The sequence below is a fragment of the Dermacentor albipictus genome, chromosome 4 (assembly GCF_038994185.2).
Source record: "Dermacentor albipictus isolate Rhodes 1998 colony chromosome 4, USDA_Dalb.pri_finalv2, whole genome shotgun sequence".
In the NCBI taxonomy this organism is placed as follows: domain Eukaryota; kingdom Metazoa; phylum Arthropoda; class Arachnida; order Ixodida; family Ixodidae; genus Dermacentor; species Dermacentor albipictus.
In genome coordinates, this window is record NC_091824.1 from 65,835,619 (window position 1) to 65,957,514 (window position 121,896).

A 121,896-nucleotide genomic window follows, 5' to 3' on the forward strand; every position below is an offset into this window, starting at 1 on the left:
ACCCCTGTTTCGCGCACTTAAAAGGACGTCAGCGCGTATGAATGGTGATAAACGTAACGTACTTTAGTTTGCTGCGAGACTTGATCTCTAAACGCTGGACCTCACGTCATCGAAATGAATTGGGAAGCCATGACAGAGAGCAAAATTTCTTGACGTCGTGCAGCAGTAAGCCCAGGTATGATGACGTCGACCGTAAAAATTAAACAAAAGAGCAGAACGCGTTTCTTTTGACTCCAGGCACGTGCTGGGCCAGTCACAGGTATCATAGTAATGCGGCGATGCCACGTATCATAGCGCCATGACACATCAGCCTCCTGAATACTGAAACAGAAATTATGTCGCCGAAACAAGCATTATAGTAAATTATTTATGGTGTTCTGACACTTGTATTTCTTCCAGGGTTTAGAGGGCTTAGATGTTCCATTTATGCAGAACATAAAGTGACAATAGTCCAAAGTGTCATGTCAATGATTCTTTCTATTCAGTGCAAATAGCAACTCTTGCAAGCGTGTAACTGCGAACCTCACTTACTGGTATTTGCTGTTTAGTTGACAGGATAGAGATTTTCCCTGTAGCTAGCTATAGTGGTCTGAGGGCTTTTCTACAGCTGGCAGTACGTTGGGTTTCCAAACACAGCCCGCATACTGCGCGCAGTCGAAGGCTCTGATACCCCGAATCTACATTTGTTATGAAAGAAAAAAAAATACTTGTACCCATCTGTTGCTCTTGCTTCAATGTGAAATGATGGTCGACAACCGGTTGCTTGCTTGATGTCTTGACCAAAATTTAGCTCACTGAGAAACTGCCCTAATGGCCTGTCCCATTCCACTGTAAATCAGCTTGCTGCGAAGAATCATCATTCGTGCACTGTAGAAGACAGAAGGAAAAATAATGCGCAACGGTTTTTATGCTCACAGCAAAGAACACCTGCATAGAACAACACTGAGTATTGTCGGACCGAACAGGGAAAGCTTCGACCGACCATTGCAGATCGCAAACGTATGATAAACGAGCCCAGCGCTTCCGGGAAACTGCACTGTTACACCTTCTCTTTTCACCTCGATTTCTCTTGCCTGAGAGTTCTCGACAACAGAAGCTGGGAAGCCGAAAGTATCAAGATATACCTAGTTCGATATACTTAGTTGAAATTTTGGATACGGTTTCCGGGTGGCCTAGATTTTGTGTGTTCACTATGAGATTCGGCAAAACACTTTGAAGTAGTATAGACGACATCTATAAGCAAAACAATGGCAAAACTGCTCGCATCGTAAAGCGCAGCAGACATTCCTCGTCAACCACACTTTCCATTTCACAATGAGCGAGATAACGGACGAGCCAAAATGCGGATACCATTGATCAGGACAGCAAAGTACATGGCTGGGCACCTTTTACTCAAAGAGAAATCATCCGCGCAGAAAATAGCAGCTCAATTTTCGATTAATGGATCATTGAATGATTCATCTAAAGAACCGATGTCCGCAATCATCTCACCTCATTGGGATACGGGGACTCATTTCCTATAGATAGGCTCCGGCGCCGCGGAGAGCGGTCGTCGAGGATTGGGGGAGGGTCTCGTTAATCCGATAAGGCGTCTGGCGCTCTGCCGACGTCCGTACCGTCCGTGATCCTCACTGACAGGTGCAGAGCCTAAGTGCCCGCCTGCCAAATACGGCGCTGTCTGTAATGCCACCTATATTTGAAGTGCGCGCACAACCCGCAAGCAGCCGCTCCCCCGGAGTGTTTGCGCGAAGGCTCCAATTGACACCGATTCCTGATGGGAGGCTTCTACCGCCAACACTCGGCCGCTCTCTCCTTAGTGTCCGCCCGCACCTGCTCGAGTCACGAAAGCAAACCGTCCCCATCCTACGCGCGCCCACGCCGTCACGCCGTAAAGCCGATTCACGTGGCACGTGCAATGAAGCCGGCGCGACGCGGACTCCGCATTTAGACGTTCGACTTCCGCGTGAGAATATACCGGACTCGCGACCTTCGACAACCTCCTGACCAGAGCTTCCCCAACTAAGGGCCTCGCGACGACGACGACTGGCTAACCCCGACGAGACTCCACACCACCAGCAGCCTTTTTTGAGAGCCCCACCATCTTGAGACTGGACGAGATGATCTGCTAATGGTTCGCCGTCCACAAACACATCCCCAAACACAAGTGAAAACACGACGGCGACAAAGTATTCAGAGAGAAAGGACCGCCGGCTCGACGCGTCCACGTTTTATCCTGTTCCGCGGCTTCTAGACGCTTAGGCGCCCAGATACAAGCGGCGGCTTCTCCCACTTCCAGCCTTCCGCTGTCCCACGTTAAGCCGGTAGAGTCTCCGATTATCCGGCCTCGACGCGGAACGGGGCCTCCGCGGGACTCTACCGGTCTCATCAACGAGCTTCGGCTTTAGAAGCGGAGCCTCACGAGAGGCTCCGCTCGCGAGCGACACGCGCCCCCTTTGTCTCCGGCCTTGTCCTCGTCCTGAACGGGCCCATACAGTGACCTCGAAAGCGAAAGTTCAAGCTCGCTCGCGCGCGCCATGTCTCTCTCTCCAGTTAAAGACGCCCGAGCGCCGCACGCGCCGAAAGAACCGTATTTCGTCCCCCGGTCATTGATGCCAAGTCCGGCCAGCAAAGGCCATTGACCGCACGAGTGCGCTCCCCGGCGCACAACGCCCGCGCGCGCGCATGAATGCGTCCGGGTGCCGCCATTACCGGTTCATTTTTCTCGCGCCGCGCTTCGTCCGCCGTATACGGTCGCAGATCCGTATTCATTGTTTCTACTTTCGTGCGTCCAGTCAGTTGTCCCCCTGCGAAGGCGAATTCTCGCTTTCAAAAATAATTTTTAAGAAGACAGCCGGGCTAAGAGGGGATGATTTGTCACCGTTTCAGCGGCTTTCCTTTCTTGTCCGCTTACGCACCGTGCACCCTTGACCGACAGCTTCTGTGGCGCAGTTTATACTGCGTGGTGGCTTGTCAGAGCTTGTCAAGTGCTTTGTGCGGTTCCCCAGCGATGGTGGGGTGCAGCGACCTGCCCTTGCAGCAGGCGTGCTTGACGAAGCGTCTTAGACGATGCGTCAAGCTCGAGGGACGCGCCGAAACGCAGCTATGGATACGTCACGTCGAACGGCAGAGACATTCGCGTTGCCGTGCTTCGCTTCAAGCAGGAATTGTCTTCACGGTGAGCAGATGGGTGGAAATAGAAATTTACTTAACAGCAAGCGAATTGCTTGATCCCGCCTTCCATGAGTATAGTACGCAGCTATCGACCGTTGTTCAGAAAAATGAACCATACAGCCGCAGTTTTGTGTCCTAAACCTAGTAAGTGTTACTGCTTTGGACAATGGCAAGGACACCTGTAGCTATAACACGAATAAACATCGTTGAACTGTAAGGGGACGCGTGTAGTACTGAGGTCCAGTTTCTCTTCATCGTACTTATTTGAACTCTTCTGAACTTACACACACGGCATTAGGATGCAACTCGTAGAATATTGGCAGTTACATCAGGCAAATCTTCAAATTTACCCCATTACTGCAAGCATTTAGCAAATTTTCCTGTAACGTTTGTCGCGTAAATTATCTCTTCGGCCACAGCGCAAAGTGGGGAAACGAGGTGAGCTAATCGTTGCGCCGACGGATGCTCCAAATTGCCGAGAGCACGACACACGTTACTGCACGGCATGAAGGAAAACCCTTTATCTACGCGTAACGGGCGCGCAATTATTTGCCGCGGAAGCTTCGCCGCACTGCGCGGGACAACGCGCTTCATTGCGCTGCTGACAGTGCAGCGATTAAGCTGACGCCACCACTAGTAAGGTGCACTGGCAGGTTGTCTCACGGTTATCAACGATGGGGTACGCACGCGGCTTTCTTTTTTCTTTTTCTATTCTGTGCGTGAGGTTTGCGAGTGTGTTACAAATAGAGATGCTGCGGCTTTTGTTTCTTCGCTTATAACTGTACCAAGCGATCTCCCGCAAAAAAATAAAAAATATATATACGCAAGATAATGTAGGCTTACAATATACGAGGGCCGTAGTGGAAGTGGTGATCAACAATTTTGCTTCGCCACTCTGAGAATGGGCAAGAATGTGCGCTACGCAGATGATGATGATGATGATGATGATGATGATGACTGGATGTTATTTTCGCGAGGACGAGGTGTGGCCAAAGAGCGCCAAGGCAATGATAATTAGCCGTCAGTGGCGCGTGAGCTGTGAATTTCGAAAGGTGGATGTAACACGGCCCTACGGAGGCCATAAAACATGTCTAGTGCGTAAAATATACACGTGTTAAAACTATGAGAGTGACACGTGAGGTGTGAGACATGCTCTGTTAATAAACGGTATGCAACTAACGAATGATTCAAAAAAATATTTGTGTCAGCACTAATGCCTCAGCGGTACCCTTGAACGCAGGGGCCTGGAAGTACGTGCTCTACAAAAGCATATTATCGTAGCAGCAGCCTCCATTGAGAGGATGTGCTACGAATCACTTGTGTGTATAACACGCTGTAAACACCAACATTGCTTTAAAATGCTGAGGCTGATTTACTGTCAAAGTGCGGGCTATTGCCAAAGAACATTGCTGCATGTAGTGAAGCTTGTTGACAGTATGGTGAACCAAAATGTTTTTTTTTTCCTGTGAGCCTCTAATTCTCGACATTCCAACAACATGTGAAGGACAGTTAACGTTGATCCACATTTACCCCAAATAGGTGGCTTGCGACCATCAACAGGGACGAGTGTGGGCCATACGTGCGGCCGATTCGAAGTCGACAGATGATGACCTCGGTTCGCGTATTTTTGATATGGGTAGCCAATTTCCTAATTGTGGATTCATGATATGCGGATTGTTAGATGTTTCAGTGTTCCATAAACATTTCCAATGGCTCTTAAGGTATTTTCGCCGGAAAATCTTTTAAGTCAATCGCAGGGACAGCTATAGATGAGCAAGACTCTTTTGGTGCTATTGGTGTGGCGATTTCATCAGCGAGCATATTGCCCTCGATGCCTCTGTTCAGGGATCCAGCATATTGTAGCTTGGTGATTATACATCTATGTTGCACACAATATTGAGTGAAGGTTTTATTAGTACCCGATTTTTACTTCTATAAAACGAAATTTAGGATCCTACAACACTTAGAGTCAGTGTGTATAATCACTTTTTAAATGCTTGTTTTCTTAATACCTTTACTAGCCGACTGTGCTGCATATCCCTCAGCCGTAAAGATGTTCGTTTCAGGGTGCAGAACATTGAATTCCGAGAAATATGGATCGAGTGCTGCATAAGACAAACCGCCATGTGATCTTGCTACGTCAGTGTAATACACCGGGCATGGGTATTTCGCCTCAAGTTTTATAGAAGGCATCTTAACATGGTGCCTCTGGAGCATGCTTAGTTACCTCAACGAACTATGTCTCGCACTCTACGAGGTGCCACTACCACGTGGTAACAGTTACGCTGGAGACATGAGGCGTTGTTGAAGGTGCGGTACCCCCATTTCTTTGCTGCACTCCACACAGGCAACCAGAAAAACTCTCTCACTGCAGCTCGATTCTGAAAGAGGGTGGTTCTGGTCATGTCGTTTGTCATTGAATAGTATGGGTGCTCAAAGTTGGCATTTACATTTAGAAAATATATGTGATGGTGGAGTATGTCCTTTGTAGATGGAGGGACCACTCGTTTGCCTCTACGTAGAGGCTCGCCACAGGACTTCTTCTAATTGCGCTTGTGGTCAAACAGATGCCTATGTAGTGGATGGGATCCTGCAACTTTAGGGCATTGGGCGTAGCAGACTCGTACACTATAGCACCGTAGTATAATAATGTACAGATAAGGTTCTTATAGAGGTTGACGAGATGTTTCCTACCACTACACCTCGTTTTGTGTCACAAAATTCTAAGAATGTTTAATGTTTTTAAGCATTTGTTCTTAAAATATTTTATGCGTGGAATGACAAGCTTTGTGTATAGCATCATGCCTAAAATCTGCATTCCGTGCTCATAGGTTCGCGCTGTTAATGCTTTTCTCAATCAGGATCACCGAACAGTTCTGTTTGGTAGAAAAAGTACACAGGACCTTTTAGTCGAGTTAATCTTAAAGCCTTTTCATAGGTCCTTTTAGAGACTTTGTTAGGACATAGCTGAACCTGTCGCTCACAGACTGCGAGGTTACACGACCTAGATCCTACCTGTAGATCGTCGACGCATACCGAATAAAACATACTGCATCGAATGGATGAATGGAAGGAATCCATTTTTACAATGAAAAGCCCACAACTAAGTACTCCATACTCTTGGATTGCAGTGCGAAGTGGCACACATTCAGACTAGAAGAAGACGGGACGAGCGCTAACTTTCAACTAAATATTTGTTGAAACTATCAACCCGTATAAATAAGGAATTGCAAATACCGCAGCATACGAACATGACATGGTCTAAAGACTATCAGTTAATCATTTCAAGAGGTAGGGAAGCCAAAAAACCAAGCAACAAAAGGTACTACTTGAGATTGACACACATGCTGAGAAGATATTGAATACGAGCAGTGCAAACAGCGCTAAACAACAGGACGAGGAGAGGGACACAGACAACAGTGCTGACTAACAACCAAGTGTCTTTATTCTTTCAGTCAGCATATACATATATATACTCCGCCGCTATCTGAAAGTACAGAATCGACAGAATTCAGCATGCGCAATCCAGCTACTCACTTTGCGTAAAACAGCTGCGATGACACTACCCCTGTTGTCGTTGTCGGTGATTTCAGTGTGAATGTGTCCGTACCAAAAAGGGAGCTGTTTACACATTCTCTGGTGAAGACAAAACCCTTGCAATGCCACGCCGATCCGGCTCAAACGACCGCACATCGGCGTATGTGCATCGATTTGACATTATCAAAGAATGTGATTGCAGTTGCGAGTGAAATAATGACCACCGATCAAGTCAATAAATGAGTGTGTGTACCTTTCGTCACGATCACCACACATCAAGACAATAAATGAGCTCGTACATTATTATGTGTCACCCCCATGTCGTGTGCTAAAGCGTTTCGCTGGTCAACCACCTTCACAGAATGGAATGGCTCATGATTTTTTCATCATGAGCAGGACTGTGAGAAATCGGCGGGTTCCCTGTCACAGTTTACACAATGCAAAGCGTTTTCACACGAGTACGCTGGATGTTCACGCATATTGCATTTACCACATGTCGGTTGCCCGCGGAAGTTCGGTGAACTATGGCCGAAGCTCTGGCATTTAAAGCATCTGAGAGGTTTAGGAATATATGGCCTCTCGTGGATCTTTACATAGCCTGCTGCGATTGTCTCAGGCAAGACACTTGAACCGAATCTGAGAATAAGATGTTCGACATGGATTGCCTTGCCATCGCGCCTAATTTTGATTCGTTTTACATTTATAACGTTCCGCTCACTCCAGCCATCGAACCATGCAGCTAGGTCTTTGGTCAGTTCCATCAAGTCATCATCTTATATGATACCGCGGATGGTGTTCGTTGTCCGGTGCGGGAACCCGTGTGTTCGGGTCCGTGGTGTCGCAACACACTAGTGGTACGTGGAGGCACCTTTTCTGCTGACATGAACGGCTACCTTGACTCGGCAGTGTACAAAATCTAGCGACCAGTATACACTAAACAAAACATCAGTACGCGATTTCTCGATTTATTATTGAGTGTCTAATAAAATTTCTGGTGAAAGAGTAAATTTGAGCCGCATAAATTCATAAGACGTTTCTGCTTGTGCATATGGTGACACGAGGACGTGCTCGAGGAGTGTGCGAGGACGGCTGATGCATATTAAAAATAGCAAGACAAGCACTGAAGGCCAGTCTCGGAGTGGCCACTCGAAGAAAAGTCACACGCGATTGAAGCCAACAAGGTGACCGTTGATGCGCTCATCAAAAAAGACAGACAATAGACGAAATTGCAAGAATGCTTGAAATATGACACAGTCGAGTCCCGAATACGATGGAAAGCTTCGGTTACCGGTAAATGAATGACGCTGACCACGTTGAAACGCTGCAATAGCTCTGGTGCTCATTCGACCCGAAAGGAAAAAGTGTACTTGCCGGACTACAATTCCCCCCCCCCCTCCCTACCTCCCACTACTCCCTAAATCAAGCAGTGCATTAACAAAATGGAAAGAGAGACATGTTACAGTGAGGAAAACGCCTGTATTGCTGCTCCTCCGAAGGGAGCAGTGGGGAGAAGAAGATTTTCTTGTTCCAACCTGCAGGGAGCACGCGTCAGCTCCTAGAATGGTATGGGGCAGTCAGGCATATACCCAAGGGGGTAAGTAGCTGCCACTTAATTTCGCCCCCTGTCCACGCCACCACTCCTCACACACATTCCTAACCCGCCGCCGAATCAAGATTGAGACTTGACAGCTATTTAGCGGTCAACATTTTTCTGCCTCTTTCAATCCTTTTGATTAACTCGAGATGCATTCAGTTGTCACCATCCATTGAAACGGTCATGCGCCTCACTGTTCCTTCTTTAGTTCAACGTTCTTTATTTAGACTCATCCAGGGACCAGCAAAGGGATTCGATTCCTAGTAAGCTGGTCTGTATGCTCTTGGAACGAGTTGCGGTGGGAGAAAACGCCAGCTGCGTTTAACTTTTCCTTTTGCCTCATTACTTCTTCGAGTGACGGCTCGCCATGACGCTGGCAGATCCTCGGAACTGTATACCCATGATATGTGTTAGAAAGGTGGAAAATAAGATCATGCCAAAGAGCGTCCGTCGTCAAACCCTGCAATAATCGTTAAAGCCATAAGAAATATGAATGTCACCCATAGCCTCGTCTCGTTTATCCCTAATTGTACAGCACTTTTCGCGCGAATCGACAACTGTAAACAAGAGTTGCAAGGATTTCAGAAATTACGCGATCTACTAAGGGAGAGAGCAGAGGAAACAACTAAACAGGAAGGAAAAGCAAGAATTAACAAATGTAACCCTTGTTTGTGAAAATATTTATGGATCAACATCATTTTACTTAAAAAGGAAGTAGAAAAAACACCGCCGGAAGTGGAGAATGATTCCGTGTGTTTTGAATGACGCTTCTACAGTTATCAGTCGAGCCGCCTGACGTAGCCACTTCTCTGCTGTGCTTATGTGTGTGTTTTCTAACATCCTGCAGTAGGTGCAGTACATCTAGAACCGTAGCGTTCGGTGCTCTACGTGTTTGTATGGGACCGGCGGCCACGCATCGTTAGGCACCTTCCCAAAAACAATACGAGTCAGTTTTGGCACTTGGTGGAGCAGTAAACGAAGGATTCAAAAGAAGTGTGATTGCGCCGGAAATATATATTACTTTTTAATTCTCCCAGACCTAATTCAAAAAACGCTACTAGAAATCTTTATTTTAAGCACACTTGTTTACTTGTTCCTGGTAGTGTTCTTTCTGCGCTTCTTTCCTGTGCGAGTCAATTTCATATGGCTCCTTGTTTGCCATGTAACGTATAGGTGCATCTCACAGGCTTACCTGTGACATACGCATTATTTCATTTCTTTTTTTCGGGTTTACGCGTCTTTATGGCAAACGGTAGGCATTATAATTCACGTTTGTACTAGTAAAGGTTCCACCCCCTCTCATTTTCTTAGAAATGTTACCTTAGGTCCCCCCCCCCCCGCTCCCCCCCGAAGAAGGATCCTGGTTACGTGCCTGAGGGCAGTGCTACTCCATCCACCTGAAATGCGATCAAAGGAGAGGCCAACGATGCGAGACAGCAGAGACGACCTGCGCAGCAGTGCGTTACTGTCTCTATAGGGCTGGAACGGAGCTCTATCCAAGGCCCGACATCCTCAAGCATATCGATCGGTGGGACAGAAAGTATGCATGGAAATGAAGAGTACGCAAAAGAAAAAAAATTAACAAGGCTTTGAAACTGTGACAAAGCTTCTTTTTTAGCAGTAAATAAGCACAGTCACTTAAGAAAAGTTACGGCTCGTTACTTTCAGTATGACGCTCGTATGTGAACGTCAAAAAAAAAGAAAAAAGAGGATCGCAAGAACTATTTCAAACCGCAAGCGTTCTAGAGCTTGCAGCCATGAATTATCGCGTGCCTTCTCCCATCTTGGAGGAAATTCGCGCTATATACGAGGGCTACACGAAAAGTACAGATACATGCGCAATAACTACCACGACAATGGGAATGAGAATGAAGTGAACGCTTTTGCAGAATTCCTGCAAGGATGGGTCGGACTGATAATAGCACAACTTACACACGCGTCTTCCTCTGGTCTCACAGCATCACTTGTTTAACGACGCGAAGACTTTTTGTTCCCAATTGGCTTTTGGCCTTCCTGTATCTTTCTGTACGTACTTTATTTCTTCATTTTCATTATTTATACTTATTTTGTTGCATTTATTTATTGTATGTGTAATTGTATCATTCGTACATATAAGTATGTATATGTGTGTATTATGTGTACATATGTATACATTTTTTGCACTGTTGTCTGCTGTGCTCGTGGCGCCAGGGGCCTAGTTAGGCCTGTATAGTCTCCCCTTTTGCTCCGTCGCCATGACAATCTTGTATTGTCAAAATAGTGATAAAATTCAAACAGGACACGCGGCATCGTAGCTCAGCGTCCTAATTTTAAACACATTAACAGTTTAAATACCTAAGGTAGCGCACGGGCGCAACCACAAAGCAACAGACATAGACACATGTCACAGGTGGTACTGTAACTGTACTGTAACGCTTATCTAGAGAACGTCGAACATCCTGGACTCACTGTGCGCACTTAAGTCCTTCGTGCTCCTTTGTTATATCTCCCCTGTATCCCGGCTGCAGTGTGGTCAAGTGTAACTATCTATAGTTAACATCTGTGCCTCCTCATATATGCATACATTCTCACTCTCTTACTGCGAGATAACTGGTGCAAAATGACGTAATAAGGACACAGGACCAGTTAATGTATGTAGTATAAGGTAATGGACCCGTGACCAGCTGCACCAATGCAAGAACAGTGGAAAGGTCTAAACACCACTTCTTTTTTTTACCATCCTATAAGCAGGGAAAAACTGATTCCTCTATAATTGTTCGCTTCTCTAGTGGAATAAACTGATGAGAGTTGCAACGTACCACAAGCATGCTGCCTGAAAATCATAAATAGGTTAAGACTTCAATTTCGCTCTATCGTATTCTTGCGCCGGCATAGGCACTGCGATAGTAAATGCCGCAAAGCACTGCAAAATGAGAACAGCACAAAGGCAGAAATAGATTAAACTCTCCTTGCGTCAACCTCTTCAGGAAACATCGAGTTTGATTTTTTAGGCAGAGGTGATGTGAGCAGGCTAACATAACCCACCTACCGACAGCGCTGCGGAGATCGGAGCAAAATTTAAAAAAAAAAACTGCATAGAAGTGAGGCAATGTGCCCATTCGTGGTGGCTTAGTTCTTATGTTTCGTGTTGGGCAGAGCTAACGGCTTCGGTTCCACGCGGCAAGTAACCCGGCTAAGTACGATACTTCGATTCCAAGCCTATGGCAGCTGTCTTTCCCTCGCGTGCATCGTCACTCACAGCGCGTTTAACATCGAAAAGTAAGCCCTTATTAACCAATGAACTTTTGTATGTACGGTATAATGCTCCCCTTCCTGGTTCGATCCCCCCGGCATTCCTTGCAGCACGTACGAGACACCACGAAAAAAAGAAAATGTAAACCAAAGCTCGCCAAAGCAGGATACAGAAGTACTAAGCAGAATTATGGTCCTCTTCAGATTTAGCCGCCGGATGGCCTTCGTACAACTTGCCCATTCAACGATCGTCCCTTCGAAATGCAGTCACAAGCGAAGATATCAAAGCCTAACATAACGACGGAACCGGCAGAAAAGACGAGCAAAACGAAACGCTGTCCTTAGGGCGCGCGTTACAAGCTTCCACAAAAGCTCGTGTTAACCGACGTAGAGTGGGCCATCGGCACCGTTTTGCCATATCGCTGCAGCGGCTGCAGGAAGTGTCGGCACTGCGCACACCTCGGCGTACGCGGCGACGAGAGGGGGCGAGCTCCTGAGAACGCACCGCACGGAAGCGGACCGACAAACGTGAGCGGAGCCCCCGGCGAGTTTGCGAACCGCTCCGGCAGCAGCGGATCGCTGTAGCCTACGCAGCGGTCGGCGCGAGCCAGGCGAGTGCGACACGACGGGACGTTCGAATTTTCGGCCGCAGCGGAGTAAACGGAACGCAATCCCGGACACCCGGTCCCAATGCGCGCCACCGCGCGTCTTCGCGACCAAAAATCCCATTCCTTATTTAGACAACGCGTCTACCCCGACTGTTCGCGCTCGCAGGGCCCGGTTAAGAACAGCGCGTTATAATCTCCGGAGCGACGATGTCTACCTCCGGCGAGATTGTCGCCGAACGGGGCCCGCTTCTTCCGCCGCCGCTCGCGCCTTGCAACTTGGCGCGCGAGTTGTGCGTGGCTCGGGCGAAGTACTTTCGCGTGTTGCTTTTCCGTTCACTCGCTTCGACGCATTCTTTTTTTTCAGTTAAGTTCCCGACTTTGTCTTTATTTCCTGCACATCTGTCAGCGCCCGAGGTGGTGGCGTTGAGGAAAGGGAAGCGGGCATTCTATTTGCCGATCTAATTATAACCAACGACGACGAGAACTATGTATGGCTTCTTTGTATAGAGCCTCGCCAGGGGCGCTTGATAAGGGCGCCGAGACTTCGTGATGAGAAAGATCATGCGCGCCTCATGAAGGAGCACCGGCACACGCGCACATACTAAGCTTATCTGAAGAGGCAAATGAGATAAGGAAGCGTAAGCAGCGGCAAGCACAATAATATAGCAAGCAACAGCAACAATAAAATAAAGCATATTGACGTTCCCTTTTTTTATGTCGTTTGGATAATGGTTAGAGAAGGAAAGTTGTATTTTCCTGCTCGTTTCGCTTCAAGACTGCGATATCGAGTAGGCGCCCGTGCCGTACGAACATATTTCTCATTCTCTCTTCGCTGTAGAGGGACTTGGCTTGCTGCCAAAGCCATCGCGATCTTGCTTCCGGAAAGCAAGTGCTACGTAGTGTGCATCGGTGAAGACGAGTCGGCGCCTCTCTCCCTCTAACGCACTCTCTGTTTGAGATGAACCGGGGAAGGTGAAAGTCCACGTCGTGTGTGCTTAATGGAGGGTTTTATCGTTTTGTTTTAAAAGCCCCCCACCACCTCTTCACTTTCTCTCCCATCCCAAGTCACTGCCGTTGCTCTCACATTCACTCACCTACTGCCCGAATACTGCTGCTGCGATGTAAAGTGAACCAGGAAGGAAGAAGGCACAGACGGCGAGGCAAGAACAACTCACTCTACCATTCTCTTTCTCAACTTGGCTATATCAGGCAGGAGAGACAGCATCTTTCCTTTTCTTTTCTCCGCAAACTCCGGCAAATAAGCACTCACGCACGCTCATAGTTGGCCGGCACGCCGGCAAGGGAAATCCCACTGACCCCGTGAGCTTCTTCGTCTCGAGAGAGTGAGGGTGGAGAAACTCTCACTTTCGAGAAAGGGGGAGCAGCGGTCCACGTGCGCCGCACTCAAGGCGGCGGGATTCGGCGCTTCTGCGAGTCAGCGTGTCGATGATCGGCGGAGAGTCAACTCAAAGCCATGTCGGTCACGCGCTGGAAGCCTCCCCACGTAGAAAACAAGGGTGACCAACGGGGAGAGGGCGTCTGCAGGGAGGGGCAATACCCCCCCCCCCCTTCCTTCGCCCTTCCACCGTAGGAAGGAAGGGGGCCTGCGGTCATGCGAACAACTCCTGTTGAGGGTTCTCGGACACCGTGGTTCCTGTTAGCTGGACGGCTATATAAGTGTGGCGAGGGTGGTTCCAAGAGACCAGACCAGCAGTGGATACGTCCTCGGTGTGATTCGCCCTACTCCGGGCGACGCGAGGCTGAAGGCTCCCCCCTCCTTGTGACCGGACTATTCGCGCCCCGACTTCTCCTATCGGCCGGTGGCTTTGGCTCTAGTGCCCGTGTGTGCTGTGCGCGCTCGCCGAAGACCTCGCCCCTTGGAATCGTAGCAAGCGCAAGCAACATGCGGCTATCAACCTCAACAACGACCGGTGCCCTGCTTCTTATTTTCGTGATCCTGCTGGCGCTCCTCGTGGAAGAAGCGAGCGCCGGCCACCACTTGCACCACAAGAAGAAGCTCAAGAAGGTTGCCAAGCTGGCGATCCTGGCGAAGATCCTGGCGCCCAAGTTTCTGCCCGTGCCACTGCCAATCCCGATACCCATCAAGATCGTTAAGAACCAGCATGGCGGCCACGGGTGGCACGGAGGCGGTGGCTGGCACGGCGGTGGTGGTGGTGGATGGCACGGCGGCGGTGGCTGGAAGCCCCAGCTCGACTTACACACCGTGAAGGTCATCGACGCCGGTGCGGCCCACCTTGCAGGGGGAGGCCACGGCGGATGGGAGGACGCTAAGGGCTGGGACGCCGGCGGCTGGGAGCCGGCAGGCTGGGATGCGGGTGGTGGTGGCGGTGGCGGTCATGGCTGGTGGTAGTCTCCCGATAGGACATTATGTCTCGTTACCTCGACGCACGTGCCTTTTTCTAGGAACTGTAAGACCTCTCACAAGAACATTCTAGGTTACACGCTAACGTCGTAGTTTCATGTGTTTTCCGTTTATTTTATTGTTTTTTTTATATTTTCATTCGTTGCGAGCGTTGCCCGCCTAGATAATATGCTGAACGACGCGCCGCGCGTGCAGTTCCGTAGTCCTCTGCATGGCCAGCGACTTCATTCTACGTCACGAGGAACGCGCGCGCGCGCCCCCTCGGCCACGCCACATTTGCACTCAAGTGGGCTGGTGAGGAACCAGCTGTGCCTCTTAAAGGCGCGGGAAGCGTGAAGACAGGTAGTTTAAAAGAATTCCGTTTGAGCACTTCGGCTACTTTCATCTATGATTTCACCGTTAAAACTGCACGCACCTAGATATGGGTGTGTAAGTGATGAACGTAACCTTCATACCGTGTGCTATGAACTAACATCTCGGTCCCCTCTGTCAAAACTCTAGTAACCATCAGCTAAGAAAGACTCAAGCGGAATTTTTAGATGTCCTAGTGCTCATACGGCTTTCTCAGCTTAGGACGCGGTATTTCTGCAGGTATACGAAAGCAGAGAGAGCTGACTGATAATGTTTTCGGCACAAGAGTATTCAGGCAGAATAGGGCCAGAGATTCTGTGTCCACTGCTTAACGGTGTTAGCGAAAGTAGAGAAATGGTTGCATAGACAGACGTACGTGAATTTGGAGAAACACTATAGTCATTTTGCGTTATGGCGTGTTCAACTCTCTTCACACTTTCTCGTTGATCAAGCGTACTTTTGCAAGTGCATTGCTATTCAATGTCCTTTTCCCTCGCCCATCCCTCACCATCAAGTGTCCAGGGGTTCAGACCTCAGAGCCAAGCGACCGCTACGTCCACTTTCATTCTTGGCCTGTTATCCATAAGACCGTGTGACTGGCTCCGGGAGACTTCAAGACGAACTTGCTAGACAGCAGATGGCAACCGTACCAAGCACCATTCTTAGACCTTCCGCGCCTTCATTTTATGCTATCTTGTATGTTGATCTTCCTTTCCTGAGACTCCTTCGTGCACATGTCTTTGTCGTTCTAATCGCTACCTGCGTTCTATTTGAGTAAAGATCTCGGGGAAGACGTGATCACTCTCACGAACACAATAAACCTTCCCTGCCTCCTAGTGTGTAAGTAAGTGGTCCTTGTATGTATATTAATCTTGTAGATTACGCTAACATGGAAAACTTGAAACCTTCTGTTTTCTAGGACTCCTTTCTATTCACATTAACAAAGTGGACTACCAGTGCCGCCGATGTGCCATTGCTCTAACGTTCAGCGTGCTCGGCATTAACAAAAACAACACACTCACCTGTAATAGTCAGCACTGTTACTAACTGTACTCACATCTGTTTGTATTGTTCTGCGAAGTTTCCTATCGAAAGCTAGAGACTTGTCGCTTTCTTTGTTACATTCTTTAGTTTGGCCTATCTGTTGTATGTCATCATCTGCTTATCATAGTAGTGCAGTTTTTACTGTCTCTTTCATTGACTTTATAGCACAGGCTGTCTTTCAGAACAGTAAGTCTCTGGCTTGGTCCTTGTCCCTCGCTGTCTTTGTGGTTCGTTTGCTCGCGCAGTTAAACAATGAAGGCTTGAAGAAGCTTGTACAAGTCGCAAGAATATATCGGAAAAGGAGTGTTGTGCGCAGTAAGGGTATGAATGCTCGTTAACTGTCTCTTCCACGCACTTTTTTTGGTTGTCCTTGTAGTTTGTGCTCGTTTCAAAATCTTAGAACTCGTTAGTGTTGTCCGTCCTGGTACCCCGAGCCAAAGAAGGCTGCAGCCTTTTACGCGACAGTGTAAACTAACCGATATGTGTCCTGAAAACGCCTCATGCTTAAGCAACTAACAGAATTAACGACAGTGCTTTCTAGCCTTCGGAAATAACAAGTTGTTGTTGCTCTATGTTGTTTGTTTACTAGTAACCGTAAGCCTTTGTTATCCCCTGCCTTTGTATTTTTTTCGTTCTGGTCAAGTTACGGTAAAAATGTCTTCGTGTAAAAACTACTTCGTGTGTGAGAAAGAAATTGTCTTTCAAAATAATATGTGATCGTGTGTATCGTACAAAATGTGATCGTGTCTGTGCTTGTAACCTCGCCGTAATGTTGTTTGTCATTTTTTTGAAAACGCTTGTGCAACGATGAATGTCTCCGCGCGTGAATGAGCCATTGCTTATGTAGAATGTATGAAAACGCGTGCGAAGTTTTGTGTTGTCATAAAAATGCGTATGTATGTTCAAAATGCTTCCCAATCTCGAGTTAACATGTAAATAAACGCTCACAACCCCTGTACTTTGGAGCCTCCTTGAATCATTCGCTTCGCCTACAGTGCTGGCCGAGTATCTTCAGCGATCCAGCTTTGCTGCGCAGCTGAGGCAAACTGCACACGGAGGCTTAGTACGCACCGGTCAGGAGAAATGGTAACCGCGACCTGATTGGGAAAAATCGGGCCGTGATTCTTTTTTATTTGTGTTCTTTCGATGAGAAGAAACGAGGAAGAACTCAGAAACGAAGACCTACCCAAGAACGCTTGCGGCCAAGATAACACTAATACAACTTTATCTATCTGCCAGCGAACGCGCAAACAGCGACACAACCGGAATCGCTGATCCACGCGAGTGAAAAGGCCTTTCCTCTGTCTACCGTGCCCGTTGAAATGACTTTCGCGATAGCATCCAAAATATACTCCAGGCTCGTAAGAAAACAACCTATCGTCCGACATTACGGAAACTATGTTCACGCTTGCGCGCAGCACAGGAGGGAGAAAATAAGCAAAATCAAGACGCACACACACACGGACTTCCGTAACTCCTCGAAGATTCGTTCGGCGCGATTACAAGATGCAGATATATGGGGCAGCGTCATTAAAACGCGTTGCGTTCGCTTTGTGCAGGACGAGCCACGGCACACGATGAAGCAGAGTGCTATAAATGCGCAGCGCGTAATGCAGCCCGGATGTAGACGGAATAGAGCGCCCGCGCGCACGGGCTACGCGATAACTGGCGCGTGCGTGCTGCACTGCCTGCCGAAGCGGCGCAAGTAGCGAAGGGAGGAGATGAAGAATGCGCGTCGCGCTCTAACGCGCAGCAGATGCATCGGAAAGCACAAAAAGGAGAAAGCCGTGCCTCCCGAGTCCAGTTCCCCCCCAACGCGCAGGCGCGGCGCGTACCCAAAACAGGACGGCCGAAAGAGCTGGTTACGCAAGTGGGTTCCTTACACAACGCACACGACCAAACAGGGAAGGGGCGGGAGGAGAGGGGGGAGAGATAACCGATCTGGAGCTCTGATTGCGAGGGAATCGGTGCCGCCGACGGGAGACGAGGGAGAGAATGTAGCGGCGGCGGCTTCGGAAGCGGCTTCGCGGCGGTTGTCGGGCGACTCGAGGAGGAGAGAAGCAGAAAGCGAAAGCGGTTCTTCCTCGGATAATGCGAACTACGCGGGCGAACGTTGTTTGTTTGTCTGTTTTGTCGTTTTTTGTTTTATTTTTCGGGGCTGGCTGGTCCAGCTCACGTTATGATACGCCGAGGAAGGCGCCCTGCTTGGTTGTTTGCCGTTTACGCGATCGCGGGCGCACGTAGGCGCGTGCTGGCACGTGCGCTGGAGTCGCTTCCACCGGCGGCGCCCTCGTACGGAATCAGATGCGGCGCACGCAGTGCTTCCGCCAAGAAAGTCGTTCGTTTTCGCGGCAGCAGGAACGGCTTTTTGCTTATCGGCCAGACTGGGTCAATTCCGTGCGTTCCGCCCGGTTCGCGGATTCAGTTTTGTTGCACGTGCCGTCTGCATTAGGTCACTTCCTCAACGACTGGACTTGTATACCCTGAGAAAATCGCGAATACACAGGAAATGGAAAATCAGAGCCGGGCCACGCGGATGGAAAACTACAGTATTCTACCACTTAGCCACTATCAAGAACAAGAAGCCGGTGCGAGTATTAGAAAGGGAGGCAGGAAGGTTAGCCTGTCAGATTTGATTGGTTTCATTTCCACACTCAGTTCTTTTTATTGATATGATATAAGGAGATGTCGACGCACAATTTAAGGCGCCAGCTACTCCTTATATCTTGAACGGTTGCATCATACAACATACAGGGTTCAAGATTACGTGTCAAACAACCTTTTCACACAAGCACCAAGATTTATCACGCAACATTTTCACAGCAAGACCATGACGTAAGAAACGCACGGTACATACAATATACAAGGTAACCGCCTCCACAGTTGTATAGAAACAAGTCTCAAAAATACAAGCGATACTGCCGCTTAATAACACAGTCTCTAGTGAGCGGGTGGTACATACATCGCGTAAATGAATTATCACATGTAATCACAACAGAAGAGTCAACATAACATAATTCACAAACACGTGCATATGTACAGCGATATTGAAATGAAAGGAACAATAAAAGCGTTCATAACTTCCAACAATGCTGCTATCTTCAAGAAAAGTCTTTAGTTGTATTAAAGTGCTCTTCTGCAAGGACGTTGTTGGCCAAGGACCCAAAAGTTTCTTTAAACTGAAAGGTCCGCAGTTTAATTTAATTAAGGTTGATTTAAGTCGGCCCCTTGGTGTGTCGTGATGTGGACAATCTAGGAGAAGGTGATATATATCTTCGTCTACAAGTCCACGATCAAATTCTGGGGTTTCCGCACGGCCAATTCTGTGTAAGAAATCAATCAATTAATCAATCGATCTATCTATAAATGAAAAACATTATTCCATCCATAAATTTGTTCTTTTGTGGAAGACGAGGGCTCGAAAAAAAGTGGATCTATCTACTTGAGAAGCTTCGGGCCCCCGTTTGCATGGTATACAGTGAGAGCGTGGAAATACAAAAATGTGTGTACAAGTTGAACAATGATAATTCGCTAAGGCATTCATGACACTAAAGTCATTGACGCTTTATACAATTGTAACACTGCAAAAAAATTATTAAAATAAATTATTAAACTTATTATTATAAATTATTAAAATAAAATTGTACATAATGTGTAACTTTCACACAAGAGAAATGGATCAATCCTTCGCAACAATAAATGCCATGTTTGCACGGTTCCCACTTGTTTCCAATTTCATTCCGTATTGATGAAGTTCGTTTAGCAGCTTTGGAAGCATGTGACGAAGCATTTGTTTTGTTAGCATAAGGCGTCTAAAGGGCATTTTCCAGATATCATCACTGCGTGAATTATAAGACCAATTATAAGATGTGAGTGGTGTCAACTCTGAAAGTGTGCGTAGAAGTCTGTCTGAATCGTATTTACATTTTCTGGCTAGATTTAAAGGGTACAAGTCATGCAAAGCTACAAGATTGTATTTTATAAATAGAGGTTTTGTGTGCGCAATTTTTTCAATGCATGCAATGTGACGAAGTGCTTGCTTTTGTAATATAAGCAACTGGTTCAGGTTCGTTAATGTGATTGTGCCTCATACTAGACAGCAATCATTTGAATGTGAAAAATATAGTGCGTTATAAATATGAAGTTTGACAGCTGCTGGTAAGTGGAACTTGAATTTCGCCAGAATTTCTACCGCTTTGAAATCTGCGTAGCACGTGGTTAACACAGGCTTACATAGGCTAACATAGGTTAACATAGGTCCCAAAACATAGGCTTTTGGAAAACTACACCAGTTGGTGACTTTACTGCGTCAACAATTTCTATACGTGAATTCCCAAAGGTTACATTCAAAATGGGTGCTGCAGGGGACTGTCCAGGTGTGAAGATAATAGCTTTTGTTTTATCTGTGTTAATTTCAAGCGAATTTATTATGCTCCACTTGTGTAAATCGCGGAGAGCTTCATTAATGTTACTTTGACGAGTTTCATAATGATTACTGCAAAAAAAAAACGTTGTGTCATCTGCATAAGTTATATACTCTGCATCGTGGTTACCTTGTGTAATGTGATTTATATAGAAATTAAATAGAAGCGGTCCAACTATGCTTCCTTAGGGGACACCTGAGGTAACCGCTTTTCACGCAGATAAATTTCCCTGAATGAAGACACATTGCATTCTATGTTGCTGGTAGGATGTTATAAGCGCGAGCGGTGTGCCTCTAATTCAATATATTTCAAGTTTTTTAGCTAGTGTTAAGTGGTTTAGACGGCTGAACGCCTTTGAGAAGTCGATATAATACCGGCTATCAGGCGTTTTTCATCGAAGGCTTTTAGAACGATTTCTTTTTGCGTGACAAGGGCAAGCTCTGTATACCTGCCTTTTCAGAATCCGAATTGGGTGGGGCTAATTAAATTGTATTTGTTGGCAAACCCAATTATTCTAGCGTACATAATTTTTTCTAAACCTTTGGAGAACACGGGTAGTATGGATATAGGCCTGCGATTTGATAAGTTGTTTTTTTCTCCGCCCTTGAGTATCGCAATAACTTTTGGTATTTGTATTTTCTTTGGAAAAACACCTGTCGAGAGAGCTAGATTATAAATGTGCGTGAGCTATGCCAGTATGATGTTAAGAACGTACTTTACTGGCCTGATTTGAATGTTGTCGATATCCCACGTTAAGCTGTTAAGAGATTTGTACACGTTATTTATTTCAATCTCAGTTGTGGGATTCATATATATGCTCATAGAATTTCTCGAGATCCCATTTACTGCCTCTGGAGAATGAGAGCTAGTGACTAGATTTATGAGGTAGTGCTTAAATTCTTCCGCTAATTCAGCTCCTTGTTTAAGTTAATTGTTCAGCATTATTTTACCAACCTCTGCATTTTTAGTACCCGATTTTGTATCCCATTATTTTCCTCCATATTAAGTCCAATTTCTGTTTTCTCCCGATAACGAAGTAACTGTAGAGATAGTTTCGCTTTATATTCCGTAATAAGGCATTAGTTTTTTTCTGTGTGTTCTAAAGATGTCCCAGTCATCGGTGCTACGCGTTTGGAGGAACCTGTTAAAAAGCTTATCTTTCTTTTTAATCATTTTAAGGCATTCTTTATTTATCCAAGGCTTGCGCGCTTTTTTTTTTGTGTGTACGATATATGGAAATGACTTCCATACGCATCAAGAAACAGGCGCAAGAATTCATCATATGCATCGTCACAAGTGTGACACATGTATAAGGCATCCCATTTTATTTTTATAAACTGATTACGAAAGTTCTTCAATGTTTTTTCCCAAATATCTGGAATTTTCTTGGTTTGTCGAAGTGTCGTACGGTCTCGATTAAACACTTTTGCCAACAAAAAAAATAGGTAAGTGGTCGCTAATGCTTGATGCCAATATACCCCCAATAACTTATGTGATATATTTCTGTGATATTTACATTATGATATATGATATGATATTATTATGATATTTCTGTGAATATATTTCTGTGATACAATAGCAACGCACTCTGCATCAAGTGTTATAAATGAAAATTCAGGAAGTAGGTCACAAGTAATGCACTTCTTGATATTCAGTAACCCTCCACCACCACATTTATCTTGGCGGGTTAGACGAGAAGTCTGATAATTATCAATCTCTATGGCACCACAGTCCGAATTAAACCACGCTTCGGACAGCGTAATTATGTCGAATTTAAAGCAAAATTCGTCCAAGAAGAGGTTTAGCAAGTCCTGTTTATGGTAGGCAGACCTGATCTGATCTTTCGGTGGAAGCCGTCGTTAGTCCAATATAGTTTTCGGAAGCTGCAAGATTGCTGACGTCTTCGGGTTGCAATGCCAGGATGGATAGGAGTGATGTTCAAAGGCATGACGCCCATCACTCAAACTATTTCTTCAATGTCACTTTCAGTGCTTACGCGAAGTACTGCGGACTATTCATCCTTTCGATCAAAAATCTTACCATCCCTTGTCCATATGAACTTCTGCCTTTTTATGCCTTTTTTTACTGCATGATTGCTATTCCCAGCAATCTCTTGAGAGTAGGGCAGAGATGCTCACTAACAAATACTGACTTATTACTCCAGTGACCAATGTTATTTGTCGAGAGCCTAGTTTTCCTTACTTTGAGCAGAAAGGCGTCACGCTTTGAGCGGCTCTTAAGAGGAAGCTTTAGCTCGGGTGCTCCCATCTAAATACATGTAAAAAGAGAATTAGTTTTTCTCGGCAACCACTGCACCAAATTTGACGAGGTTTGTTGCATTAAAAAGAAAATTATAAACTCTAGTGACAGTTGGTTCTGAATTTTTTATTTAGGTCCTCATTCTTAAATTAAAAATTGGCGAAAATCGAAGTTCTTCAAAAAACAAAACTATCAAGTTTACAACTCTGTAACTCAGCAACGAAAAACGGTAATCCAATTCTGTGAATTGCATCTAATAGTACATCTAAAGCGGACAAAATTTTTATGTTACACGTGGATCTAAAAAAAATTACTAATATGTAAATACAGCTTTTTCAGAACCTTCGTATACAACGTAACTAATTCACGTAACCTGTAAAATGACATATCGAATTGGTCCGCTTTCAATGATATAATGGATGCCGTTTACAAAACCACAATATCTGTTCTTGAGGCAGAGCTATGAATTAGTAAACTTCATGCTTCTACTTTTTTCGAACTTTCGAAGATTTGAAAATTATTTCAACAAAATTCAGAACTTATTCGAAATTCCGCTTCCAACAGTCACTAGAATATAACTTTTTCTCTCACATGGAACAAATTTAATTGAAATCGGTCCTCGGGTTATCTCAGAAAAACGTTTTTTCCGTTTTACATGTATTTGAATAGGCCGCGTTGGAGTTAGGCCCGAGCTAAAGCTTCCTCTTAAGTTGCACTATTATGTTTGAACAAGAAGAATCATTCCTGGCTTTCACTCTGTGGCAAACATCAATGTCGCTCAGGATTACTGGCTCATTCAGAGCTGTGCCCACTTGATTCGGCATTTCATGCAGATTTTCATTCCTATCCTCTTCTATCCCCTTGATTTCCACATTGCGGTTCCTAGAGTATTGCTCGCTATTTGTGATTCTTGATTCATGATCTGTAAGCTTTCGCACGGACTTATCACATTCTTGTTTCAGCATTAGGTTCTCTTTTTTGAGAGCTTCATTTACTTTTTGCAGTACGCTTTGTGTATGCAGTGCCTATGCAGTGCCTAATCCATAGTTCCGTCTAATGACAATAAAAATTAGAAATGAATAAACGGATCAATATAGTATCAGTCCGAGCTCTTAGAATTCTGGTCAAACCAAGTGTTTCTACACATTTTGAGAGACGTTGTCCTTATAATGCAGCGTAATTCATTCTTTGATATTGCGAGCGTGACCGCATCACCTTTGAGGTGTGCTTGTCATGCTGCTTCATTGGCTGCTGTGTTGCCAGGAATGTTACAGTGCCCTGTATCCACTGAAATGATATTGCATGTTTCACTTCACTTGCCTTTGTTAGGTTTATATTACACTATCACTGAACGTTTTCCCTTTTGTACTGTAGAGGGATCATAGAGCCACCTGTTAGTCATTGAAAATTACCTATTTTTGCGCATCTCTTACTGACAATATAAATATGGTCGCACATAGGATTGTGAACAGTTCAGCCGTTGAATACAAAGCCGCACGAGATAACTTAAATTATTCTTGTTTGTTGAGGTGCGGTATAATGAATGGGGTGGAATGAAAATACGCTCGTGTGCGGTGCATCGGAGGCACGTCAAAGAAAAACTCCAAGTGGTGAAAATTAATCCCCAACCTCCCACCGCGGAGTACGTCATAATCTGATCGTGGTCTTGGTTCATAAAACACCTGGATTTATTTTAGTTAAAGAACACCTCCGCTACACCTTTTCCCATGTTACACAGGAAGAAATTAGGAAGTAAATATCATTACTAAAATAAATACCTGTTCACTCAGTGATTAGGTTATCACTCAGTTATTAGGTTATCACTCAGCTATACGTACTTTAATTAATTATAAATTTGTATATATGCATTGCATACATACCTTCTCAATCTGCACCACGTTTCGCTGCGCAACGAATATGCTCCTGTTCCGCGCGACGCATCTTTCGGGCCTGGGTGTCCATGACGCTGAGTGCCCGTGTTGGAGCCATTTTGCTGGTGCGTGTTTACGTGCTCCTTCTGCATACGTGCCCAGCACGCTGTTGAGACACCAGCTCCAAACGCTCTCTTCGGGCTATGGGCAATTGCACTGTTTGCACTATCACAGCCCAGCACGCGACCATCACGGCCCAGCGCCTCCATTTTTCTCACATAGGAAAGCAAGCACAGCCCGTGCAATGCGCACAAACTAGAGTATCCCGGGCCGCGGCGGCGCCGGCCGGGGTGCGCGGAGGCGAGCGCCATGTGGTGGTGGTATTGCGAGAAACCCAACAGCCCGCGATGCCCAGCACCGGGAAAGTCGCGAGAAGAGGCAACGAAAGCTTCGCTGTAATATCATTCATTCACCTTGACATTCGGCTGTCCATTTCGTCATGCCTGACTGAGAATGGAAATTCCGGGAGGTCATGACATCGTCTGCGTCTCTAAGTACACGTTTCGTGCACGTTTCGTACACGTTTAAATCTGTTATCACGTCTAAGTATGCATAGTTGCGCAACTACGCTGTTCCACTAGTCGGCGATGTGTGCATGTGTGCGTGGTCTCGGACTCTCACAAGTGATAATCGATTCTTGCTGCTGCTGTCTTGCCCACACAGTCATTTGCGTAGTTAGACTCAGGTGCATTTTTTTTATGTTGTCGATTACCTTAGTCCTCTTATCCTGAGCGATGACGTTGACCTAAATTCTGGCCCCAGGAGTCCGGCGTCTAAAACTGGCAAACCTGACGAATCCCAAGAGAGCGTTCTTAACGCCCTTGAGACATCGGCCGACATGGAAATTTCCAGCTGCGATAACCCTTCTCTTGTGAAGGTTCTTTCCGATTTAGTTGCTTCTCCGAAAACTATGTCGCAAGAGATATCTGAAATCAAAAATGCTGTGAATAGACGTTTCGATGCCTTGGAATCGTGTATGGCTGCTCTCTAAACCTCATATTCGAAGGCACTGTCTGATCAAGACACTGATCATTTTCGTTCTGAGGCGGTTTGCCTAAAGCGCACCGTTGCCGAACTAACTGCGAAACATGAAGATGTTCAAAACCGTTTACGAAGAAATAACATAATCCTTCTTGGCATACCAGAAGATACGAACGAGAATCGCGACACACTGCACTTCAAGGTTGCGAAAGCCTTCAATAGGCTTTCCCTTGATTGTCTGCGTATTGAACGCCATAGCTCATGCAGAATGCGCCCTGTGCGTTGTCGCCCTATCATTTTAAAATTGCTTGATTTCAGCGATAAGCTAGTGATGCTGACAAACGCTCAGAAGCTGCAAAATTCCGGCTTGAAACTTTTCGAAGATTTTTCGCCCTGAGTGCGCGCAGTACGTAAAAAGCTATAAGACGCTTCGCTTCAGCAGCGCAATAAAGGCTCGGTTATTAAAATGAGGTTCCATCATTTATTTTATAGATAACGTTATAACTGGAACGGTGCCTCGTATAGCTTAGTAATAGCTCTTGGTTTTGATTCTAGCGCAAGAATTGCAAATGTATCATCGTCATTAGGTTGACAATCTCATCACTCTGCCACAGATATTGCGCTTTTGAATGCTAATGGCAGAAGAATAACCAACAAATTTCCAGTTTCTTTCGCTAGTTTCTTCATGTTCTCCCCATGTTATATGCATCACAGAAACGTGGCTTGATTAAGATATTCACGACTCAGAATTCACGCCTCCTGGTTACATTGCTGTCCGGTGTGACCGTCGTAATAAGAAAGGCAGTGGTGTTGCTTCGCTTTTACGTTCAAATTTTAAGTTTAAGGTCCTACCAGGTCCTCTCAATGTAGAATCGGTTTGTTCCAAGTTACTAGTGCATAAGCACAATTCAACAACTTGTGATCTTTTTCGTCCCCCTGATAGCCCTAGTGACTTGTTAGATAATATTTCCCATTTTATATATGACCATTACCTCGACAGTTCTAACCTAACTCTTATTCGTGTCCCTAACGTCCCCGGAATTCACTGACCTTCCCTTAGATATTCCGCCAATAGTGCCTCTTTTTGTAGAGACCTAATTACGTTTTTCTTGTCCATAAGCTGATATAGTTGATACGAGTATGGGGCAGAACTCCGTACTTGACATAGTGTTGATCAGTGACAGTCCTGCTCATTTAAATACTAAGTATGATATATTGGAAGGAGTCTCGGATCATAACGCAGTTCATGTGCACATTAACTGTGCTAATCCACCTGAGCGTCTTAGCTATTCCACATTTCATGATTTTAACAAGGTTGACTGATACTCTGGCCGATAACATTGACCATTTTTTGTGACCCAGCATCGAATGCCATGTTGACAGTTTTGTTGATTGTTTTGAATAGTTAGTGAAATATTGCATCACTAATCACGTTCCATTAAAAACAAATAAGCATTATGCAGCACGCACCTGGCGGAGGAGCTCTGGGCCGTCCAGCAAACCCACGATGCGGCCAGGGAGTTACAACTCCCGGTCCCAACGTGGGAGTAGCCCGCTCTATGGGACCTTGCGCCCCGTAGCTCGCAGGACCTTTCACTAAAGTTATTCCATCCATCCATCCATCCATCCATCCAACCATCCATCCATCCATCCATCCATCCATCCATCCATCCATCCATCCATCCATCCATCCATCCATCCATCCATCCATCCATCCATCCATCCATCCATCCATCCATCCATCCATCCATCCATCCATCCATCCACCCATCCAACCACGATACCTTGCACCTGTCACGCCGTGTAGGTAGACTAGGTAAAGCAAAGCATTATAAACGTGCGCTTCGCGTTCCTTTTGAAGTATCCAAGGAGGAACTCCGTACTCGTACTAAACATGCTAAAGATTTCTATTTTTGAGTCCATCTCCCTATACAACCAAAATCAAATCCTCGCAGGTTGTGGACATGCTTGTCTTTTTTCATGGATAGCCAGTTTTCTTCGTTATCACTAACAGTTTGTTTCTTTTACCTAAGTGGAATCAATTCCTGTCGACCTCACGTCAGGCGTTCCTCAGGGATCCGTATTATACATCAATGATGTACCTCGTAGCGCCTCAACTAAAATCAGACTTTATGCAGATGACTGCGTATTATACGAATCTATTAACTTCATTGATGACTACCACCGTCTTGCCCAATCTCTTATGTCTTTCTGCGCTTGGTGCAAAACTTGACAAATCAACATCAACTGTAGCAGAACAGTCGTGATGTCATTTGCCAATACACAGAGCCCCCTCCCGTTCGATTATTCCCTGGATGACATCCAACTTAAGAGAGCGTCTCAATGTATATAGGTATTATTCTGACACAACATCTTTCATGGTCTAAACATATTGAATATGTAAACGGGAAAGCCCCAAAAAAATTATTTGCTCAGTACTTTAGCTAGGACTCCCCCCCCCCTCCCCCATGATAGTAAACTGATATTATATAAAACGTAAATTCGTCCTGTTCTAGAATATGCATCTGTAGTTTGGTTCCCTTACAAACAATGTGAAATAAGCTTGCTCAATAACGTTCAACGATAATCTATCTGTTTCATATGCCAAAATTACAGCAGCAGTTTCTCACCAACACAGGCCCAACAATCTTTGTTTTAAGGGTCAATGTGATAGCGGGAAAGTAATGGCTCAATGTTCGTTTATATGCAATTAATAACTCCACATCTGGTCTTTCTGACTGTAACTATATCACATTTACTAACCCAAGTTGTACTTGTAGCTCCCACGCCTTGAACCTAATACCTATTTATGCCCATACTAACACATTCAGATTGTTTTTTTCCCGTACAATAGAGCTTTGGAATTTTCTACCCAGTAACACTCGTTCACTATCACTAAAATATTTTATAGCTACCACTGGTAAGCATTTCGCAAACATGTAAAGTACTTCTTCTTGATCATCCATCTTTTCGTGTTTATCGGTCTTTTTAATCCATTAATTCCCAGTATATGAAACACTATTCCAAAGCATAAAATATTTCTTCCTCATGTTCTTAGGGTCACTGGGAGGACCAATATTCAATAAAAAATTTGAAAGTATAGTCCGTGAAATAATTATGGAGTGTTGTATATATGCAACGCTGGGCAGTAATGTAAAAGACTTGGGCCAAGCCAAGTGAAAGACTTCTTTTATTAGCACCGTTCCTTCTGGCGCATATCACATCGAACACAATACAAAGCGTAAGTAGGCCTGTTGGCAGCCTACTGGTGGTAGCTTACGAAACAGTTGCGATCCTTGTTTAAACAAAGCATCACCTGACACTTCGAACAAGAGACATACGTGTACCCCCCTGGGCATGCCTTGCAGCGGTTCCGTCGTGTATTCCATGTGGGCCAGTGTTCCTTGCTGTCTGTCCTGACGTCACGGGGTACATTTAAGCACATTTTCTTGAGTGGTGTGACATTCTCAATTGAAGGGCGCCCTGGTGGTCGCTTGTTGTGCAAGATAAGGCTTGTAGCGAGCTCAGAGAGGAATTCTCTCAAAGGCGGGGGCGACGATCCCTGCTGCTGAAGGATTCTCTTCTGCATGAGCTATGCATTAACAGCAGCCATCTTCAGCGTATGCCAAAATAAATACATATACCAGCGCTTTGACGTGATGGGAAAACGATATGAGAAGCACATTTTGTCAAGAAGGTCCACGCCACCCATCGATCTGTTATAGGCAGGGATGATCGCTGGGCAGTCTACAAAGACATGCTTTTTTTCCTTGCTATTCCACCTTTTAACGGAGGTAACCGGGTTGGTACCAATGCAGTTGGAAAGGAGAGTTACAGAGCGGTTGTCATACCACTTCACGGCCACCATCGTCTTTTGATCACAGGAGGCAACGGAAGTATCGCAGGTACCCCGACCTCGCTTTTTCATCAATTTGTCATCCATTAACTTGACGCAATTGAGTCTGTTTTCACGGACGGTGCCAATGTAGGAGATTCCCATTTTAGTGAGTTCTTCTACAAGGTGAGGGCCAGTAAAGAAGTTGTCAGCGACGACTAGACTGTCGTCTCGCTTCGGAAGGCTCGAACACAGCTGGAGCACAACACCAGCTCCCAACCCAAGCTGGTAGCCATCCTGGTAGCCATAAAAACCTTTGTTGCAGCGTTGGTATACATCAAAATCGTAGCACAGACCTGATTCTCCAGAACGCGCCCAAACTTTCAGGCCCCATTTGCTTTTAGGTTTATTAGGCATGTATTGCCGAATGTAACAACGTCCACGGAAAGGGATCAGGACTTCGTCCACTGCTGACTTTTTTTCTTGGGGCAAGCCAATCATGTTGCTGCGCAAGGAAGTGAGCTATGGACGCACTTTCCAACACTTGTCTTCTTTAATTTTTTCAGTGGCCGCTTCATTATCAAAGAAGTGCAAGTGACTTGTTATTTTCTCAAACCTGTTTCGAGACATAACCTGGGCCACTAATTCATATATACTTCCACTTTTCCAGTAAGCACGAACCATGTGCATGTTTACAAGTCCCATCCTGAAGAACATACCCAGCACAGATGTCAGTTCCTCAACAGTGAGGTTTAGGGGGGTTCCATGTTTCTGAAAGTAGTACTTGTTGCTCTCATCCACCACAGCTTTCAACATGGATCGGGAAACAAACATGTCAAAGTATTGCTTGGCGCTCAGCGGCTCTGCAGGAGGCAGCGGAAAGTCGTTCTGGAAACTCACTGCTTCATTATCGAACTCCTTTTTCAGCCATGTGTACCGCTTCTTCGCGTTACTTGATTTCCCATCCCTTGCAGGATTATCTGTCGTGCTTGGAACTTCTGCCTCAGCCTCGTCAGCCTCAGTTGAGTCGGCCCATTCTTCACCACTGCTGTCTCCAGACAGTTCATCTTCACTTCCCTCATCAGCAGAAAAATCACTCTCATTAGTGTCGATTACATCCAGCAGGTTTGCACGAACAAAACGTTTCGGCCTCTCTTTTGGAAGGGAATAGAACAATGCGGTTGAAATGGCAGTGGATGCCTGAAAAATCATTAAAAAGCAAATTGAGCAAACCAATATGAAGGCAGAGACCTTACCGTTAGTCACATAAATGCACGTCACAATATAGACGACCCATTTCAAGCAGAAGAACAGTGTTGCATATCTGCAACAGCTGAAATTATGGCATTTTCTGCCCAGTGTTGCACATATGCAACACACCCCGTGCAAAAAATATCATCTAAAACAGAGCAAGCGGCAAGCAACCTTTTACGTTCTAGACTAGTTTCTAGAGTGTCGACTACATACATTCAGTGAAAAAAGCAGCGCAGCTTCACCTAACATCTCATAAAAAAAGTTTACAGTACCTTGTTTGCGCAGCTTGCGGAAGACGTGGGTGCCGCCATTTTGTAAAGTGCAGAAAAGACGACTTTTGGCCACCAAGCGGCCAAGATAGTAACTTGGTGAAATGAAAAACCCTCACGCGAGAATTTAACGTTCTATTGTGCGTGTGTGGCTAATGTTACCAATGTTATTTTGTTGTTGTTGTTGTTGTTGTTGTTTGTCTGAAAAATGGTTTACGTTGACGCGCCAAAAGATGCCATGCATGAAGCGGCTTTAAGGCAGAATCATTCTTGCGCCTACATTATGCCTAAAGAAAAGTCTAAAATGAAAGTGGTGCCGAGACGAATTGGACGAACAGCGCATACCGACATGGGCGCGGACAGGCAACAGGCAGTACATCGGTCATCGCTGTGGCTGCAGAGTGTGTTGTTGTTGTTGTTATTGTTGTTTTTGTTATTGTTGTTGTTGTTGAGGTCGTCCTCGTGGTCGTCGTCGTGGTCGTCGTCGCTTATGACCGACGTAAATATTGGAAAACAGGTTATCAAGAGACCGGTTGTCCTACTATCGTCTGTAATACATTCAGGAGGCTACGATTGAACAGGGGTAGGAATAAAAGGTGAGCGGTTGTGTAGCGGGCTGCAAAAAAGAAATACAAATAATATACAAAAAGAAACTGAACTGGCACTGTCTTGCGAAATACTGCTCATGCTGTGAGTGAATGAGCAATTCTAATTACAATGTTTCGGTCAGCTGGACCCGTGGCTCTCTCCCTCTAAGACACACATGCATATATCAGACACCCCAGAAATTATGCAACGTCGAACAGGCCATTAGCATTATCATTACGAATAAGCCGGTTGTCGTCAGATTACCGAAGCTGAGAGTGCCTCCATGCCTGTGTACATGTGGCGTAGCTCGCAGGCTAACCGGTGATGGGAAATGAAAGTCCCTTGATAGACGAATAACGGAAAGTTGGGCTAGTTGCACTGATGCATACTGTGGCTTGCGCCAGAAACATACGAACAAGAAAGAAAGACCCGATGATTTATAATTTGTTATTTATACTGCATGACACAGTGATATATAAAAATTATATTTTTTAATCGCCACGTGGTAATGAAAAAAAGACCAACCGAAGACATGACTAGCTAACAATAGCTGTTTCCTTTTTTTCTATCACTCAGTCCTGAGTGATTAATCGCTGCTAGCTCTGCAGTTAATGACAAAGTTGGATGAGGTATTTGAAAGATGCGTCGTATTTGAGTCGAAGGACAGAAAAACGCTGCAGAGGCGCCTTGACCGTCAGTGTGTACATGTGCATCTGTGAATACTTGGAGATAATCTGGAAATCTTTCGAACATGTGAGACTGAGCCAATTGGAATATTGCCGAAAGACGCATATACAGCTTTTTGTTTATGTCAGGACGAGGATATTCTCAGGTAAATGGGGAATACGTGTTTAGTGATACCTTTCGGAGGTGGAGGCGAAACTGAAGCAGCACGTTCGGAAATATCAGCAATGTTCGTAAATAATACCGCCATTTTTCCCATGCGAGAAACGCAGGCGGTGAATCGGACGGTCAAGGAGTGATTGACCAGGCGATGCGCAGTGCAGACGCTCAATCTGATATCGAGCTCTCTGGTCTGCTTGCAGCCTCAGGGGTAGCTGGCGTGCTTCAGTGAGCAATGCGACAGATTGCGCATCACGAGGTAATCCAAGCATTAGTGAAAAGGCAACGCGATGATCTCGTTCCAGTTGGGCCGTAAAACTAGATGGCACGTTCAGGACTGGTAACGCATGCATCATGCCTGACTGTATATGTGACTGGTACACCGGGAGAGTCGCATCAGCTACACCCAAGAAGACACAAACTAGATTTTCGACAGACGCGACGTACTCTTTGAACAACTTAGGCGAGTACTTTGCTTTGGGTGTACCACCATAGGAAAACTAAATACGAGTGTCACGAGAGCTACGGAGGCATCCCGAATGACTCTAAGCTGCATTACACTGAAAAAGCAAGTCGCAAATCTAAAACCCTCAAGTCAGAGTTTTTACGTGCGTAAACAATGATATGATTATGAGGAATAATTTTGACCAGCTTGTGTTTTTTAACGTGCACAGAAACAGGTAGGCGGGCGTTCTTTGCATTTCGTCCCTATCGAAATGCGACCCCAATGGCCTGCATTTGATCTCGCGATTTTGAGCTTAGCAGAGCAACGCCAAAGGCACTACGCCACCACGGCGGGCGGGGAACACAAGTTGCTTTTATGCGATGACAGCCTCATAATAAATCGGGACTGCACGAGGGGGCATGCCCGCATATCGGTTCACGTGACATCTAGAATGAATTAAATGAGTATTTTCTAACTTGCGCATGCCTAAGTTTTATAAATTCTTGAAATCTAATTATATGCGATATCAGAAAAACGCAAAAACGTGAAATTTTACATTTGGGCCCCGCAAGGATTCGCCCCATTTTGTTCACGGGCCAGTAAGGATTTCACATTGTAAACTATGCTTCGAGGGTGCAGAAAAAGATATTGTCAGATATATCATTAGGTGTTGTCGCAACGCAAGAACGTCTTCTATTTATAATAATAAATACAGGCCAAGGAGACTGCGCACGAATGCATAATGAATATTCCACTGCAGATAGGAGCTACCAATGCACAGCCGAGATTAGTCCCCGATTGAACCACGCAAGCTAACGCTATCTTATGGAATCGATTGCTTTGGGGAAACGCTGCGCGCGTTCGTTTCTTTTCCACGTCGCAAGCGCAAGTATTCGGCGCCTCATACGTAAGAGGTGCGTCTACCTATTACTGCGCTTCATGCAAACGTTATATCTGGCCAATAGAACAGAGAAGAAGAAGTAAAAGCACTGCGCAGGTGTATGATTTTGCAAGCCCGATAATAGAAGCAGAACGGGCATAGACTGTTGCGTGCACATTCACCGGCTACATCACTAAGGTGTTTCCCTCTTTCCGTCCCTCCTGTGGTCAGCTCGAAGACGCCTGCGTTGTGTCGCAAGTGGAGCAACGAGGAACTAAAAATACGACCGTAATCGAAGGCGCTCCTTTGAAGAGTCCGCTCGGTTTGAGGAAGTATTCGATTGCCTGAGGCGCAATGAGCGGGCGCCTGTATGCGGCACTGGCGATATGCGGGTGCTCTTCGTCACCTGGGCCGGACGGCGTTATCTACGCAGCGCTCGGCGATCTTGGGCAGAAAGCACGACTCATGCTGCGGAACCATTACAACGAATTTTGGCGCAGCGGTATGGTTCCACGGGAATGAAAATGCGGCCGCTTGGTTCCACTCCTCCAACCTGGTAAATCACCGTCAGATTTGTCATCGTACCGCCCCATCACTCTGGCCAGTTCCATCGGGAAAATAATGGAAAGAATGCTTTTGACGCACCTGGAATCGTATGTGCAAAAGTTACAGCGTGTACGCAGATGCTATGGCTGACATCCGGCATGCGCGTTCATCCATGGATAATATCATCGATTTGGTCACGTTTTTTCAACATCAAAAACGTCTCAAACGATTCACTGCGGCATTATTACTTGACATAAAAGGCGCCTATGATAATGTAACACATTATGCCATTATAGAGGCTCTGATTGAAGCCGTAACCGGTGGCCGCACTTTTCAATGGCTATGTAGTTGTTTGACTGACAAGCATTTATTCGTGATGACCCAGGATAGCGCCAGCACTCACCGCCAAACGTTCCGTGGAGTACCGCAAGAGCCGACACTATCAACCTAGTGCTCATTGGCCTAGTCACATGCTTGTCCAACACAATTAAATAATCCACGTATACTGACGACATCTGCATCTGGGCGTTTGCTGTAACACGACTGCAGGTATGAGCAAGGCTACAAAATGCAGCTACGTTAACATAACTGTACTTGCGAAAACAGAACTTAGAGTTGTTTTCAGGGAAATGCTGCCTTAACTGTTACATTTACTCGGAAGGTAATGAAGCCTTACTGTGAGTGTTAATGGGCAGGCAATTACAAACACACATAAACACCGCATGTTAGGGGTTATTATCGACCACCACCTATCATGGAGTCAGCACGTTTCCTACCTAAAAATGAGATAAGTGAGAATAATACATCTCCTCAAATTTCTCGGCAGAATGTCATGGGGCCCATCAGTGCGGCGAATGCTGCAGCTTTATAATGCCTTCTTCTTCGGTTGCGCAAGATACAGCCTCTCAGTGCTTGGCAACACCTGCAAAAGAAACCTGCGCGTACTCCAGGTCTTGGCCGCAGTTAACGCCTTCTTTCCTAATTTGATGTTGTTGCTATTAAGCCTAGCTGCCATGTATGGTGCTCGTTCGGCAGCATTTTTTTCAAATACATCCAGATAAATGACGCGCGTTTCATACGAATTTCTTTTTTTTTCATAATGGAGTTACCGGCAAGCGACAAGTGTATTGGGAATATATGCAGTACATAAAGGTCGCGCAGATGCATTTGACAATTATGTTGGCTGTGCAGGATGGCGTCGAGGTAGCTTTTCCGGTAACATCTGATGCACCAGCCGTCTCTTCAGTAACAGTATAACTGTCCGTCACTCCGTTCGTACTGAGCATCCTTGAGAACATGTTTGTGATGAGTATCAATAAAACTTTCCAATGTTAGTTCAAGTGTATTTCCATCTCATCGTAAACTTCGGAGAGCAGCTGGAATGGTATATTTATAAATGAACGAGTTTGCTCTCAATGCAAAAAACACACACACACACACAGTGGCGCTCCTCACACGGACGTGGATTTTCTTTGCCGCACTCTCGAGGCTACGATCTCGGCGCCGCTCTTCGTCAGGGCTTTTGTCCTGCTACTATGTGGCAGTTGGCGAACAGCGAGACTGATTCAATCAACGTGCGACACAGCCGGCCATAAAGGACAAAAAAATGGGGTTCTCTTCAAGTTTCACTTGAACGAGCACAATGCGGTGGCACGTGTGGATTCAGCCCGCTCTTTACCTTTATGGCGCTAGTCTTATGTGTGTCTCGTTACCGACACTGCCGCGTCGTCCGAGGCCTACAAACAACGAGCGTCTCTGCCAGCATCACACAGTAGACTTGACCGACGTTGCAGAATCTCAATCCACTTTCCGGCGAAGCTCTAGGTTTCGAGCAGTTGCGATAAGAATTTCAGTTACCTGTAATAAAGGCGCCTACTTTAAAGCCTTGCAAGCATTCAACAGTTTCGAGTACTTGCGTAATAATTGCCAAGGCAGCTATTTCTATAGGCATACTTTTCTCCACAGGAACACTGGCTATAATGCGGACCTGTTTTCGATAAAATTGACAACGATATTATTGATATGTTCTCCCAGCGCAGCGGACTAAATGCCCCGCTATTCGTAAAAAAAAAAAAAAACTTGTAAAGCTCAGTTTTTTTTTTTTTTTTACGAATAGCGGGGCATTTAGTCCGCTGCGCTGGGAGAACATATCAATAATATCGTTGTTAATTTTATCGAAAACAGGTCCGCATTATAGCCAGTGTTCCTGTGGAGAAAAGTATGCCTATAGAAATAGCTGCCTTGGCAATTATTACGCAAGTACTCGAAACTGTTGAATGCTTGCAATGTTGAATGCTTACGACAAGCCCCGCATTCGTCTGAAAATCAGATCACCCTCGTCTGGATCCCAGCACACGCCGGCGTTGTCCACCCGCACCTCACCAACCTCAACGAGGTTACACACTCCGTAGCACGAGGACTAGTCAACCGTGCCGGAGACGGTGCAGGTGCACCCGCAGGACGCGACCGCCTTACAATATACAACGACCTTGTAAAGTCATTTTACCTCGCAAGAAGAACCTTCCCCACCCCTCACTGCAAGTTAAACAGGGCACAGGCAACCACCCTTCGCCTGTTACAGACGAATACATACCCCTCCCTCACACGCTATCACACTATATATCCCGACATCTACCCGAGCCAGACGTGCAAGGTCTGTAAAACTGAATCGGCAACACTCCCCCACATGCTATGGGAGTGCAAACACCAATACCAAGACCTTAATCCCGTGACCCTCTCGTCGAGATGGCACGCCGCCCTGCGCAGCTCCCACCTCGACGACCAACTCTGGGCGACCCAGCAGGCCTACGAAGCGGCGAAGAGGCAAGACCTCGACGTCCCATCGTGGGAGGCCTAGGCCCAGCCGACAAAACTGCTGGTGCTTATTAAAGTTCACTCTCTCTCTCTCTTGTAAAGCTCCAGTGCACTTGTACATGTTTTCTATTACAGAGGGCAAAATTAATCCATCCAAATTAAAGTGTACCTACACATCTCCTTATATTCCCCAAATATAACAACGTTGCCCAGTTTACTTCGCCGAGGGCACCTGAAAAAAATATCGCACGTGTTACGCACGCAAATGAAGAAAAATAAATTCTCCCGAACCTGTCTCACGATGACTGACGACGGTTGCGTTTAGTATTGAATCAATACAGTGAAACTACATATTGCCACTGTCGAAACTAGTTTCGTACAAAGCGTGTACTCCAGGGCAATTCCTCTTTCGCGCTTCCCTTAGAACACTCGGCGCTCTCTAGCGCCACCACCGCGATGCCTGTGCGGTGACTCCGAAATGCAAGGCGCGTCGATACGTGCAAACGCTGAGAAACGCGGCATGCGGCAACCGGGCTTCCCCTCTCGTGCTTCTTTCTGGACACGCTGCGCCATCTAGCGACACTGCGGGGAAATCTGCGCGTGGCCTCCGAGAAGAGAAACGTGGCGCGCCGGTGCCTGTGAGTGGCACATACTTAGGGAACCAAGTTGGTGAGAGGGTCATTGAAGAGCGCGGCACGTACCCAGTGCATTTATGGCACAGCTCGCTAAAGTAATGGCGTGAAAGGCGTTCATTGAAAAACGGTGCATTCATGGCGCAGCCTACTAATGCATAGGGCCGCTGTCCTTGAGGAACGCTTGTGATGTGGGTTTAATTCCAGCGAGCATCGGAGGAAATTAAAGGATCTTTTTCGTCATTGTATAGAGTGGCGAATTAACAGCAGCACATACCTAGTCATACACGCTGTTTTCAAAGACGTTTGTTGAAGACCGGCACACACGCACCGGCACATTCTAAGTAACACAAGTTGGCATTAAAGAGGTTCATTGAAGACAAACACAGACAGAATGGCACATACCCAAAGACTCAAAGACTTTCTTTGAACAGTGGTGTTTACCCAGTCCCGCATCTACCATGTCAGCGTGAAAGAGATTCGTCAGAGAGCGGCACGCGCGTACACATTGCCAAGTACTCAGTGACCCCAGTTCATACCATGGTTGGTTTCGAACCCTGTTCCCTCAGCAGAGCATCCCGATACGCTACCCATACCCATTCGACCACGGACTACACAGTGAGCCAGGTAGGTGGGAAAACGGTTAAATATACACATACATAGATACAAACGTAGATGGTTGGCCCCCGGAAAGTGCGCGAAGTACCCTAAAATGCGAAGGCATTAAAAAAATCAGACAAAACCCATCTCACGACTAATGTCGACTGTAGTGCGATTAGCATTGAAGCAATGCATCGCCACACCGTATCGGAACCGCCAAAATGCGTCATATATGAGCTGTGTATGCAGTCGGGCTGCTCTCTCGCGCTCCCTACCGGACACGCTGTGCTAATTATAGTGCCGCCGAAGAAAAGACCCCATCATGAAAATTGTGTGAATACAGTGATATCTACTAAGACAATCTATCTGGTGCCGGGCTCAGTCGAACTGAGCCCAGCACAGGATAGATTAAAGAATTTTTTTTTGTCATTGAAGAGGCGGCATATACCCGGTGTCTGACACACAGTGAACCGAGCTTGCGTGAAAGATGTTGGCTGAAGAGCCGCATGTATCCAGTCGCCCTTAGCTAGGGACGCAATTCGGCATGAGAGACGTTCATTGAAGAGTGGCCACATACCTTTTGGCATATAACTTGTGGCACATAGCTTGCGGCACATACTCTGTGACCCATAGGCAGCGACTCATGTTGCTGTAAGGAGTTGCACTGCAGAGAGGAACGTACCAACCTGCACATACCCAGGGGGGCCCGAATTTATATAAAAAGGTTGATTGGCGTGTAGTACATGCCTAATCTCACATACCCAGCGACTCACGTTGGCGCGAAGATGATGCATTCAAGAGTGGCACATAAGCACCGACACATACCCATTAACAGAAGTTGGCATGAGACGGGTTAGGTCCCGCAGTTGAAGTGCGCCACGCGCGCGGAGGCGCATGTTTGGTACATGCTTGCCACGTAAGTAGTCCTGGAGTTGGCGTCGAAGAGGGAAATTGAACAGCGGCACGTACGCGGTGCCGCACATCGAGTGACACAAGTTGGCGGGAAATTGTTTAGAGAGATAGATAGATCGTCAGAGAGCCCCCAAAAGTCGGTTAAGTACCACAGTAATGCTAATCGCATTAGGACGAAGATTCAGCACATATCAACGAAGTTCTTGATTGGCTTAGAAACGTTAAAGCTTCTTCACACATTACACTTAACATGGCCCCCCTTTTCATCGAATGCGAACTTAGTGTCATTTGCAGGTCTTTTAGGACTGCGGGAAACATTTCGGAGAGCGACCGCACGACACTACTGAACGATTCAATAAGTACTTTTCTAAAAAGGATTTAACTAACTTACACAAACTGAACATTTATTTCACGTCAACCACAAAATGCTTCCTATTTCAACGAAATTTTAACAACGTGTCTCCTATACTGTTACGAAGAAACCAGGAAAGCCAATTAAGCGCTTTATTTAAAGCATAAAATTTGGGAGAAACGAGTATTCAGTAATAATTTTCTAAGCATTTCATTAGCCAACGCACTTCAATCTTTCTGTACATGTCACCCATAGCATGGCGCCCATTTACTTACAAATATGGCATCACTGCTTTGCCCTCCCTGGACAGCGCGGAGAGATTTTGTAACCATTTCACATAACGCTTCTAAACGAGTCAAATACGAGTATTTAGAAATTTTCATTTAGCCCTGAAGTGACCCACACACTCCTAATTTGCCTGCGCATCACCCCTAACAGAAACTAAAAAAAAAACCTAAAACAGAAACTACGTTGGTGATCTAGTTTTGTTATGAAAACAATGAAAATAGGTCCGTAATGTTTTCTAGCGCTTTTAGGCGCCGCTAGCACCTTCGCTCTAAAATACATTCAGATGACCCATAATAGAATAAAATCTTTGTTTCCTAGGAGAGCAGTTGAATGCTGTCAACACTAGGTCAAACTCCCATGACGTTGAGGCGATGAAGTGATAAGTGGATGACGATGACAGCTTACGTTATCATTATTATTTTAGGCACCTAATTAAACCGCCCGATTCTTGGCCAATCCCCCAGTGTGGGTATGTGCCACGGCCACTCAGGACAACAACAACAACAGCTTATGGAGTTGTATTTCACGGCCGCGCTAACGCGTATAACATGCCACGTTGGGCCACCTCGGTTAGCACTAGATCCGGTGCTCCTTTGCGTTATATCCGGTACCGGTCAAGACAGCAGCCAGAACCCGAAAAGTAGAGAGAAAAAAGAAAGAAGATTCGCGTTAAAGCATAATATCATACGAACCTGACCGCAAACGTTTAACGAAAATTTTTGCTTCATATCTCCAAAGAACAAGATTGCCCAGTAGCCAAGGTAGACCTCCTGAATGGTTTCAGGTCGCTTTTGACTGGTGAAACAGTGCCCAACCCAGAGTTAATAAAACCCTTTCTTCTATATCGTCGTGACTTCTGACTAGTAGGCTTAAAAAGCATGAAATGACCTGGTCTGGTCGGGGTGGGCTAGGTGCGTTTGTCGACAATATGGTAATAAAACATATTTCTCAACTAATATATATATTTGTTTCTTTTCATTGTTGGGAAACAAATAATCCCTGCAGACTATACCGTTAAGAACTACAAGTGTAACAAAATGTTCGTGAAAAATCTGACTGTTAGGGCTGAACTCGCTGAATAACTCTACGCAGCAACGAACTGTTATCACATCCTCAGGCGCTGCCAGGGAGGTTGGTAATGACTCGGCCAACCAGACCTGAATCACGATACACACCAAAGTGCCCGTCGGGAAACATAGACGGAAAAAATAGTTTATCTATTCCGAGCACAAATCGCAACAAGGCGACGCCACCATTACATGTTTAATAAGGTTAGTGAAGCTTAGCTTGCTCATCCCCCCCCCCCCCCTGAAACCCAGACGAAGACCGCAAATCCGTGGCGCGGCTTCTGAATGCCAGTGTAGCACGTATCGGATGCAGTGCATTGACAAAAACTAAACTGTGGCGCGTGTAAGCACTGAAAAAGAGTGGCCCCCGTAAAGAATGGCCCTTCCTACTTTTAACAGCCATGCCTCTTTTACGGGCGACACAAATGAACTTAATCTAGTGGCGGAAGCGGAATGTGCCTAATATTTCAGCTCGTTGATAACGGCTGCTCTCATTGAATTTCTTATGCCTGGCGAGGCGACCGCGAGCCAACACGTTCCCCATTGGAGCTACTCACTGAGAAAGTGAAAAAAGAAAGCTGCTGGCTGTCAACGTCCAGAACGTCCATAACATCCATCGTTGGCATTTCTAGCAAAGCAGGCGCCGGAAGTCCGTCCCGGAAAAAGATGCCAGGTGGTGAACGTGTGACCGGAAGCAGTGCGCACATTATACTGCGGCGCTCATTTTGGTGGCCTTGCGGCCGCGTACCTCGTTCATCAGGACGCATTCGCAGTCTCGCCAGGTGCCCTCACGGCGACACATTCGTTCTGACCTGGGCCAACCTGGCTCATTGTTTGCCTAAAGACGGCTCTCCGACCTCGCAGCGACGCATGTGTGGGAACACCAGGTCCCGTAGGAAACGTTATCACGAAGTTGATGCTCCGACAGTTATAAAAAATAAAATGAAACAAACAATCGATTTTTTTTTCAAGGAAACAACAACACAACTTTAGGTTTACGTCATCACAGAGCGTACAATATAACGACTTTCGTCTTGACTGTAACATGGCGTGACACTAATTCGGTGCCATAGGTCGCAATGCTTTCAGCCACTTCTTTTTATTCATTTCTTTTTTCTTTTATGGGCCGAGCATTCAGTTTGTCATTATAATCAGAGCGTAGCTTCCTTGATGCACATAAGAAACGCGACAGCACGAAGGAAGTCTAGTTGGCGTTGGGCGCAGACACGGATATGGCTCTGTTTAACAGCGCTTCTATGTTTAGCGCTGTCTTTTGACAACGTGCGCGGCCGTCGTGAGTAAATTAGAAGACGTGGCTAATAAGTTGAAAAAGACTCTCAGACAACGCATTAAGAAAGGCAGCCTAACGAATGGAAACGGCGCAGTGTCTTTGCTGCCGCGTTTCGTCGCGTTGTCGCACTGCACCATTTCACTTATTGAGTTTCTGTTCATTGTTGTACCATCAATGATACATGTATAATTACAGTGAGAACGATGATTATAAGGTGATCAAATGGATACAAATTTTTGTTAGTTATATGAAAATAGAAAGGCAGTGAAGCCAGAGAAAGCGGGAAGAAAATTCTTAGGCTCAATTGAAGTTTAAAAATAAGAAGGTCCACCAAATAAACAGGCTGGCAGGATGGCCGCCGCATTAGTGGAATTGGAATTGGTAATTGGTTTTCCCCACGCGTAATGTGGAAAATGTGCGTTCAGCTCACACATGCGGAAAGTCATCCTTCCAACCGTTTTCATTTCAATTTGGCGTAACAATTATTTTCAACGTTGCTCTCTCTGGCCTCCTCTGTTTCACTCTGGCCTCCGCTCTTTTTGTTAAGTATGCGAAACGAACTTGCCCACATCAAGCTTCTGCTCCTCTGTTTCTTCACATGCTTAAGTATATCGGGGTGTTAAATTTCTTCATTCAATATTTACACTGACGGTTGGCCTATTGACCATTACAGGGTGGGTCATAAGCATCACTTCTATAACGAATACAGCATTAGATGAACATTACATTACTACGTAGCAAGAACGCGAAATTAATACATATCAACACGATAGAGAACCGGGTGTACACACAATGCAATCCGTCACACATGCAGAATGAATAAGTATATTACGTTAAAATACAGTACTAACCCCCACCTCCCCCTAAATAAAACTCTGCTTACAATCTACTCATATGAATATCTTTCATACTACTTTAATCTTCTTTTCTAATAGTTCTACACTAGCGCATTATTGCGTTGATATCGGCAGTTCATTTCCTGCTTTTATTCTTGGGAAGTAGTATTACGGGTAAATGGTAATATACCTCTGCGGGAAGTTCATAGGTAGCATCCTTGCTTCTTTGTAATTTTCTATCTTGTTGTCTTATTAAATACCGTGCACTTTTAATGCTAAAGGTGTAGCTCGTAAAAAGGAAGATAAACGCTATAGCTATGCGACTGCGTTCAGCGAGCGTAGGGAAGTTAAGCAAACACAGCATTTTGGAAACAGAATCTGTGCGAGATAACCTTCACAGAATGAAGATGGCCGATCTGCGTCGTACTTTCTCCAGCCTCTCAATTGACTTGGACTAATAAGGGTCCCAAATAAGCTTGTATTACCTAGCTTTAGCCGAACGTATACACGTCAAGTAAGCCCTTGGCTTAACTGACTGGGAAGCCGACTGCACTTTCCTTTCCAAAAATCATAGCTTTCTTTTAGCAGTTTCGCACATTTGGTTAACATGGCATGCCCAGCTTATGTTCTTTGAGATATTTACGCCAAAGTGTTCAAGCATGTCAAATTTAAACATGACTGCAGAATTCACTGTGTAAATAAGTCGAATATTTTGTTTTATCTAAAGGTACATCACGGGCTCCGGTCGGAGCATTGATTGCTGGGGGATTATACAACAAAATACGTGATGAACAAGAACAAAGAAAAGTAACCGTAAACAGAACAAAAGAATGCATCATACAGTATTAGCTCGTAAAATGTGCATACAAGCGCTTGCGGAAAAGTTAGCGGTTAGTGATTGATACAATGGTACCTGGAAGATCGTTACAAAGTGCGATCGTTCCAAAGTGTTCCAAGGCTTGTGGCAAAGACGAAGAATTGGAAGCTTTAGTTTTACCAAATATGCGTTTGATGCTGAGGTAATTATGAAGGCGCCTGGATGTACGTAATGGCATTTCAAGTGGCAGTGGGGATGATGTTACACTGTAAATATAGTTGGGTATTAAGCATAAAATAGCAACAGAATGACGGGGACTTAACGCTTGGAGTGGAATGCCCAGCTTAATTTTTGTTATACTGGAATGGCGGTAATACTTACATGAAATGAATCGAGCGGCTATATTTTGTACGGCTTCCAGCGTTGAAATTAAGTACTCTTGATGAGGCAACCAGATGGACGAAATAAATTCAAGCTGTGTGCGGGCGAAGGTTAAGTATGTGAATGTGCGTGTACGAGCTGAGCAATGACGCAAATTTCGACGCAAGTAACCCAGCGTTTGTGACGCTTTAGCACATATGTTGGTGATATGCAATTTCCATGAAAGGTCGGTTGTAAAATGCAAGCTAAGTACTTATACGACACCGCACGGGGCAATGAAATGTTGTTTATAGAATACGTGAAGTTAGAAAGTGACCGTTTACGAGTAAAGGAGAATGTTTTGCACTCATTCGAGTTCAACGTCATTAGCCAGTTATCACACCAGGCATAAACTCGGTTAAGGTCCGAGGATCAAATCGTCATCATGACTTTCAATAATGAGGTATACGATGCAGTCGTCAGCAAATAGTCTCATGCAAGAGGAAATGTTAGAAGGTAGGTGATTAATATGAATTTAAAAAAGCAAAAGCCCCGCGGAACACCGGATGTGACATCAGGAAAAGAAGCTAAATTATTGATGACTGTGAGCTGCTTGCGAAAGGATAGAAAGTTTCGAAGACAAGATAGCGTTAGTGAGTTTAGTCTAAGAGAAGATAGCTCAGTGATGAGGCGGCAGTGAGCAACGCGATCAAATGCTTTTGAGTAGTCAAGAAAGATGCAATCAGTTTGAAGGTTATTATCCATGGTAAAGGGCAAGTCAGTGGTGAGTACCAGTAACTACGTATCACACGAAAAACATTTTCGGAACCCACACTGATTATTAAAAAATGGAGTTATTAAGCTCTAGGTTGGCATAAATATTTCATGCAGTAATATGTTCAAGCAATTGCAACATATGCAAGTCAGCGAGATAGAGCGGTAGTTCTCCGCCATATTTCTGTTAGCGCTTTTAAACACTGGAATTGCTTTTCCAACTTTCCAATCAAGTGGAAGATGTTCTATTGATAAAGATTGTGTAAAAGTGTGATATATTATTTTACTAGAGATAGACAATGTATTCTTCAAGATTTTAGAACATATGTTATCCGGACCAGCAGAGGAAGATACCTTAAGGTTTGTAATGAGGCATGCGATTCCTTGAATTGTGATATGAATGTGCTCCATGTATCGAAATTCATGATCAGGAATAATGGGCACCTTGGAATAATCTTCAGCAGTAAACACAGATGAAAAGAACCCATTTAATTCATATGCGCTCTTTTGATCTGACAGCTCGATTTGGCCATCATTTTGTAGAGATATGTGATGGATAGTGCTGTCTGGAGCAATCATTCTCCAAAACTTTCTAGGATCAGAAGCTAGCAATCAAGGTAGGTGGCGGAAATAGTTCTTGTGCTTAGCCGAGGTTACTTCAGCGCAGTACTTCTTTAAACACTTGTTATAATGAGCCCATAAATTAGTATACCGCGATTTCTTAGCACATTTGTATCATTGTTTTTTTTCTGTTACGTAGAGTACGAATATATTTATTAGACCAAGGCTTAGATTTATCATTCGGTATGCCGACTAGAGGAACGTATTTGACAATTAAAGCTGAAATGTCGTTTCCAAAGAGTACCCAGTAATCATCAATGCTACGACTTGGGAAGGACGGCAAGAAGGTTTCACTAAAGAACGCATCCAGGTCAGTATTCATTTTAGCATAGTTAACCTTATTATAGTCTCGAATATGCTCAACCAATGTATGACTTATTAGTTAGGCGCCATAGATCGGTTTTATCTTCACTTATTTTCGTTTTCTATCCGTCACACCCCTTTTAAATAGCTCTAAGAGCGCCACTGAGCCGCTGCTGATGTTCCATGCTATCTATTCCTGCTAATTCGGTGTACAATAAAAATTGTCGGTGAAAAGACGCACAGTTGTTCCTTCTAGAGAAACTATCATTACTGTAGATAGACCAAAAGTAGCACAGGTCCCCGCAGTACAACGGACACCTAAGGTTACGTTCAATGGCTGTGATTTACGGCCTTCAACTTCCATGTATTCAAGTTCTGCATTGAGCTTCTATACTGAATACAGAGAGGTTCTAGGGTTTGAAACGGCAGTGGGGATTTTGATATCGGTTACAAAAAAATATATTATTGAAGCACTATTTAGACTATTACAAAGTGTCAATATTCGCGTTATTAACTGTTAGTAACTGTCTCAAATATATCAAAACAAGTAGGTGGCAAGAGTACTACTCCCATGGACGAAGAACATTGAGTCCTGAGGCAGGTGGGGGCGGTGGCGTGCGTGCCGTTGTTTAATTGAGAATGAAATATCGGCCAGCGGGTCTGGTTTGGTCTGCATGTCCTACAACAAAAATCTAGGCCATGGTCTATGACGTGAGAGGGTGGTGAAATGCCACGGGGACCGTGCGCCCACTCCCGGAACACCTCCGGGTGTGGAGTCAAGTGAGACGGCAGCACAAGTGACACAGCAGGGAAGAAACCAGAAAGCCTTCTGTTTTACGGCTGCGGAGGCTTCGATAGGACCAGTTTTTGAACGGTGTTCAGATGTGTACGTGACAACACTTGGGCGCACCCCTTGAGCCACAGTTGGGTAGTTATCACCTCCGCTTTTAAGGCTAAATGTGAATAACCAGAATATACAGGCGTGAACATGGGATGAGACGTAATTATACAAACATCAGCTTCGGGGGAACGTAGTGGACAACAGAAGGAGCTGGTATATCTTACATCGATATCTGTTAAGGCGAGTTTCGTCGGCCTTCTTGCCCCTTGCGGGGTCACGGCTCGTTTCTTATAGAACATTTGTTCTTCCTTATAAAGCATTCACGTAACTTGTTTATTATAGTACGCAAGTTATTATTACATCGACAACTTTTATATTTGTCATCTGCATTTAATGATGACACCTGTTCTTCAGTTTTACTTTTTGTGTTCATCGTGTTATCGCAATATATCCAACCACCAATTGGCTCATTCTGTTCTGATTATGTTCTCTGTAAGGTCTCCTTCTTTAAGAGTTTTTAAATTTGTTATTCTCGCTAATTGGTAATCATGAAGTTTCCGTAATTTTTTGCACAATTGATATTTAATAAACTTGAGGTTCGTGGCGAACCTCTGCAGCCAGCATCATTAGGCTGTCGTCTTCATGTCATTGGTTTTAGTGTAGGACTGTTAGCTTGCTCCCATTGAGCCCAGTACAATCGAATAATTACCTAGCTATAGAGCGAGGTTCCTAAATCTATCCTAATGTTTCTCTAAAGCGCTGCCTATCATTCTGTGTTTTTCAATGCATATTTTTCTAAAATTTACTTCAAGCATAATTATTCATCCCTCAAGTCTTAGTACTCATTTAAACACTGTTCCTTGCATTTTCTTATTGTTCAGTTCAATCCCATAGTTATTACTTGCGATGGCAACCACTCTAATGAAAGCCTCAGTGAGGGTACGTGCCATATATTAAGGACTCGTAATCATCATCATCAAAAGAAGATAACGATGAACAGCGAACAGGCGTTGCTGGTCAAGAGCGTGGCGAACGTCGCCGACGATAATTTTGGTCCCGTAAATGACGCGGAACCTCGGAGGGGCGGTGAAAATCCCGGGCCGCCGGAGGCTGGAGAAGACGTCTGGCGGATTGAATTCAACTCCGGCGAGGCGTCCGCCGACGGAGGACAAGGCGAGTGACTGTACAGTTTTGTTGACGTGAACCCGGCGCGAGTGGTTCGAGCCCCAAGTCGATCTGACTGAGCCCGACTCGACCGCTTTTACATGCATCTTACCAAGCGGGTTGGTCGGATCAGCCCACTTGCTTGCGTGCTGCTTGAATAAATTCAACTCGACGCTCGCTTCGCCTGATTTGATAGCGTTTACATGAAACCAACGGCTGGTTTCCGGCCCGACAAGCCGACTCGAACCAACTTTATCGGGTTCATGCTAATGCAGAAGCTCAGGCTTGCTGCTGCGAGCGTGCAGAGTGGCATTCGACAGCTCCTCCTAGGTAGTACGATAGCAAGAACTTCAGTACGAACGTGGCAATATCTTATGCTTATGGAAACAACACGAGCGATTCCCGACCGGTCAGGCACAAACAAGACGAATGTAGTAAACGTGTAGATTCTTTTTCGCTTTCTTTTTCGATCCTGCTTGCGCCTGAAGTACTGCTTGTTTGTACATGAAATGAAAAAACAAGCAGAAAGGAATGAAAAAGGAACACAAATTAATGCCTAGAAAGAAGGTCACAAGACAGGGCCCTGAGCACTGGTTCGAGTTCAAGTGATTCTTGTTCCCGTTAATTTACGCTCCTTTTTAAGTGTGACTTCTGGCTTGCATTTTCGCGCCATAATGCTGGAACCTTCACGTTGCTGACAGCCGCTGAGTAGGTTCTCGTAGATGGCTACAAGCCACACTAACCACTTACTGGTTGCTGTCAATTTGCACTTTGTGGTTTATGTGGTGGACCTTAAGCAGTGACGTTAAGGCTCTGACCTTCAAGCAGCTACGTCGAGGATTTCTCATAGACGTTGTTCTGTCTATTTAAAAAAATATTAAACACAGTATGGCTCACAAGCACCATGTCTAATAAAACCATATGATCACAAGGAATCCTCAATGAACATCCTGATCCTCCCTTCAATAATATGGGATTATAGGGCACTGAAAATAAGAGGATGACTTTTTTTTGTAGTGGCGCACTACAATTTGTTCTTGTAGCTGATCAATGTAAACCCTGAATAGTCAGGCATGAGCATATGAGGACCGTCCACTGGGTCTCTCACTCCGCAGAAATTCTTGCATAAGGCACCGCCCACTGCCCTCGATATGAGTTGTCGGGCTGCATTGCAACATGCAATTGATAAGTCAGCCCGAAAGTTTGTAACTTTTTCAGAGTGGCACTCCGAACTAGCCAGAAGATGATGTTTTGTTACAAAGTTAGGATTTGAATTGTGGAACTTGATCTTTTATCACAAAACCAATCACGACCCCACCACTTTTAAAACAACCCAGACGTAACAGTCTAATTGAAGAGTATCGTAGTATCCAGGTGATATTTCCGACTTATCTTCTTTTTTGCGTAAATTGAAGGCTTTTACACTTCGAAGCTCGAGAAAATCTGCAGGCTAGCATCAGAGAGCCCTAAATATTACCTTTAATAAATTTTCCATGAAGCAGTTTCCGTTACACTTCCCCGAAGCTGTCTGCGTATTGCTGTCATGACGAACAAGGTGGTCACCTGATAGAAAGACATGGCGACATGGCGACATGGGACCTCGCTCCGGCTCGTTCAGCCTTTTCCTTCGCTACGACTCTCTGCGCGGCCCAGTCTGGAACACGAACTATTTTATAAATGACTTAGGGCCCTGGAGGCTTGCCAGCCCGTTTTCTACAGTTTATAATGCAAAGGACTGTTATTTACGCCAAAAATGAGCAGTCGCAAATGTTCTGACAGTCGTCCTTTAATTACCCACAACCACATACTTTCATAGAGGACGGAGCGGCAGAACACGACCACATTACATCTTCTGCATGTGGCGCATAGCGGAGGAAACTCGAGATTCCAGGCAGAGCACTTGGACCATTGCGATAGTGGCGCCATTTGACCACGTATTACACCACCATGCTATGGCGGACGGTGGCTATAAATTGTAGCCACTATAACTATGCTTCAGCCTAGTAGAAATCAAAAACTTCAAGGAACGGTCGCGCTGCCCCATCTAGTGGTTGGTAGTGAAATCAGAGTGGCCTGCTTCTATCTGGTGCTCATGGAAGGCGCTTTTTGTCGTCGCCTTTTTCCACAAACTCTGTGGTATTGCTCTAGACCTGCATTAGAAGTGTTACTTTTGTTTAATAATGTTTTGTCGCAAGTTATGGCACGAATCATTCACCTATAAGTGTTATAGCCCAATGCTGAATTCTCCCAGTTTCGTATGTGCGTATGGCACTCTAATTTCTCCGTTTATCTGTGCCTAAGTGCTCCGGTGCCGCAAATCCTTCGGATACCAATAAGAATGGTCTGCTTATTTTATTGCTTTTTCCAAGCTGATACTCGAGGCAGCAGAATATTCTCTATCCCGTAATCATGGTTAACTGCATCGTTAGATAAGCTGGGCAACTGAAAGTTTAAGGCTGGTTTTGTTGATGTTCAGTTTTAACAGTATATGCGTGTCAAGGAAATATGCTCGCCTGTTACCCCGCCAAAGAGACACCCCCAATAAGCTGTGGTTTATTGTTCTCTGAACCAATTGTGCTTGGTGGTTTATGGTCAACGTTTTGTGTGGTCTATTTCATTCGTATTTTTGTCCGTGCTTACGCGCATGCCTTTCAGTTGAATAAAATTAGGAGCAAGCTTTATTTAATTAGGGAGCTCTTATCTATGCTAAAACGTAGAAATAATATTTCCTGGCGATAACTTCGCCGAATTTTATGGCGTTGAATACATTTAAACGAAAGATGTAAAATATATAGTCACTGCTGGAAGGAATCTTTTTTTTTATTTGGGACGTCCATTCTCTTACAGACATTTCTGAAAGTCGCTAAATTTCGAGAATTGCAACTATCAAGTTTGCAACTCCGCAACCCAGCAGTGAAAAACGATGACACAATTTTGTACACTGCACTTAATACATCTAAAGCAGAGAAAATCTTTGTATCGCATACTGTTCTGAACTATAGCACTAATTTGCGAGTAGGACTTTTGCAAAACTCTCGTAGCGATTATAAAAGTTTCAGGTAAGCTGCAAAGTGTATACAGCGAATTAGACAGCTTGAGCTGCTACAAGAGATGATAATGTTCACAGAACTGCAATATGTGTTTATGGCGCAAATTTACCACTTCGTAAACTTTGTCCTTTTATATTTTTTAGGCTTAACAATTTTTTTTTTATTTTTTTCGATTTCCATTATAAGCTTCCCAGTCCTAAATGACATTTCCCTTGCTGCAAGTCACTGAATTTTACCTTTCGCTCTCAAATGCCGCACATTTCATTGAAATATTTCCAAGTATTGTCTCGTCCAACGGTTGTTTTACGTGCACGTAAACAGGTGGCATCGGACTTGGCCCTACGCTAAAGCTTCATTTTAGGTGATATTTTGATCAGGCGTACAGCATGTTGTTATTGGTGCTAAGGAAAACAGCGACGGGTTGCTTGAATGCTGCCGACCCTGCCTGTTATCGCAGGGGGCCTCGTAGCGCAGCAACCGCAAGCGGAACCTGTGCCCGATTGGAGAGGTGTGACCCCTTCGACATCTCCGGTCGCCATCCTGCTCTTGGCGCTCACCTTCGCCGTGTTCTTATCCATGATTCTCATGCACGTCTGGCGGCAGCGCAACTAGACAGTGCTGGCCGGCCCCGACGAACGCGCCTGGACACGGCGGAAGCACCGAAGAAGGTGGCCTTCGAAAGAAAGAACGCTCGAGCAGAAAAAATTAATAGATTCCTGCTGAACATACATTTCATTGAGCGCGATTTGTTTATACCGCTCCATAGTTCTAATTTCAGTTGCTGGAAAGCTGAATTATAATTTATGAGTCCATTCGATGATATATGTATTGGTTGTGCAAACTTCTGCGTTGCGCAGAAATGGGTTCGCTCAGTGAAAGCTGCTTCGAAATGTGCAAGTCTCTGCAGAAGGGTAGGACAGATGAATTCTGCGGAAATACACAGCCATATTTCGTTATACAGGCTGGAATAACGGCACTCTGATAAGTTAATATAGCTGTGCTCGGTATCCCGGTAAAGTGACATTCACGCTAAGTTTGCGCTGGGTCGCCATGTGTCAACGCTCTCAGCGTGTGGGAAATGTGGCTCACGTGGCCTTAGCGACGTCATAATTAGGTAACAAAAAAGAAAGAAAACGCGCTGGAAATATCAATTGTCTAGTAGATATCTACAAGGATGAGTTCCACAATAATTTCGAAAAGGTTATCTGTAAGAATGTCATTGTAACAGTCGAATATGACGCGATTCACAAGTTCATAAAGTTTTTATACGTTCTAATGCGAAGCATTCTTGACGAGTTCAACACAGTTTTCTGTAACTGATACCTGGCCTTTATCACGGGCCTATCGCAAAAATGTTGCAGCATAAAAATGTGGGCTCATTGCAAAGGTAGTGCTCTCTAACATTGTGTGAGGTTCCCGTGTGTCTGGGCCAGTGCGTGTATGTGTCTTACAGTGTGTACAGCCGCGAGCAAAAGTTTCGGGACCAAAGTTGGCGCAATTTTTCTTTTCGCAGCATGGGCATTCCGGTTGAAAGCAAGAACGCACGACTACGTGCGCTTGATTGACCAATACAATGTACTAAAGCAAATCCAAGCGGCCGCGGAGCTGCGCATGAATGCATTTCAATTTTCTGCTCATGCCATGGTCTCCATACTTTTTGCTCGCGACTGTACAGTGCAACGGTATTAAGGGGGACAAAAAAGAGACACGGTGAAGCACTGACTTCTAACTGAATTATATTATTGAAAACATTGAAATATATACAAAGGAATGAGTCGAGTGCGCTTGTCTTGGCTATTGCGCAGCACACCGACGTTCTCGAAGGCAAAGGAAGAGCCACACGTGCTTGTATGAATAGCCTAAACACTGTTTCGGCGATTTCTGACGCTGCACGCATGCTCTCGTCATTACGTCGTCTGCCTGCCTGTACGACGTCACAAGCTCCGCAGGACCGGGGGACCCAGTAAAGAACGGCATGTTTGCATTCCACCAACTGGTTTCGATGTTTTACACTACAATGGCTTTCGCGCAGTCAGAGCCGGTCTTCCGCGAAAGCTGTGAAAGCTTGTTTTTTGATAGACTTCGGGCGATGGGACACATTGTGCCGGTAGGCGATGATTGCGTCATTGTCGCGCTTCTGAGCTGCTCATTCCTTCCTTGGGTTGGTCACCTTATTTCGCCCATTGCTATCTATGAGGATAGGCACAGCTGCGGACACCAACAGTGGAGCGGGATAGCCGACTGCCTTAAGGCGATCCGCATGAGTAGTAAAACTAGTGTCAATTGAGAGATGGCAGGATCTGTCAAGGGCTTTAGAGAGGCAAGTTTTCACGATACCTCTCTTAACGAATTGGCTGTGAGCGAAGATGCCTCACGAAATAGTCCAAGCAACCCCTTTGCTTACGCATATATGCCCCTAAGTATGTGCCAGTGTGTATGGGTATGAATAATGAATATCTTTGAATATCAATGAATATCTTTGACGTCAATTATCTATAGAGTCGCTAGGTATCAGAACAGCAACAAACACCATGCGCTGCACTGGGCATTTCTCTGCAACACGTAGTCAAAGCATTACCGTTCGCTGCGGAACAGTAGTGATTCATAAAAATAATTCTCTAACAAACCGTGAATGCTCCACATGATGTCTTTAGTGCAAAAAACTCGAATAAAAACGAAAACAGCGAGGTGAAAGGAAAAGAAAGGCGAGCGCTACTAAAATGTAGCGCTCGTTTTTCCTTTCCTTTTGCCGCTCACTGCGTTCTCTTTTTTTCTAGTTTTTTAGGCTAAAAAGCATCACGTTAGGTAAACGCCAGCTCGCCCAAGAAGACGTTATCCTCACGTGGATATTCATATCAGGTGAATTTCAACTGAAGTTTAAATCGTCTAGCTTTCTTTGGTAATTAGGCACGATTGTCTTTTTGAATGTACAACAGTTTTCTTATGATCATCATCAGCATGCAGCAGCCTATTTTATGTCCACTGCAGGACGAAGGCCTCTCCCTGCCATCTCCAGGGCAGGACAGGGTTACTTACCCCTGTCCTTCCCACACCGACTGCAACTACCACCTGCGAATTTCTCGTTTTCAACACCCCACCGAGTCTTCTGGGCCGATCCCGAATATATATCAACCCAAGAGAGCGGCGAAAGCCGCAAAATGTTACGATACCACCGCGGTACCACAGTGGTACAGCCGCCTCGACGACTAGCGACACAACGCTGATGACGCCAATAGAAACGCCGCGTGTGGGTCGGTCTTAAGCGACAGTGTCAGGAACAAGAAACACATAAGGCCAGCACCATGAATGTATATAGCGAGCCACACACACACACATTCCACCGCATGCGTATCATTCAAGCGCAGCATGGAGATTCCCATTTGTTTCTTTAACAGTCGGCTGCGCCGCACCGTGATTGAATCCATTTAGCTGTCCTCCAGCTGCACAGAAGCCAGCGAAAGCCTAACAAATAGCGCCACCGAGATCGTAGCCACAGCGAGTGCGAAAAAAATTACGTAATTCCATGTGAAGATCACCACTGTGTCTTTTTGAGGGAGCAAATTTTTTATGTGGGATGGAGAGAAATCCACTTAAGCGAAGAAGCAAGACCTGCATTGATATCATAGAGAAAGAAAAAAAAGTTAAGAGCGGCCACTCCCATACACCCCCAGCGGCCCAATCGAACCTAGCGCACCTGGCGGTTGATGAGAGCAACTGGCCTGCACTTCCTGTTTCGGTTCCGCTGGCGCGAAATTTGGATTACCCCGCGTAACCGACGTTGGGCTGTCGCGGAAGCTTGTCATTTCAGACCACTTTTCCTCACCCAAATGGCAACGCTTTTATTTGTCGCTTTGATTTAGCGATTCACTCTTTTGCCTAGTTCAATATTTGGTGTGAATTGAGGTAGTGACGCAATTTTTATTTCGATTAAGTTGTAACAGATGGAGATAGAGGTAATCATAATTCACTACGGCTTTATCCATCGCGCTTGTCTTTTGTGTTTTGGTACAAGCGCTCATATGTATCAAAGAGACAGAGTTTCCGCAATGTTTTTATTGCAAGTCAAGATAGGCTTCTTCTGGGTTCTGCCGTTGTCAAAGCACCACGACACACTGCAGTAGCTGCCGTAGCTTGGACCGCCGGACGGCATGGCATCAGCACGGTCTGAAAATGTCAATAAGTGCGCGCTTCATTATTTACCAAAAACATATGCACACGTCATAACTGTACCAGGAAACCGCTTTGAATGAATAGCGAACCGATGCATAATATAAAACCACCGACACATCCTGACCTCTGACCCATATAACCCGGACTTACAAGGATAAATGTTGATACCCCGTACAGGGGTGTTCAAAAGTTCCCAGGCCGCTTTCCCATTTAATCCCATGGAGGGCATCGCGGCCTGTGAAGTTTTGGACACCCCTGTACGTACTCAGTATAAGGAGTACATTGGTAGGCAAAATAGCAGTTCACATAAGCGTGATGAAGATACATTCGAAACGTCCAAATACGAGGCCTTTGTTCAAATGCGCGCCACGCCACGCCTACGCGACAATACGTTGTGCAATGTCTTCGCCACAAAAAAATGATAAGGAACCGAAAATTACTAGAATGCGCAGTACTTCCCAACACGGCCGCCGCAATAAGTACGTGCAGTAGTCACTGGTGACTTTTCTCCACCGTTACTTTTCTGTATAAACAATCCGCACGGACGCATAGACCAGCGTCCGTCCGTGCGCCTTAGGTACACACCTCGCTAAAGTACCAAACGCAATAAGCTATGCTCGCTGTTTATGTCACATGCCATTGTTTGCAAGCAATATCGTTAAAATATTCAGGAGCCCTTACTCTATAAAGGAAACGAGCAAGCAAAACTTCGCTACAGCGTGCCTAACGTCCTGGTTTATTTAGGTAGCGCCCGTCCCCGGAACGCCGTTTTCGGACTGAATCAGCGTGGCGTCTTTTATGTTCTTTCCAGCGTTCGTCAGCCTCTAGAACGGGCCAACGAAAAGACCGTCAACCGTGACGCGATCATTTAAACGCGGTTTAGTAATTCAATTTTCTCGAAACCGGAATTTTCCTGAAATGCGCAATTCATGATATCGACCTTAAGCGTTGTCCAGCAGATCATTTTTAATCCGCCAACACGAACTAGTTCAATGGAACGCCGATACCGCGGTTATCGCAAACAGCGCTGGGCAAGAACGGTTTACCCTCGCAAACCTAGACGCAGCGTCTCGATGGCGTCTGACAAGCTGCGAGTCGCAGTGCAGTGCACAGCCGTGAACCGGTGGAAGGTAATGGCAGCTTCGCGTCGTTTGATTATTTTCACGGAACGCAACCAACAAAGATTATGCCGTTCTCGGTGGAGATAGCAAGGAAGTACAGCTAGTACAGCCCTCTTGCTACGCGTTTCTTGAGGGGGGATGCTTTTCGCAATGTTCGCGTCTCGCCGCCTCATATAGAGCCGCAAACTGCTTTTTTTAGCGAACCTCGTCGCGCTCACAAGTCAATTACTCCAAGCTTTGCTTAAAAACGTGACTCACCTTTCTCACACACAAGAACAGCGCCGCAGCCGACGTTCACGAGACGTTCCCGCTGGCACGCCGCTGGTGTCGTTGATTTCTTCTCCATGGACGAATGGTGATTGGTGTTGATGGCAGTACGAATGAAGAACAAAAAGCACGGAAGGTGTTCTCGATAAATTCTGTTCTTATGTATCAGAAACACGCCAAATTTGGGTGTATAATTATTATTTTGTAAAGCGATTGAGCAGAATTCATTACAACATTTTCTTTTTTTGCGCCTGCGTCCCCTGGCGTTTGATGAGAGCATTCGTTCGTTACGTAGCCGTGACGTAGTTCCTGAGGCCAGATTTCTCGGAGTGTCCGCTCTTAGTCTTTTTCTTTCTCTATGTTGATATTAACTACAAACCTAGAGAAAGAAAAAGACTAAGAGCGGACACTCCGCGAAATCTGGCCTCAGGAACTACGTCACGGCTACGTAACGAACTATTGCTCTCATCAAACGCCAGGGGACGCAGGCGCAAAAAAAAATAAAATGTTGTAATGAATTCTGCTCAATCGCTTTACAAAATAATAATTACACACCCAAATTTGGCGTGTTTCTGATACATAAAAGCAGAATTTATCGAAGACACCTTCCGTGCTTTTTGTTCTTCATTCGTACTGCCATCAACACCAATCTGACCAATCACCATTCGTCCATCGAGAAGAAATCAACGACACCAGCGGCGTGCCAGCGGGAACGTCTCGTGAACGTCGGCTGCGGCGGTGTTCTTGTGTGTGAGAAAGGTGAGTCATGTTTTTAAGCGAAGCTTGGAGTAATTGACTTGTGAGCGCGACGAGGTTCGCTAAAAAAAGCAGTTTGCGGCTCTGTATGAGGCGGCTAGACGCGAACAATGCGAAAAGCATGCCCCCTCAAGAAAAGCGTAGCAAGAGGGCTGTACTAGCTGTACTTCCTTGCTATCCCCACCGAGAACGGCATAATCTTTCTTGGTTGCGTTCCGTGAAAATAATCAAACTAAGCGAAGCTGCCATTAACTTGCAACGGTTCACGGCTGTGCACTGCACTGCGGCTCGCAGCTTGTCAGACGCCATCGAGACGCTGCGTCTCGGTTTGCAAGGGTAAACCGTTCTTGCCCAGCGCTGTTTGCGATAACCGCGGTATCGGCGTTCCATTGAAATAGTTCGTGTTGGCGGATTAAAAATGATCTGCTGGACAACGCTTAAGGTCAATATCATGAATTGCACATTTCAGGAAAATTGCGGTTTCGAGAAAATTGAATTCCTAAACCGCGTTTAAATGATCGCGTCACGGTTGACGGTCTTTTCGTTGGCCCGTTCTAGAGGCTGACGAACGCTGGAAAGAACATAAAAGACGCCACACTGATTCAGACTGAATACGGCTTTCCGGGGACGGGCGCTACCTAAATAAAGAAAGCAGGATGTTAGGCACGCTGTAGCCAAGTTTTGCTTGCTCGTTTCCCTTATAGAGTAAGGGCTCCTGAATATTTTAACGATATTGCTTGCAAACAATGGCATGTGACATAAACAGCGAGCATAGCTTATTGCGTTTGGTACTTTGCGAGGTGTGTATCTACGGCTCCGCACGGACGGACGCTGGTGAATGCGTCTGTGCGGATTGTTTATACAGAAAAGTAACGGTGGGGAAAAGCGACCAATGATTATTGCATGTACTTATTGCGGCGGCCGTGTTGGGAAGTACTGCGCATTCTAGTAATTTTCGGTTCCTTATCAGGTTTTCGTGGCGAAGACATTGCACAACGTATTGTCGCGTAGGCGTGGCGAGGCGCGCATTTGAACAAAGGCCTCGTGTTTGGACGTTTCGAATGTATCTTCATCACGCTTATGTGAACTGCTATTTTGCCTACCAATGTACTCCTTATACTGAGTACGTACAGGGGTGTCGAAAATTTCCAAGGCCGCGATGCCCTCCATGGGATTAAATAAGATGGCGGCCTGGGAACATTTGAACACCCCTATACGGGGTATTAACATTTATCCTTGTAAGTCCAGGTTATATGGGTCAGAGGTCAGGATGTGTCGGTGGTTTTATATTCTGCATCGGTTCGCTATTCATTCAAAGCGGTTTCCTGGTACAGTTATGACGTGTACATATGTTTTTGGTAATTAATGAAGCGTGCACTTATTGATATTTTCAGACCGTGCTGATGCCATGCCGTCCGGCGGTCCAAGCTACGGCAGCTGCTGCTGTGTGTCGTGGTGCTTTGACAACGGCAGAACCCAGAAGAAGCCTAGCTTGACTTGGAATAAAAACATTGCGGAAACTCTGTCTGTTTGATACATATGAGCGCTTGTACCAAAACACAGAAGACAAGCGCGATGGATAAAGCCGTAGTGAATTATGACTTCCTCTATCTCCATCTGTTACAACTTAATCGAAATAAAAATTGCGTCACTACCTCAATTCACACCAAATATTGAACTAGACAAAAGAGTGAATCGCTAAATCAAAGGGACAAATAAAAGCGTTGCCATTTGGGTGACGAAAAGTGGTCTGAAATGACAAGCTTCCACGACAGCCCAACGTCGGTTACGAGGGGTAATCCAAATTTCGCGCCAGGGAAACCGAAACAGGAAGTGCAGGCCAGTTGCTCTCATCAACCGCCAGGCGCGCTAGGTTCGATTGGGCCGCTGGGGGTGTATGGGAGTGGCCGCTCTTAACTTTTTTTCTTTCTCTATGCTACAAAGCATTATATCATGGTATCAAACCCCACATTAGGTTACCGAAGACATGGCTATTGGATCACACATGGCTGCAAGCGCTACATCTAGGCCCTACTACACAGCCTACGTAATCGTCCTAGGCATCTGCGCAACGTTTATGTAAATATATTCAGAACACAATCGCCGCGTGCCCCGAAACTCACAGGAAAATAAGTTAATTCGTACGTAATGCACACCTTTTATTTAGATATGTTTCGAAAATGCTGCCGAATGATTATCATAAGCCGCAGTGAGGCGCAATAGCAGCAACGTCAAATGGTGAAAGAAGTCTGTAACGGCGGTCAACACCTGATTGCCGGCCGGGGTTTCAGGGCCGGTAGTCCCCGACCCTCAAACCGACCCTACCGATACCGCTGATACTGCATTGTAGTATCGTGGTATCATGATACCGAGCTGTAGCATCGTGGTAGTGGGAGCGTTCTCCTATTCTTCGCTCATGACAGCCAGAGCCTTGCGACGCTATTATTGAAACGCTGCGCCTGCGGTCGCAGACGCTACACGGGGGGTCGTGAGGAAGTGGCGCTCAAAGTATTTCCCGCGTACGGGTAAGACAATGTGCTAAGGGGAGTGACACCCATAACATATACTGCATTACACTGCCATTAATATTTACAAGTGTATACGGCCGATAAAAAAATATTACCCTTACTTAGTATAGCTGTCTATTAATTGCTGCTTCTTATATAGGGATTGACGTCACGCTCTTTGTTACAAGAGGATGTCGTTATCAATCATCCTATGCTTCCCATTGTTAACGACCGCGCTATCATCCGACATGTTGACACGAGACGTGTTTTATGCGTTTCTTTATCGATGGTGGTAATGCTGGTGGTTGTGGTGGTGAATTGTAGCAACAGGCGGGTTTAGCCTGGCGAACAAGGCCGGCAATTGCTCCGCCCGAGCGTCTCGCACAATACCGCTGATGGGTTTCATCATATGTCCATCAAACCAGTCTCTCTTAAGAATTCGATGAGGAGACGAAGTTTCTTTGCGGGCCATCACTGATCCCTCGGGAAATATAAGGTGTTGCAGGCGCGCATGCGGAAGGTCCTTGTTTTGCGAATTCTTCAGGAGAGTGTCTCTTTCATCTTGGAATTGCTGGCAGGACCACAAAAAGTGCTCAATGTCTCCTGTCTCGTTGCATGCCGTACAGTTCAGAGAATTGATTCGCCCCGTTTTAAATAACCAGGCCGGTGTATTAGCAGATCCTGTCCTTATTCGATATAGAAGTGAGGCTTCCTCTCGGTGCAATCTCTTGGTTACGCAGGGCATATGCGGTGGAACCCAAAGCGACGCAAAGTGATTTCGAATGTCAGATTTTTGCACTTGATTACTCTTTGGAGCCTTGATTTTGGGAGGATGATAGAGCGCAGCGTATGCAAGCGCATCAGCTTTTTCGTTTCCTGACATACCAATGTGGAAGGGAATCCACTGAAACTTTACTGTGAAGCCTTTGTTGTTGAGTTCTTTCACGATGGCTAGTGATTTGCGTGGGAACTTGAGGGATGGCAAACCACGGTATACATTTAATGCGGCCTTTGAGTCCGTAAGGACAACCACATTCTGCGGAGGCAAAGTCTTTAATTTGCGCAGAGCAGAAGCTACTGCTACGCCTTCCACAACTGTCGACGAGGCTATACAGTCCAGACGCCCAGACCACGTATATCTTAGAGAGGGAATATAGTATGCAGCTGCACAGCGGTCTTCGTCTGCCTTGACAGAGCCATCTGTGTATACTTGTAGGTGATTCGGGTAAGTCGTGTGCAGGTGTTCTAGGACTAATGACTTGGCTTCTGCAGATTGAATGCAGCTCTTTGATTGCAATCGTGGTACACTTAAGTTGCACGTGATGTCCTCGAATGTCCAGGGTGGTTCTACCCTTTCCCTCGGTCTCGAGCAGCGCAATCCTAATACGCGAAGCGTGTTCAATGCTGCATAAAAATGTGAGCGCGGCCTGTTACCTATACGTCGTAAGAGGGCTCTACCGGGCGTAGACTCACTCAATCGTAGTAGCTGGATCATCAGAGCCTGGGAAGCCTGAAGTCATAGAGGGCGTGACTCAGCTTCGGAGAGCACTTTTTTATTTGGCGCTGGCTGAGGGACTCCAAGGCAAAGTCGGATACCTTTTCTGTGGATGGCTTCTAAGCTCTCGTATTAGCTGCCTGAGGGTGACATCAGAGGTAGCTGATACAGGACTCGACTGGTAACCAACGCTGTATGTAGCCGTAGCATCGACGTCGGGTGGTTGCCCCAGCGTATGCCAGCGACTCGCTTGAGCACATGTAGCCACACGCACTGCATATACCACATAGGTTGTGTTTCTTTATCGACACAACCTGTGTGGTATATGCAGTGCGTGTGATTCCAAAGGATATGCCCACTTTTCGCTTCAATTTGCGCCTACGATTGCACTGCCCCCGGGATCATCTCACTAAAGAGGTTATTTTTGTCCGTGGACAGGCAAATGCATTGGGGGGTAAGGGTTTATAGCTTCTGTGTAAAAAATGAGCGCACGGATTTGATAGCTGATTGTGATCAAACACGTTACGGAACACGCTCGCCCCTGAAACTTGCGGCACGTTTCTCATCGCGCTGTGGCACGTTTCTACAAGATCAAGCATGCCAAGTCTCGTGATTGCGTGCGTTTTAGTGCGGACTAAAATTACTGCTTACTGTGCTAGGCCCATTACGGTTGCTGAAGGACGAATTCGTCTCTGAAATGAGCAGCGCGTCTGGTGTGATGCGCAAACTATCGCTCACCGAGATGTCAATGCAGCGTTAGTTCTGCCTGATTTCTTTTTTTTTTTGCAATTGCACAGTTTCGAGGCAAGGTGGCTAGCCAGATTCAGGAAATTAGGTTGAAGTACTCGAAAAACTACAATTGCATTAAAAAATTATGAAGATTCAACGCTTATGTGAAACGAACCTTTAATGACTGGTTTAATTAAATGGAATAGAACTAACGGCGATGCCAAAAATTGTCTTTGCTTTCATCTTATGCAACGCGTAATCTCATTCAATGGTTATATTTATTTACCCACAAGAGTCACAACAATGATCCCAAACAGTTTTTTTTTTGTTCATGCATTACACCGCTCACATGCTATGTCTGGATTCAAACATCAAATCTGATGGTCGCGCAGTGTGAGACGTCTGCGCAATGATGTGAGGAGGACGGATACCACGCAGGATGATTGTCGAGAGTACAACGGCGATGACAGTCGTATGTATAGAAATAGAGGACATATCTTTTGCTACATCTCAAGATTGTAAAGAAAAGATTATCACTGTGGCCAACACACATTCTGGAAGGTCGGTCAAACATTGGCACACTCCCAGCGGCACGCACGTACGAAACGGCCAACTCAAAGAAAAGAAAAGAAATCAAACAAGCCCTGGAATATAACGCGCTATCCTGTATAATATCGGCGTGCATGACAGGTACGCTCGTCCACAAAAGCTCTGGAATCATGAGAACTCAGAAAACGTTCGATTTCACAGCAACCTGCAACAGTAGTCAGTAAACCCAAACATCACAATGTTGTTCACATACACTAGTAGAGGCTGTAAATATGTATACTAGACTGCGTTGTGATGCTGCACAAATATTGAGCTTTTTCTCAGATCTCGTGTTCCGTAAAACATCGTGGTTGACTGTACTTATGAGTTGACATATTATACGTTTGGGGCAAAATGCGAAAACACCCGTGTACTTAGACTTGGGTGCACGTTAAAGAACCCCAGGTGGTTCAAATTTCCCGAATCCCCCATTACGGCGTACCTCATAAGCTGGTCGTGATTTTGGCATGTAAAACCCCATTTTTAAAATTTTTTTATACGTTTAGGCTACGTACCGAATTTTTTTATTGATTGATTTTTATTGAAGTAGGGCCAGAGAGCGCTGGTGCGCTCTCTGGCCCTGCTTTGTCAGTCAGCATATAAAACCAATATTGTAGCACTCTTCAATGAGGCACACTAAACAAATTGGTTTATTGTGGGCGAACTTGTGCCCGGAAACTCAATATTAAGCATTCACACACTTTGAAAATTGGAGGACGCCTAAGCTTCGCCTTCAAGAGTGGAACGCGATAGCGTTATCGCATCCCGTTCGCACCGCCTACTCAAACGCGCTACGCCAGCCAAACGTCGCGATCGGCAAAGATAGCCGGGCCCCGACGCGCCATGATGGCGGACGCGGTCATGCGGCGAGTGGCGCGCCACATGTCGGGGCAGCGCCGTACACTGCGAGGAGGGGGTCTTCTGTGTTTGCCGCTAGATGGCTCTGCGTGTGCGCAGAGCGCAGAAGAAATTTAGCGGAAACTTACTTCGCTACTCGTGAAACTGCGACTTCCGTAAGTTACATGGTAATAATTACCGATATACACCGCAGTATAACTTTCTACGGCACGTTTATAAGGCAACACCGCATTCACTAGAGGCGATTTTGTCCCGTTTTGAAGGAACGATCTCGTGGCTGACAGTATGCAGAAATATATCACTGTTATTCAAGTGAGATTGAGTTCTTCCTTGCCTGAGTGGGTTGTCTCATCAGCAAATGAAAGTACTCGAACACCAATTGGCTTTCTGAGGGAAGTTGTTATGTCCTTTTCTTTACTGAAAGAGCATTTTTCGAATGAATTTTTGACTTCCGTGTCGCGTAAGAAACTTTATAGTGTTCTGGTTGATGTTCTCGTGCCGCATCCTGTTTACCGTATGATGTGTAACTTAGGACCTGAACGCAACGTGGTGAAACGCGTGAGGAAAATGCCGGTTAGATCTTCAGCGAAAACCTTCTTTTTTCAATTGCATTAGGGCACTCTCCTTGTGAAGCCACGGCTGCAAAGCAAGGGCTTTTTTGTTCCATGGTCTGTTAAGCGCATCATATGTAAGAAACCTGAAACTATTGAGCACATCATCTTGGATTGCCATGACTCAGTTTTCTTGTGCGATGTTCTGAAACGAACTCTGACGAAAGAACTGCCGTTAAGTCTTTCCGGTATTCGGCTCTTACCGTGTGCAGACACAGGGGGAGTGCCGGCTGATTTGGTAATGCTTTTGTGTATGAGCAACGTGTGGAAAACGCGCATGGATGTCAGGAATGCCCGCGTAGATGAAAGGTATGTGAGGGAACACCTAAGTGAAAGTCTTAGGCACACGCGTGATGCCCTCAAGCACATGATTGAACCGCCAGAGTGGTTTCAGGAGCTTGACACTTTGGTGTCCGTGATATCCTCTTTGAGTGCCTTCTAAATATGTAGTCTCTCGAAATGATGTAATCTTATTTTTCTGCACCAAGTGACCTACTTTGTAGGCGTTTGAGTGGTGGTGAAATCAAGGTAACAGAGAAAAAAAACCGTGGCTGAGTGGTAGCGTCTCCGTCTCACACTCCGGAGACCCTGGTTCGATTCTCACCAGCCCATCTTGCAGGATGTTGCAAGATTTATCGCTCACGGCCAACGCCGCTGACGACGACACCGGCTTTTCTGCGACACGAGCTCCTTAACGCTGTCGCGTTAAAACGAGTTAACAGGAGCCTATTCCACAGTTAACCGCGTCTCCACGCCGAACGCACTTTTCACGCACCCCGAAGGCCAGGAGACACGCCGTGGCTTTTCATTGGACGGGAGACTCGGGCGCTGCCGTGTGCGCGTGCACGTGAGACACGTGCTGTATGGCCATGCGCGAGGAGCTGCTGGCGCTCTTGTAATGACGATGTGATGAGAAATGCCTAGGGGCTTTAGCGATGAGGCGCTTGGAGGGGTACCTCACGAAAGTGCTCGAAACTGGCATGTGGAGAGCTCTCTGCGGCAATATAAGCTTGTTTGCTGGAGCTTGCATAGCTGCTGCGTATGTGCAACGTGTAAATGCACATGTGTGAATGTTACTTGCACATGTAGATTATGCGCTTTAGCAGACGCAATTCTCTCAATCAGGCACATTAGGAAAGTACATTATAGCAAAAATCTGCTAACTTTCTCAAAATTTCACGATTATGCTGCACGTTTAATTAGAAATTTGAAGGGAATCTAATTCAAGAACAGTTCCATTTTATTTGACATTTCTGAAGTGTTATGCGTTCCGAAATGCTTGTAATTAAATTTTACGCTCAATGCGCTAGTTTTGCATTCAGAGGCAGGGGTTTCGGAACAAAAATGAACGTCCCTCCCCCTTCGCCCTCTACACTCTCATATGACGTAACTTTTCCTGTGTGGCACGCCATTCTATTAACCAGGCGGAGATGCTAACTGCTGCGCTGGTGCTGTAGGTTGGCAAAGCAAAGCTGGATTCGCCCACTAGCCGCAATCGGCTTCGTCACGTGGGCAGTTCCTCTGTGTATCGGGAGTACCGGCTCTGAATGCGAAATCAGCGAATTAAGCGTCAAATTTGATTAGAGATATCTCGGAACCTAAGCAGTTTATAAGTGCCAAAGACAAATAAAACGAAGTTGTTCTCGAATGCTATTAAAGTTCCTCACATAAACATTTACTATATTCATGAACCTTAATAAGATAATTAACAAATGTTTGCTAATTTTGTGCTTCCTGATTACTTAATTGCAAAAGTTGCGTACGCCAAGGCACATAAATCACATGTACAAGAAGTACATGCGAAAATGTATTCGACGAGTCGCCCTGCCCACTGTTGGTCCGTATCGGTCACGGTTAAATTAAAATTTATCCAACGCCACATTTCAAAGTTGAATGTTGAAAATAATGTATTTCTGCAACAATAATGGTGTTCCAGTACTTTCGTCGCTCTGTTACCTTGTTTACTTTTGTCTTTGCAAAAGCAAGAACTTTAACAACTTTCCACCTATTCATCTGATAAATCGCAAGCAACTACAAAGTCATCGGTAGCCTCAATATTTACATTCCCCAAGTGTAGGGTAGACAACCGGGCAATATTTTTGATTTACCTGCCTAAATTTCCTTCTTCGTTTGCCACTCTCTCTCTCTCTTACGGCGAAAACTTAGACCGTGCGCTGTCCTTCACTCCAGCTCATGCAAGGTTTTTGATATGGGCGATATGGGGTAGCTTGAAGTTAGTTTGTCCAAGTAAGTGAGCGTAGGTCGTATTCGTGCTTTATACGTCTTCGTTATGCTTTCATTCATTCAATCCTGTTAAGTAAAAAGATGAACGAGACTATTTGTTGTGCACTCACGATTGTGTTGCACTGAGTTCTAGCATTGAAAAATGAAGGACTACGAGGAGTAAGGACGAAGCGCTTCGTCATTACTTCACGTGGTTTTTCATTCTTTCAGTGTTAGAACTCAGCATTAAACTTTCAGTGTGCAACCTGAAGTCTGTTCCTGGTAGATGTACTTGCTGCTCATATCATTACTAATGGATGAATGTTAGTAAGGTGTTATATTGTTCCTTTTTATGTTGCAGAATTGTTGTTTGAACCTTATTAAAATCATGTTTGGCAAGTGTTATTATCCTGTTTAATTGCAATATTACCAGCAACGTTAACAGAACCTAGCTTTAACAACGCTACTCCAAGCTTTCGATGAAAAAGAAACGAACAATTCAAAGTTTTCGTCGTACCTATGTTGTCGTCCTTGCTGTCTGTTCGTTATGTGGTGCTCTGCAGCATAGTATGCTTTTGACATTCATGTACATGAAGACGCGAAACAATTTGGTTGGTAACAGTAGCCGATCGACGCCATAACTGAAAGCAACAATTATGAAAAACGAACCCCATGCGTTCATGACAGGTTTGGTGTTTCTAAAATAACACTTCAATGAGAGGCTAGGGCTAACCGGGCCCAGTTAGCAAGTGATTTACTGTCAGGTAACGCAGGCGCTGCCGGCGGCAGCTTTTTTTAGATCACTCACGCCGCCTTACAGAGTTTAACCCATTAGGGACCGGTTTCTTTTTTTTCTTGCTATCTTGAAATAAATATAATATATAACCTTCCCTTTATACTAATAATTCACATGCAAAATATTATTACTCTTGCCTAATTACTTTTTGAAATATAGCCCGTGACCATATGGTCACGCTGGGCCCTTACGCTACAGCAAAATACGTGAAGTGAAAAACATTTATTTCAAGCCATGAAACACCACAAAAAACATACATAGCGAATAGTCGAGCACTCATTTAGTGTGATATGGTTTAAATCATGGAATACACATGCCGACGTCATACTTTGTGCGTTTTGTGTGCACCGCGTTGTTGCAATTATCTCATGCACACCTCCACCTCTTGCCATTAGGTATTGGCGCAACAAAGTGGGCCAATACCTAATGGCAAATCACCTGTCTTTGGGATTCTGCATTGACCAGGACCTCTAGGCTTATTGTCCCATCGCATCAGGTAGCTTTGCGCAATTTGCCTGCGGAATTCCACGTGCGTGACGTTGAACCCTGTGCTACGAATTAGCGTCCAAGTGTTGCTGATAGATACATCACAAAGTCAAGTGAAAATCGGCCACCACCACTTTTTGCCACAGATTGCAAACCTGTAGGCACCTAGATTTGCATCCATCTGGTCCGTACCTCCCATAAATCTTGTACTTTGTTGTACTTTGTACTCCCATAATCTTGTATCGTGTTTGGACGGGCCTCCTTGATTCGATTCTTTTGAACACGAGAGTACCTGTCTGCAGATGACATTGACTCTACGCCTTGAATGGTGCTTACGATCGTTACTACAGAATTGTCCATCCAGCGGACAACAATTATCCCATTGTCGCCCAGCACGGGCTCTTCGTGCTTGCGAGGTTGGTGCTTGACGAGTTCTGGTCCAGCGATAGGGCATTCTTTCTGAAGACGGTTCTGCTTCACTGTGCCCGTGCCTTCGTAGCCCTGTGCCTTGAGATGCCTGAGTAGCTGCATGCTTGTGAATAAATTATCGAAATAGAAAAAAAGGAAGGTTTTGCGTCTCTGCTGTGAGTTCACCCCGCATTTGAAGAAGTGGCGCCGCTGCTTTTCCGAAGTACTTTTCATATTTTTAGATGTTCCGAGATCCCCTGCTTGCCTTGATACCCTTTGAGGTTTACAAGGTATCCGTTCTTGGCATTTAGCCGCCATACTATATGCCCGAAGCGGATAGGCTTTCCGCGTATGAACTGTTTCCAGTCATGACGACCATAATACTCAATCATACTTTCGTCATAGCCCAGGTGACGCACAGGTTGAAAGTGCTCCAGAAATCTTATTTTCAATAGTGCCATCAATGGGCGCAACTTTGCCTAATTATCACTTAGTGTTAGGCTTGCATTTCGCTCCGTGCAGGAATCACATTATCTGTATGAAGCGATTTCTTCGCATAGCATTCTAGGTCATCGTGTTGCACATATCCGTGCCGCTGTCCCGATAGCACTTTTTCTCTGGCAAGCGGTTATAGCCGGAAAAAACAAGTACTCCAAGAAAACTTATCTTAATTCTTCTTTGGTAACCTTTGGATCAGGCATATTCAAAATAACGTTTCTTGTTTGTTCGACTAAGTGCTCCATGACGGCTTCGTCAAAAAAGAGTTCGAACAACTCAACAGCTGAAACGTCCCTTTAAGCAGCAAAGTTTGGGTCGGAAAATATGCCAAGGCTTTTCTGGAGATCATCCTTCGTCCACTTAGAAGCAGTGGATAATTTCGCAGGAATGGCCGCATGAACTGCAGTAGAAGACACCTCTGATGTTCCGCCACTTTGCCCGCCGGGGTCGTTGTGGTCAGACTCGCATCCACCAATGCTGCATCCGTCGGAAAAAATTGCTTCAGCGCCGGCTCATAGTTGCCGCCCGCTTAGATTGTCAATGAGCCTGTCTGAGTCTTCATCGGCAGAGTGTTCATCCAAATAGGTGCTAGCCTATATCGAGCTGCCAGATCTGGCAGCTCGATATAAATCACTGACACATCGTCATCTTCCTCTTCGAGTATCTTCGCTATTTCTTCCAACATCTACCTATTCAGACAATAAAATAACAAATAACCACTGTGGGAACGCGCCAGCAGCCGTGCAAGAGATGAGAATGCAGTTTGAAAAAAAAAGTTCGCTATCCTAAAGGCCTAGTGTGACCATATGGCAACGCACAAGATAACGTACTCGTTCATGGATAAATCAAACATATTTCTTTCCGAAATGCTCATCGGAGGTCACATATTCAAAGAGCAATATGGAGGTAACGATATCCAACAATTGCTTAAGCAAGTAGTGAAGAAAAAAAACACTTAACCTTTGGAGCGATGCATCGCGACGCTACTCGCATAGCAACACTTATTCCCGCCTCTGCGAGGGGCTCCCACAAAACGACTGACAGCTGCTGACACTTGGTATCCATAAAGGGGACTCTAATCTGTCAATCGGCATGTCAAAGGCGCTTTCGGTGCCATTTTGTTAATCTAAATAATTGAAATCCACTGTGCAGACTAACGTGACCATATGGTCACGCTGGTCCCTAATGGGTTAAGAGCACGACCGTCCTGCCGCTGCGCAATTCGCTCCCAAGAGGGCGGCAGCAGTCATACTTGCGCAATGCTCGAGTTGAGAAACGCGAGGGCATTGAGAAACGCGAGGGCCGTCGACATTCTGTCCCGCTGGTGGCGTACTTGTTTGTCCATGAGCCTCAAGCACTGTTGCCAACATATATGTTGGCAACAGTGCTCAAAACATACACTCTTAGAAAAATTTACACGCTTTGGGGCGTATCTTGTCCCACAACAATAATCGTCATCCGGGTTGCCCGCGTTTCCATTCTTTAACGCTGCGAGCCCGCTACTTCCCACTCACGAACACTATGCGCGTTATCAGTGTTACGCTGCATTCTCGACAGGAAAGTAGCGAGCGCCGAGTTTTCAGGAAAGGAAACGCAAGCAAGGCAGATGACGATAATTATTCTAGGAAAAATATACACCGCAAAGGGTGCAACCGTTTTAAGGGTGCATGTGTTTTTGAGCACTCTTTTCAAAAGAGCAGGCAGGCGTTGTGTCCTTTCCCGTGATAGCTCCTAGCCTAGAGCCTGTTTTCATTTTCTTCAGGCGTGAGCAAGTTTTCACACCGCACACTCACACGCACGCAGGCACAAACAATGGTAAGCTGCAGAAACACCCGGAGATTGGGTTGCGTAATCAAAGGACTCCAGAATATTACAGCGAAGCTGTTAGCCTCTTGGTGGTCGGCATTAGTCGTGTCCGTCAGTGAACAAAAAGTATCATCATCCGCAATGGCTCATACCCCGTAAGCATGAAATAGTGCAATGATTCTTCCTCCTCGTAATGTAGAGGCTACAAGCACTCAGCAAAGTGAAGCGAACAGTGCATACATTCATTGGAACCACGCACAGAATTAATAGAACAGCGTACGTTACAATAAAGGACAAGCTCAAAGCAAGCGTCTATAAACATCAGCAATAGCTGAATCACCCGTAAGCAAGCAAAAAAGCAACGGCTCATACCCCCATAAGCAAGTAAAAAGGCAGCGACTGATACCTCCGTATGCAAGCGAAAAATCCAATGGGCAATACACCTGGAAGGCACAGGCTACAAGCGCTCAGCGAAGTGAACAGTGCGTAAATCATTGAGATGACCCATACAACCCACAGAACAGCATGCCTTTCAATAAAGAACAAGATCACAACAAACATCCGAACCATCAATTGCACCAGGGAATCTTTAACGTGCCCGCATTACACGGGACACGAGTGTTTCTGCATTTCGCCTCCATCGAAATGCGGCCGCTGCAGCCGGGATTTGATCCCGAGATCTCGTGCTTAGCAGTGCAACATCATAACCGCTAAGCCACCGCGGCGAAACGCCTGAACAAGGTGCCACTCAGCGTGGCTCCATCCCTCAAGGCTATGCGAAACCCACACCGCGGACCTCGCCAACAGCTCGCATTCAGCTCTCAGTGCCAAAAGATGACAATGCTGTGGACGGTACCCTGCATCTGCCTTTTGGACGACGCTATTGGAGATGACAAATAGAACTTCAGCGAACTAGAAGTTACAGCTTCAGTTATAGTGTGAACAGCAGATGGACGGACGGACGGACGGACGGACGGACGGACGGACGGATGGATGGATGGATGGATGGATGGATGGATGGATGGATCGATGGATGGATGGATGGATGGATCGATGGATGGATGGATGGATGGATGGGTGGATGGATGGATGGATGGACTTTGTTGTGGTCCTTCAGGGCGCGCGTTAGAGCGCAGCGGAGCGCTCCCACGTCGGGACAAAGAGATCGAGTCTCTCCGCCGCCACGTGGGCCCGAACACAGAAGTAATAACTTTTGTAATTTCTTGGCATAGTATACAACTAGCGTATACAATGTAGCCCTGTGAAAAGGGTTAGGGGCCAGAGACATTTCATTTTGACTGGTTGCCTGGATGATCTTGTTTTGTTTCGTTTGAGTTCCCGGATAACGGCTCAAGGTCGCTTGAAGGTCATCCATGTAGCACACGTCCTGTCGTCTTTCTTGTCCGTGTCAATCCAGCGCTATGACTTCAATTGACACTTAAAGGCCACTTACAACTGGCGCTAAAGGAATTTCATGCTTAACATAATGTGGGTATACTCGGAGAGAACTTTCTGTGGCGGTGAAGTGATAGCTACGGAGGCCAGGCGCGCCCAAGTGAGAACGCTTCTGGAGAGACACCCGTGTATTCATCCACGTTAGTTTAAGCTGGGGAAGAGGAAACATAAACACCTTATGAGAAACAGTTTAATAAGATAAAACACACCAGTGAATGTAAACGTTTACTTACTTTGTGGCGTTTCCCTTCCGCGTCAGGTAAACGCGAAACCGTCGCACGTGAACCTGCGTCGATTAAGCGTCTGTTCCGAGCAACCAAAAGCACTGTGAAACGCTTGCGGATTACTTGGCGCCCACGCACCCGTAGCTTTCCCTTCACAACCACAGAAAGTTGTGCGTGAGTATAGTGGTTTTACCAGTGACGTTGTTATAAATACATACCCACTTCACATTCCGGGAACGCACCGCAAACGTGAACCTAACAGCGGCAAAGTCTCGCTAAAAGTAGGCGCTGAATTTGGCTCTACGATAATGTAAAACTGGCGCACACAACGAGCAATTTGCGTCATTTCGGGAATGCATTTATAAACAAATTTCGTCACACGATAGCTCACAGGATAACAAGTACCACATTAAAACGTGTTCTTAGTTTTCGGCGGTCGAGGCTATATACTCACAGTACGCAAAGCAGACGGCAGTAGGCTGGTGTTGAGGTACGTTAAACCGCACGCACGCCAGTTGTTGGAAATCTCTCCTACGCAGTGATTCAATCACCGTGGACACAACAGGGAGCACTAAAATTCCTTCTTTAATGCAGTTTTCCCTTCGGACAACGATCCCTATTAAACAGCTCTCGAACTTTCAGCGGTGGCTAAACGGAACCGCCTTGTACTGCTGAACACGAGATCGCGCGACTGAATCCGAGCTATGGGGAATATATTAAGAAAAAAAAGGGGGGGAGGGAACCATCCAATGTACTGTCATATCTCTATACACGAATATTTGATGGATGATTAAGCTTTGCTTTAAGAGTGGAACGCGATAGCATTCAAAAATCCCTGACTGCTTTTCACACTTCCCGGCCGCTGCAGCTTATGTAACTGTAATGTTTACGGGAAACGCTGGCGGCGAACGCTATTCACGAAGGCGAGCTTTCTGGTAGAAACGCGGTCTCGGAAGCGAGTGCCATCTGGACGTGTTTCAAGGAACCGAGCGCATCGCTTTATGGCCTTTGAAATTTGGGCGCGTGCAAATCTCGGAGGCCATGGTCGGTCTTTGAATGGTAGAAACGCTGGAAAACGGGTTTGTGTTTTGAGTGTCCCCGTAACGGAGTTATGTTTTCACGTATACTGAGATTACAATCCGACGCTGTAATGCCTTTAGGTTGCGAGTTGTACTTACGATTTTTCTGAAGTATTTTACCTTGAAAAATTCAATAATTCAGTGACTTCCTTGTGCTACGTGGTGGGCCTGCATGGTTGGGTATGCTTGGTCTGAAATTATTTTCGCCGTTACGGCGGTCTACGCTGGACACGGAACGCTGACACCAGATTTTCTGCGACGCTGGGTCATTAACGCTGTCGCGTTATAATGTGACTGCTCGTGCTTTGAGACCCTGTGCTAGACTTCGTGGTCTCTGTGATAGGCGCGCATATCCCGTATTTTCCTCGTAGCAGCTAACGCGAAGTAGAAACTGTGTGCCGTTGCACCGCCTTCATACTCGGTGCAGGACAAATAGGCTTTAAAATTTAATCGCCCGGATCAAAACACCACCATCGCTCTAACGTGAACCACGTGACATAGCCACAACTACGTAGGATTGTATATTACGTTATCGCGGCTGACGTCACAGTCTGTGTTTCTGTCGCTTTCGCTCATCCAATGGCAATGTAAACCCGACAATCGGCATGATTTAAGCTAGCCCCGGCTCGTACAGCCGGAGAAGAAATCATGGCGTTGACGTCAAACAATCATCGTCTTGCTGTTGAGTCAAACACACGCTCGCGTCAGTCACATAGTTGTTCTTGTTATGCGAACCCACTGGTCCACCCGGTAACGCTTTGAGTAATCGCAAACAATGCTGGATAGCCACCTACGAGAAAAATTCTTCGCATAAAATCGATTCCCCGAGTGCATGGCGCCTGCTTAGGTTTATTTACCTATCTTTCAAAGCTTCACGCGCGTACTGAGAGCGGGAGCTAGCATTCTGTCTTTAGCACATTTCGCTGTTTTGTTAAGCATATCTATAATAGTTACTAAAACGCTATCAGCACCAGTTTTTATCCCTGTAATGTGCTGGATTACCATATTTGAAGTCAGAACGAAGAAGAAAAGGAAGTGCTGTGAGAAAGCGAGAAGAGGCAGAAGAAGCAGTTCTCACGAGCGCTGATACCGATTTTTCGTTGCTCAGAACGCAAACCCTTTCAACGACGACCGAGATAAAGCACTGAAGAAGGAAACTCCAGCTCAAGTCTGTGGCTTTTCTTCGAGTATCACAAGTCAGTGGAACTGAAATTCAAGGTTATCTGGGGTGAACAGAGCGCTCCACAATGGACAGGCACAGCCCCGATTCCCAGATGTCTCACAAGGAACCGAGTCGCCTGCGAGCTCTGCTCCGTCGATCTGTAACTGCGACGGCGTCGGTTCCTGTGGTTGGCCACGCATCCTCTACTGCTTCCAGGTCAACGGCGCCGAAGCAAGGCAAAGAAAGCCTCAGAAAGAAAAATGTACACTCTCCCGAGCAGCGCCAGCACAACCAAGCTTATGCTATGGAGCTACCAGGTACAGCCGCGTTCAAAGCAGTTGGGACTCCACCGGAAGAGGTACTGAACCCAACGAGCGTCGAACGCAGCGGACGACCCATCAATGGAAAGACTCCTGGCGCTGCGCCGTTAGGCGCGAGTGCCTCACCGGCGAACGAGAAGTCAGGGCATGATGGCTGTGCTGGAACCCATGTGAAAAACATCGGCAAGAAAAATTCCGAGAGCCCTGTTTTCTTCGCCGATCAAACACACCCAGGAAGTCACTCGCAGCGCTCTCCAAAGTACGAGGCTTCTTCACATCCCGCACGCAGGTTGACGGAAGCATCGCCAATGCACCTGGGCGTCAATTCTCCAAGCCCCAGTTCTATGAGCAGTCCCAGTTTCTCGAACGGCCCATTCCGCAAGAAGGTCCTGCATCGTCGCCCCGGAGTGGACCTTCTTAGGACTGAGTTCGATGCCCTCTTCAAAGAGAACAGGGCCCTGCTTGAGGAAGTGGATGCAGTTAAACGCGAAAGTATACCGAAAAAGTCCATATTTGAGCGTGGCGTCCAGAATCTTCTCGCCGTGCCCTTGAAGCCACCTGCATTCCACGGTTTTGCAGGAGGCACGACCAAAGTGATACCGGGGCTTGTCGCAGAAGATTCGTCGAAAGGTTTGGTGAGTGTTCCATGCTTGCTTATTTTGCGTTTACACTGAAGCGAAAACGCGCAGGCCGATACGAGGTTATAGCCGACAAAGCGCATAGTCTGTAAGAAATACCAGAATGAACGCCATAAAGGTTGACACGAAGGGCAGTAGGTGTACTTCCTTCTTTGCGAATCATGCACACCGCTGTTTACGTTTCGTATTCCACAGCTGTCTGGGTGCTGTTGCCTTTTGCTTTCTCATTGTGTTCCTCAGTTTTGAGGGAGTGTATTTATTGCACAGCAGTAAAGCTGAGTTTGAACTGCCGCAACATATGCATACGTTTCAGCTGCGGTTCGATTGGCGCTTGAGCTATATGTTCACGATTGCTTAAAATGTCAACTGCGTTCTAAACAATGGAGAAGTGCAAGAGTAAGAGGAACACGGGATACTTGCTGGACTTGCAACCAACTTCTTTAGATAGATATACAGGATTAACTATACGGTACGCCAACTAGCAATAGTAAACGAAATTATATCAGAAAACTATGTAAGAATGGGATTTATGCGCGAGCTCTTAGCTTACCTGTCTACATTTTATGAATAAATAGTGACCTGTGTGTCTAATGTATGTCGTGCCTACTTCGTATTGCCTCTTTTCTGTGGTTCTATTGTATTAGTACTTCATAACAACTCATCCTTGAGGCCACATTCATTTTTATCAGGACGCACAGAACTGCGGATTAACTATCGTTCTGCAGGCAACGCCTGAGTCTGCCATACGATGTTATACGTCATGGAAGTGGCTTGCATGCGCGTGTAAGTTTAGAAACAAATGCACTTAATCTGAATCGCGAATTTTTTTAGGATAATGTTTCAGGTGACATAACCCGCTGTCACCCTATGCGAATTGGTCCGACGGATCACCCATTAAAACACCATCTTTTAAGGTTTTGCTTTATAATGCGTTTAACATTCTTCGACAACTGACTATGATTTTTTGCAACGAGCTGTTTTCGAGAGCCAATCAGAAGATTTAGCAGTTTAGCAAAGCCATAAAGTTCGCGTGTTGGTGCCGTTCCAGACTGTGGTGGCACCAGTGTTACGGTAGTAATAGTGGTACAGCTGGTGCCGCTCCACAGTGTAGTACTGTGCAGTAGCACCGTGCTAAGTGAGCGTTTTCGCATTATTGCCTCGCGACAGCTAGAATATCGAGACGCTGTCATTGAGACGCACAGATGCTGCACAGGGTTCCAAACTGGTTGATGAGGAAGTACCGGTCGTCTTGCACGTGCGGATTAAGCACGGTGTAAGAAAACCACCTCTCATAACACACAGTGCAACATCGTGCCGAAAATAGCCACCTTCCGAAACATTCTAAACGCATCCTTGGATAGAAGCGCGGGTCGGTTCATATTTTTTTTTTCACATCTCATTGTTACACAGCTAGGCCCCTTGCTGCATGCTTAAGGCGAAACTCATCCTCTGGTAAACATTTGTGAGAAATCATATCGCTGCTTAGCCTCATTGTCTTGTAACAGGCTGCAGGGCTAGTGCTCTTGCCTAAATTAAATTACGGGTTCTGAAGTCCCATCGTCACACACGGGCTGTGCGAGACAAGACGCCCTAGTGGAAGGCTCTGGAATGAAACTAATCGGAGGACACCTAAACACTCATGAGTTTTGAATGCAAAAGCATTATTGCACAATTAATTAAACACTGCAGTGCGATCCTTCGAGTTGTCCTCGCGGGGAAGCGAGCGCGTTGAGGCGCTTGGGGCGTTTTGATTTGGCCTTCCCGAGGCCCAGGTGGAATGCAGGCGAGAGCTTGCGCGGACAAGAAACGCGCGGCGAACACAGGGTTTCCGAGAGCGAGAACGAGGGTGACGTGGGTCGCGGCGATGCCATCTCCCATCGCGCAACACCTGACGCTCTGCTGAGGCAGCAGTACGTCCCCGTTCGCCCCAAGCGTCCTTCCTTTCCTTAAATCAATATCATCCCCTTTCGCCCGCTCGGCTCCGTCGACGTGCGCTCGTTACGTGGCGTCTTTTCATGCTTCTCGGTTAACTGCAGCTTATGTAATCGTAACGTTTACCGGGAAACGCTGGCTGCGAACGCTATGCACGAAGGCGAGCTTCCTGGTAGAAACGCGGCCTCGTGCCTGGGTCGATCTCCTGTTATTGCTTCGCGTTTTTAATACTTCCGTTTTAGAAGAACTAACATAAAGAACATAGGGTGTTTGTATTTTTTTTTCATTGCGTTTTATTGTAGGCTGCGATTCTCAAAATTCCGAGCAATAAATTTGTAAACAATGGAAGGCAAGGTGTGAGCCACTTAGGTTGTAGAGAGGTCGTTGGGTGTGCATGGTTCGACGTCTCACGTTGGACGCCGGCTTTTCTGGGACACTCGCTTCTTAACGCTATCGCATTAAAATATACTTGCTTACTCTAACATTACCTGTGTGTTTCTGACTGAGCTCTGCGCCAGCAGGTCGCTCCACCATGCAGGCTACTGTAATAGACCGCTCACATTTACGCCTGCGTTTACCCTAATACCGCCGATAAGACTCTCTAATGTAGCGCCCGCTACCGCCCTCGCGACCTTCCAGTTTATTCTTCCATGCCATGGTGCTTGCAGTGCATGTTCGCCACCTCCATACGCTAGCGCGTAAGCAGCGTCCAGAAAAAAAAATACGTCAACTTAATTTTTCCTTCTTTGTTTGGAACCTGGTAAGACACATCGCAGGGTCTTACGCTTTCGGCCATTCGCAGTTTGAGTAAGCGCTTCAGTTTTGCGCATCTAAGATGTTTAATTTTCCATATCTGTAGCGGCCACATTTCCTGACGTTGTATTGCCGCAAACCGTGGTTTGCACCTTCAATACATAACTTCTTTAACCCCCGTATTCAAGAACGCAACTTAAGCTGAAGTTCATGCTTGACTTGTCTTAAATGACACCTTCCGTGAACGCGCTGGCGGAAACGCAATGAGCATCCTGGGGCACGCTCACGCCATGCGCAACTCGGATCAAATCAAGCGTGGGCTTCAACTTAAGCTGCGTTCTTGAATAGTTCCTATAACGCGCGTGCTCGATGCGGGCCGCGCTGGCAGCGTGTCTCTCGCCCACTCAGGAGGTTATGAAGAACATGGCGGTCAATGTCGGCTTTGTGTGAAAAGGGGTAAGCAGAGGAGGTAGATGTCGATGTTTAAAGAAAAGCAGAAAATCTAGGGACCTGCCTAAACGACCGCAAGGGACCTCTTACCTTTTGTATTGAAAGGAAACCTGTAGGAATTAGGTAATATTTATTAACGCGTTCAATATGAGCTACAACGCGAAAATGCATGGCAAGGCGGCCGTGCATTGTCGCTTATAATTAGTGCGTTAGTACTTTACGAGACACGCTGGCGAAAATTAGAATTCAGTGGGACTGCTCTTCGGTGGGGCTGATCTTTAGCGGGAAGAAATAGCGGGAAGGGGGCTGCGTCTAAGTTTCTTGTGGATCCGGGAAGTCGTACAAATCTGCCAAGCTTTCGCTTTCTTGAAGCTATAAATATATTTTTATTTTTAGTTTATTATAATGGTTATAATTATAATCGATAAGTATTTTTTACCTACTTCCCCAGTTTGGCAGGCTGCTGGTGTCTACAGTCTAGCACCAGAAACGTCACTCTTGCTCCCGAAACAAAATGAATGAAAGTAGACATACGACAGTTGCTTTTGAATCCGCTTCCGATAGCACAAAAGTTCGGCTCTATGCCAACTAGAACATGGAAGCATACCAGCTTCAACCGTGCAAGCCAGTACTTTGAGAGGCTTGAACGTTAGTCGCGTCGCAAGGTAACCATTTACTGATGAAAGTGAGCACGCATGTTCTTCCAGCTCGCAATGAAAGTTATATCTTTTAGCCAGAAAAAAAAAGCCTATTCCATCGGACCATACCTAATTCATTGTTTATTTCCTGAACCCCGTGCTACAGTGCTAGCGGTACAAAACCGGCTGTTGTTGGGAGCCTGCGTTTAGTGACATTTTCTGGGTGGCGTCCGCTAAAATTGAAGCAATGGAAATATAGGATGACCACTACAGACTGTAAATAAAGTTGTATTCTGCAATGCGGTGTTTGCGGCATTGATTGCATACTAATCCCATTCACGTCGACAGTCATCGTGAGATATACTCTGTCGCATTTTTATTATATCACAGCGGCGAGAATCAGCGTAACTCGTAACCGAGCGAAGGAGCACAGCGAATGATGAAAGAGCGAACGCCGAGCGCAGCGGGCAATGAAAGACGGCGACAATGGAGAGAGCACGAGGAGGAAGGTGGGATAGGAGTCTGCAGCCGAACTATCAGACGGAAAGCGGAGGGGGAGGGTATGGCGAAAGCGTGAGACGAAAAGCATAGTGCCCCACTAGACGGGCTCTGCGGCGGCGATGGCTACGAGATGGCGCCAGAGTAGCGCGCGTCGTCTTTTCACCGACGACGCCAGCGATACTATATATGGAAACAAAGCGCTGCGTCAGCGAAAGCTTGTCTGCGGCGGCAGCAGTGATTCGCGACCACGCGTCACCCACGCGCTGCCTCTTGCGATCTCCCGATTAGCGAGGCAGTCGCGGCATACTTCGCTCCATTTGGAACGTGCTGCACGAGACAGATTAGAGAGGTTTAGCAGGGCCAAGTTACCGTACGGTAAGCGCAGGAATACCGTGCGGGCCGAGGACTGCGCATGTGCGCACTTTACCGCATTGAAAGGCTTTCCGCACGGCATACGAGACGGTAAGGAGTCGGTAAGTCTCGGCTCGCACCGCGTCTTGCGAGCCGAGAGAGAGAGAGAATCAACTTTTGTGCTGAGCCCTTAGTGGCGGTTGGTGCGCGCTGGCACCAGATGGGGTGGAACCTTATTCTCAGGTCCCATATGTGTCCAGCAGTTCCTGGCCCCTAGCCGCCAGCGCGAGCTGGGTCGGTAGGTCGGGGCTGGACAACAAGGTCTCCCATCGCTCGCGGGGGTTGGGGCTGGGGAGGGTGGGGGGTAGGGATGGTGGGGGGCTCTTGAGCTTAGTGCACTCTGCAAGGATGTGTGCTAGAGTGCCTTTTGACCGTCTGCAAAAAGGGCATGAAGTGTCATGCTCTGTTGGGAACATCTTATGCAAGAGCACTGGATTCGCTAGCGACCCCGCTTGCGTGCGTCGCACGATCGTTTGCTGAATTCGGTTGAGTTGCGGATGCGGACGGGGAAGCCTACATCTGCCGCTTCTGTACATTTGCGTGATTTCTTTGTAGCTTGTCACGCGGTGCGGTAGCCCTGGCTCGTCCTCGGCCCGGATCGATAGTTCTCGGGCATAGTGGTCGGCGAGTGCGTTGCCTTCCACTTGCGAGTGAGCCGGGACCCACACGAGCTCAACGGCCCGCCCCGGTGATTTGCATTTGTTGAGGATCGCTAGTGCCACGGAAGAGATGTTCCCCTTGCGGTAGCTTGCGTAGGCGGTCTGGGAGTCTGTGACAACGGTCCTCACTCCCGGTTGTGCGAGTGCGAGGGCCACGGCCACTTCTTCTGCTTCGGCTGTATTCGTCGTCCATATCGACGCGCCTGTGACAAGTTTATCGATGGTGGTGACGACCGCCGTTGCTCTGGTTCCGTGCTTGGGAAGTGAGGCGTCCGCGTAGAGGACCTCGGGGTCCTCTTCCAGCTGTCGAGCCAGTGCCTTGGCCCGCGCAGAGCGTCTCTCGTTGTTCCTCCCCGGTTGCATGTTCCGGGGGAGGGGCTTGGTCTTAATAATGTCTCTCCACGTTGTGGGGAGCGGCTCCGTTGTCGGTAGCTGTTCAATTTGCCATCCTATCTTGCGTAGGACGGCCCGACCGTGCTCTGTCCGGCTCAGCCTTACCCTCTGGTGGGATAGGTGTGCTTCCACCAGCTCTTCCACCGTGTTGTGGGCACCCATTTCCAGCAGCTTCTGCGTTGACGAGTAGACTGGGATGCCCATGGCGAGTTTTACTGCTTTCCTTATCGTCGTGTTCAGCGTTTCGCGGTTCACCTTCGCAAGCTGGAGGTACGGGGCGGAGTACGTTACGCGTGACACGACGAATGCCTGCACCAGGCGCAGTGCGTCTTCTTCTTTGATTCCTCTGTTCCGGTTGGTGACTCTCCGGATCATGCTGAGGACTTGCTTGGATGTGGTCTTGATTTTGTTGACGGCTGCGTGCGCCTTGCCGTCGCTGCGCAACAGCAGGCCCAGTATCCGGATCTGCTGCGTTGGTTTGATCTCTGTGCCGTCGATGGTGATGATTATGTTTGGCGGCGGCTCCTTCTTTGGTCTTCCGGGCTGTACCATGAGCAGCTCCGATTTCTGTGGAGCGCAGCTCAGGCAACAGGTCCTGGCATACTCGTGGACGGTCGTTGCCGCTCTCTGCAGGGCTTCCTCCGCCCAGGCATCGGAACCCGCGCGGTTCGTCCACACCGTTATATCGTCGGCATAGAACGCGTGGTCCACGCCCTCGATCTGATTGAGTAGTTCGGGCAGGGGCAGGAGTGCTAGGTTGAAAAGCAGAGGCGACAGGACAGACCCCTGTGGGGTACCCCTGTCTCCGAGCTCCACAGGCTCTGACCGTTCATTTCCTATCCGGATAGTTGCTGTTCTATTGGTTAGAAAATCTTTGATATAACCGTAGGTCTTGCGGCCACACCCCGTCTTGCACAGGTTCTCGAGCACGCTGGCGTGGGACACGTTGTCGAAGGCCCCTTTGAGGTCCAAAGCCAGTATACCCCGGGGCACGTGCCTCGTTGCTTTTTTAATCACCAATTCGTGTAATTGGATCAAGACGTCTTGGGTGCTCAGGTGCTGGCGGAATCCATACATGGTCGCCGGCATCTGATTTGTCTCGTCCAGGTGTGCTTGAAGTCTTCTGAGAACCATGCGTTCCATGACCTTGCCCACACAGGACGTGAGCGAGATGGGGCGCATGTTCTCGATGGTCAGAGGTTTGCCGGGTTTAGGTATGAACCGTACCTCGGCCTCTTTCCATTCTGCGGGCAACTTCGAGCTTTCCCAGGTTCTATTGATGTGACCCAGGAGCCCACGTGCCGCCGCATCACTCATGTTATTGAGCAGCTTGTATGTAATGGCGTCCGTTCCTGGTGCGCTCGCCTTATTACTCTCGTCTATGGCTGTTAATAACTCCGTGATGGTGAACGGTTCATCCAATGCCGGATTTGCCGGTCCCCCGTACTCCTCCGGTATCGGAAATCGCCCTCTCTCCGTCTTGAGGTAGATCGCCTTGAGGTCTTCAATGAGCCTTTGGCCGTTGCCATCGTAAGCGTTCAGAACTTTGGTGAGGTTGCGGTTGGTTGCGGTCTTGCTGCTCAACGGGTCGATCAGGTGTCTGAGCAGGCACCAGGTCTTGCGCACCGACAGCTTTCCCTGCAGCCCGTCGCACGTACTCATCCAGTTCTCTCGGCACAGCTTGGTTGCGTATTCAGCGATCTGTTTGTTGAGGAGCGCGATGCGTTTGACGAGCTTCTTGTTTCGTCGTTGACGCTTCCATCTTCGCGTGAGCGAGTGCCGCGCCTCCCACATGTGTGCTAGTTTGGCGTCGACGAAGGGCGTCTGCATCGTTGTCACAACTTCTTGAGTAAATCTGTCGAGCGTGATCTTTTGTCCTCGCGCCCATTCTGCGTACGTTTGATGTCTGCCCTCCTCCGCGTTTTCTCCGGAGGTCTCGTTTTCTTCGTCCGTGTGCTTGCGCATTCGGTCCCAGTCGGTGATCCGGGCTTTGCCGAGGGCTGCCCGGTACCTTGGTCCCTTGATCGTTACACTTATGATACTGTGGTCGGAGCCCAGGTCTACGTCTTCGTTCCGCCAGGCCACTTCTAGGGAGCCCGCCATCCACGACAGGTCCGGGGTGGTGTCCCTGTTGACGCTGTTTCCCTTTCGGGTGGCGACGCCCGGTTCATTAAGGAGCGCCATTTCTTGGTCCTCCATTGCCTTTGCTAGAGCCTTGCCTCGTTTAGATTGGTATTTGTAACCCCATGTAGTGTGAGGGGCGTTGAAGTCGCCTAGGACCAGGAGCGGCCTGTTCCCCGCCAACCTCTTCGCCTGGCTCACTGTTGTTTCAAAGTCGTACTGCCTTTGTGACGGCCTGCAGTATGCGCTCATCACAAACAGGTTTCCGGCACTGCCAATAGTCCTTGTGTGAACCTCGACCAGCGTGTGTTCGCAGCCCTTTTGCGCGGTGAGGTGCTGGGTGGCTGCTATGTTGGTGCGCACCAGTAACGCCGTCCCGCCTTCCGTCGGATCCGTGTACCTGACGTAACCCGGGAGTCTGGGTCTGCCGTGTGTCTCTTGTAAAGCGATAATATCCGGTTTCTGGTCGAGCCCATCTAAGTGAAGTTGTAACTCGGCTTCCTTGGTGCGGATGCCCCAGCAATTCCATTGGTAAATGATCGTTGTTTCCCCCCCGCGGATTTGCTTTTTACTGTTCGGCGTCTGCGCCATCTTCCTTTGACGTTTTGATGCGACCGCGCCTGTACGCGATCTATTCCTTGACTTTATTGGCGCGTTCTTTCCTTAGTGCTGCGAACTTGTTCTTCACGGTTATCGTCGCTGTCTTCGCCGCCAGTCGTTCGTGCTTGACGGACAGGATCTTTATTTGACCCTCGAAGACCTCTAACCTGGCATTCATATTGTCGAGATTCTCGTTAATTTGATTGATGGCTGCGAGTATCGCTGCCAGTTTGCCCTCTTGCGGTGGTTGCTGTTGTTGATTTGACGTCTGCGGTGCCGCTGCTGCCGTCTTGCAGTCAGCTGTGGTTTCAGCGTCCATCGCTTCTTGAACATTCAATGCTTGGTGCATGGGCTGCGCCTCTCCTCTCCGCTCTTGGCGGGGCGAGAGGGGGTCCCTCCGCGGCACCTTGCGTTTCTCGTTGGCGTCCTCGGGCGCCTGGCTCGTTTTGGTTATTTTAGGCGCTGAGCTGCCGATAGCTAGCGCGTCTATTTTACTCATGAGTGCTCTGATCTGCACATTCTGTTCCTGAATCTGGGCGTTTTGCCTTTCGATTAGTCTTTTAAGTTCTGTACATTCGCCGCACTCTTGGCGTGTTGCGGCGTTTTGGCTAGAGGGGGCAGGTGGGGTAGGGTTGAGGGGTGGGAACTCTCTGTCGTCCCCTAGAGCGACGGAAGACCTGTTGGTCCAGCCCACCTTTTTTTCGGCGAGTATCCCTCGTTGGTTGGACTCGACCCGGGTTCTTGATCTGGTCCGGGACCTCGAACGGGATCCCCGGCGTCTTCCGCTCTAGCTACGACTGCCTCCTTTCCCCATCGTCTCTCAGCGGCGGCCGTCCTTGGAGCCAGCCGATGGCGCCTGGTCGGCCCTGTTCGGGCCATCCCGGGAACGGGATCTCGATCGTTGGCGGCTTTGGTGGCTGCCCTTGCGGGTCGGCGTTCTCGAACGGCTCCGCGAAGAGGTGCTGCGTTGGGCACGGCCTGCAGGACCTCTATCTTCTTGTCTACTGTCATCGATGGCCCGGCGCCGTTCCCAGCGCCGGCGCCGCACCACGTACGGCGTCTTGAATTTTGCCTTACAGGCCCGGTCGGCGAGCCGAGACACACTGTGCTACAACATAGCGAGAAATTGCCGCCGGCCAGAGAGTCCACGCCAAGCGTGTACGCGTCTCGCGTGCGTTTTTCACCAGGGCAGAACCAAGGCACGAGTTTGCTTTAATTCAGCTTCTGTGACTTGACGAGGTGGCAGCCCTTCCAACCGGAAGGTAAATTTAATTTTAAGCTGAACTGAACTTGTGGCTGCACCCTTGGTAACAGGCGATTAAATTCTTAGGGCGACGAATGATAAAAAAGGATAATAAAAAATTGAAAATCTTCGAAGAATAAACAAAATAAATAGTGGCGCAAAAGCGCTTCGGATTGCTGGGGCCGTCTACTGACGCAGAGTTTAGGTATAGGGGACGCAGATTTTTATTGCAGTAACTAACTATATTCTAATTATCTTCTGGTGTAAAGTCTCGGCACTGAAGCAATCTACAACGAACAATCCATATTTTATGTATTCTTTAGACAAGAGCACCTATGTAACAAAAAAGTGTTCACGTGTTGTACGTCAAGGTGTCGCAAGACGTCACTACCAGCGTTGTGACTGGCGTCTGCGTTTGCCGTAACCCGGTACTTCCGTAAATTAATTCGTTCCTAAAGCGGCAACTGCATGAAATGTATTTCTTTTATACAGCTTCGGCTGGCGTCGACCTTTGCGCCACTGTATGTGTGCGTTGCGAAGCTTAAAAACACTTCCTTTAGTCGGAAAATTAGGGTGCCAGAAGTATGGAACTTATTTATCATTTTATTTTCGCATTGGCGTCCGGATAAGCTGGTTCATGCATTAATCTCTGTCGAAATGCGTTTTATGCCTCCTTGATATCACGTTTGCGAAATTCAGCGCCGAGACGTGCTGCTATCTCATGTGTCTTGGTGTGCACCAATATGAACCTTTGGGCTAATTGTTTCGACTATATGCATGGAACAGTTCTCAGTCAGTGACAGTATGTAGGCGTCTTGCTTTAGCCTGCGGTATCTTTTATTTCATTTTTTTTTTCGTGCTGGTATGCCGTTCTTTGCTGTGATGCTACCCATCATTGTTACTTATTCTTCCGTATTCTCGTTTTCCTTGTATTCTGCTTACACGGCCAGCCAGGGCAAGTCTTTCCCACGGGTGCCTTCGAAACGGCGAGCCCGAACATTGAGCAGACCTTCAACCGACGGGCCATGAACATATTTATTTTCGTGGCGGCCCTGCTCTTGGCGTCAGCTGTGCTCGTCATGCTGCTGCTCAGGCTACAGGACCCCTACAGCAGCCAGCAAGCGCGGGTCTGCCTGACCAGCGACTGCCGTCTACACGCGCTCTACCTGTCCTATCGGGTCAACAGCTCGGTCAGGCGCTGCGACGACTTCGAGGCCCACGTATGCTCGGCCTGGGAGCCGCCCGAGGGCTACCGCGAGGTGGCCAAGACCGCCATCAGTGAGGTCGTCAGGCGCTGGATGCATGAACTGAGGCACCTACTGCAGGAGAGCACTGCCGGAGGCACTGCGCGCCGCAAGGTAATCAGTTACAGCAGAAATTTTATATTAACGATGTCAGGTGCATCTGTTACCTTTGTTTAGACCTTTACAGGACGACGTGCTCCATGCGGAGGGTTCATGAGCTGGCTATTGGTAGCGTCTTTGGTTTGAGACAAAGTAGTCTTTATGCGTTTCTACGGGCTCAGATTAGTAAGCGCCTCGCTGTTTTTGTGTTTCGCGTTGAGTTGCGCTGAGTAACTTTCACATACACAGTACACATTTTAAGACAGTCAAGAGTGCTAAAAGGCTGTCTTGAGTGTTTGCATCTTCCATTGCACATTTATAACCCCCATGCACACTTATAACACCCAGTACAATGGGTGTGTCCAAGATTATCACCGTCAGAAAATCCACGCGTAGCCTAATGCACATTTACAATGCCTGTCCAGTCGAGCCCCGATGCATGCGTGGCAATGGGCAGCGGCAGCGACACCACCTTCCGAGCCACTTTATACCTGCTGTTGGCGGAGGACAAGCCAAGTGTAGACGTTGCACCGCTCCCACGCTGCCTACGTCGATTCCACATGCAACTAACTGCACGAGGAGAGATGATGAGCGTTGACAGAAAGTTGTTAACCAAGGTGTATTTCATAAAACGTGACCGCAGCCACTGACAGTTAGGTTCCCGGTGGTATCACAATTTAATCACGACTCTGGATTGACTTTAAAGGTGCTGGCGTCTATATATGCCCGACGTTTCGTAAATACAGCCAAACGAAGGCAACCGTTGTCCCTACGAGTCCGACAGCGGCATAGTTCGTTCCGGGTTGAGAACGTAAACACTGATGGTTTAATCACTTTGCGTGGTATGGCCATAATCATGGACGACCCCATGCTATGTGTAAACGGTGCTAGTCAAGCGATCGTGCGTGCTCGCATGACTTGCCAGGTGGACAAACCCTCGTCTCTAAAGGAACTATATGAAACCATCTGCGGGTTTAGGTATTTGGCGTAAATTCATTTTGTTGCAATCAAAGGCAAACTTCACGCGCGCAAGCTTATTTTCAGTTTTCAACCGTGCCAACGACTGTTCGTTTTAAATAATTTCGTTTTTACTGTTAGTCTTTACTGCTCCCACTTTCGACCATAGGGCTTGCGTATTTGAAATTAACAAAACGAAATGGGCATGGGCACGACATGTAATGAGGAGGGAAGATAACCGATGGTCATTAAGGGTTACGGAGTGGATTCCAAGGCAAGGGAAGCATAGCAGGGGGCGGCAGAAAGTTAGGTGGGCGGATGAGATTGGCCACATGGCCACAATTAAGACAAAACCGGAGTAGTTGGAGGAGTATGGGAGAAGCCTTTGCCCCGCAGTGGCTTTGCCCCGAGAAGCCTTTGCCCCGCAGCAGCAGCAGCAGCAGCAGCAGCTGCTGCTGCTGCTGCTGATGATGATTTACTAAAACGGAAGCTAGGCTTAACGTGCACCTGTGTCCCCTTATTTGTTTTTGTAACAGTGAAAGCTGGAAAGGCTAGCAAGATATATTTTGGTATTAATACAAACCGGTGTACAGAAAATATTTTGCCGAAAGATTCCTGCACAGTGTACGTGGTCCTCTGTCAAAGGAAACACTCTAAGTTGCTGCTATGAATTTTCTAGCGCTCTAGCGGCAAGAGACGGCTGAAAATACGTATGTGCACAGCACAGGTGTGTACAAAAGTACCAGGGCCACCAAGCACGTGTCACCGGTTGCAAAGCCGGGTAATCGTACACTATAGCGATTGGGCAAAAAGAAATGGCAGAGGCTGATGTGTCCCTTTTAACACTGGAACACACTGCACATGATCTTGTACTGTATTACAAGAAGGCACAAGTGAATCAATGCAAGCTCCGTAGTTCCTTGTAAGCCGGCCTGGCTATATGGGGCTATGGGAGCAATCGCCGTCACACGGTTCCCAATAAACGCTGTGCAATAGGTAAGGGCGCTGACAAGAGCACACTGTGATAAAGCCACTGTTGCTTACTTACTACTACGTATAATAATGGGAGCCATGTTCCCAAAGCAGGGACAACGGCCACCATTTCATATTCTAATTCGCGAAATATCAATCCCACAAGATACACCGAGAGATGTCTCCATTCCGGTAAAAACGACACGCACCACATGGTGATACGGCATACTGGGGCACGATATGGTTGACACACCGCAGCTGTATAGGGCAGGGCAGTGTTGAATATTGCTTTTTTTTGCAATTATATGGAAGAATCCGCTTGCACAGGATGGGGATAACTGGAGCCTGCAGAGAAAGCTATTCGTCCTGCAGTGTATTAGGGCATGATGGTGAGGATGACGGCGGTGGAGGAAGGCGACGCATGCAAGCCACTGTGGTAGAAGTGAGCACGCTGGTTAGTTTATGGGGTTTAACGTGTACCAGCGGAAAACTTAATGGGCCTTGCGACAAAGTACGGTGGAGGATCGATAATAACTTTGACCGCCTGGAGGTCCTTCAACCTGCACCTAAGCTTGAGCACTCGATAATTATTTCAGTCAGCCGTCATTGCAATGCGGCCACCGCGCTAGAGGATCCAAGTCTCTGGTTCCGACTCGACGGCAGATTGTGCCCATGTGGTGAGCGCACATCACTGTGTGGAGGACATTCAGCAAACACGTCAGTGATAGGTGACTGTCCAATCCTAGCTTCTGTTGGAAATAATTAATCATGAAGAAGTGGCCACTCACTTTAATCACGGTAACGGTGGTTTTTATGGGCAAGAAGGCATACGTTTACTGTGCTTAACGAGCCCGCGCGTGCTCGCGTTGTCTATTGAAAATAATAATAAAAATAAAGCCATGGTTATTGTCACATAGCGGTCGTACAGGCCACGTTCGCAAAGCGGAAAACGGTAAAAATAGGCAATGAACTCAAGCCACTGTTGTTACGCCATGCCTGCTCGCAACTGCTGTCAGAGCAGCTTATTGTAGTTGTCACCACAACGCCATTATCCATGTGTCACGGTGCCTACGTAAGAAGGGCTACAGTAACCGCTGCAGACCCAGTTGGATTGTCCCCCACGCTATGCATATGTGTCACGTGTGTAATTATTCTTAGCTGAACAACGCAAATATTATGAAGTACTTAATCATGTTTTCCTGATAGAGCTCGAAATGCGCTGTTTACAACCTCTCATCTCTCAATGCAGGCTCTTTCTTTGCTGGACAGTTGTATGGCCGACCGCAAAGCCACACCTCACGATGCCGGAACGTTTCTAAATTTCATGAAGCAGTTAAACTTGTACTGGCCCTATGATCCGCCAGCGAATGTGAGTGCCCTTGGCGTGCTCGTTCGCCTGGCCTATAAATGGCAAATGACCTTCTGGATGACGCTGCGGTTGGCCGAGGATCCGGTGGCAAGAAATCGGTACAGACTAATTTTCTGCAGCGGCGACGAAGATCAAATGGTTTTCCTTAACATGAACCACAAGCAGCTCCTGGAGCGAGATGCCTACGTTCAGTACTGGAAGAGCCACTACGTGATGCTGTACGGCGAAAACAGTACCAGCCGAAATCCCTTCGTCACGCAGATGTACGAGAGCGCCACGCTTCAGAGTGACGTCATCCAGACGCTGCTGGCTGTGCTCAAAAAGAGCCCCAAGTCGCCAATGTCTACAGCTGTAGGCAAGCTTGGAAAGTACACAGGCAGACGCCTCAATTCGTCCAGCTGGTTGCGATTCCTGCGCGAACACGTGAACCTTCGCTCCAACGGATCCGTCTCTGAGGGGACGGAAGTGCTGGTCTCCGATCCAATGCTCCTCGAGTCAATTGGGGCCCTCTTCTCCAAGTACAGCGACGCGGACTTAATTCGCCAAATGTCCTGGGAGTTCGTGCAGCTGCACGCATTGACCATCGACAAGACCCCGCTGGAGATTGCCTTTTCCGGTCACTGGTACGCTATGCCTCACGTGTCCGTGTATTGTTCTCGATACGTGGAGACCGTTTACAGACCTCTGCTCGCATCCATCTACGTGAGGAAGCACCTGAACGCCGACGACCGGCGCGCTCTGGACTCGGACATGACGGGCCTAGTGAATGCGGTCATCAAGAAGGTCAACGGCTCGTCTCTGTTCGAAGCGCAGGGTAAGAGCGAGGCCGTGGAAAAACTTCGTGCTTTGAGCACCACTATCTGGCCCGAGAAAAAGTACTTCGATGACGAAACGCTGGAAACAACGTACCACTTGTTTCCGCATGCCAGGGAGTCCTCTTTCTTGGTAAACTGGATCCAATCGCACCACGTGTTGCATGAACTCAACGGAACTGGTCTGTACGAAGCCACCGTCAGTTTGCACAACATGATCTCCTTCTCGCTCGCCGACTACGACTACCTGACCAACGACGTCCGTGTAGCCATAAGTGCCCTCACCAACCCGGTCTACTACCCCCGCGGCTCGCGTTCCATGTTCTACGGTGGCCTAGGTTACCTGTACACCAGCCACGTATTGAAGGCCATCGACGAGACTGGGCGCATGGTTCGGGCCAATGGCACGGTTGCCACGCAGTCGATGTTATCGTCGGGAAAACAGGACGAGCCAGAAAAATATCGTCATTGCCAGGAAGCTTACCACGGCGGATCTCTTCTTTCGGACCTTGGCGCGCTCAAGATAGCACACAATACGTTTCTCGCCACAACAGCGGTAGACCGTGGCAAGGTCGTTTCCAGAAACTACACCGAGGAACAGGTCTTTTTCCTCACTGTGTGCCGTATATTGTGTGAGTTGCCGGCCCCTCAGTTCCACTCGACAACCTGCAACGCTCTCCTCAGAAATTCGCCAGAGTTCGCCGAAGCGTTTAATTGCCACCCCGGTTCACCCATGAACCCAAAGGAAAAGTGTCAGTACTTGCACGGGTCTGAAAATTGAATGAGATTACACATATGGTGTAAGTGTATATATATAATATATATAAAGGTTGCGTATAATACTTTCGGACAGGCGAAAAACAGGCTTTAAAATTGTCTAGTTACTCAAGGAGATCTGAGGACACAAGATGTGAACACATAACTCCTTTTATAAGAAACAAGCTTTTTCTGCTTATGATGGCTGGTTTTATTGATTTCTGTAAATGTGTGTCGCTGTGCTGAGAGGGCATACGCATTTTCTGTGTTTTATGTTGCATTTTAGTCTATGGTTTTAGGCCACGTATCTCATTACCTACATGCGAATAGTTCTAGTCACCCTCTTCATATTACCATGACCTGCATACTATATTGACATTTATGCAAAATATGTATGCATCCTCAGCACCTTTGCGTGTCTCCGCATGCAAAAATGTTTCCATATACAAATGGAAGCCATATGAATCGATGCTGTAGGTTAGAAGATATTCTGGGGTTTCACGTGTCAAAAACCACGGAATGATGCTGAGTACCTGGGGTTCTTTAACGTGCCCAATGTACGGTACACGGGTGTTTTTTTTTTCGCATTTCACTCTCATAGAAAAGCGGCCACCGCCGCGGGGATTTGCTGCCGTGACTTCGTGCTCAGCAGCGCAACGCCAAAGCCACTAAGAAACCACGCCGAATAATGAAAAGATTGATTCAGTGATATACAACTGACGGAGACGGGCGCAAATATGTTTATTTTCTTCTATGCAACGTGCGCAATGGCACGTTACATTACTTTGTTGTATTTGTGCACTGAACCCTTTACAAGCTATGCCGAAATGCAAACGCTAAATCAGGCGAATGTGCTCTGTGATGCGTGGACGTAGCGCTGTCAGGAGGGCGAAAGCGATGTACTAGGGTGGAATCGTGATCACATGTCTACGGAGAAAGAAGCAGAATCTCTCTACATGCATTTATTTAAACATTAAAAAATTGAATTATATTATCGAACTTCGCGTGCGAAAACCACGATCTGGTTACGAGGCACGCCGTAGTAGAGGACTCCCCAATAAAATAGAGCACCCGAGGTTGTTAACGTGCACCTAAATCTAACTACGCGCGTGTTTCCGCATTTCGCCTCCATCGAAATCCGGCCGCCGGGCCCTGGATTTGACCCCGCGACCTCATGTTTAGGCGCCTACCACATTACCCACTACGCAACAACGGCGGGTATTTATTTAACCATTGTATATCTTATGTGGTAATGGCCCGAGAATGGGGATCACCAAGTTTAAGAAATCTGTGATAACCCAGAAAGCCATTGAATAGTAAACTATATTCTACATTATAAGCAAACGGTTGATGTCGTGATTTATTGATGTATTAGTTAAAGCAGAGGTGATCTCGCTGGTACTGCATTGTCGGTGGAATTCTTGCAGTTACATAAACTTTTGCAACGTTTACACGCACGGGTCCGAATTAACTTCTGGGCATCCAATTTTGAGGCACCGAAATTAGTGTAGCATACCTACTTATTACAGGGCTAATTGTTCTAGTCGTCAAAATCTCAATTAGGGAGTGGTAGATAATCGTAAGAAGCGTCAAAATGTTACAGCAACAAGCACGAGGATGAGGAATAAACTTTTAGCGTACAACCAGCACTTTATGATGGCCGGGCCTAAGCCTCCCATGAAGGGACGTGAGGGCTTGCCTCGCCGCCGCCTCGCCCACCGCCTCACGGACGTGCTGGGTCGCCCAGGTTTAGTCGTCGAGGGCGGAGCTCCGCAGAGCCTTATGCAACCTCGACGAGAGAATCGTGGTGTTAGTCTGTGAGTACTGTGCTGGGCACTCCCCCAGCTTATGCGGAAGCGTTGCCCGGTGAATGCCACAGCACCGGCAGTGGGGGGTAGTGCAGACGTCTGGAAATATAAGTTTGAGTCGGGTGGGTGATGGGTACGTGTTTGTCTGTAGCACACGCAGGGCTGTAGCATGCGCCCGGCTGAACTTCGGGTGAGGCGGGGGGAAGGTTGTCGCAACACCAAACGCCTGCTCACGCAGACGCCCCTGTGGGGATTATTTTTTTTCTATTTATGCTCACATGCTATGTCTGGATTGAAACATCAAATCTGATGGTCGCACAGTGTGATACGTCTGCGCAATGATGTGAAGAGGACGGATACCCCGCAGGACGATTGTCGAGAGAGGAACGGCGATGACAGTCGTATGTACAGAAAAAGCAGGACATGTATTTTGCTGCATCTCAAGATTGTAAAGAAAAGATTATCACTGTGGCCAATACACATTCTGGAAGGTCGGTCAAACATTGGCACACTCCCAGCGGCACGCACGTACTAAACAGCCAACTCAAAGAAAAGAAAAGAAATCAAAGAAGCCCTCGAATATAACGCGCTATCCTGTATAATATTGGCGTGCATTTCAGGTACACTCGTCCACAAGAGCTCTCTAATCATGAGATCTCCGAAAACGTTCAATTTCCGAGCAACCTGCATTAGTAGTCAGTAAACCCAAACATCACAATGTTGTTCACATACACTCGTAGAGGCTGTAAATATGTATACTAGACTGCGTTGTGATGCTGCACAAATATTCAGCTTTTATGCGAAGCATATTACGAGAGCTCAACCCAGCTCCTCAGGCGCGGCGGTGTCGCCTTCAATTACCTTTGACCCCATGCCATACCACGTGATACCGTGACGTCACGACAAAGGAGAAACGGAGCTCCAACTCGCGCCGTCGCTCGCGGGGGTATATAAGCAGCTGCGCTTGTTTCTAGGTGGCTTTGGCTCAACTCTTGCAAGATGGGCTGGGTGGGAATCGAACCAGGGTCTCCGGAGTTTGGGACGGAGACGCTACCACTGAGCCACGAGTACGATGCTTCCAAGCGGTACAAAAGCGCCTCTAGTGAATGCGGTGTTGTCTTAGAAACGAGCTGTTTCTAAGGCTCAGGCGTGCGTCGCTTGCTCAGGCGCACATTTCGTTGCCGCGCCGAACGCTGCGTTGCTCGACGCTCACCGCGTCCAATGCGGGGCGCGTAGTCGCTGCGCCGTAGCCCATTGTCTTACACCCCTTGGCGGGTCGTTTTGGGACGCCGGCTCGAGGCGATAAGACGCGCGACGGAAAGGCTCCGTTGAAATCACCTGAAACACCAGAAATATCAACAGCATTGGTGCCATTTTCGGCACAAAGCAACGCGTAGTGGACCGGCACCTCAGGACGCAATTTGGGGTGAGTTGAATGGTTTTTCGAAGCTCTACGGCTGCTCCTCCGAAGGCTACGTGTAAAGGAGTCGCTAACCCTAACCGCCGGAGCCTCGCCGGTGGCTGGGCACGTCGACGCCTGAAGCGTCATGGATGAAGAGGCAGCCATGGAACCACACGATCAAAACGGTGAGGAAGAATTCATTACTATTCCAACCGTGATACGCCACGCAAAGCCCAAGATCGTCATTCTGCGGCTGGGGACTAAAATCAACTTAAGAGAAGCCATGCCCTACCATGTGAGCGCTGCCATCACGGCAGCAGCTGGACTTACCACAACCGAATCTCGGGACGTCACTACCCAAGTTAGACAGCTGCAGAACCTTGTAGTTGCGGAAAGCCGGCGGGAATCTGCGACGCAGAAGCTCGCCGCACTCAAGACGTTGCAGTTCGGAGGGGAACAACACGAAATAACAGCATACGTGGCGCATGAGTCGGACAACGCAAGGGGTGTAGTTAAAGGGCTCCCACTTGACGTCCCGGACGACGAACTGACAAAAGTAATAACTCTTGAAGATCGGGAACTTCTAGCAGCGAGAAGACTGGGCCGATCAACAGCTATACTGATCACTGTCAAGGGACCAGAGCTACCCAAGAGAGCCCTTCTTGGAAGATCAGTCACCAAAATACAACCATTCCGTCCCAAGGCGGTCCAGTGTACAACATGCTTCACCATTGGGCATCGAGCCGACGTCTGCCCCAACGCGCGGCATTTTGTGCGGTGTGAACAATGCGGGCTTCAATTCCCACCGGACCAAAGACCGGACAGAACACTGCACGAGTGCGAAATGAAGTGCGTGAACTGTGGCGGGCCTCATGGGGCAAGAGATCCCAATTGTCCAAAGAAACAACAAGCAGACCGCATGGCCAGATTGGCGGCCGAAAAACGCAAGCAACACACATCAAGGAAAGAAAACACGAGCAATCGACACCCGAAAGCATACCCCAATAAGCCACCACCTAAAAACGACACCAACTACCCACCGCTGAAGACACAGAATCACTTCGACTGCCTAAGAAAACCATCACCTGAGAACGTCCTGAGGCGCTCCGAAAACTACGGCAGCCTACCTGACCTCAGTAGGCGACAACCACACAAGGGCACTACACCACCAACGAACAACGTCAAGAACAAGGCAAACAAGAAACCTCAACAAGGCAGTGCAGAAGTCAAAGGAGCATGGAGGTCACGGGCAGAGGTAAGTCCGCCAGCTCCCACTCCTCAGAGCCGTACTGACGACAAAAACAAAACTAATCCTCCCCACAACCCCACTCAGTCACATGCAAGACAAGAATCATGGTCAGGAAAGCTGCCTACAGGAACACAGTGAAACGCAACCCACGAAACAACCAATGACAGCACGCTTGCCTACATTCTCAATGAGATAGCAGAAATTCGAAAAGAACAAGTAGATTTCAAAAAAGAAGATGCAGAACGCGACAGAATAGTAGCGGAAATGCAAAAACAACTCGTTGCTATTACACAACTTGCCGCCCTAACGCAAAGCGTGGAAACTTCACAACGAACCTTTAGAAAACGAATTCCCGCCAGGGAGGAAGCGCACCCCTATAAACAAGGTCATTCTAGCAATTATGGCGATTAATGACAGCAAACGTAACTCACTACACGAAATGGCTGTTACTGTATGGCAATGGAATTGTAGAGGAATACGCCGTAAAAAAACTCTCTAATACAATACCTCACACACACTGCGCGTAAGCCGGACGTAATAACTCTTCAGGAGACCAATGCACCGATCTCCCTACCGAGTTACACGGCCTACCACAATCCAAGTATTACACACCGGTCCCGAAGGCGAACCAATGATGATCCGATTAGTTATCCTACAATGACGGTGACACTGGTGGCGAATCAACATACGGCCTTACACGAGGACCTCAGTCATATGAACAACGGGGAAGAGGAAAGCGTATTGGTTAAATGCCGCTTCTTCAAACGATACCACTTAACCATTATTAACACCTACCGTACTCCTGAAGGAGGGGCTTATCGCAAAGCATGGACGAGCTTGCTCAAAGAGCATGGCAAGAAGGACTTGCTATGGGTAGGCGACTTTAACAGCCACCATGAGGCGTGGGGCTACAATCATAGTACGCCAAATGGAAGGCAGCTCCTACGAAATGCAAGTGATGCCCACCTATCGCTTCTGAATGACATATAAACTCCCACTCGTATGGGAAATTCAGTGGAAAGAGACACAAACCCAGACCTGACCTGGGGCCGGACATCTAAGGAAGTGGACTGGAAAAACACCGGGGAAACGTTGCGTAGTGATCACAGCATCATAGAAATAATCATTCCCGTACCACAGAAGCAATGCACGACTAAAGGAAATCGCACTACAGCCACAAATATCACAGACTGGGATGCTTTCAGGAGTCTTCTCCAAGGAGCGCGTTCTGATAACCCGGAAGAATGGGCGAAAACACTACGCACCGTGCACAAGGGCACAACCAAGACAGTACAAAGAACTGAAGACCACCCGCAAATAGACAGACACTTACTCAATCTATGGGACAATAGGCACAAGCTACTTAGAAAATGGCGAAAGAACAAGCTGAACAAGCGCTTAAAATGCCGTATAGATATCATCACCAAGGAGGCGCAAGAATACGCCGACAAACTCGCAACTGAAAACTGGATGCAGATATGCGAGCAAGCCGGAAACAACATGCACACAAGCCGAGCCTGATCGCTCTTTCGGGTGCCTCTTGGGCAACCCAGGAGAAAGCACCACCTGGAGGCAATCCAACTAAGGGAGGAAATCGGAGCGCACGATCTCGCAGAACAAATAACCAACCATTTCTTCCCTTCGGCCACCTTACAGAAAGATCAGCGACAACTACCATCCACACAAGATTGCGGCGAGGTACCTGCAGACCAGCCATTTACAATTGGGGAGCTTAAAGCAGCCATCAATGCAAGTAAAAGACACACGACACCTGGAGCGGATGGCATCACAAACAAGATGCTACGCAATATGCCAGACACACAACTAGAACAGCTTCTGGCTATCATAAACCAAGCTTGGGAAAGCGGTGACATACCGGAGACCTGGAAAATGGCTACTGTGATCCCAATACCAAAGCCCAATAAGACCCCAAGCGCCATCAGCCACCTGCGCCCCATTTCTTTAACATCATGTCCGGGAAAGATTATGGAACGAATGGCCCTAACACGACTCCTATGGCAGCAGGAAAGTTGCACTTCTATCGATCCTCGAGTCATTGGTTTTCGAAAGCACATGTGCACACAGGATGCGATGCTTGCCAAACAAGAAATATACAGAGCACAGAGCAGCAGCCAACTCAGAGCCGTAGTGGGGTTGGATATCAAAGGAGCATTTGATAACGTTACCCATGAAGCGGTACTCGAAGGACTGCAAACCATACAACCAGGTCAAAAGCTTTACAACTACGTAAGAGGGTTTCTTACAAACCGCACAGTTACCGTGAAGGTAAACGAAGAAGAGTCCGGAAAAGGGTACCTCACAAGAGGTGTACCCCAAGGGTCGATTCATTCACCCACACTATTCTCGCTAGCATTAAGCAAGCTGCCAACTCTCTTGAGGCGTGTAGAAGACCTTCACTTTACAATTTATGCGGACGACATTACGCTCTGGGCCAGCAGAGGATCTCCAGCTGAAATTCAAGGGACACTGCAAACAGGTATTAATGTCACGGCGCTATACCTTCAAGAAATGGGCCTCGCCCTGTCCAGTGCCAAGTGCGAGCACATAGTGGTAACCAACCAAAGAGAACCGCAGGCAGAAGAGGAACGAAAACTAATAACACTACAAGTGAACCAAGATATTGTCCCGAGAAAAACGTATATCAAGGTCCTGGGCTTTTTGCTGCAGGACAATGGTAAGGCCGACGTTTGGGTGCGGCAAACAATTCGGCAGCTCCATGAAGTCAAGAGGCTACTTACAAGAACAACACAAAGGGTGAGAGGTATCAAAGAGCACCAGCTCAGAAGACTCACCATGGCCCTGGCTATACCTCGAATAATGTACCAATATCCATACTTACAAGTCACCAAAACACAAAAAGGCAAACTTGAAACCATGCTCCGGCAGATAACGAGAGTTATTCTAGGCACTCCTGCATATTCGCCATCCAACCGAGTTGATGAGACGGCAGTGCTGCCTAAACTGGATGAGCTGTAACAACTCCACCAAGAGGCACAATTTAGTCGCCTGAAGCTATCTAGACAGGGACGGGCATTTATGCGTGATCTAGGCTACGATGTCCCACAATGCCCAGACAGGGAACAACATTATCCCCCGTGGGACACGCTAGACCATATTACCGTCGACCCAATACCTCGAAATATGGGAGCAGACACACAACCAGAAAGACGACAAAGTCGAGCACTACACCTCAAGGACGACACCGACGACTGGATCCTATACACGGACGCCTCTCCAAATAATCGAGGCTTCTGCACAGGGGTGGCAACCGACTCTACACCTTTATCATGGGGCCTACACTGCAATATTACGTCACAACATCAAGCGGAACTTACAGCTATCGTGGAAGCCGCGACCATGCCAAATCCACACGAACGAAATCTGCTCATTCGAACAGATAGCCAGGCTGCATGCAGGGCACTCGCCGCCAGAAACGTTCCCGCGGCGCTACACTCAGCATTAACAACGCACCTCAACGCACACCCTAACATTAGAGTGCGGATTCAGTGGATTACGAGTCACACAGGGATCAGAGGGAACGAAGTGGCACATGCCACATCCCGCGCAAATCTCCCGGGCCCTCCTCTGTGGTGGCCGGACCCACTGAGTCTGAATGAGCAATATGCCTTCGCGCGGGCGGAAAGGCGCGAAAAACTTGATGATTTACTAAACAACTCCATGAAGTATCCACAAGCGGATACACACATGAATCGAAGAGAGGCGGTACTATGGAGGCGTGCACAGACGCACTCTCTCTTGTCCCCACACTTCCAACACTACATACAAGGTTTGCCTGGTAAACCTGCTTGCATGGCATGTGGCGGCTTCCCGGATAATGCTCACATTCTGTGGGATTGTCCGGGGAGCCGTCTCGCTATTCAGGCTAGCCTTGCCAAACTCTCACCCATCCGTAGACCTACGACGCTTGAGGAGTGGCTGGCGGACTCCTCCCCCGACTACGTACGTGCCATGATCGAGCTCATCACGACGCTCGGCTTGGCAGACAACTAGAACAAAGCGGGCGAACCCAGACCGGGGTTCTAGAATAAAGTTTATTCTCTCTCTCTCTCTCTCTTGGCGGGTCGACGGGAACGCTGTCGCGTTCCACTCTTGAAGGCGAAGCAGAGTAACGCATGAGTTGTTTCTTCGTCTAGCCGAACCAAATATAGCCAACCACAGCTGTTCACCAGGCTAAACAGTGGTTCAACAACTAATATAAAGGCTAGTATGCTTCGCATCCTGGGCTTAACCTTAGCTAAGCCACAGCCATTTTTTTCTCAGATCTCGTGTTTCGTAAAACATTGTGGTTGACTGTACTTATGAGCTGACATTATACGTTTGGGGCAAATTGCGAAAAAACCCGTGTGCTTAGACTTTGGTGCAAGGTTAACGAACCCCAGGTGGTGCAAATTTCCCGAATCCCCTATTACGGCGTGCCTCATAAGCTGGTCGTGATTGTGGAATGCATAACCCCACTATTTAATGTTTTTATGCGTTTAGGCTGTGTACCGAATTTTTTTCTTGATTACGCAGAACGCTGGTGCGCTCTCTAGCCCTATTTTGTCAGTCAGTATATAAAACCAATATTGTGAGCACTCTTCAATGAAGCACGCTAGACAAACTCGTTTATTGTGGGCGAACTTGTGCCCGGAAACCCAATGTTAAGCATTCACACAATTTAAAAGAAGAGTTAACAGGAGCCTACTCCACAGTCAACCGCGTCTCCACGCCGAACGCACTTTTCACGCTCCCCGAAGGCCGGGAGCCACGGCGTGGCTTCTCATTGGACGGGAGACTCGGGCGCTGTCGTGTGCGCGTGCACGGGAGACACGCGCATTTGCTGGCGCTCTTGTAATGACGATGCGATGACTAATGCCTAAGGGCTTTAGCGATGAGGCGCTTGGAAGGGAACCTCACGAGAGTGCTCGTAACTGGCATGTGGAGAGCTCTCTGCGGCAATATAAGCTTGTTTGCTGGAGCTTGCATTGCTGCTGCGCATGTGCAACGTGTAAATGCATATGTGTGAATGTTACCTGCACATGCAGATTATGCGCTTTAGCAGACGGAATTCTCTCGATCAGGCACGTTAGAAAAGTACATATTTAGCAAAAATTTGCTAACTTGCTAAAGCTTTCACGATTATGTCGCACGTATAATTAAAAATTTGAAGAGAATCTCATTGGAAAAGAGTTCCATTTTATTTGCCATTTCTGAAGTGTTATGCGTTCCGAGATGCTCGTAATCAAATTTTACGCTCAATGCGCTAGTTTTGCATTCAGAAGCAAGAGTCCCGAAACGAAAATGAATGCCCCTCCCCCTTCCCCCTCTGCTCTCTGATGTGAGGTAACTTTTCCAGTACGGCACGCCGCTCTATTAACTAGGCCGAGATGGTAACTGCTGCGCGGGTGCTGTAGGTTGGCAAAGCAAAACTGGCTTCCCCCTCTAGCCGCAATCGGCTTCGTCACGTGGGAAGTTCCTCTCTGAATCGCGAGTCCTTGCCTCGAATGCGAAATCAGTGAATTAAGCGCAAATTTGATTATAGATATCGGAACCTAAGCTGTTTATAAGTGCCAAAGACAAATAAAACGAAGTTGTTCTCGAATGCGATTTACGTTCCTCACATAAACATTTAAATATTCATGACCCTAATAAGTTAACAAATTTTTGCTGATTTTGTGCTTCCTGATTACTTAATTGCAAAAGTTGCGTGCGCCAAGGCACACAACTCACATGTACAACAAGTACATGCGCAAATGTATCCGACGAGTCGCCCCACCCATTGTTGGTCCGTATCGGACACGGTTAAATTAGAATTTATTCAACGCCAGATTTCGAAGTTGAGTTAGTGTTGACAATAATGTATTTCTGCAACAATCATGGTGTTCCAGTATTTTCGTCGTTCTGTTATCTTGTTTGGTTTTCCCTTTGCAAAAGCAAGTTTTTTAACAACCTTTAACCTATTTATCTGATAAATCGCTAGCAACTACAAAGTCATCGGTATCCTCAGTATTTACATTCCCCAAGTGTAGGCTAGACAACCGGGCAATATTTTTGATTTACCTGCCTAACTTTCCTTCTTCGTTTGCCTCTATCTCTTACTGAGAAAACTTGGACCGTGCGCTGTCCTTCACTCCAGCTCATGCAAGGCTTTTTGATGTGAGCGATATGGGGTAGTTTGAAGTTAATTTGTCCAAGTAAGTGAGCGTAGGTCGTATTCGTGCTTTATACGTCTGCGTTATACTTTCATTGATTCAATCCGGTTAGGTAAACGGATGAACGAGGCTATTTGTTGTGCACTCACGATTGTGTTGCACTGAGTTCTAGCATTGAAAAATGAAGGACCACGAGAAGTAAGGACGAAGCGCTTCGTCATTACTTCGCGGGGTTTTTCATTCTTTCAGTGTCAAAACTCAGTATTGAAGTTTCAGTGTTCAACCTGAAGTATGTTCCTGGTACATGTACTTGCTGCTCATATCATTACTAATGGAGGAATGTTAGTAAGACGTTGTATTGTGCCTTTTTAAGTTGCAGAATTGTTGTTTGAATCTTAATAAATTCATGTTGTGGAAATGTTATTATTCTGTTTAATTGCAATATTACCAGCAACGTTAACAGAACATGGCTTTAACAACGCTATTCCAACTTCTCGATGTAAAAGAAAAGAATAATTCAAAGTTTTCGTCGCACCTGGTCGTCCTTGCTGTCTGTTCGTTATGTGCTGTTCTGCAGTGTACTATGCTTTTGACATTCATGTACATGAAGACACGGAACAATTCCCTTGGTAACAGTAGCCGATCGACGCCATAACTAAAAGCAACAATTATGAAACACGAACCCTGTGCGTTCATGATAGTTTTCGTGTTTCTAAAATAACACTTCAATGAGCAGCTAGGGCTAACCGCGCCCAATTAGCAAGTAACATGTTATTTACTGTCAGTTAGCACATCCGCAGCTTTTCTTTAGATCACTCACGCCGCCTTACGGAGTAAAAGAACACGGCTGCCCTCCCGACGGTAGGCAGCAATCATATTGCTGTAACGGTCGAGTTAAGAAAGGCGGGGAAGAAATAGCTTTGATAGTACGTTTTATTGCGATCCTTGAGGATGATTCAGGCCGCCGCTGCAGCCGCCGTTGACATTCGGTCCCTTTGGTGGCGTCTAAGTTTGCCCGATGCCTCAGGAACTGTAGCCAACGCATATATATATATATATATATATATATATATATATATATATATATATATATATATATATATATATATATATATATATATTTACCCTCTTCTCACTCTTTTCACTATATGCACTCGTTTCAAAAGAGTAGGCAGGCGTTGTGTCCTTTCCCGTGACAGTTGCTACCCTAGTGCCTGGTTTTTTTTCTCTCTTCAGGCGTGAACACGTTTTCACATCGCACACTCACACGCACGCAGGCACAAATAACAGTAAACTGCAGAAACACCCGAACATAGGGCTGCGTGATGAAAGGACTCCAGAATATTACAGCGAAGCTGTTAGCCTGTTGGTGGTCGGCATTTGTCGTGTCCGTCAGCGAACAAGAAGTATCGTCATCCGCAATGGCTCATAACCCCTAAGCATAAAATAATGCAATGATTCTTCCTCCTCGTAATGCACAGGCTACAAGCACTCGGCAAAGTGAAGCGAACAGTGGATACGTTCATTGGAATCATGCATTGAATGAATAGAACAGCGTACGTTACAATAAAGTACAAGTTCAAAGCAAGCTTCTATAAACATCAGCAATAGCTGAATCATCCGTAAGCAGGCAAAAAAGCAACGGTTCATACCCCCATAAGCAAGTAAGGAGGCAACGGCTGATACCTCCGTACGCAAGCAAAAAATTCAATGGCCAATCCACCTGGAAGGCAGAGGCTACAAGCGCTCAGCGAAGTGAAGCGAACAATGCGTAAATCATTGAGATGACCCATACATCACACAGAACAGCATGCCTTTCAATAAAGAACAAGATCACAACAAGCATCCGAACCACCAACTGCACCAGGGAATCTTTACCGTACCCGCGTTACACGAGCGTTTCTGCATTTCGCTTCCATCGATATGCGGCCACTGCAACCGGGATTCGATCCCGACACCTCATGCTTAGCAGTTCAACATCATAACCGCTAAGCCACCGCGGCGAAGCGCCTGAACAAGGTGCCGCTCAGCGTGGCTCCATCTCTCAAGGCTATGTGAAACCCACGCCGCGGACCTCACCAACCAGTCGCATTCAGCTCTCAGTGCCAAAAGATGACGATGGAGTGGACAGTACCCTGTATCTGCCTTTTGAACGACGCTATTGGAGATGACAAATAGAACTTCAGCGTACTGCAAGTTACAACTTCAGTTATAGTGTGTACAGAAGAACTCGATGGATGGATGGATGGATGGATGGATGGATGGATGGATGGATGGATGGATGGATGGATGGATGGATGGATGGATGGATGGATGGATGGATGGATGGATGGATGGATGGATGGATGGATGGATGGATGGATGGATGGGTAAATGGATAGATGGATGGATGGATGGATGGATGGATGGATGGATGGATGGATGGATGGATGGATGGATGGATGGATGGATGGATGGATGGATGGATGGATGGATGGATGGATGGATGGATGGATCGACATTGTTGTGCTCCTTCAGGGCGCGCGTTAGAGCGCAGCGGAAGTAACTCAGAAGTAATACTTTCTTTGTAATTTGTTAGGATAGTATACAACTAGCGTATACAATGTGGCCCTGTGAAAAGGGTTGGGGGCCAGAGACCACATTTCATTTTGACTGGTTGCCTGGGTGATCTTGTTTTGTTTCGTTTCAGTTCCCGGATAACGGCTGCCTTTTGGCTCAAGGTCACTTGAAGGTCATCCACGTAGCGCCCGTCCTGTCGTCTTTCTGGTCCGTGTCAATCCAGCGTTATGACTTCAATTGAGACTTGAAGGTCACTGACAACTGGCGCTAAAGGCATTTCATGCTGAACATAATGTGGGTTACTCGGCGAGAACTTTCTGTGGCGGTGAAGGGATAGCTACGGAGGCAAAGCGCGCCCAAGTGAGAGCGCTTCTGGAGAGACGCCCGTGCATTCATCCACGTTAGTTTAAGCTTGGGAAGAGGAAACATAAACACCTTATCAGCAGCAGTTAAATAAGATAAAACACACCAGCGAATGTAAATGTTTACTTATTCTGTGGCTTTTCCCTTCCGGGTCTGGTAAACGCGAAACCGTCGCACGTGAACCTGCGTCGATTCAGCGTCTGTCCCGAGCAGCCAAAAGTACTGTGAAACGCTTGCGGATTACTTGGCGCCCACGCGCCCATAGCTTCCCCTTCATTGCCACAGAAAGCTGTCCGCGAGTATAGTGGTTTTACCAGTGACGTTGTTATAAATACATACCCACTTCACATTCCGGGAACGCACCGCCAAAGTGAACCTAACTGCGGCAAAGTCTCGCTAAAAGTAGGCACTAAATTCGTCTCTGCGATAATGCAAAACCGGCACACACGACGCTGAATTTGCGTCATTTCGTTAATGCCTTTATAAACAAATTTCGTCACACTGTAGCTCACAGGATAAGAAATACCACAATATAACGTGTTCTTAGTTTTCGGCGGTCGAGGCTATATACTCACAGTACGCAAAGCAGACGGCGTGAGGCTGGTGTTCAGGTACGTTAAACCCCACGCACGCCAGTTGTTAGAAATCTCTCCTGGGCAATGATTCAATCACCGTGGACACAACAGCGAGCACTGAAATTCCTTCATTGTTGTAGTTTTCCCTTCGGACAACAATCCCTATTAGACAGCTCTGTAACTTTCAGCGGTGGCTAAATGAAACCGCGTTGTACTGCTGAACACGATATCGCGCGATCGAATCCCAGCTGTGGGGACTATATTAAGAAAAAAAATGGGGAGGGGGAGACCATCCAAAGTACTGTCCTATCTCTATACACGAATGTTTGGAGGATGCTTAAGGTTCGCTTTAAGAGTGGAACACGATAGCATTCAAATATCCCTGACTGCTTCTCACGCTTCCCGGCAACTGCAGCTTATGTGACTGTAATGTTTACGGGAAACGCTGGCGGCGAACGCTATGCACGAAGCCGAGCTTTCTGGTAGAAACGCGGTCTTAGTGTTCCTTTATATGCTCGCGCATATACAGGCATTCCCCATACGGCGGTCGACGCTGGACACGGAACGCTTACGCCAGATTTTCTGCGACGCGGGGCCATTGACGCTGTCGCGTCATAATTAGAAAGTTTTAGTTCTGCGTACGTAGCGTCCGCAACGGCGTTGCGTACGTAAGATCGCTACGTTCTTCAATGTGCGCATGTGCAGAACGCAACACGAACAGTGCGTGATGCGTACGCGGCCGTTGCGTACGCACGCATCCGATTCTTGCGTGCGTACGTGGGGAGCCTTTAGTGCTGCGCTCGTGGGTCTTGTTTGTTCGGGAGAGCGCGAGACAACAGAGTTTCCCAAAATGGCAGCGTCAAAGGCGACCAGCGGAAGGCTGCACTTTTCCATGGCCTACGATTTGGCTCTGCTGCGTGAAATGAACGCGCAGAAGCCATTCCCGGAACCTCCGCGGTGGGAATGCATAGCAAAAATAGGAAATTTGTTTTTGAGAAAGCATTCAGTGTGTGTTGTTTGCGCGAAAGGCTCGACCTGCTTTTGGTGCAGTTCGTCGCTAATGACCGTGCCAGCCACTGAAAGTAAGTACTCGCTTTTTATTTTTCTCGATATTATTCGTGTATTTCATCCGTATTAAATGTAGAGTCTCTTAAAGGCATAAATATAGCTCGACGAAGCGGGAACGCTTCCACACGTTACGTCACGTCAGCGAGATCAACAGCGCCTTGTTCGACCGATGGTTCGACGTATTGGCGGACGTGGCCAATGCAATCCGACGCGCCCGGCGTCTAACGCTCACCCTCTTACGTGCGCAGACATTTAGCAGTACTAAAAACGCTAACGCGACACGCGCTCCTACGTTGCGCAAAGCACTTGCGTGTTGCGTACGTATCGTCATGACGCAGTACTAAAACTGTCTAATGTAACTGCTCGTGTTTGGAGACCCTGTGCAAGATTGCGGGGTCTTGGTGATAGGCGCGCATACCCCGTGTTTTCCTCGCAGCAGCTAACGCGAAGTAGAAACTGTGCGGCGCTGTACCCCCTTCATGCTTGGTGCAGGATGAATAGGTTTTAGAATTTAAATACCCGAATCAAAACACCACCATCGTTCTAACGTAAACCACGTGACATAGCCACAACTACGTAGGAATGTATATTACGTAATCGCAGATATGACGTTGCAATCTGTGTTTCTGTCGCTTTCGCTCATCCAATGAAAATGTAAACCCAACAATCGGCATGATGTAAGCAAGCCCCGGCTCGAACAGCCGGAGTAGAAATCATGGCGTTGACCTCAAACAATCGTCGTCTTGCTGTTGCCGTCAAACACACGCTCGCGTCAGTCACATAGTTGTTCTTGTTACGCAAACCCACTGGTCCACCCGGCCACGCTTTGAGTAATCGCAAAGGATGCTGGATAGCCACCTACGAGAAAAATTCTTCGCATAAGATCGATTCCCCGAGTGCATGGCACCTGCTTAGGTTAATTTAACTATCTTTCAAAGCTTCACGCGCGTACTGAGAGCGGAAACTAGCATTCTGCCTTTGGCACATGTCGCTGTTTTGTTAAGCATATCTATAAAAGTTACCGAAAGGCTACCAGTACCATTTTTTCTCCCTGTAGTGTGGTAGATTACCATATTTGAAGTCAGAATGAAGAGGAAAAGGAAGGGCTGTGAAAAAGCGAGAAGAGGCAGAAGAAGCAGTTCTCACGAGCGCTGATACCGATTTCTCGCCGCTCAGAACGCAAACCCTTTCAACGACGTCCGAGATAAAGCACTGAAGAAGGAAACTCCAGCTCAAGTCTGCGGCTTTTCTTCGAACATCAAAAGCCAGTGGCATTGAAATTCAAGATTATCTGGGGTGAACAGAGCGCTCCACCATGGACAGGCACAGCCCCGATTCCCAGATGTCTCACAAGGAACCGAGTCGCCCGCAGGCTCTGCTCCGTCGATCTGTAACTGCGACGGCGTCGGTTCCTGTGGTTGGCCACGCATCCTCTCCTGCTTCCAGGTCAACGGCGCCGAAGCAAGGCAAAGAAAGCTTCAGAAAGAAAAATGTACACTCTCCCGAGCAGCGCCAGCACAACCAAGCTTGTGCTATGGAGCTACCAGGTACAGCCGCGTTCAAAGCAGTTGGGACTCCACCGGAAGAGGTACTGAACCCAACGGGCGTCGAACGCAGCGGACGACCCATCAATGGAAAGACTCCTGGCGCTGCGCCGTTAGGCGCGAGTGCCTCGCCGGCGAACGAGAAGTCAGGGCGTGATGGCTGTGCTGGGATCTCTGTGAAAGTCATAGGCAAGAAAAATTCCGAGAGCCCTGTTTTCTTCGCCGATCAAACACACCCAGGAAGTCACTCGGAGCGCTCTCCAAAGTACGAGGCTTCTTCACATCCCACACGTGCATTAACGGAAGCATCGCCAATGCACCTGGGCGTCAATTCTCCAAGCCCCAGTTCTATGAGCAGTCCCAGTTTCTCGAACGGCCCATTCCCCAAGAAGGTCCAGCATCGTCACCCCGGAGCGCATCCTCTTAAGACTGAGTTTGATGCTCTCTTCAAAGAGAACAGGACCCTGCTTGAGGAAGTGGATGCATTTAAACGCGAAAGAATACAGAAGAAGTCCGTATTTAAGGCCGGCGTCCAGAAGCTTCTGGCCGGGCCCTCGAAGCCGCCCGCATTCCACGGTTTTGCAGGAGGCACGATCAAAGTGAGACCAAGGCTTGCCGCAGAAGATACGTCGAAAGGCTTGGTGAGTGTTCCCTGCTTGTTTATTCTGCGTTTACACTAAAGCGAAACCGTGCAGGCTGATACGAGGTCTCCAGCCGATAAAGCGCATAGTCCGTAAGAAATACCAGAATGAACGGCATAAAGGTGGACACGACGGGCAGTAGGTGCACTTCCTTTGCGAATCATGCACACCGCTGTTTGCGTTTTGTATTGCGCAGCTGTCTGGGTGCTGTTGCCTTTTGCTTTCTGACGGTGTTCCTCAGCTTAGAGCGAGTGTATTGCACAGCAGTGAAGCTGAGTTTGAAGTGCCACAACATATGCACACGTTTCAGCTGCGGTTCGATTGACGCTTGAGCTATATGTACACGATTGCTTACAATGTCAAGTGTGTTCTAAGCAATGGAAAAGTGCAAGGCTAAGAGGAACACGGGATACTTGCTGGACTTGCAACCAACTTCTTTAGATAGAGGTACAGGACTAACTACGCGTTTTGTGAACTAGCAATAGTAAACCAAATCATACCAGAAAACTATATAAGAATGTGATTTATGCGCGTGCTCTTAGCTTAGCCTGTCTACTTTTTTCTGAGTAAATAGTCAGCTGTGTGTCTAATGTATGTCGTGCGTACTTCCTATTGCCTCCTTTCTCTTGTTCCATTGCAGTAGTACTTCATAACTCGTCGTTGAGGCCACATTCATTTTTACCAGTACAATCAAACTGCGGATTAACTATCGTACTGCAGTCAACGGCTGAGCCTGCCATACGATGTTATATTTCATGGAAACGGCTTGCATGCGCGTGTCAGTTCAGAAACGAACACACATTATCTGACTCGCGAATTTTTTTAGGATACAGTTATGGGTGACATGACCCGCTGTCACCCTACAGATTGGTCTGACGGATGACCCCTAAAACACCATCGTTTAAGATTTTACTTTATATTGCGTTTAACATTCTTCGGGAACTGACTATGATTTTTTGCAACGAACTGTTTTCGAGGGCCCATCCCGAAGATTTAACAGTCTAACAAAGCCATAAAAGGCACCCGTTGGTACCGTACCAGACTGTGGTGGCACCAGTGGTACGGTAGTAATAGTGGTACAGCTGGTGCTTCCCCACGGTGTAGCACTGTGCAGTATCACAGTGCTATGTGAGCGTTTTCGCATTGTTGCCTCGCGACAGCTAGTATATCGAGACGCTGTCATTGAGACGCACAGACGCTGCACAGGGTTCCAAACTGGTTTATGAGGAAGTACCGGTTGTCTTGCACGTGCGGATTAAGCACGGTGCAAGAGAAGCGCCACTCATTACACACGGTGCAACATCGTGCCGAAAATAACCACCTTCCGAAACATTCTAAACGCATTCTTGGATAGAAGCGGGTGTCGGTTCATATTTTTTTCTTCAGATCTCATTGTTACACAGCTACGCTTCTTGCTGCATGCTTAACGCGAAACTCAATATCTGGTAAACATTTGTGCGAAATCATATCGCCGCTTAGCTTTATTGTCTGGTAACAGGCTGCAGGCCTAGTGCTCTTATATAAATTAAATTATGGGTTCTGAAGTCCTATCGCCACACACGGGCTGTGCGAGAGAAGACGTCCCTAGTGGAAGGCTCTGGAATGAAACTAATCGGAGGACACCTAAACACTTAAAAAACATTATTGCAATATTAATTAAACACTGATGTGTGGTCCGAGTTATGAACACCTCGCGGGGAAGCGAGCGCGTTGAGACGCTTGGGGCGTTTTGATTTCGCCTTGCCGAGGCGCAGGTGGAATGCAGGCTAGAGCTTGCGCGGACGAGGAACGCGCGGATAACTCAAGGCTTCCGAGAGTGAGAAGGAGGGTGACGTGATTCGCTACGATTCCCTCTCCCCTCACGCTACGCCTGACGCTCTGCTGCGGCAGCAGGCGTCCCCTTTCGCCCGCTCTGTTCCGTTGAGGTGCTCTCGTTACGTGGCATCGTAGCCAATGGAAATTTATGCGCAGTCTCCCGTGTACAGACGCCGGACGCTGCCGTTTCGCTCAATGAGCCATTTGACGCTTTCCCATCAATGTAAGCATTCTGGGATTCTTTACGTTTATTCGAAACCCGACACGCAGCTGCCACCTTAGTGACTCGTGTTCACTCACTTCTCTAAAAAGCACACATTCAAAGTATCCATCACTCCCCATGCAAATGCTCATGTACTCATACAAACTTACATGGATGATAAACGAATTTCCGCAAATCAGTTATCACGCAAAAAGCATGATGAGACTCCTTACTGCTTTTTATTCTTCCAGTCAAGTGCAGCTTATGTAACTCTAATGTTTACATGGAACCGCTGGCTGCGAACGCTTTGCACGAAGGCGAACTTCATGGTATAAATGAGGCCTCGTGCGTGGGTCGATCTCCTGTTATTGTTTCGTACTTCCAATATTTCAGTCTGTGAAGAACTAACATAGAGAACGTGCACAGTGTGCGTTTTTTTTTTTTTCATCACACACCTTTTGTGGGCTGCCGTTCTTACATTTCTGAGAAATAACTGTGTAAAGATGGAAAGACAAGGTTTGAGCAACTTTGGCGGTGGAGAAGTGGCTGGATATGCGTGGTTCGGAATATTCCAATTCTTTTTTGGCGAAATGACGTCTGACGCCGGATTTTCTGCGACAGGGGCTCCATAACAATATCGCGTTAAACTACACTTGCTTACTGCATTATTAGCTGTGTGTATCTGGTTGAGCTATGCGAGCAGTTCGCTGCACCATGCAGACTGCTCTACTAGGCCGCTCACGTTTACGCCTGCGCCCCTCCGCCCCCACGTCCAGTTCGCCTGCGTTTACCGAATACCGGACAATGTAAGCCTCTCTAGTGTAGCGTCCACGACCACGTTCGTGGCATTTCTGTTTGTGCTTTCACGCCATGGTGCTCACCGTGCATGTCCGCCGCCTCCACACGCTTGCGCGTGACGTGCGTTCACGCAATGAAACGTCACTAATTTTTTTCTTTGTTTGGAACCTAGTAAGACACATCACAGGATTTCACGCTTTCGGCCATTCGCACTGCTGAGTACGCACCTCAGTTTAGACGCTTATAGGATATTTAATTTTTCATATCTGTCGCGGACACATTTCAGGGCGTTCTATTGCCGCAAAGCCTAGTTTGCGCCTTCAATACATAACTTTAACCCCCGTATTCAAGAACACACCTTAAGTTGAAGTCCATGCTTGACTTGTTTTAATTGACGCCTTGGGCGGATTGGGCATGGAACAGTTGTCAGTGAGTGACTGTATGTGTCTTACGTCTTGGTTTATCCTGTGCTATTTTTTATTTCATGTTTTTCGTGCTGGTATGCCGTTCTTTGCTGTGATGTCGCCCCTCATTGTTATTTATTCTTCCGGAATCTCGCTTTCCCTGTATTCCGCTTACACGGCCAGCCAGGGCAAGTCTTGCCCACGGGTGCCTTCGAAGCGGCGAGCCCGAACATTGAGCAGACCTTCAACCGACTGTCCACGACCGTATTTATTGTCGTGGCGGCCCTGTACTTGGCGTCAGCGGTGCTCGTCGTGTGGCTGGTCACGCTACAGGAGCCCGAGAGCAGCCATCAAGCACGGGTCTGCCTGACCAGCGACTGCCGTCTACACGCGCTCTACCTGTCCTATCGGGTCAACAGCTCGGTCAGGCGCTGCGACGACTTCGAGGCCCACGTATGCTCGGCCTGGGAGCCGCCTGAGGGCTACCGCGAGGTGGTCAAGACCGCCATCAGTGAGGTCGTCGTGCGCTGGATGCATGAACTGAGGCACCTACTGCAGGAGAGCACCGCCGGAGGCACTGCGCGCCGCAAGGTAATCAGTTACAGCAGAAATTTTATTTTAAGGACGTCAGGTGCATCTGCTACCTTTGTTTAGACTTTTACAGGACGACGTGCTCCATGCAGAGGCCTCATGAGCTGCCTACTGGACGCGTCTTTGGTTTGAGAACAAAGTAGTCTTTATGACTTTCTACGCGTTCAGATTAGTAAACGCCTCGTTGTCTTTGTGTTTCGCGTTCAGTTGCGCTCAGTAGCTTTCATATACACAATACACATTTTAAGACAGTCAAGAGTGCTAAAAGGCTGTCTTTAGTGTTTGCATCTTCCATTGCACATTTATAACCCCCATGCATACTTATAACACCCAGTACAATGGGTGTGTGCAAGATTATCACAATAGGAAAATCCACGCGTAGCCTAATGCACATTTACATTGCCTGTCCAGTCGAGCACCGATGCGTGGGTGTCAATGGACAGCGGTAACGACACCACCTTCTGAGCCACTTTATACCTGCTGTTGGCGGAAGACAAGCCAAGTGTAGACGTTGCACTGCTCCCGCGCTGCCTACGTCGATTCCACATGCAACTAACTGCACGAGGAGAGGTGATGAGCGTTGACAGAAAGTTGTTCACCGAGCTGTATTTCATTAAACGTGACCCAAGGCACTGACAGTTAGGTCCCTGGTGGTATCACAATTTTATCACGACTCTGGATTGACTGCTAAGATGTTGGCGACTATATATGGCCGACGTTCCGTAAATACAGCCAAACGAAGGCAACCATTGTCCCCACGAGTCCGACAGCGACATACCTCGTTCCGGGTTGTGAACGTAAATACTGGTGGTTTAATCACTTTGTGGGGTATGCCCATGATCATAGATGACCCCATGCTCTGTGTAAACGGTACTAGTCCAGCGATCCTGCGTGCGCGCATGACTTGTCAGGGGGACAAACCCTCGTCTCTCAAAGAACTATATGAGACCATCTGCGGTGTTAAGTACTTGGCCTAAATTCATTTTGTTGCAATCGAAGGTTTCACGCGCGCTAGAGCATTTTCAACTTTCAACCATGCTGAAGGTTGTTCGTTTTGAAAAATGTCGTTTCTACTGTTAGTCTTTACTGCTTCCACTTCGGACCATGGTTTTGGCTTGCATATTTACTAAAAAGGGAAGCTAGGCTTAACGTGCACCTGTGTCCCCTTTTTTGTTTTTGTAACAGTGAAACCTGGAAAGGCTAGCAAGATATGTTTTGTTATTTATACAAATCGGCGTACAGAAAATATTTTGCCGGAAGTTTCCTGCACAGTGTGGTTCCCTGTCAAAGGACACACTCTAAGTTGCTGCTATGAATTCTCTAGCGCTCTAGCTGCAAGAGATGGCTGAAAATATGTATGTGCACACCACAGGTGTGTAGAAAAGTACCAGTGCCACCAAGCACGCGTCAGCGGTTGCAAAGCCGGGTGATCGTACAGTATAGCGATTGGGCAAAAAGAAATGGCAGAGGCTGATGTGTCCCTTTTAACACTGGAACACACTGCACATGATCTTGTACTGTATTACAAGAAGGCACAAGTGAATCAATGCAAGCTCCGTAGTTCCTTCTAAGCCGGCCTGGCTTTATGGCGCTATGGCAACAATCGCCGTCACCCTCAACTTTTTCGACAATGTCGGCAGCAAAACGGGGGTCTTGGGTATGCTCGGCATGCAAGACGCAAACCGTCAAGCAACCTTCAATGGGTAATAAATCGGGTGATGGAGTACTTGAACAGCAACTTTTGACTGTAAACGATAAACTGGACCGGCTGACGACTACTGTTGAAATGTTGGCTAGTCGAGTGGAAGAACTACTGACCTTCAAAGCTATCGGAGAAAAAACTGCAGAAACTGTTCTGCAGATACAGGGGTCGCTCGATTCCCTTGCTGTTAAATATGAATCGGTGTCATCGACAGTAACTGCGAACCAGATAGCAGTCGGCGAGCTTGGCACGCAAGTAGATACACTCTCCTCTAAGATTGCTGCCCAGGCTGAGTTGCTTGAGAAGGTTGGCTCTGAACTTAGCGAATTAGAGCAATACAGCCGACGCTGCAATTTCGAGATTCATGGCCTGCAATATACCCCCAACGAGGATTTGCCTTCCTTCTTGTCAGGACTGGCGGCGAAGCTAAGCATTTCCGAATTCAAACTTACCGATGTTCCTGCTGTGCACCGACTTCCCGCGCGCAGCAATACCATTCCTGTAGTACTTGTGCAAATGCACACTGTGTCGGCCAAACAGCAATGGCTCGCTGTACGAGGAATCCTACGTGACCTTGCTCAAGACAGTACCTTTCCACGGCTTTACTTCAACGATAATCTTTCGCGTGCCCAACGGGAACTGTATCGGCTGGCAAGGCAGAAAGGCAAAGAATCAAAATTTAAATTCGTTTGGACCAAAAACGGCAGGATACTGGCTAAGAGGGATGAAGATGCACCTATTCTGCATATCAATAAGGCATCTGATCTCGAGAGTATTGCATGAGCATGAACAAAGTTGCCTTCAAGACATGTACTAATCTAAACGAGGTTCTTAGTTTCTTCCCAAATCCTATAGGTTGCGCCGTCCGAGCTGTTCACGTCAACATTCGTAGTATTAGAAAACATTGGGACCATTTTCAGGCCTTAATTACTCCTTTCAACTCCTATTTCGATGCGATCATGCTTAACGAGATTAACATTCCGTCCGCCTGCATCAATCAGTATCATATTATTGGATACCAAGTTTTTTCATACACTAGGCCAATTAAAAGGGGAGGAGGCGTGGCAGTTTTCATCCGGGACGCATGGGCAACAACTGAGCTGACTTTCTCGTTTTCCCAAGCTGAAATTGTGGCAGTGCGTCTTTGCGCACCTTCCTTGTCTCTAATTCTGCTTGCGGTTTATCGCCCACCGTGTTGCAACGGTTGTATATTCCTGGATGAACTTGATACTGCCATGGCCTCGATGTCGTCAATGGACCATGTTTGCCTAATTGGGGATGTCAACATAGATACCTTACGCCCTTCAGCAACGACAGTTGGCAATTATTTGGACGTCATTTCTAAATGGGGCTTGCAAAACACGATCTGTGAACCTACACGCGAATTCCTTGCTGGTCATCTTGTCACATCTTGCATAGATCACATAAATATACGTGCACATAACTTAAGTGTCAAATCTGCCGGTATTATCACGAAACTTGCTGATCATTACATGGCCTGCTGCTCTCTAACAGATGACACTACCAACTTGGTCGCTCCAAACGAAGTCAAACAAATATAATTTGTTGACCCCTTGGCTTTCGAAAAATTTGTAATGAATCACAACTGGCATAACTTTTTGATGACTGTTCCTCCAGGCGACGCCTATGACAACTTTGTAACACTATTCACCGATTTCTGGCTTGCAGCTACACGGGTCTGTAAAATCAAACAACGTAAATTGGACCAAAAATGGATGTCGTCAGAAATACTCACGGCAATACAAGCAAAAGACTTGTTATGGGTTCAAACAAAGAGAAGTCCTAATTGTACTGATTTGCGGCTTCGGTACAAAGAGCTTCGAAATAAGGTCAATGCTATGATATGTATAGCAAAACGCAATAACTTACGAGCAAAATTCACGGACGCTCGTTGTGACAGCAGGAAAACATGGTCCCTAATTAACAATCTTAGAGGTGGTGATGTAAACGCTAATCGCCATGTTGATCTGATGTCTCATATTTCTTCAAATGGTACTGCCACCGCTAATGATTTTAACTCATTTTTTTCAGAAGTGTCTGGTGTAGCGAGACCTCATCCAGATACTTGCACATTGCAAACTAGTATTTCAGAATCCGCCCTTCTTCCCATGTTTTCGGAACATGACCTCAAATGAATCCTTTTCAGTCTAAAACCAAATAAATCTCCTGGAATTGATGGTATTTCAATATTAGAGCTGCGCAGAACTTTCGAAGCAATAAAAGATGTGCTACTACTCATTTTAAACAATATTATTACCACTGGTATCATTCCCGATAATCTGAAGAATGCGCTGGTCATTCCTCTTTTTAAAAGTGGCGCACGCAACAATATTGAAAACTACCGGCCTATTTCTATCCTTTCATGCATTGGGCAGATATTGGAAAAACATCTGCTCAAGACAATGAGCAGCTTTTTAAGCAATCATCGCGTGTTATCTCCTAGCCAGTATGGTTTTGTGCCGAATCGGGGTACGCAGTTGCTGCTTGAAGATTTTTCCGATACACTAAACTCTGTGTTTGAACACAATCAGATTGCTTGTGCACTGTTTCTAGACGTCCGCAAAGCGTTTGACAGCGTCTGCCATAGTATACTGCTAACCAAACTTTCTTTAGTAGGCTTTCGGGGTGCGTTTTTGCGGCTTCTGAAAAACTTCTTATCTCATAGGCAACAACTTGTGTCTATTGGAAAATTTCGTAGCAGCCTGACCGAAATTAAAGCTGGCGTCCCCCAGGGTTCAATTTTAAGTCCGTTATTATTTAACTTATATTTTAATGATTTATCTAATGTTGTGAACGTCAAATTATATCAGTATGCTGATGACACTGTCCTTGTTTCACACGCTCGAAGTTACACTGACGCCATCTCTTCTTTACAAATGGCAACAACAAGAGTGATGGACTGGTTTCACAATAATGTAGTCCATATAAATGCGTCCAAAACTCAACTAATCTGTTTTCACAACCCTGTCAAGCAAGTTACCCTATCCTCCCCGTTATATTTGCACACATCACATTCCAATCCCTGTTCGTGTGCCCCTGTGCAATACGCTTGTTCAATTAGATACCTTGGTGTCTTTTTTGACAGTGATTTATCCTGGAACTCTCATTTCGCATATATTTGTCAAAAACTTCGCGCAGTGTCTTGTGTTTTGTATAACATAAAATTTTACATGCCATTGTCTGTCCGAAAGCTTGTAGTACATGCCTTATGCTACAGTGTAATCCGGTATGGGATATCTACATATGGTCATGGCGCTCAACATTTGGTAAGCCGGGTCAAGTCCGTCCTTCGTGTCATTCTGAAGCATGTTGCTTATGATGTCTCCCCCAAATCAGATGTGTTCAAAACTTTGTCTTTACCTGATTTCAATTCATTGCTGCTTGAAACTGTTATCTTAAAATATTTTTGGTTAAGTCAGTGTAAAATTCCTTATGTGCCTGTCCGTTCCCTGAGACCAAAGAATCCTTACATTACACCCCGCTGTAAGACGAGATATGGTCGAAGACTTCGTAACTACTATGTCCCAGCAATGTTTAATCTACTTCCTCAAAGCATACAAGATGCGAAAACGAAATATGGTCTTAGAAAGGCTCTTAGACACATGAATGCGTGATTGGAAGCCTGTCATGTGTGTGTGTGTGTGTGTGTGTGTGTGTGTGCGTGTGTGTGTGCGTGTGCGTGTGCGTGTGCGTGTGTGTGTGTGTGTGTTTGTGTGTGTGTTTGTGTGTGTGCGTGCGTGCGTGTGTGTGTGTGCGTGTGTGTGTGTGTGTGTGTGTGTGTTTGTGTGTGTGTTTGTGTGTGTGTGTGTGTGTGTTTCACTGTTTAATAACGAGTTACTGATGGCTCTATCGCTGTCTGCCAGGCACTGCCGTTCAAGCCCACTGTGGCTTTGGCAGGCCCGATTCTTCCACTGTATGTTTCTCAAGTCATCAATAAAGTATTATTATTATTATTATTATTATTATTATTATTATTATTATTATTATTATTATTATTATTATTATTATTATTATTATTATTATTAAACGCTGTGGAATAGGTAAGGCCGCTCAGAAGAGCACACTGTGATGAAGCCCCATTTTGCTTACTTACTACTACGTATAATAACGGGAGCCATGTTCCCAAAGCAGGGACAACGGCCACCCTTTCATATTCTAATTCGCGAAATATCAATCCCACAAGGTACACCGAGAGATGTCTCCATTCCGGTAAAAACGACACGCACCAAATGGTGATACGGCATACTGGCGCATGATATGGGTGACACACCGCAGCTGTATAGGGCAGGGCAGTGTTGAAAATTGTTTTTGTACTTTGCAACTATATGGAAGGATCCGCTGACACAGGAAGGCATAACTGGAGGCTGCAGAGAAAGATATTCGTCCTGCAGTGTATTAGGGCATGATGGTGAGGATGAGGGCGGTGGGGGAAGGTGACGCATGCAAGCAAGATGGGGTAGAAGTGCGCGCTCTGGTTAGTTGAAGGGGTTTAACGTGTACCAGCGGAACACTTACTTGGTCATGCGACAAATTACGGTATAGTATCGGAAATAACTTTGACCGCCTGGAGGTCCTTCAACCTGCACCTAGGCCTGAATACTTGATAATTATTTGATTCCGCCGTATTTGCAATGCGGCCACCGCGCTAGGGGATCCCAGTCGCTGGTTCGGGCTGCACAGCACATTGTGCCCGTGTGTTGAGCGCACATCATCGCGTGGAGGACATTTAGCAAACATGTCAGTGACAGGTGACTCTCCAGCCCTAGCTTCTGTTGGAAATAATAAATCATGAAGATGTGGCCACTCACTTGAATCACGGTAACGGTGTTTTCTATGAGCAAGAAGGAATACGTTTACTGTCCTTCACTCGCCCGCGCGTGCTCGCGCCGTTCAGTGAAAAAAATATAATAAAGGCGCGCTTATTGTCACATAGCGGTCATACAGGCCACGTTTGCAGAGCGGAAAACGGTAAAAATAGGCAAGGAACTCACGCCACTGTCGTAACGCCATGCCTGCTCGTAAATGCTGTTAGAGCTGTTTGTTGTAGTTGTCGCCGCAACGCCATTGTCCAGGTGCCACGGTGCCTACGCGAGGAATGCTAGAGTAACCGCTGCAGACTCAGTTGAATTATCCGCCACACTATGCATGTGTCGCGTGTTTAATTATTGCTAGCTAAACAACGCAAATTTTAAGAAGTACGTTAATCGTGTTCTCCTGATAGAGCTCGAAATATGCTGTTTACAACCTCTCATCCCTCTATGCAGGCTCTTTCTTTGCTGGACAGCTGTATGGCCGACCGCAACGCCACACCTCACGATGCTACAACGCTTCTAAATTTCATGAAGCAGTTAAACTTGTACTGGCCCTATGATCCGCCAGCGAATGTGAGTGCCCTTGGCGTGCTCGTTCGCCTGGCCTATAAATGGCAAATGACCTTCTGGATGACGCTGCGGTTGGCCGAGGATCCGGTGGCAAGAAATCGGTACAGACTAATTTTCTGCAGCGGCGACCAAGATCAAATGGTTTTCCTTAACATGAACCACAAGCACCTCTTGGAGCGAGATGCCTACGTTCAGTACTGGAAGAGCCACTACGTGATGCTGTACGGCGAAAACAGTACCAGCCGAAATCCCTTCGTCACGCAGATGTACGAGAGCGCCACGCTTCAGAGGAACGTCATCCAGACGCTGCTGGCCGTGGTCAAAAAGAGCCCCAAGTCGCCAATGTCTACAGTTGTAGGCAAGCTCGGAAACTACACGGGCAGACGCCTCAATTCGTCCAGCTGGTTGCGATTCCTGCGCGAACACGTGAACCTTCGCTCCAACGGACCCGTCTCTGAGGGGACGGAAGTGTTGGTCTCCGATCCATCGCTCCTCGAGTCAATCGGGGGCCTCTTCTCTAAGTACAGCGACGCGGACCTAATTCGCCAAATGTCCTGGGAGTTCCTGCAGCTGCACGCATTGACCATCGACAAGACCCCGCTGGAGATGGCCTTTTCCGGTCGCTGGTACGCTATGCCTTACGTGTCCGTGTATTGTTCTCGATACGTGGAGACCGTTTACAGACCTCTGCTCGCGTCCATCTACGTGAGGAAGCACCTGAACGCCGACGACCGGCGCGCTCTGGACTTGGACATGGCGGGCCTAGTGAATGCGGTCATCGAGAAGGTCAACGGCTCGTCTCTGTTCGATGCGCAGGGTAAGAGCGAGGCCGTGAAAAAACTTCGCGCTGTGAGCACCAATATCTGGCCCGAGAATAAATACTTCGATGACGACACGCTGGAAACAACGTACCACCTGTTTCCGCATGCCAGGGAGTCCTCTTTCTTGGTCAGCTGGATCCAATCGCACAACATGTTGCATGAACTCAATGGAACTGGTCTGTACGAAGCCACCGTCAGTTTGCACAACATGATCTCCTTCTCGCTCGCCGACTACGACTACCTGACCAACGAAGTCCGTGTAGCCATAAGTGCCCTCACCAACCCGGTCTACTACCCCCACGGCTCACGTTCCATGTTCTATGGTGGCCTAGGCTACCTGTACACCAGCCAGGTATTGAAGGCCATCGACGAGACTGGGCGCATGGTTCGGGCCAATGGCACGGTTGCCACGCAGTCGATGTTATCGTCGGGAAAACAGGACGAGCCAGAAAAATATCGTCATTGTCAGGAAGCCCACCACGGCGGCTCTCTTCTTTCGGACCTTGGCGCGCTCGAGATAGCACACAATAGGTTTCTCGCCACGACGGCAGTAGACCGTGGCAAGGTCGTTTCCAGAAACTACACCGATGAACAGGTCTTTTTTCTCACCGTGTGCCGTATATTGTGTGAGTTGCCGGCGGCTCAGTTCCGCTCGACAACCTGCAATGCTCTCCTTAGAAATTCGCCAGAGTTCGCCGAAGCGTTTAATTGCCACCCTGGTTCACCCATGAACCCAAAGGAAAAGTGTCAGTACTTGCACGGGTCTGAAAATTGAATGAGATTACACATATGGTGTGTGTGTATATATATAATATATATAAAGATTGCGTATAATTCTTTCGGACAGGCGAAAAACAGACGTTAGAATTGTCTAGATACTCAAAGAGATCTGAGGACACAAGACGCGAACACATGACTACTTTCGATAAGAAACAAGCTTTTTCTGCTTATGCTGGCTGGTTTTATTGATTTCTGTAAATGTGTGTCGCTGTGCTGAGAGGGCATACGCATTTTCTGTGTTTTATGTTGCATTTTAGTCTATGGTTTTAGGCCACGCATCTCATTGCCTACATGCGAATAGTTCTAGTCACCCTCTTCACATTACCATGACGTATACATGCTATATTGACATTTATGCAAAATATGTATGCATTCTCAGCACATTTGCGTGTCTCCGCATGCAAAAATGTTTTCATATACAAATGGAAGCCATATGAATCGATGCTGTAGGTTAGAAGATATTCTTGGCTGTCACGTGTCAAAAACCACGGAATGATGCAGAGGCACGCCGTAGTGGGGGGACTTAGGATTAATTTGGAGCACCTGGGATTCTTTAACGTGCCCAATGCACGTTACACGGGTGTTTTTTTTTTGCATTTCACTCTCATATAAATGCGGCCACCGCCGCGGGGATTTGCTGCCGTGACTTTGTGCTCAGCAGCGCAACGCCAAAGCCACTAAGCAACCACGCCGAGTAATGAAAAGATCGATTGAGTGATATACAACTGACGGAGACGGGTGCAATTATGTTTATTTCTTCTATTCAACGTGCGCAACGGCACGTTTCATTACTTTGTTGTATTTCTTCAGGGCACCCTTCACAAGCTATGCCGAATTGCAAACGCCCTAAATCGAGGGAATGTGCTCTGTGATGCGTGGACGTAGTGATGTCACGAGGGCGAAAGCGATATACTAGGGTGGAATCGTGATTACATGTCTATGAAAAAAGAAGCAGAATCTCTCTACATGCATTTATTTGAACATTAAAAAATATAA

At 46.9% G+C, this 121,896-nt stretch overlaps 3 protein-coding genes and 1 long non-coding RNA gene across 5 annotated transcripts; all 4 read left to right on the top strand.

The window, feature by feature from the left end:
- Positions 1-13,601: 13,601 nt before the first annotated feature.
- Positions 13,602-16,877, top strand: LOC135897605 (uncharacterized). The gene has a single exon (XM_065426285.1). The coding sequence runs from the start codon at positions 13,754-13,756 to the stop codon at positions 14,510-14,512; it is 759 nt and encodes a 252-aa protein (XP_065282357.1). The 5' UTR covers positions 13,602-13,753; the 3' UTR covers positions 14,513-16,877.
- A 30,792-nt stretch (positions 16,878-47,669) lies between these two features.
- Positions 47,670-51,713, top strand: LOC135897620 (uncharacterized). Its single transcript, XR_010563102.1, has 2 exons — positions 47,670-47,855; positions 51,354-51,713. It is a non-coding gene; the product is annotated as an uncharacterized lncRNA (long non-coding RNA).
- Positions 51,714-74,037: 22,324 nt separating this feature from the next.
- On the top strand, positions 74,038-91,727 carry LOC135897616 (neprilysin-like). The gene is made up of 3 exons (XM_065426296.2): positions 74,038-75,090; positions 85,745-86,152; positions 89,316-91,727. The coding sequence occupies exons 1-3, from the start codon at positions 74,221-74,223 to the stop codon at positions 91,026-91,028; spliced, it is 2,991 nt and encodes a 996-aa protein (XP_065282368.1). The 5' UTR covers positions 74,038-74,220; the 3' UTR covers positions 91,029-91,727.
- A 14,350-nt stretch (positions 91,728-106,077) lies between these two features.
- On the top strand, positions 106,078-121,070 carry LOC135897614 (neprilysin-like). Of its 2 annotated transcripts, XM_065426294.1 has the most exons (4): positions 106,078-106,214; positions 107,258-108,385; positions 111,788-112,195; positions 119,183-121,070. In XM_065426294.1, exons 2-4 carry the CDS (start codon positions 107,516-107,518, stop codon positions 120,893-120,895), a joined length of 2,991 nt encoding a protein of 996 aa, XP_065282366.1. In that variant the 5' UTR covers positions 106,078-106,214; positions 107,258-107,515; the 3' UTR covers positions 120,896-121,070. The 2 variants fall into 2 exon arrangements, with proteins under 2 accessions (XP_065282366.1, XP_065282367.1); XM_065426295.2 differs by lacking the exon at positions 106,078-106,214 and having other exon boundaries at positions 107,238-108,385.
- Positions 121,071-121,896: the final 826 nt, after the last annotated feature.

What these genes read in the sequence shown, in the direction of transcription:
- LOC135897605 (XM_065426285.1), top strand. Translation starts at nt 13,754, where the DNA reads ATGCGAACAACTCCTGTTGAGGGTTCTCGGACACCGTGGTTCCTGTTA.
- LOC135897616 (XM_065426296.2), top strand. Translation starts at nt 74,221, where the DNA reads ATGGACAGGCACAGCCCCGATTCCCAGATGTCTCACAAGGAACCGAGT. An exon ending in AAGATTCGTCGAAAGGTTTG is followed by an intron (nt 75,091 to 85,744) that starts GTGAGTGTTCCA and finishes TTACACGGCCAG; the next exon opens with CCAGGGCAAGTCTTTCCCAC. An exon ending in GAGGCACTGCGCGCCGCAAG is followed by an intron (nt 86,153 to 89,315) that starts GTAATCAGTTAC and finishes CTCTCAATGCAG; the next exon opens with GCTCTTTCTTTGCTGGACAG.
- LOC135897614 (XM_065426294.1), top strand. Translation starts at nt 107,516, where the DNA reads ATGGACAGGCACAGCCCCGATTCCCAGATGTCTCACAAGGAACCGAGT. An exon ending in AAGATACGTCGAAAGGCTTG is followed by an intron (nt 108,386 to 111,787) that starts GTGAGTGTTCCC and finishes TTACACGGCCAG; the next exon opens with CCAGGGCAAGTCTTGCCCAC. An exon ending in GAGGCACTGCGCGCCGCAAG is followed by an intron (nt 112,196 to 119,182) that starts GTAATCAGTTAC and finishes CCCTCTATGCAG; the next exon opens with GCTCTTTCTTTGCTGGACAG.